Source organism: Hemicordylus capensis, chromosome 4 (genome assembly GCF_027244095.1).
Source record: "Hemicordylus capensis ecotype Gifberg chromosome 4, rHemCap1.1.pri, whole genome shotgun sequence".
NCBI classification, from domain to species: Eukaryota; Metazoa; Chordata; class Lepidosauria; order Squamata; family Cordylidae; genus Hemicordylus; species Hemicordylus capensis.
Window position 1 is genome coordinate 164189712 of NC_069660.1, and position 144179 is coordinate 164333890.

Consider the following 144179-nt stretch of genomic DNA (forward strand, 5'->3'; position numbering starts at 1 on the left):
GCTAAATGCAGGGTTGATAGCAATAGATAACAGCAGTCAAAACCATCACACCATTTTGGAACCGAGCTTGGAACAGCCACTTCTGCAGTGCAGGAATCACCAAGAATAGTAACATTGTTTTCTGAAAGTCCTCGCTCATCAGCTTCTGATACACAGAACAGGGCACAATCCACTGGGAAGTTCTCTTGGGTGAGCCCTGTTGGAAATGAATGGGGGTGGTATCAGGACATAGCAGTGCATTTGCTGTAGCATGAGGGATTTCAAGGGAGCTAAGCACTGATTCATTTCCTGGTGGATTGTGGCGAAGATCTTCTCCCATCAGTGACTAAGTTTGCTGTGAAACTTTCTCCATGACAACATCATCAGGAGAAGGCATACCTTCCTTATATATGCCTGCCTGGAGTGATGGGCTGGATGAGGGATAACAAACAGAAACGGAATCCAAATATGACGGAGGTTCTTATTGGAGATACTCGGTAGACCATTTTGATCTGCCGGTTCTGGATAGGGGTCACACTTCCACAGAAGGAACAGATATGCAGTCTGGGAGAGCTTCTGAATCCAAACCATTCCCTGTTGTCTCAGGTTGAGGCAGTGGCCAGAAGTGCTTTCTATCAGCTTTGGCTGAAAAGACAGCTACATCCGTTTCTTGAGATAAATGATTTCAGAACAGTGGTACACATGCTGGTAACCTCCAGACCTGACTACTGCAATGTGCTCAATGTAGGGCTGCCTTTGTATGTAGTCCCAAAAATGCAGTTAGTAAAGAACATGGCAGCCAGGTTGCAGAGGCGTATCTAGGGCAAATAGCACCTAGGGCAAACACTGAAATTGCACCCCCTGTCCAAACATCTGACACCCATCTTTCAGATAACTTTACCATAATATCAGCTGAAAAATACAAGTCAAGCTCGTTAATCTTTTAATATTTCAAAAACTATTTAGCAGTGGACGTAGACAGACCAAAAAATGCTGGGAAACTACAAATTTGGGTATGCTGGGGCTCATGAAATACCCCAATACTATGTAGAGGTGTACTTGGAAAACTAAACAGAAGTGCCTGTCTAATTCTCTACTATGCATTTGTAGCATCACTATTACATAAGTTTTAAAAATAAATGGAGAATTTGGCTTTTCCCAGATACTCTGAAAATAATTAAAGGCTATGCAAAGTAAACTGTATCACTGCTTGGAATAGATTCTAGTCTTTCAGAAAGACAGTTAAAATGAGAGAAAGAGAGCAAGAAACTCCCAGTGGGCCTTAATACTAAGGATTTCACACTGATTCAAACTCACCATTAATAGCCATATTATTAAGACATCACATTTAACTCACTTATCACAAGAAGCAAAGTAAGAGCAAATGAATACATTCATAGCTCATAAGCTTCAGCTCAGTATTCACAAGCCCTGATTCTCTGTACACAGTGCCAAACTAAATATGTTTACAGTGACTTATATTATATATATATATATTTAAAAAAATTACTCGTAGCCCCTTCGGGGGGCTTCCTAAAGGCTGGGGGGGGGGTCTTCAACGGTTCCTATTCCCCCTGCTAGCCTCTAGGGCCTCACAGGGACCATTTGAGCATGTGCAGTGGCCATTCTAAAAATAAATTTTGTTTTTATAAAAATGGCCGCTGAACACAAAATGGCCACCATGCATGTTCAAATGGCCTCTCCGAGGCCTGGAATGGCCTAGGGCCTCACAGAGGCCATTTGAGCATGTGGGGTGGCCATTTTGTTTTCAGCAGCCATTTTTTCTAATTTTTTAATTTAAAAAAAATGGCGCCCCCTTCAAGTGGCGCCCGGGGCACTTGCCCTGGCTGCCCTACCCTAGATATGTCCCTGCCAGGTTTGTCTCTTGGTCATCTTGAAGAGCCCTTATATTAGAGCTCTTATATTGAAAGAGCTCTTATATTAAAAGAACTACACCGGCTACCAATCAGTTTCTTGGCAAAATACAATATGTTGGTTATAACTTATAAAGCAGGGATTCTGAACAGTGCATCCCCAGATGTTATTGGACTTCAGCTCCCATGGTCCCCAGCCCCAGTGGCCTTTTATTGGGGATTGTGGGGGTTGATGTCCAATAACATCTGAACACCCAACGTTGAGAATCCTTGTTATAAAGCCCTAAACAGCCTTAGACCCAGGGTATTTAAGAGAATGTCTTTTTCACTATGAGTCCCATTGAGATCATCTGGAGAGCTTTGTCTGCAGTTGCCTCCAGCTCATCTGGTGGCTACACAGAGACAGGCCTTTTCTGTTGCCACTAGAGATGTGCGAATCGATTCAGGTACAAAATGATTTGTACCCAAATCTACTTGTTTGGGGCGATTTGTGGACAAAAGAAATCGCCCCTGTGCTAGCTGGCCAGATTAGAGTCCAAAACGCCTAGATTTCAGACCTGAAAAGTTTGTAGATTCAGACCTCCATTTTGTGGTGATCTCTCTTGCTGTCTCCATTTTGTGTCAGGAAATATATTGGAAAACCCCACCACCCCCAGCTTCAGATTGGAGACTTATAGTGTGCAATGATTGGCTGGTGATTCCCCCCTGGTTCCAGATTGGCTCGTTTCCATTCAAATCTTGTGTTGCCAGGGGTGACTGACCCTGCATTGGTTAGAGGAAGGGTTAGGGACAAGGGTGGGAAAAGTTCGAAGGAGGAATTTTTAAATGTACTTAAGGAGCCAGCTAAGCCAGCCACAATTCTCCCTTTCTGCCTCGTGGGAAGAGAGAGAGAGAGAGAGAGAGAGAGAGAGAGAGAGAGAGAGAGAGAGAGAGAGAGAGAGGAGCATTGCTTTGCTTTGTCTGCCGCCTGTAGTGGATTCTCTGCTTTTTGTTCCTGCTTTCCTGATTGCGGAAAAGAGAAGATAATTTTTTTCACCCACTTCCTGCTGCTGAAAGAATCACTGCCTGTGCCTGCTGTCTGTGCGAACTGATTTGGTTACGATTTGTACCCAAATCTACCTGTTTTGGGAGATTTGTGGACAAAACAAATCACCCCTGTGCTAGCTGGCCAGATTCAGACCCAAAACAGATCGGGGGTGATTCTATTTGGGTATAAATCGAATCCAAAAAATGGATTCGTGCACATCCCTAATTTCCACCCTGAGACTCTGGAATGTGCTCCCTGATGAAATAAGAGCCTCCCTGTCTCTGACAACTTTAAAAAAGGCTCTCCACTGGGAAGTTCTGTGAACCTTGTTCAAAAGGAATGGGGGTGGAATCAGGACTTAGCAGTACTTTTGCTCCACCTGGAAGCATTTCAGTGAGGTTAAGCGCTGATCCATTTCCTGGTGGATTGTGGCTAGAGTCTTCTCCCATCAGTAACTATAAGCTTGCAGTGAAACGTTACCAATCCAGAATCCTGAAGCAAATTCAAGTGGCTTTCAGGTGGTTTCCATTCTGCCTCTGGGCCAGTTCACAAGACCATTCTGCTTCTGGCCGCAATGTGTTGTGGTGTTTGTGGTTAATTTATTCCTTGATCCAGGCCAGCTTTTGAATGGTGCTTTAGTGACTTGTATTCCAGTCCGGGAGTAGAGGTGGGGCTAACAAACAGCCAGCAGCAAGAGCACAGAAAAGCAGTCTGCACTTGCCTCTCTTTACATACTATCTATTTCATTAAACTATTAATATTCCTGATTTCACCCCACTGCCTTGTCCTTGCATACTGTGTTTCCTCAAAAATAAGACAGTGTCTTATATTAATTTTAGCCCCAAAAAATGCACTAGGGCAATTAGCGGTACATCAGAAATTACTGCTAGGTCTTACTTTTGGGGTAGGCCTTACTTTCGGGGAAACCACAACTCTTTCCCTTGGATTCTACAGTGTTGAATGGGGTTAGGTGAACTGTTTGCCCAGAACACAAGCCTGAGTTTTTAGTGAACCTTAGATCTATGAGTTGTAATATGCAAAATTATAGTTTGTGCCCATTGTGGATGACGATGATGATTAATTAAAGTCAATATAATATAATATTATGTAAAAATGGGCCAAGTCAGAGATGACAGGGATATGTCAGTTTCTGGAAGTAAGAGCCTCTGCAGGCACTCCCAGAGGAACAGGTTTTAGAGGAACAGGTTTGTGAAGGAAGAAGAGGCTGCTGGGTGAACTTTCCCTGGCTTGCCAAAGCAATTATGAGTAGCATTGGATAATGCAAGCAGTGGGGCATTTTCCCACTGAGTTCTATTTCCCCCCCACACTTCTGTCCCTCTAAACTCCTCCTGTGAGTCACCAGACCCCCTTACCCCTGCACCACTGGCTACAGTGGCTGTTCCAGTAGCAACGGCTCTACTGGTGACTGCTGTGGTGGCAGTGGAGAGAGTGGGGTCTGTAAATCCCCCTGCTCACTCCCTGAAAAAAATGTGGGTATGGCACTCTCAGAGATCTATCTTAGATGCCAGCCATGAAGGGGAAATTTGTTTGGTGATATTGGCCACACCAGGGCTCTGACCTCCAAGGCATCTTCACACACATGGTTATTTAAAATGTTGACTGGCAAGATGCACAGTATCTCAGTGATGCTGTGAACTGTGTTGGGACTTCTGTGGGTGCATAAAGCAGTCCCAGCGCTGTAGAGGTTGAGCAGCTGCAGAAGCAGCACTGCAGCAGTTACTCCCATTTGTTGCAATGTGAGTAATTGTGGCAGGGCTGCTGGCACAAGCATTCATCCTCATCAGAGTTAGGGCTGCCTTATACGGACACAGCAGCCCAGTGCAGTTCACAGCCTTGCTGAGACACTGTGCATTGTGTCAGTCCATCAGAGATGGCAAAAACTGATAAACTAACAGGCCTGCTTCATCAAAGAAACAGACAAATAATATCAACAGATGTTTTGGACTCTGAGTTAGTTATTGGAATCAGAACTGTGATATGGAGAGATTTCACCTAAACAACACTGTTGTTTTCTTCCTTTTTCTAAATAATAAAACACACACACACATCTCATCTCATCTATCTATCTATCTATCTATGATATTTTTATTATGATGAAAAAAGAAGAGAGCAAGTGTGTGTGTGCATGTAAGTTGCCCTTTAACGGTATCCCAAAATTTGCCACCTGAGACTGACCACTTCATCTTGTTGTCTGATGCAGGGAACAGCTATGTATGAACACTGTTCGCCATGTACAAGGAAATGGAAGAGTGACTGGATGTGTGCTGAGTGACTGAAGCTGTTCTCATGAGCTTGGCTGCCTGTGAGAACCGCTGGATCCTTGCAGATCCTGATGGTGCTGCTGTGCTAAACCCAGTACCACAGCCAGGCTCAAAGCCAAGGTTAAGAGTGCAAATGCGCCCTTAACCATGGCTCTGGGATCATGTGTCAGTGTGTGCAGCTTGTGCTGATGCAGAGATGAGTGCTTAGAGCACCTGTCCCCTGGGGGAATCCCCCAGTGCACTGCGCTCAGCATGCAATACGCTGGGGGAGTCTCGGAGGCCAGGAAAACAAGTCCCGGCCTCAGAGTGATCCACGCTGCTCCGCGATGCATGGAGTAGGAGGGACTGTGTGGGAGCACGCTTTGCACTCCCACTAGGAAAACACTGATCATCATCTGAGGGGAAGGCAAGGTTTGAGAAGCCTTCCCCCCACCTGCCTGCTTGGTAGGTTGTGTGAATGGTGCCATAGAGTGAATCAGTCCTCAACAACAACAAAAATAGTAATTGAACTCAAAAGACATGTGCTCCAAAGTTCAAAATTAGGATCACCGACAAATCATTCTACATCACTAATTAATTTACACATGTACAGTTCCTAATGGGAATCAGAATAGCAAAACACCAATTTTAATGTGCTTTCAAAATCTTCTGAAGCTTGCTATTCCAAAATTATCAGACTTAAATCACTATGTACACCAGCTAAACATGGTTTTGACCATTGATCTACATCATCAGCATCTATATAGCAATTCAGTTTATATACAGTGGGTATTGGAAAGAATCACCCCCTTTGATAGACCTTAAATTCTGGTTCCCTTACATCTTGAAATGAAAACACAAAGAAAATTCCCTTCACCAGCTGTACTTATCCAATGCAACCTATAACATCCAACTGAAAAACATCACAATTACAGTCCAGAAAAAGTGTCAGAAACAAAAAACAAGAATTACTGAGATTGAAAAAGGATCAACCCCCCCCCCCATGTCAATATTTTGTTGAACCACCTTTTGCTTTAATAACAGCCTTGAGTCTGTTGGGATACTTCTCTATCAACCTTGCACATCTAGACGGAGCAATATTTGCCCACTCCTCCATACAGAACTGTTCAAGTTCGGTCACATTGGATGGTAGGTGTTGGTAGACTGCTATCTTCAAATCTCTCCACAGATTTTCCATGGGATTTAGGTATGGGCTCTGACTGGGCCACATGAGGATGTTCACTTTTTTCTCCTTCAGCCACTGTGTGGTCAATTTTGCTGTGTGCTTCGGATCGTTGTCATGTTGAAAGGTGAATTTTCTGCCCATCCTCAACTGTCTGGCAGAGGGTAGCAGGTTTTCTTCCAGAATCTGATGGTATTTTGGCCCATCCATTTTTCCTTCTACCCTAACGAGAGCCCCAGTCCCTGAGGCAGAGAAACACCCCCACAACAGGATGCTGCCACCTCCATGCTTCACTGTAGGTATGGTGTGTTGTGGATGGTGAGCTGCGTTGGATTTACGCCAGGTGTACTGTTTGGTGTTGAGGCCAAATATTTCAATCTTGGTCTCATCTGACCATAAGACCTTTTTCCATTTGGCATCAGAATCTTCAAGGTGCCTTCTGGCAAAGCTCAAATGAGCTTTAATGTGGCCTTTCTTGAGAAGTGGCTTTCTCCTTGCGACCCTCCTGAACAAGCCACATTTTTTCCACAACACACCATACCTACAGTGAAGCATGGAGGTGGCAGCATCCTGTTGTGGGGGTGTTTCTCTGCCTCAGGGACTGGGGCTCTCGTTAGGGTAGAAGGAAAAATGGATGGGGCAAAATACCGTCAGATTCTGGAAGAAAACCTGCTATCCTCTGCCAGACAGTTGAGGATGGGCAGAAGATTCACCTTTCAACATGACAACGATCCGAAGCACACAGCAAAATTGACCACACAGTGGCTGAAGGAGAAAAAAGTGAACGTCCTTATGTGGCCCAGTCAGAGCCCAGACCTAAATCCCATAGAAAATCTGTGGGGAGATTTGAAGATAGCAGTCCAGAATTTTCTTTGTGTTTTCATTTCAGGATGTAAGGGAACCAGATTTTAAGGTCTATCAAAGGGGGTGATTCTTTCCAATACCCACTGTATTTAGAGCATTCTTTGAAATCTTCCCTGACACCTGACAGCCCCTGCTAACTGGGCAAAGAGGCAGCTTTTAAAGTGGTGGTTCTCATATTGAACAGAGGGAGAACAACTGTCCCTGTTCATCCCAGCATAACATCTCTCCAATTGGTGCTCTGTTCCTTTTTAGCTTGGGAGCTCTTTTGGGACAGGGAACCATTTTAGCATTCCTTTTGCTATGTACAAACACTTTTACTGAGAGAGTAACTCAATACTGAGAGATATTGAGACCTTTTTTATCGAGTCTCCAGTATGAATCTTCCGGTATTAAATCTCCTCATTCCCCACAATCTGACTCTCTAGGGTGAGCAAACAACCACAGTTATCTATGAAACAGTGAGGCGGTTCCCACAATCAGTGGGAGCTGCCTGGGGAGGGTTAGCGAGGAGAGCGAGTTAGGGTCACTTTGCCCGCTCTCCCTGCACATGAGCAGGCAGTCTGCTCCGGGCGGCTGAAGTGGCTGCCCACACGACTGCCGGCTCCTATGGAGCCGGCGGGGGCTGGGAGGATCGGGGGCCATGCGGACCCCGGAAGCTCCAACATACCCTGCACAAGTGCGCAGGGCATGCTGGAGAGACCCCTGAGCCAGGAGGCTGCATTTAAGCCTCCCAGTCGGGGATCTACTCATGAGTTGCCATGGTGCAGAGCCGTGCCATGGCAACACACGATTTTAAAAAATGGGTTTGCAGAACACTTGCTCCACAAACCTGGTTTTAGGGCAGGGGTAGTTTAGTGGGTTACCCGCTGAAGAACCATCGGGCTCGCAGCGGAGCCCGGTGATTCTCACAATGGGAGAAAATCGGGCTAGCCTCCGCTAGCCCGATTTTCTCCCATCGTGTGAATAGCCTTAGTTACAAATTCCAGTCTGTAAATCCACTATAGAGGTATAATACTCACAAAAATGTAAAGCATGTCACTTGTACTCACAAACTGAAGAAAAATGTCATTGCATTCCATATGCTTACTTGTGCTGCACAACCAAACTGGCTGAGACTCATTGTCCTCTTACTTGTCTTGCCTAGAGATCCTGCCCCCAAATCCAATAATGAGCAACTTAGAAGAAACAAATGCTTCTTTTCTGCGCATTGAGCACCTGGACTGAATTTCACATGCAACATTCACTGCAGAAATGGACCTTGAAAAATACTTAGCAGAGAAGAAGAACTGTCACTGGTATTTATATCTTCTCCATGTTTTAATGCAAACGGCAAATTAAGAAGACAGCAACCAAGTTGATGGTAGAAAAGAAAGTATGACCAATGTGAAATCAAATCAAGCACTTTTAGGAAAGTAGGTAAAATGAATCTATATATCCTCCTTTTTCTCTGAAACTGATTGCCTGGGCCATTCCCAGATGGTGATTTTACTCTCCTTTACCACGGGAAGGGTGGATGTTCATTCACATACCATCCAGATTTACAAAGTCCTTGCGAGCTATTGGGGAACACTCCACACACAATTTGGGTTTTTCATTACACATTGGAGCTTAGCCCAATTTATGTCTAGGGTAAAAAATTCCACTTTTTGCATTGGTTTTTTGGGCAAATTGGAAATATCCAATATGCCCTGTAACTTGCAGTACTTCACCCCTCTTAATCCCACAGTAAAGCCCGCCATCTGGGAAAGGCCTTGCATGGCTAATGAATAAGTAATTAACTTATAAGTGTTTCAGCTTGCCAATTGCCCTTTTTCAGTAACACTGCATTCCCTTTAGATATTTTCAAGTACAGGTGGCTAGGGATATGCAAATACGTCCGATTTTGAACCGGTTTGGTTCGAAGGTTTGAACTTGGACCACACAGGGCATTGCATTGGCAATGCTTGTCCGAGTTCGAACCAATCAAGCCTGGTTCAGTTTCAACCAGTTCAAAGAGGCTCGAAGGCTCGAGCCTCCATTTTAGGTCCCATACTCCATTTTGTGTCACTTGTCTTGTTTGATTTCATTTGCTGAGCTCCTGCTTCCCTGATTGGCCAGATGTCTCTGGCTCTCTGATAGGCTTTCCAGTGCTGCCAGACTTTGAAAACTGGCACCCTATTGGCCCGGGGGAGGGCAAAGTCGGGGACTCCAAAAGGAGGGAGGTTCAAGTTCTATTTAAAGGCAAGCCCTGGCCTTGCAAAAAATCACTCTTGCTGCTGCTTGCTGCTGGTGGTGAGAGAGTTTGGCTTCAGACTTCTTGTGCCTGCCTGCTTGCCTGCCTCTGTGCTGGTGATGGTGAGGTCTCCCCCTCCCCCCTCCCCCCACTTCTCCAAAGTAATTTTCAAAGGCTGTGTGTGTTTGTGTGTGCGCTGCTGCAGTTGTTAGATTTGTTTTCTGAGTAAGTGACTGTCTCTCCTGCTCTGTGCCTATTGCCAGGGGGCTGGGGGGCGACATGCCCTTTGGCCTGAGAGGCCTCTCTGGCCCATTTCCCTGGTTCATCGGTGCCCTACCACCCCTCTTCCTTTTTGCTGTTATTACTGACTGGCTACTGCTTTTAATTCTGGGCTGAGTTGAAGAATCCTCAGCTCAGCAGCTTCAGGTGATTCATTTCATTTTGGGGTTTTTTTTTGGGGGGGAGGGGTTCCTTGTTTTCTCTGGAGCAGGTGCTTTTCTTTTTTTAACCCTCTTCCTGCTGTGCTTAGCAGACAGCCTGCGCCAGACTCCAGTGCAGGGGCTGCCTCCGCTCTGTGCTCTTTCCCTCCCTTCCTTTCCCCCCCTCGCCTATTCCAGCACATTGTTTACACCAGCTTTTTATTTTATTTTATTTTATTCAGTGTTTCTTTTAATTTGTTTGTTTGTTTGGGTAGGTGGAAGGTTGCTCATTCTGCCCGCCCCCCCGCCCTGCTGTGCCCGCCTGCTCCCAACCCACTACTGGTCAGGTAAGGTTTTTTCCCCTGACCAGTGTGTGTGTGGCAAAAGATTCTTCAGGACAACAAGGGGTAAGTGGTTTCTTTTTGGTGCCCCCATTGTCCTTAGTTTTCGTTAAATAGGGCCTCCTTTCTTGTTTGGGTTGTGGGAGGTATTTTTTTCTGTGCTTTTCTTTGCAGGTAGTTTCTTGTTTTTGTGGATCCCCCTTAGTTAAGAACATAAGAACAGCCCTGCTGGATCAGGCCCAAGGCCCATCTAGTCGAGTATCCTGGTTTGCACAGTGGCCCACCAGATGCCACTGGAAGCCGACAGACAGGAGTTGAGGGCATGCCCTCCCTCCTGCTGTTACTCCCCTGCAACTGGTACTCAGAGCCATCCTACCTTTGAGGCTGGAGGTGGCCCTCCGACTAGTAGCCATTGATAAGAACATAAGTCTCCCCCCCCCCTTGTATTTGTATTGTGCTGTTGTTGTGAGTGGGTAGGTGCGTGGTTAAATTTAGATTTAAATTTAGGGTTTTTTTGTCCCCCCTCATTTTTTTTAAAATCTGAATTTTTTTAAAAGCCCATACTGACAGGGGTCATGTCTGAGTGCTGTGTGGCAAGCAAAGCGTGCAGCAGGGTGGCAGGCAAAGGCAGGAGGGATCCCCAAGCTGGTGTGAGAGAACGGGGTGGGGGCAGGGATGACGCCAGCATAGGGTCCCACAGGTCCCCATTGGCGAGTTCTTTGCCCCAGGTGAGGTGGCAGCATGAGGAGAGGAGAGCTGGTCTTGTGGTAGCAAGTGTGACTTGCCCCCATAGCTAAGCAGGGTCTGCCCTGGTTGCATATGAATGGAAGACTTGATGTGTGAGCACTGCAAGATATTCCCCTCAGGGGATGAAGCTGCTCTGGGAAGAGCAGAAGGTTCCAAGTTCCCTCCCTGGCTTTTCCAAGATAGGGCTGAGAGAGATTCCTGCCTGCAACCTTGGAGAAGCCGCTGCCTGTCTGTGAAGACAATACTGAGCTAGATAGACCAATGGTCTGACTCAGTATATGGCAGTTTCCTATGTTCCTATGAAGGCTCTCCTATCTGGAGGAGCTTGCTTGCCACTGAGCCGGTGGGTCCATTGACAGGTGCACCACCAGTGTTGCCACCCTATGTGGACCTGGCAGTGCAGGGGGCTCTCCTGCCAGGGAAGCTGCTTCCATGGTGGGGGTGGAAGATGGGGACTTGATGGCTGCCAGTGCAGCCAGATTTTGTGGGCCTCCATGCTCCTCTTGCCACTCAGTGGGGGACCCTCAATGATGCCCAGCTCGTGGCAGTTCAGTTCTGGGTCCTCTGAGTCTGGCTCCAAGGAGGAAGGGTCTGTTGCCAAGGTGGAGGCACCCCCTCAGCCGAAGCTGGGCACTTCTTCTGATGCACAGGGCAGAAGGGGGTGGGTGACAGTGGTGGGTGAGCACCAGCAGCCCCCTTAGCGCTGCCATCACCAAAGAGGCCCAAAAAGGTGTCCAGGGTGTCCGAGGACAACCATAGCACGTTGTTTGCTGTCATTTTGAAATCCCTCAAGATGACCCAACCGCTGCTCACTGTGTTCACTGCAGGACACAGATCAGTTGGGAAAAGGATGCTAAGCATCTGAGGATGACCTCCATGTGGTGACACATGCGATGGCATCGCCCAGATCTCCTTGACTCTGCTGACAGCGCTAGTGTTCTGAATGTGCCTGCTACTAGTGCTGACAAGGGCTGCGTGAAGGCTTACCTGAAGCAGGGCATGCTGCCAGTCAAGCAGTGGGCACAGTCAAGCAGGAAGCGTCCCAGTCATGTGGACTCACTTCTCCTCACCTGCCTCATAGGGGAGATGATGGCCACTGAAGACCAACATTTTCAGGTGGTTGAGAACCCCGGCTTCCACCAGATTATCCAGATCATGATCACACCCGACTACACAATCCCCTCAAAGAGCATGTTCAGACAGACCGTGGTCCCCTCCCTATATGCAAGATGCAGGGAGCTCATGCCAGCTACACTGCATGGAATGCTGGCTGGCACCAGCGTGCATTTCACCACTGATCTGTGGAACAGTGTGAGTGGAATGCAAGCTGGTTTCCTGGCCCCAACTGCTCACTGGTGGGGCATAGAAAGAGAGGGGACCTCTGGTTTCACATTTCGGCACAGGTGGGCCATCTTACACATGGAGACCTTGAATATCAAGCATGCCAAGGAGGAGGTGGCAGCCGTACTTGGCTGCCAAATTGAGGAGTGGATAGGTCGGCTTCCACACCTCACCCAGGGCTTCATTGTGACAGACAATGGCTCCAACATCAATGCAGTGGTAGAGTCAGTGTTGGAGTTTGTGAACATCCGCTGCATGGCACACATGCTCCACCTGGCTGTCAGGAATGCCCTTTGCCTCAAGGAGGTGAAGGTCCAAGGAACAGGGCCATACGCTTCAGGGTGCTGGTGCTGCCATGTCTGCATTTGTGGACAAGGCCAGCAAGATTGCAGCTCACTTCCACCGGAGTGAGAAGTCCACTCCTGTCCACCCACGGCAGCGTGACCATGGCCTTCCTAGAGATGTAGATACGTGGTGGAACTTCGCCTTCCTCTTGTTCCAGAGCCTGCGGGAGCAGGAGGTGGCCCTCAACAACCTGGTGAGGAACAAGGCCTTGGGCATGTGTGGCCTATCCAACTTGGAGTGGAAGCTCATGTCTGAGGTGGTGTCAGCACTCGAGCCCTTCCTGTTTGCCACGAAGAGCTTGTGTGGTGACACCACTCCTCTGAGTCAGGCCCTACCCGTGGCTATTCTCTTGGAAAAGCTGAAGGGTGAACTCCAAACTTGCTGACTATGCCAGAGGGGTGTGTGCTGGCTGGAAGGCTGAGGAACAGGGTTGTCGACAGGCTGGTTTGTGTGTTGGGTGACAGAGAGGAAGTACATCTTGTCTTGTCTCTGCGATCCAACCATCAAGGACAATGTTGTTTGCGCAGATGACTTGCCCAGGTGGAGGGACCTCCTGGTCCACAGAGTTAGAAAGGAGGAGGATTGTCACACCAGAGAACAGGAGGGTGGTGATGGTGCGCCCCTGAGCGTGCATGACCCACACCCAGCAGCAGTAGTGCTGGCAGCCCTCCATCTCCCAGTGGCACCAATGCAACAGGCAGTTCATTCTACCACATCAGCCCAGTGGTTTAAGCAAGTGTGCCTTGGTGCCTTGCCCAGTTTGCGGGAGGCTCGGCCTACCAGGCCCACCAGTGCTGCCCAATGCATTGTGTAGTACCTGGAGGAGCCTGTGGAGGAAGACCCAGAGATGGACCGCATGCAGTTCTGGGCAACCCAATGCCAAGTCTGACCGGACCTGGTGATGGTTGCTGCACGCCTCTTCTCCTGCCTGCCAACCAGCATCCAGAACGAATGGGTGTTTTTACGTGCTGGCAATGTAGGAACACCCACTTGGCCCCAGTTGGACCCTGGCTTGGTCGAGCAGTTGGTTTTCCTCCAGGTGAAACTCCCCCTGCTGGGCTGCCCCAAGTGAATGCTGAGCTGGGCGAGTGATTGGCCCATGGTTGACCCATGGTGTCATTCACCTGCCCGGCAACAGCTTCTGCTCATCCCTTCCATCCCCCCTTCCATCTTCAGCCATCCCATGTTAGCAATAGCAATAGCACTTACATTTATATACCGCTTTATAGCCGGAGCTCTCTAAGCGGTTTACAATGATTTAGCATATTGCCCCCAACATTCTGGGTACTCATTTTACCGACCTCGGAAGGATGGAAGGCTGAGTCAACCTTGAGCCCCTGGTCAGGATCGAACTTGTAACCTTCTGGTTACAGGGCGGCAGTTTTACCACTGCGCCACCAGGGGCTCTATGCTGCAACCTACCTGTTAATACTGTGACATGACAACTGGACACACCCACTCACTGGTGTAACCTGTGATGCTGAACACCCCCCTGGCCAGCAGCACTCATCATCACCAAACCTCAAAACTGTTGGGAATTCTCTCTGGTAAGAGATACCCTTCTATTACAGCAGAGAGTACTGAGGCACAACACAGTGGAGTCTGCCTAGGTATGCGTGTATGCTGAGAGTAAAAGAAACTTAGAGCCAGTTCATAGTTTCAAATCCAGGAGCGTAACTATAATAGGGCAAGGGGAGACAGTTGTCTGGGGGCCCACTGCCTTGCCCCCCCCCGAGGCAAGTCACATGACTGACTACCCCAGCCGCGCACCTGCCCGGGCTTCCTTCAGTTGTATTCATCCTCTGAAATTGATGTGAGTGTTAAGACCTGGAGCTTCCAGAACAGCATGTCTTTCTTTAATACCATTAAATGACTTGCATCGTCCACAATTTACAAAACCTTTAAAAAAAGAATTTAGAATGATGTTCTATTGTGGCACATAGGAGATATCTATCTATCTATCTATGGGGGGGGATTTTAAAATCTTGTCTCTGGGCCCACTCCAAGCTTGCTACGCCCCTGTTCAAATCAACATAAGGAGTCTTTATTGGAGAACTCCATTCTAGATAGGAAAGTGGAGAGATAGGATCTCTAATCTATCTATCTAGCTGGATGCAGACAGATACTGTCTGCATCTCTGCACACATGGTGCTTTAGAGAGGAGAGCGTGGATGTCGCAAGGGAGAAGAAAGGGAAAGAGGAAGAGGCAAGGCAGGAAAGAAAGAAGTCCCTGAGAGTATCAGTCTACATATCAAAGGGATAGTGTCAGAGCAGTAGAGAAGGGATGACCAATGTCTTGACTCCTCTAGCCCTCTGACTCACTAATCTGTCCCCCTCTGTCACTGAGGCATGAGCCAGTGCAGAGTCCTTCACTTCCAACAAAAACAATCGGACACTCCTGGGATTTTAAATGAATTTATGAAGATGTTTACATTTTTTGCATTTTTCTCAGAGGGAATAGTGAGAATTTGAGGATGCCCATATGCCCCCGTGGGGATTGCCTGGGTACCGAAGTTGATTTGGGGGCAAGGCAGGTATGGCCACAACTCCCCCAGGGAGCCCCATGCTGGTGGGATTAATTCCCCCCCCCCTAATTTTTAAAAAAAAGATTTTAGCTTGTTTCAATGCAATGAATAGGAATTGCTCCTCCATTCAGAAAAAGAACAGTGTGTGAGCTTAATTGCTGTGAATTCTGAGTTCACCATTATTCCATATGGGAAAAATGTAAAAATCTTCAGAAATTCATTTAAAATCACAGGAGTGTCCAAACCAAGGAGTTATATGTGTGCGATTTCAAGCAAAACCAAAACCAAACCTACCCACCGTGGTTTGAATTGGGTTTGAATTTGAACCAAACAGGCCAAGACGGCTCTGTCCACACCCCTACAGGTGGGATGGGAGACAACAATAGGCAAAACATGCTGCATTTGCATTCTTAAAAATCCTCATTTTCCTGCCAGCTAGCATGTTCAGGAACTGACAGGGCCTGGCATGAGAGCAGAACTTTCTGAGGCAACAAAAGATTGCAAATCAGGGCTGCTTTTCTGAACATGAGGCACTGCAAATATCATGTGTACAGAAAGCCACCAGGAGAGAGAAGGCACCTAGAAAACTTCAAGAAATGTCTCCTATTATTTGGAGAGTGACACAGGAAAACTTCTCAGACTGAAACAAGAAAGGCAATTAGTCTCCTCTATGAAAACAAAGAGACATCTGGGCCAAGTCTGCTCACATATACTCAGGGGGCAGGTACTATATATGAGGAACATCCTCCTGCTGCAAATCCACCCCCCAAATTCTCAAGTCAATCTTGAGTATTACAGTTCTCAGCAATCTTCTTTAAAGCATCCAGATGTTGTAATGACTTCTTTCCCGCCCTTCTCAGAAGCAGGTTTGCATTTCACTTCTGAACTACTGAATGAAGGCTAAGTGGTTTTTGGCAAGCTGTGCCACAGCCCAGGTGCGAAAATACAACATTCAAATGCAGGATCCTGAAGGATCAATACTGGACCAGCATTCCTGGCAGGGGTTCTGAGAGTGTCAGAATCAGGAGAAGGTTTACTGAGAAATATCTGGCTAAAGCTGGTTTATTCATGGTACACTTCAGTAGGCCTGTGCAATTATGGTTCACTAAGCTGAGTGTGACCCACAAGCCTACTATGAATCTCAACCCAGATCTTGGAAAAACTACCTGTTTTTGCTCTCTGGCCTCCAAAAGAGAGGGTGGGGGAATACATGGCTGATGGTCTGCATGGGTGATCAGACAGCCCAGGGTGTATGCAGAAGTTTAGCAACAGGAGGGCAAAGAGGGGCAGTGACCTCCCCACCCCAATGATAATTCTGCTGCCCATATGAAATTTTCTTTCAGTCTTCAGATTCCTAACATTTCAGTAACTTAAAGCCTCAGTCTTTAGAATTGCAGCTTAGGCATATCACATGGGGCAAAGTTAATTGGTCACACCAAAGAAATATGAACACAGATGATCAAGAGAACCATCTTAAACATCTCACTTGGCAATTTAGAGAAGTTACAATACACACCCAGTGTTCTGAAAGAACAATGAGGAATTGCCTGCAGCCTCCACCTCTGTGTGCTATTGTTTTTTATGCCTGTAAAGTGCTTGTACAAGGTGATGCTTGTAGAGTGTAAGAGAAAGCAAATCAATTTAAAAACAATGGCTTACATTTGGCACTGCAAAATGCTCATGGTCCAGCACTGCCTGCACTGTTGCAGAACAGGGTGGCTCAGCACTGCCTGCGGTGCTGCATGTGTCAAAAGCACAGTCTGCACTGTGCTGGAACATGGCTGTTCCACTGTGTCTTAAAACTGCTCGACTGTTGGTGCACGATACTACCTCCACTGGAAATAATGGATGCATCATCACACAACTGCCATCTCAAAGTTTTAGTTGGCAGCAGAACAGCCCTGCTCCAAACAATGTGGATGGTGTTTTAGACACAGGCAGAAGTGTGTGGGCAGAGCTGAACTGCCACCGTGTCACAGTGCTGAATGTGAGCCATTGTTTTAATTGATTTACTTTCTTTTAAACTTTACAAGAGTTCCTAATTAAAATGCATTATAACATGGTTTACTTCTGATATCATTACCTATCAAAACTATATGGTGACTTCTCCCCCAACCTTCCTGCCCCTCCAAACCCTAACCCTAACCCTAACATTATAATGCCCTTATACAAAACTATGGTGCGACCACACTTGGGAGTACTGCGTACAATTCTGGTCACCACATCTTAAAAAGGACATTGTTGAACTGGAGAAGGTACAGAAGAGGGAAACCAAGATGATCAGGGGCCTAGAGCACCTTTCTTATGAGACAAGACTACAACACCTGGGGCTTTTTAGTTTAGAAAAAAGACGACTGCGGGGAGACATGATAGAGGTCTATAAAATCATGCATGGCGTGGAGAAAGTGGAGAGAGAGAGATTCTTTTCCCTCTCACACAACACTAGAACAAGGGGTCACTCCATGAAATTGATTGCCAGGAGGTCTAGGGCCAACAAACGGAAGTACTTTTTCACACAACGTGTGGTCCACTTGTGGAACTCTCTGCCACAGGATGTGGTGACAGCCAACAACCTGGATGGCTTTAAGAGGGGTTTGGATGACTTCATGAAGGAGAGGTCTATCAATGGCTACTAGTCAGAGGGCTGTGGGCCACCTCCAGCCTCAAGGGCAGGGTGCCTCTGAGTACCAGTTGCAGGGGAGTAATGGCAGGAGAGAGGGTACGCCCTCAACTCCTGCCTGTGGCTTCCAGTGGCATCTGGTGGGCCACTGTGCGAAACAGGATGCTGGACTAGATGGGCCTTGAGCCTGATCCAGCAGGGCTGTTCTTATGTTCTTATGTTCAATGATTGTCTTTGCTCCCCCAGTGAAAAAGCATTGTGGCTAAGCAGCTGCTTGACAAAATCCCTGATTTTATGACCCACCTTGGGGTTGGTGATAATAAGTATATATTGGGCTGCAAATTTAAGAAATGATGCCTTCCACAGCTATTACAATCAGTGGAATTCTTTGCCAGCATTAATCTTTTTTCTGTTTTTGTGCCCTTGAAATACACTGGGCACAGGATTTTTCAACAAATCCCTTTGATGATGCATCCTTTTGAAGTTCAACAAGCCTCCTCTACAGCCCTGAACTCCAGCAAAACTCAGGTAATTATCTGGGAACTCTCAATTATGGAGAGATGCCTTCCTTGTCCTGTGGCATGCTCCCTTAAAATCCTCCATGTTGGCAGTCTGGACTTGGCAGTCTAGCATAACAAAAGCTGACAATATCAAAATCCATTGAGTTAAAAAATTGAAATTGTGTGAGGTGTAAAAAAACTGCATTCAGACTGGAAATCGGTGATAATTTCCCCCTCATTTTTAAAAAAATGTATGTTGAATACTGGGGGATTTGAAAACTAAACTTGAAATCTCTAGCATACCTCTGATCCATATTAGGAAGAAGATATCAAAATACTACATTAGGCTTCCTGGAAAGTTTTTAAATACTACTTTGGGGGTTTGAACTTCAAGCCCTGACACCAAATTTGAGCTCTTATCACCCATACTTGTCAACCAAAAACTGAAATCATAATCCCAAATACTGAAATGGCACTTTAAATGCAATACTGAGATATTGATGTCCCGAATTGAATGGTTAAAGTTTGTGGTAAAACTATTCATCTTTGAATTGCTCCACATCAACATTCGTTTAGCCCACTAGAAGAACAAAAGTCATAGTATATGATTGCCAGTCTCTTGAATCCCAGAGGCAGAGATGTGACAGGTAGAATCTGGTAGCTAAGGGGTGATGCCTTGAGGGTGGAGTCAGGTGGTCTAGTAGTGCCTGGTGGAAGGAGAGGACTGCACTTGACTGGTCAGAGATAGGGGTGTGCACAAAAGCAGTATGCCTGGTTCGGTTTGAATCCAAACTGGACTCGAACCGGACCAGGCATGTTTGGTTTTGTGCACACCCGAACACCCCCAAACAACCCTCAATTCGGTTCGAGTTAGGGTTTTTAAAAAATGTTTTTAACTGAAATTTACCGCCTCCAGGGCTGCTGATGTGGCTGTGGGGGAGTCTCTGGAGGTTCCCCCTCCCCCAGCCAGCCTCCCCCGGTGTCATTACGGCCTGGTTTAGGTGGTTTTCAGACCGTTCCGGGCCTCTGTGTAATTGCACCTGCCATTGTGGAGGCTGCTCCACATGTTCAATGGGCCTCTGTATGGCCGGGTCCCTGCTACACAGAGGCCCATTACACATGTGCTGCAGCCTCCAAAATGGTTACCTCAACTACACAGAGGCCCGGAAGGGCACAAAAATCACCCAATAAAACCACCCTGAATGACACCAAGGGAGGTTGGTGTGGGGGAGGGGTGACCCCCCCTCATGGCTGTGGCAGTGCCCCTGGAGGTAGTAAGTTTTAGTTAAAAAACACTTTTGTAAGGTAGAGCCCCTGAACTGGCCGGGGGGTGTTTGGCTCAAGATCGAGCTGAACATGGGCAGGTTCAGTTCAAGGTTGGCTCAACATTGAATTCTCGAACTAGGCATGTTTGACGTGGAGTCGGTTCAAATTTGAATCTGTTTGCACACCAGGAAAGAGCCTGGCTACTGGTGCTTCGGGGTGGGCTGATGGATGCAGGGCTGGGGTAGAGGAAGAGCATATACTAGAAGCTCAAGTAGGAAATAGCTTCCCATCATCAGTCACCCAAATATTTTATGTTTCCCTTTGGAGACTCTGAGTAAGAGGTTGAAACCTTGAGATCTAGCAATCCTATGATGGTCCCAGCACAAGGGAAATTTGATACATTGCTGCATGCTCAGTTTCAAATAGAAAAGTGAAAAGGAGCAGAAGTTGTACTTCCTAAATTGCAAATGTTAAGGTATGATGAATAAGACTGTCTTGGTGCATTGGTGCTGGCACAGAAAATAACGTGGCTGGTGTGTTTTATGTCTTTTAGTGTATTGTGGCACGAGGCCTCCATGGCTGTTATATCCATCTTTGTAAATGTTCCTCACAAAAGCTTGCCAAGTCCTCTGAGTTCAACAGTTCCCTGACCCTCCTCTCCATTTTCTTTAGACATGAAAACATTGTCTTATTATTGTTGTAACATAACATGAAAAAAGTCTGGTGGCACTTTAATAACAAGTTCCATCCACTTTTATATATTCTAGAGGGTAACTGTTCCTAACATGCTTTTAAAGTGGAGACATTGTGTTAAGGAAATGCACGCTCCGTTCTAGTGAAAGGCTGATTTTATAATGGGCTTTCTTTCTAACTGCTTGAGAGGCCATCTTCTATTAGGTTTTCATTGCTAATGCACTGCAGAGTCTTAACATGCTATGTATTGTGTTCGAGACAGGGATTTCTGTGTACTTACAATTTAGTAATAATAGTGCTTTGAACTAGTCTGCTTCTGAAGACTAGCCCATGTGTGAACAATTAAATTTAATCTTGCAGAGAATATTCACCACTCTTTACAGGCCTGATCCACAGACCAGCCAAGTCAGTGAAAGGAGTGTGATCTAATTTATCACTTCTATGGGTGCTGGATTTAGGTTGCAATCCACAAACAATTGAATCTGCAGGTGCTGTGGATTATCCTACACAATTTAATAATGCTTCAATGAGATTTTTCCAGAGTAAATGATCTGTGGATTATGCCCTTGGGTGATGCCACATGTTACTGGCAACCCTGTAACAATACTAGTGATTGCAAACTCCTCTTTGCCTGTCGTAAACCCAGGGGTCACACTCACAACTCCTGATTGAAGCTGCTTGTGTTCCCATTGAGCAGAAACTTTAGATTTTATTTCTTTTAGTTTTCTGTTCTGAGCAGCGGGCAAGTGTGCTGCAAGTCAAAAAGTAAGAGAGGGTGTCATTCTAGTGCACACTTACAGTACTCTTCAGTGCTGCCCAATGACATAGAGTATTTTTGCCTCCACTCTCCTGTCAGGGAACAGGCAGCCGTATCATGCTGGACAGTAAAAAAGCAAAATAAGACCCGACTCTTGCTTAGCTCTCCCCAACAATTCCTGCTCCCTGTGCCAGGCACTGTGCTCCCAGTTGGCCATCCATGGTCCTTCTCTTCATTTTAATACATAACTATAGTTTGAGGAGGGGAATGAATGAATGAATAAATGAATGAATGAATGAATGGTCAGTCATCATATTACCCTTAGAAATCAAAACATACTTATGAATAGCAAGGAGAAGGGTTTTAATCCATCACTACAGCAGCATGGAGCAGACATGTTCCGTTTCACTGCAGAAATTCAGGAGAGGGGGCATGGAGAATGGGACAAACCAATTTTACATTTGGATTATCTCTCTCAACCACGTGGAAGTGTTTCTATATGTTGACATTAGGATTTGAACTATAGCTTTGTCCAAGGTAGCAGGTCCTCCACACTCCCTGTAATTGATTCAGTGAAAAGTAATCAAAAACCTGTCCAGGACAACACACACGGTGAGGTGGACAATTCAGAGGATGAATGGGTGGGAAGATGCTATGACTCTGGGTGACTGGTGCTGCTCATACCTCGCCCCCACGCCATACCACGAGAAGCAGAAAAACTTGAGTCAACCAACCACAACCCAAGGACACAGTACTGCCTTTGTCCTCTGACTTGGAGAAGCACCCTGCAGATCTGCTTGTCGTAATAGAAGCTCCCCAGTACCACTAGAGCCAGCACTCTATTTATTTATTTAAAATATGTATACCCCGCCCCTCCAGTACACTACTGCTCGGGGTGGCTCACAACAATAAAATAGATATAATATACAATAAAAGTAATAAAATTAACCAAATTGAGTAAACAAGTTAAAAATCAGGTTAAAAACCACAATCAGCATCAAGTTCAAATTAAAAGTTATTTTAAAAGCTAAAACCAGAATTATAAAAACTAAAAACTAAATAACCTACCAGATATAACCCAAGATGGAGCATTAAAAAGCCTCCTTTAAAAAGTGTGTCTTTAGTTGTTGTTTTTAATACACTGAGGGAGGGAGCATGGCAAAGCTCTTCAGGGAAAGCGTTCCAAAGCCTTCGGCCACAACTGAAAAGGCCCTGTCTCAAGTCCCCGCAAACCGGATCTCTGTTAGCAGCAGGGCCATGATCAGGGTCTGAGACAATGAACGGAGAGATTCATATGGGCGAATGTGGTCCAACAGGTACCCTGGCCCCAAGCAGTGTAGAGCTTTAAAGGTCAAGATCAGCACCTTGAATCTAGCCTGGAAGTGGACCAGTAACCAATGAAGCTGTCGCATCCCACTTAAGTAATTGGGCAAGCCCCCTCTAAGCAACAGAGTCTTTCCTAGAGAAGGGGTGGGGCCAATTCACACACTTTGGCAACAGCCTTAAAGACTGGCAGTCTCCTCTAAGAAGCTGCTGGAGTAACATCTGTTTTGTGTTGCCATACCCAGCTCTTGTGATCTTGCATGGAACTTAATTAAGGTTCTGACTTTTTTGCCCTTGGAGATGTGTGAGATCTGTGTTGCTCCTGGATCTCTGCCTTGGCCGAGGCTCTGGTTTAGCCTAGAATTGGATAAATCCTTCTGAATGAGCTGTAGCTCCGCAGTATGGGTAAGGGCTAGTGACCTCACTATGCTTTGGAAGATCAAATTAGAGCTCCAATTCTATGCACATTCACTTGGGAAAAGGTCTCATTGAACTCAGGGTTTTCACCTGAGTAAACATGCATGAACTAGACGGCTTTGGGACATAATGTAATATTTTATGTATATTAAACAAAAGGCAAGATTATGAATCTGTGTGCTGTGGTATAAAATGGGGAAGGGGAAACTATCCGCATGTTTTAAAAAAACAACAACCAATCTTTAGTTCTGCAAGAGAGATACTAGATGAGGCTGCAGGCTGAGATTGCTAAGGACCCCAAGGGAACCAGCCATGACAGAAATTCAATGTCAGCTGCTCAACAAACCCCTTGGATGCCTGTAAAAGCTCCTGGCTGTGTTTGCTTTATTGGAGGAGGTGAGCCAGGCTATATTAACACTGAACGAGAGGCAACATAATGTGAGAAGACTGGAAGGCACAGGCCTCCTTAAGCTCCCCTGTGGTGTCTTTCATCTGCAAGATCCTTTCTTCTCAGGGAAACAAAGGGGAGATGAAACAGAAAGGACTGCTTGCTTTCCAGTCCAGCTAAGGTCTCTTTAATGAGAACAGGTGCTTAGTACCCGCCAGAAAGAGGCCTGAGCCTGAGACCAGCTCTTAGGTTCATATCCATGCTTAGACAAACCAGCACATGAGATTTTTACCTACTTCTTGAACTCATAGTGACTTCAGAGACACTGGAATTATTTGCCATGATTGGATACTGCCTGCATCTTTGCTCCATATTGCAGACCTTCCAGGCCAGGCTGAAAAAGAGCCACTCCAGTCCTCAACCAACCTGCCAAGGTGATTCCTTCCTCAGTGGGATCAGTGTGGTCTGGAACCCACCCACTGTCTTCTCGGGGAGAAGAGTGGTGGGCAAAGCCTGGCTCAGTGTTGCTGTCTGGGCACACAAGCTGTTCGTGGCAATAAAGAACAGCTCGAGAGCCAAGACAACCTTGGAAATGAGTGCCCAGTCCTGGTTGGATAGGTTGCACACTTCCAAGCCACATCTCCTTGCCACGGCATGGATGGCCCGCTCTTGCTCCTGCAGGCACCAAAGCAAGAGAAAGGTGGAGTTCCATTGGGTTGGAACACCCTGAGGGATCAGGTGTTCAGATAGGTCAAACTCAAGTTGCCTCTCTGTGAGCAAATGTCTACCCTTTTCACTTTGGTGGAAGAAAGCTGCTATCCTGTGGCACCTGTCCACAAGAGCAGCCATGGCAGCAGCAGACTGGCGCTCAGTGCCACCAGCAAGGATGTCTCACCTGGCCTTAGCCCCAGAAAGGCCAAGTGTATTCCACATGACCAGGTTCAGAGTGTGCACCACACAACGGATGGACACAAAATTAAGCTGTTTGGCTGCCCTCACTATGCTCAGATTGTTGTCGGTTACCATGACCTCTCGGTGAAGGTTTGGCTGCATTGACAGCCATTCCTCCACCTGGCGATCCATGGCCACTGACAGCTCATCTGCCATGTGGTTAGCGTCCACCACTTCCACATGCAGCACTGCCCACCTGTGCTTCGCTGCATGGGAGGGGCAGGCCATGCTACCTGCAGCAGATGTCTCCTTGCTCTCCTGCCGATGTCTCCTTGCTCTCCTGCAGATGTCTCCTTGCTCTCCTGCTAATAATAATAATAGTGCTCCATGAGGGACAGGAAAGCAGCATGCCTACCACCACGGCTGGTCCACATATCCACTGTGATGTGCACCCTGGTGTCAGGCACTGCTGCATGCAGTAGCCCCTACATGGCCTCCCTACATGGCTTCCATGCCTAGTACAGGGAGGACACAGCCCACCTGCTAAAGGTGGTGCGTGAGGGGATTTGGTAGTCATGGGCAAGCAGTCGGAGCAGCTGGCATTCTCTACCACCTGGAATGATGGTTGTCTAAAGCAATCACCTCGGCAATGGCCTGGGTGATATGAGGCTCTGGGCAACCAGACCTCTTGCCCACCGACTGCATCCAGCATGCAGGCAACATCTCCTGCTTGGGAGCAGGAGCAGGTGCCTTGCCACTAACTGAGGGCACACCAGGCCTATTGCTGCCAGCAGGAATAGGGCCCCCTGGGTGATGCTGTTGCAGGTGCATCAGCATCCCCAACGTCCCAAGATGCTTAGGATACTTCCCCTTGCTGACCGGTGACCTGCGGTGGGTGAAGACAGCATAGGTTGGATCACCAGCACAGAGCTCAGAGCTGGTTCAGCCCTGTTTCGGTGGTGGTTCCTTTGGAGGCCACCAACATCACTCACGATCCAGAGCTGAGAAGGTCCAGGAAGCAGGATGAGTTCCTCTTGCTCCTCCTCAGCCTCGGATGGCCGGGGTGTGTGTATTGCACTGACAAGGGTGACAGGGGAGAATGGTATGACTGATCTGGCTGAGCTAGCAGCAGCTGACACAATCACCTCCTCCGCTGGCACAGGAAGATCTTCTTCCCTGACAGGGGAGGACCTCCCCACTAATTCTCACTCAGCTGCCACTGGTGGATGCGTGGCAAGACCACTCTCCTCCTGAAAGGAGAGCCTATGCACATTGGGGATGAGTTGAGGAGTAAGTCCTTCTTACTGACCCCATCACCCACCACAAACAGCATCACCCCATCTGCTGCCTGCCACTCTGCTTCTGGCTCTGCCTCATACCCTCCCAGACATCTTGGATTTTTTTTTTAAAAATTCAAGCCCTGACTCTGATGGTGGGGGAGGGGGGAAGAAGAAGTGCATTTAAGGCTGTTATTTTAAAATGGGATGTGGGGTCAGGGTGATCTATCTATGCTGTGTGTGCCACACACAGTGCTATCTATAGTCCTGTAGTGCACAGTGCACACACAGAAGCTAGAAAAAGTAAATCCCCCCAAATAAAGAAGCAGGCTTTATTGGGAGGGGGGTGGAGGGGAGCGAGCAAAAATCAGGTAAGTCTGAGGGAAGCGAAGGGAAAGGGGATTAATGTGGCCTATCTCTTATGCCACAGTCTTACCTGTACCTACCTGATCCGTTCCCCAAACTAGGCCCTGTTTAAAGAACTCTAACCTTACCAAGGGTGGGGGGACTTACCTCCCTGCATCTTCTGCTGGAGTCTGGCCAGGTGTTGCTCTTGGAGGCACTCGGGCCAAATGGATACTAACAGTTGGTAGGGCAGGTGGGTGCCACTGCCAGTCAGCCCCCCCCCAAATAAAAAAATTAAAAGCTGGCAGGGGGAGGGGGTAGACCACCCAAAAAACCACCAGGGAAACAGAGAGAGCCTGGCAGGCTGAGCAGCAGACAAAACACACCAGCCTACAAAAATAAAAAATGAATTCCAATCCAGACACACACAAGCAGCAAAGGTGCAGCTTGGGGCAGCAAAGGAAGAAAATAAACCAGACAGCACAGCACTTTATCAAAGCAACTGGGGTTGGCTACAAGAAGAAAAATCCACAGAAGAAGAAGAAATCCACAGAAGCACCCAGATAAAGCCACTGCTGCTGGTGGTACAATTTAAAAAAGTGGGGGGAGCAGTGGTTGGCAGTGCGAAAAGGGAGAGGGGAGAGAGAGTGCCAATGCTGACTATATTTCAAGTCGACATGGTGGGGTATTGGGGAAAGTATTGGAGAGGAGAGGGAGGGAGGGGAGAGTGAGAGGCGGGTGGACAGCAGGCATTCTCTGTCTCTCTCTTCACTGGGCCAGGCAGGCCCAGCCATCGCCACCAGGCTGTTCTCTGCTGCTACAGTCTCCTCCTCCTGATGTATCCTCTTCTTCAAGAGAGGCACACTGAGGGCTCTTTCTCTGCCTCCCAGTCCCTTAAATACATTTTGAAACTCCCTCCTTTGGTTCTCCTTCCCTCTCCCCAACGCCAACGGGGGCACAGTTGCCCATGACAGCACTTGATTTGTATGATAACAAGCAAATCAAGAAGCAAGCCAATTGGAAGCCAGTGCCAGAAAACCAAACAGTAAGGGAAAAACATCCCTCCAAAATAGTGATCGGAACATTGAAATGTTCTGCTCAAAATGGGGTTGTTCTGTTCTAAACTCAAAACAAGACCTTTATTTAGAGAGTGTTCTGTTTCAAGCTTGAAACATTCAAAACGGCCCATTTTAAGTTGGAATGTTCCATCTGCAAAACGTTCTGTACATCCCTAATCCTATTCCTTCTAGCCAACCCCTGCCTCCAGAAGCAAGGGTCACTGACAGATGGTCCTTTGATGAGGATCGTAACCGGACAGATTCATACAGAAGGAGGTGTCTTCAAGTTACCCTTTCCCCAGACTATTTATAGGTCAAAACCAGTATTTTTCATTATGCTTGTGAACAAACTGGGATCCAGTGAAATTATTAAAGTACTGAGAAGATACATTCATTCCTACTTGTACCCATTATTAGCTGCACAGATATTTTCTGAACCAGTTGAAGTTTCCATGCATTCGTCAAAATCAGCCTCATATACAATTTATAACATTTGAAATGTATAATTCAACCTGAGGGATACTAAAGTCTGGCTTACTGTGGGGAGATCACATTTTTCCAGGAAGAGTCACAACTGGTGTACCAACTAACAATGAGTAAAGATGCTTCAAGCCATGGACAACATTTAGTGAGGAGATCAAAAGGTTCATCCCCAAGGAAAAACATACCCATTTAGCTTAGGAGGCTTTAGAAGAGGATTAGACAAATTTAGAGAGGAGGACAAATCCACTATTGCTGGCTGTTAGTCATGATATCATGATATATAGGTGAGATCTCCATGATCAGAAGCGGTATGCCTTTGAATACTAGTTGCTGGCCAGGGGCACAACACTAGTGGAAGGTTATTGCCTAGGGATGCACACGTAACAGATGATGCATTTTGTTTTGCACTTGGAACAAAACACAGCTGGCTGAAACATTTCATTGAAACAGCAGTCAACCCTGGTTGTTTTGGTGAAACAAATGTGAAACATTTTGAGTGTTTTGGCCATAGGGAACCTCGAAACACCCCCTTGTACCCATGGCATTGTGCCCATTGGTACAAAGGGTAAATCTGTTTAAAATCACCCGCTTGCCCATTTCTTTTGTAGGTTGGATGGTAGGTAGCACCCATCATGTCCTACCACACAACCACTTTGGTGTTCCTAGGAGCTACCCATGGAGAACAATGGGGTGTTTTGAGTTTCCCCACTGTTCCCTATGGCTGAAACAACCTGCACCCACAGAGTGTGCACACAAGTTTTGCATTGCAATTTGCAATGCATTTTGCAACCATGCCTTGTAAAACACTGCAGGAGCACAGAGTAAATGGGAATCCATTAACCATCCATCGCTCCATTAACCTCATCTTTTTGCTCGTGTGTTGCCGCAGCGCATGGCGACACATGAGTAGACCCCTGACCGGGAGGCTACAAACAGCCTCCTGGGCTTGGGGGTCTCTCTAGGATGCCCCGCATGCTTGTGTGGGGCATCCTGGAACTTCTGGGGGCCACGCAGCCCCCGATCCCTGCAGCCCCCACTGGCTCTGTGACAGAGCCAGCAGTTGTGTGGGCGGCCAATCCGGCCACCCAGGGCTGCCTTTGGATCATCTGCAGGGAGAGTGGGTGAAGCCCGCTCTCCCTGCAGACCCGGAAGAAGCTCTTCTCAATGAACGTGAGAAGAGCTTCACTATCTCTGAAACCATCCAAACCAACTCAAGGAAGGTGGGCATCCAAGTTCTGCCTTTGCTATTCTGAGATCCAGCAAAACCAGACAGTTAATAGTAGCAATAGCACACCATATTGTGCTCAGTGCTGAGAAAAAAATGACAAAATCAAACCTACCTACCTCCTCTCCTGATGTATTCTCTTCAAGAGAGGCATATGGGCTCTACCTACCTCTCAGTCCCTTTTAATACATTTCAAAAATCCCTCCTTTTGTGTCCCCACCTGTCCTCCTCCCCCCAGCCAATGGGGGCACAGTTGCCCATGACAACACTTGATTTGTATGATAAGAAGCCAACCAAGAAGAAAGGAGATTGCAAGCCAATCGAAAGCCAGTGCCAGAATACCAATCAGCAAGGGAAAAACAGGCCTCCAGAAAGGTGCTCGAAACATCTAAATGTTTTGATTGAAATGGGGTGTTTTGTTCCCAGCTCAAAACAGGCCCTTTATTTAGAGGGTGTTTTGTTTCGAGCTCAAAATGGCCCATTTCAAGTTGAAACATTTCGGCGTTGGAACATTTTGCACATCCCTACTATTGCCTTCATGTCTTGCTTGTGAGCCTCCTGGAGGCAAGGAATCTCTTCTGTTGTTTATCAGGAAGGTGTACTTGTCCGTTTGTAGAAGTCTGAGAAAGAATATTTGTTTTGCAGTGAAGTGCCATCAATATGCACTCATTAACCTAGTCCTGCTCTCTAGGACAGCAGAGAACAAGTCTGTGCCTTCTTCTATGTGACAGCCATTCAATGTATTCACTTTCTAGTTCTTTCACATCAGACCCCAATGTTGTGCAACTCTGTTTGTGCCCTGGAACTCCTGTGCTGAGTTTTTTTTTGTTGTTGTTGTTTGTTTTTTGGTGTTTTGTTTTTTTTTAACAGCCTCCCACTTCGCTTTCTCCATTTTCTTCTTCTGTGATCTACTTTATGTTGTGGCAGCACTGGCTTGCAAGCATTTTCAGGAAACAAGGGGGACTATAGCACAATGACAGGTAGGCTAATTAAGTTTTAAAAGTTCAAGTGGCTTACATTTTTCACGGTAGGACTCTTTTGTTTTTCTTTGGCAGAATTATTTAGCTACCAACATCAAGGTTCCTTTATATAGTTTAAATGTCATATCTCCTGTATACCCCAACCAAACACTCGGGCTAGCAGATGACCAAAAATATTTTTTGAAATAGAAGTCATTTAGGGCAGCCAAATGAATCATATGGAACATATAACAAGTTTAAAATAAGAAAGGATTTGGATTGCTGATATCTTATACCCATAAGTGCCAAGTCTTTAAATGCTATAGGCAAAACTTAAGCAGAATTAGGGATGTGCACTGGACCGGTCCAGGGCCATGTTAGAGGCCTCCGAACCAGTCCAGATTGGGGCCGGTCCAGCGATGGAGGAGGTATGTAGCTTTAAGGGCGGGGGGTAGTACTTACCCCTCCTGCAGCTTCCCCCCCTCTGGCGCTCGACTTTTTAGCAAAGTTTTGGGGGCAGCAGCGTTCCTCCCTGCTGCCCCTGCCCCTGTTGTTGCCTGGCAAAAAGGGAAGTTGAGTGCACGCATGTGCCCCTTGCGGTGCGCGCCCGTTGCCGTCGCTCCGCATGCACGCTGCACACATCACACAGGCGCATGCGTGCACTCAACTTCCTTTTTTGCCGGGCAACGACGGGGGCAGGGGCCGCAGGGAGGAACGCTGCCACCCCCAAAACTTTGCTAAAAAGTCGAGCACCGGAGGGGGAAAAGCGGCCGGAGGGGTAAGTACTACCCCCCGCCCTTAAAGCTACATACCCCCCACTGCCGGACTGCGCCTCCGTGGTTCCCTGCACATCCCTAAGCAGAATGTTTGTATCAGAGTTGTTTTCTTCCTGCTTAATTTTTGTTTGTTTGTTTAAGTCCCCAAGCTCATGGTCATGGAAATACATGTGAAAACACGCAACATCTGTCAGAGGCTGCAGTGCTGAGAAGCTAGGCAAATTTTTGAAATATATTACTCTCAATCTACTGATATCAACAAATCGTAATGTTTGAGAAGTTTCACATAAAATGCTACATTACAATATATTTTGCACTTTTCATCCCTTTCCCCTTAAAAATAAGTTCAGAGATCAAGCTGATATTCAGACTTCAAAACATGTCATAACTGGCAATACAAAGGTTTGTTTGGGTTTTTTGTGATAGTGCTCAAGGGAGATAATCACACTACAGTGTGTTTTACTTCTTCCCTGATGCTCCTGAAAACATGTGGCAGTTGAGCTGGTGTAAGAACTTCAAATATAGCATTGTGTCCTGTGCAGGTGCAAGAAATTTCATCCTGCAATGTCACTTTTCATATCTTGCAAACACACCTACAAAAAAAAAGAATGCCAAACAGGCAAATCAAACCAAAGGTTTCACTTTGTGGGCCAAACAAAGCAATCAATATATAGCCCAACTAAAGCAATCAATATATAGCTCTTTGAAAACAGCTTCCCTTTTGGCTATTTCATTTCCTGTTTTCCACATTAACTAGAATGATCATTCCTGATCTTCTCTGCTACAAGTGCAGGCCAGGGTGCCTTGGAGTTGTTCTTGCTCCTGTGTATGGCCCTTTTTTTCCCTATCACTCCTGAGTTAGGGGCTGTATAGCAAAAGCTTGCCAGAGATACTGTAACTTCCTAAGCTAAAAGGAGCCATGTGATATTGAAAATACTCCATTGCCCTCCCTGCCCCAATAATAATTGCCTTTCTCTTAGATTTCAGAGGTTCCCTTTTGTGTTTACGATAACACAGGGATGCTTTATTGCGTTTCACCAGGCCCGTTGTCATGGCGACTAGCAGTTGCTCTGCACTATAAAAATAACCTCCTTCCTTGATAGATTTCACTTGAGTGAAAATAACCCTTAAAATAGGCTGAAATTTACATACAAACTCTTTTGTGAGAACTAAAGATAGAAAGGGTGAGTTACAGCACACTCTGGTAGTGTCACAGCAAGCTACCCAGTAGTGGTTCGTGATAGGCTACCTGCTGCTGCCCACCCAGCTTCACCAGTGGAGGTTCCAGAATGTATGAACCCTCTTCCTGGGTCATACCCAGCCTTCTTTGCAAGGAGAGACTGTCACATTTCTGAGTGGGGCTTCCAAGAAAAAAATGGAAAAACAGTGGCCAACATCCAAACTAACTAAGTGCATTTGCAGAGACTCTGCACACATGCTACTGTGTGTGTGTGATCAGTCTCTCCTTCCCTCTAGCTGACTGCAACTCCTGAAAATATTTTCCTGATATGAGTCACGGTAAGCTACAGAGGGAAGAAGAGATTGACAAAAACCACTTCTCCCTCATAGTGTGTGCAGCATGTTCACTACTGCAGTGCTTCGTTAGTCTGGAGATAATCTAGCCAATTATTTCCTCATAATCAACAAACTTCTAGAAGTCTCCAGCGACGCCCAAATATCTATGTCTATGTTAGTGTCTTTGAATGATCAGAAGTGTAGATTTAAATAATAGCTTATTTAAATAAACAGTGTATTTAAATAATAGCTTTTTTAAAGTTCATAAGTTTTTATCTGCTTATATTTAACACCTGCCTCAGATAAATAACTTTCTTCAGCTGCCTCTTGTCAACACACTGACATGCTCACAATCGTAATAGCTCAAGAGAGAGATTTCTTTCAGGATTATTTAGATGTGATGATGATAGTGATTTTTGGAAAATTCCACCTTGATCCACAGGAGAACTTGGATGGGCAGAGGCGAGTGGGTCAGGTGGGCAAACACTCCTTTGAGGAGGGAGCTCCATTTGGCACTGATTTTTTAACCACTGTATTCTAAAAACAAACCCTCATTATTTAATAAAAGCTCTTGGGTCACAAATAGAAGTCTGTTTTTCAAAAACATTTTCAATGTGAATTAATTCTCAAAGTGGAGTTGTATATTCACTGGCTATGGTTCTGTGTTCTCCTAGGACTGTAAGCCAAACACTGGAATGTCTGAGGCTAAGAAGCGTGTGGGAGCCCTACTGAGGTGAGGGGAAATTTGATTACATATAAATAGTTCCGTGTCATATACACACCTGCCAGCTTTACTTCATGGGCCTGTTTGCACCACACCCACAAAAATGTCAGAAAATAAATTAAAATTATTCATGTTACTTATATAGTACCAGTGGTTTGCTAGGAACTGTACAGGACACAGAGGACTTACAGATGTGAGCAGGAGACAGGTGAGGGGAGAGAACTAGTTGGATGGGAGAGGTAGCATAGATAGGTTTAAATGATACGTGATAGCACACAATGGCTGAAAAACAGTGGACAAGGTTGTGAAATAAATGATTTTTCAGAAGGTTTTTATAGTAGGAGGAGTTGGCTTGACATTGACATTTGATAAGGTGTTTCAGACGTATGGCGTGATATAGATGCAAGTGCAAAGAAAGCTGTAAGAAAACAGAAGAAAAGGGATGAGCTGGCATGGATGGGAGAAAGCAGAGAAAAGACTATGGAGAGATGGGAGGACAGAGAGCTTAAAAGCCCAAACTCATCCTCCTCAGTCAAATTCTGCATAAATGGAGTAGGATTGTATGCAAGCGCACTTGAGCTGAACTGACAGCCTCTGTCAGAGACAAACTTTGAACCAACATCTCCCACTTGCCCAACTCCAAATCACAGATCTACAGTGTTAAGGCTGAAGCATAAGCCTTTAGATCCCGTCCCTGTGACTTTCACTGGTCATGGTCTGCAGGGATACTCCCAGCGAAGTATACATAGGATTGCAACCTAAGATTCCTTGCAGTCATCCATTTCCATTTCAGAGATGACTGTTGTCTTTCTAATTGTCCATCATTAATAGTGTGAGAATACACTATTGTGGGGAGTAACTGCAAGACATTGTGCTGTTTACTCACAGGGGAGTATGGATGTTGTATAACATGAGATCCCAGTGGAGAGCATCTGGCTCAAAATAAATTCAGAAAGAAGTAAAAACATTGTGGTCAAGTCTACTACTGACCACCATACCAAGGAGAGGATGTGGATGATGTTTTTCTGGAACAAAATACAGAAGCTTCAAGGAAACAAGAATTAGTCATAACAAAGGACTTCAATACCCTAACATCATTGGAAGAAAAAAAATTCCTGTTCAGATGGGGGTGGGGGAACCAGGAACGTTGTACTCATGACAGCATTCCCGAGTGCACCCTGGAGTCCTGTGAAGATGTGCTAAGAAGCCTTGTCCTTATCATGCTACTCCCAGTCTGAAAGTGTGATCACGGCCATTTCCATGATCAGTAGGCTGGGGCACCCCAACCTTCTGATCATGGAAACACTTGAAGACCTTGCTGGAGATCTTCAATCAGAAGTCAGCTGTTGGGGATGCCATTAAGGATGCTCTAGCTTTGAATTTTCCACACAGAGCAGGGGGTTATACAAGATCTCTCAAAACTCTATCACTAATTTCTTTTCTTTTTTTAAAGCTGTAAGACCAAATTAACAGAAATCTTAATGCAGAAGGGTATTGAAGTTAGGGGTGTGCACGGAACCGCAGCGCTGCGATCCGGCACTTTGTTGGGGGCTCCTTTAAGGGCGGGGGAGGGTTTACTTACCCCTCCTGCCGCTTTTCCCCCTCCAGCGCGCGCATTGTATGTAGTAATTGGGGCGGCAGGATACCTCCCTGCCGCCTCTTCTCCCTCTTCAGTGCAAAAGGCTGCCTTTTGCATTGAAGAGGGAGAAGGGGCGGCAGGGAGGTATCCTGCTACCCCAATTACGACATACAATACGCGCTGGAGGGGGGAAAGTGGCGGGAGGGGTAAGTAAACCCTCCCCCGCCCTTAAAGGAGCCTCCACCATCCGAACTGATCCGGCCAGGTCCGGACAGTCTGGAGGCCTTTAGAATGGCCTCCGGACCGGTCCGGACCCATCCCTAATTGAAGTTGGAATTGGATGAAAAACCAAAAAAGCTCTGGTATTTGATGAAGAACAAAAAAAGCTGGCTGCTTATAATGAAAACAACTAACAATATCTATCTATCTATCTATCTATCTATCTATCTATCATCATTATTATTATTATTTTGATTTCTATACCGCCCTTCCAAAAATAGTTCAGGGCGGTTTACAAAGAGAATCAATCAATCAATCAATCAATCAAGGGGTGTGCACAGAAACTACTAGGGGTGTGCACAGATCCAGCTGGTCCGGTTCAGTTTGAGTCTGAACCAGAGCGGGCCAGTTTGGTTTGGCACCCCCTTGAAACCACCCCTCCCCCGGTTCGGGTTGGGTGGGGTTCGTGAACTTAAAAAAAAACTTACCCCCTCCAGGGGTGTTATCTGAAGTGGTGGGGTGGGGAGGGGTCCTTGGAGGTTCCCCCTCCCCCCACCCCCCAGGCCATGAAGAGTCCCATTGCACAGGTGCAGTGGCCTCCAAAATGGCCACAGCACCAGGAGGAAGGCCAGAACGGGCTGAAGAGGCTGGTTTTGAACAGAAGGGAGGCCAGCGGGGGGAGGGAACCTCCACAGATCCCACCACCACCTCAGAAAACACCCCCAGAAGGGATAAGTTTTTTAAAAATTAAAATTTTAAAAAACCCTTGCAAGCCCCCCAAACGGGGCGGGTGTGTGTGTTGGTTCGGGGTCGGATCAAACAGAGGGTGGTTTGCTTCGACCCCAAACTGTTTGCACATGCCTAGTATGTACCACTTGGTATTCAACTGAACAGAGACTTTCTGCAAAGCTGCTGCTTCATGTTCTCCAACAATGGGTTTATTTCAATATCTGTTGTAAGATGCATGTAAATTGCTGTTATCTCAAATCTCTATGGCAACATCAGTGTTTAGATAACATGGAACCTCTGCTACAATGCTTAGTGGTGAGGAGGTGTAGAGGATTATAGCCTTTGAGGCTATTCTCACGACCACTGGAAAGCAGGCTAAGAGAGCTTTCCAGTGGCTGGGAGCTACTACGGCTCCTGGCAGCAACCCCCTCTAAATATCACACTGTTAAAAATATTCCGCTAACCCCGTTTCCCTGATTGCGAGTCGCCCTGGCATGACTCTCCAACAAGCCTCCCAGCATGGGGGTCTCCCCAGAATGCCCCGCGCACTCACACAGGACATTCTGGGACTTCCGGGGGCCGGGCGGCCTCCGATCCCCACAGCACCAACCAGCTCCATGATGGAGCCAGTTATTGCATGAGTGGACGATCTGGCTGCCCAGGGCTAGTGGCATGCTTGTCTGCGGGGAGACTGGGCCAAGCCTGCTCTCTCCACCAAACCCTCCTCGGCTCTCCATACTGCTCATGTGGAGAGCCTCTTTGTCTCAGAGCAAGCCCATGTGAGGGGAAGAAAAAATATATTATTATCATTATTATCATTATCATCTATATATTTAATTCTCTTGGGACATGTGTGCCCAGGATTTGGGGGCGGAACTCTCGCGACACGCTGCAAGAGTTCCGAAGTGAGGACTGAGGAGGAGAGGGGGAAGAAAGTGGTGGTGGTGGCTGGCTGGCTGGCCGGCCGGCGGAGGAGAGGGGAGAGAAAAGTGGTGGTGGGCAGCGGGTGGGGGAGAGAAAGGCGGCGGCAGCGGGAGGGCGGGGGGAGAGAATAGCCGCGGCGGCAGGCCAACAGGAGGGAGGGAGAAAAAACCGCGGCGGCAGGCCGATGGGAGGGAGGGAGGGAGAAAAAACCATGGCGGCGGGGCCCTTCTTGGCCGCCCGCCACAGCTCTGTGTGGAGCGAGGAACGGGAGGGGAGGAGGGCTGGAAAGCATGGAGCCGGAGGGAAGGGGAAGAGAGGAGAGATGTGGCAGGAGGAAGAGGGAGGGGGAAACAGCTGGCCCCAAAGCACCACACAGATGCTCTGTGCGGGGTCGGCTAGTTGTTGTTGTTGTTGTTGTTGTTGTTGTTGTTATTATTATTATTATTATTATTATATTTCTATACTGCCCTTCCAAAAATTGCTCAGGGCAGTTTACACAGAGAAACAACAAATAAATAAGATGGATCCCTGTCCCCAAACGGCTCACAATCTAAAAGAAACATAAAACAGACACCAGCAACAGTCACTGGAGGTATTGTGCTAGGGGTGGATAGGGCTGAATCATCCCCTCTATGCTTTCTGACAAAGGCTACTCCTAAAACGTTCCTGTGTTTCTTGGTACATTCAAAAATGGCTCCTACCACCACCACCCCTCTTTATCTCAAGAGTTTGACCCTCCTTGGGCTTGGGGTGGAAATTCCAGGGAAACTCTCTTTCTTTTGCTATGGGAAAAATACTCAAAAATCCTCCACGTGCTAGCCTACACGTATTGAGAAAACTGGTAGCTGATGACCCAGCCTGAGGCGTGTTTGCACCAGAGAGGGGGAAAAAACCCTTTTATCTCCCCACCACCCTTTCTACTGAGTCAAAAGATTTACTCAGAGAGGCTCGTAAAATGCAAAGAACAACAACAACAAAAGCTTTATTCAATTGCTACAGACTGCTTAAGTCTGAGGCTCCTTCAGTTTTAGTTACAGGTGGTTACTCAGTGGTTACAAGAATACTTCATAAAGCATCCCACTTGCAAGGAAAAGGGATGTAGGAAAATACAAAAACACTTTTAAAAACTTACAGATCTTTTGCAGTGCCTTTGCTGGGTGGACAAAGGCTGGTGTTTCTTAGTTTAGTTATGTACAGATAAACAATAATGGACCAGTATCAGGAATATGCAAAACACACACAAAAGAAACTGAAAATCTGACGTGAAGTGTGACTAAACAAACTTTCCCTAGACTAAATTTCCTGAAGCCAAAAGCCCTCGCTTCATTGCTTGAACTCACCCAAACTCCGGGAGAGGATTCAAGTTTCCTGCCCTCCTGGCTTGCCAGGACTTGCAGAGATATTTTCCTGCAGCCAGCCCTCATGGCCACATCTCCTCCTCTGCATTCCCAGCCAGCTTTTTCTAACCAAAGAATGCTTCTCTTCCTCCTCATGGCTCTTTAGGTCCCACCCACCTGGTTTGCAGATAGGCTGAGCCCTGGAGTTCACCAGCCTGTCAGTCAGGACAGAGTTCACTTCCAGTTCACTTTTTAGGGGAGGGGACCTTGCATGTGGAAACTGTGGGGAAGTTGGGTGTATTTCAAGTTCCCTTCAAGCTAGGAATTATGGACACTTAGGATTGTGAACTGTGGGTAATAACTGAAAGGTCAGATTGATGAAACCAGCTGCAGAGATAGAGTTTCAATGACAGGTTGATGGATACTACACTATAAAGGTGTACTTTTAATCATAATCTTATTACTTCACTTCCTATTTTTTGACTCACCTAGGTCTGTCAGGTGTGCCTAGTCTGCCTTGGAAGCAAGCATTTGGAGGGAAGAGGGAAGGATTGCAACAGAGGATTGCAGCATTCCTAAAGGAAGAATGATGGAGGAGAAAACACCCTCTGTGAGGTCATTCACACAATCAAAAACTGTGTTCTACCCAGGTTTGGGAGCAGTTTGTGCTCCCAGTTTTCGGTTGTGTGGAGGCAAGGTAGGAGGAAAACCTGGGTAGCTTTACCTCCTACCTTGCTTCCACACAATCACTTCTACCAGGTTTTCCTCTTACCTGGCTTCTGCACAACCAAAAATTGGAAGCACACACAGTTCCCAAACCCGGGTAGAACACAGTGAGCTCTGGGGGTTGGGGTGACGCAGGGTGACGTGTCCCGGCACCCCAGCCCTCGGAACTACTGGCAGCAGCTGGTAGTTGTCTGGGCGGGTGATCTGCCTGCTGAAAAGAAGCCTGATGCTTGTCTGTAGGGAGGTAAGCTCTTTAGGGCCTCTTGCTGTTTCTCACTGCTTGTGAGAAAGAGCTCAGTTTTTGACTGTGTGAATGACCTCTGTGTGTTTCCAAAACTGACTAATCATCACACTGCCCTGCGTCGCCCCACCCCCTGGAAATATCATAATGCATTGTGTGACTTTGCGGTGCATTATGGAGATCCCCCCTCCCTGGGCTTTCTGCAGTCAGACAGATTATTTTTAAAAATGGGGTTCAGAAAGCGCTTGCTCTCCTTACTTCATTTTAGAGGGAGGATTCACAGCTGGGGTTTCTGCTGCGGTGCCGTCAGGATTGGCCCCATTCCGGTGGTTCACACGAACATGCCAAACTGGGCTGGGCTCCCTTAGCCTGTTTTGGCACACATGTGTGAATGTGGCAGAAGTGGTTAGAACACACTCGCTGCATTCTGAGGCATTTGTTTTCTAGGCAGTGCGCATGCATTCAAACCACTTTCTCCACACTTTAGAGTGCCCGTTCTTCTTCATTCTTATTCTCATTTCTGTTTACTTGCTATATTCAGCCATGTCATGCAAGTCACTGAGGCTGTTCTCATGCACCGCCTAACCCAGGCTAGGGATCCAAATGGTTGGACCGTGAGCCTATCTATCTGCACTCAGCCTGTAAAACCAAACTGCAGTACATTTTAGGTAAGCAGGTCCTAAGCAGGCTTCATGTTGGAGTGATCTATTTAATTTTAATTCTTAACCACTTTAATCCTTAACCATATTAGTATTTTATTAGGCTTAAAAAGACAATGCTATAGTACAGCAGACAAAACAAAGCAAATGCTTAGCTAGCGAGATACTTTTTTCTAACTAAGAAACCATTAGAATTTACTGATGTTGCAGTTATTCAGGTTCTACACACGATCAGTGCATAGAGCCTTAAGGGGATCTGCGGGGAGAGCAGGCTTGACCCGCTCTCTCCGCAGATGAGCAGTAGCTTGTTGCTGGACGGCCGATCCGGCTGCCCAAACGAGCGGTGGCTTCGGTTAGGTGCTCCTGCGCCTGGCCATGGCTCGATAGGGAACACCGGGGATTGGGGGAAGGAGAGCCCCGCTGTTCAGCCCCTTGGCCCCTGTTGCCCCAGGAACACACCGCGTGAGTGTGCGGTGCAATCATGAACCCCCCCCCCGGAGTGTGTCTTCCACAGCTGCAAGCAGCTGTGGCTGAGGCACGATTACGAAAACAAGGTTAATGGAGTGCTCTCTCCGTTAACCTCATTTATGGGGAGGGGTATTTAGGTGGGCTTAGCCTAGTTTCCCTTGGCCCGGTTTCCATCGATCGTGAGACTAGCCCTGTTGTCAGCATTAAGTACACTGGTGTGGGACTAGCAAATGAGGATCTCCTCTGCTCAGATGCAGGAGGGGGAAGTAAATTTTTGAAAAAATTCTGATAAATTTTGGAAAGCTTTATCAGATTGAGTACTTATAAGACAAGTGAAATTGCTCAAAGGGTAAAATCCGAAGTGGGGTTCAGGGTTCCTCCCAGGGAATTTTCAAGAGAGAACATCAGAGAATTTTCAAGGAAAGCCAAATTAGTTTCAGGTTCTGCACATGCCTAGCAAGACTGTCCCCAAATTTCAGGCTAGCCTGCTTACACCGTGGTAATACCCAACAGCAATGTGGCTGAGACTCACCACTTAAAGAGGAGGGACAAACTACTTAACTAGGTAAGTAGTTTTTGAATGGATGTAATGAGCACACAGAGAGGCTCTACACACAGCTGGTGTGTAGCGCCTTACCAGGCTCTGCGTGGAGAGCAGGCTTAGCCCACTCTCCCTGCAGACGAGCAGGGAGCTCACCCTGGGTGGCTGGATCGGCTGCCCACACAACTCTGTCCATCACAGAGCCGGTAGGGGCAGCAGGAATCAGCCCCCCCCCCGGAGAATCAGGGGCCACCTGGCCGCCCAGCCACCGCCTGGCCCCCGGAATCAGGGGCCACCCACCCCCCGGCAAGTGTGCGGGGCATTCTGGGGAGACCTCCTGAGGCCAGGAGACGCATTGTAGCCTTCCGGTCAGTGGTCTACTAGTGTGTCATAGCAGCAGCACACAATCAATAAAACGTGTCATTTTAGGGGAGGGGTTCTTAGGCAGGCTAGCTGCCATTGAACCACTGGGCTTGCCCACAAGCCTGATGGTTCTCACAATCGGGGAAAACTGGGCTGGGCTCCCTTAGCCCAGTTTCTCTCCATCGTGAGAATCGCCTCAAAGATTCTTAATGTCCCTAGTGAGAGGGCAGAGGGAGGAGGAGTGTCATTAATACCTTCCTCAGAAGCCATTCTTGCCAGGACAGAATAAACCAAAAAGTCAATGAGGTAAAACTCTGATTGATATTTTACTGAACATTAGGGGCTAATCTCATAGAATTATATAGTTATTTAATCAAACCCCTTGCTAGATAGATGTAGGGAATCCAGAATTAGCCCATCCCCTACAGATGACTGCCTAGCTTCTGCCTTAAGACCTCCTGTGAGGGAGAGGCCTTGTTGTAGTGGGCCCTGGGACAGAAAGTGAAGATGAGCCCCCACCTTCATCTCCCACCCCTGTATCTTTGCTGCACAAGAACGGTAAAGAGTAAAAAGTGAGCTGTCACCCCTTTGAGGGCCTGTTCATTTTTGGACTGCAGCAGCAGTAGTAAGTAACAAGGATTAACACTTAGCAGACCCTTGACATCATGGATTTCTCCTGCTGTAGTCTTGGCTTTGATTAGGACCATGTAAGAGCCCTGCATTCAACAGAGGCTGCTCCAAAGCACTAAGTAGCTCACCCAATGCTGTATACACAATTACAGCATAATGTTTTCTTTAAAGCTGTTGCCTTGTAATGGATTAAAGGCACGAAGTAGCATTTTCTTAGAGTGATAAACAAGCACCAGCATAGAGGGGGTTATGGTTAATGTTTAGATTTACCAGGAGGAGTCATGACTTCCTGAAAAATATCCCATTCACCTGTCAGGCATAGCTGTTTATTTAAATGTTATTGCTACCTCGTAGCTCCCACCAGAGCTCCCCCCCCCCATTTAAACACAGCATAACTTTAAGTGCTACCCATAATACAATGAAACCTTTCATTTTGTAGAAACAATCCTAGAAATTTCAGCCGATAATGTATGCCAGCAGCTCCCAAGCAATGCCATGCCACAAGCATTGTGGTCCCTGCATAGCAAGACACGCCTTTCCTATGCAGGCTTTCTGAAAAGCCAAGCTCCTGCTTAAATGCTGTGTAGAGGAAGCCAGTTTTTTTGGCACACCAAGCATACTGTGGACATCCAACATAGGGAGCCTAGTGCAAGCAATGGGGTTTTGAGCACTTGGGCCAGCCAACCTCGTGACTCCAGTGCCCCTTGTTGATTATGAGAAGATGCTACAGGAATTGCCCTATCCCCATCCAAGCTCCTTCACACAACACCTGAGAGGGAAAGAAGTAGCTTAGTTCAAAAGCTGAAGTCTGTCCACGAGAGTGAGAATTTTTCTCCCCCAAATAATTCCAGAGCTACCAAGAATCTTGGAGCATCAGCCAGGTTGAATGTCTCTCTCTTCGTCATCTAGCAGGACAATACATGATAACAAGAATACTTGTTGGGACAATTTAGATTTTAAAGGAAATTAACTTTAAATGTATCAAGAAGTGCTACCCCTCATGCTAGGATCTGAATTCTTCTCACCCAAAGTTGAGCATTAACACAAATCCTTCTCACGGATTGAGGATGATCAGATAATTGAGTTCGTTTGTCTTACATTTTCTCGATGCTGTGTGTTTTTGGTTCACCCATTCGTTGACCCAGGCCAGCTTTTGAATGGGGCTTTAGTTACTTGTATACCAGTCCTGGAGTAGATGCAGGGCTAACAGCCAGACAGCAGCAAGAGCACTAAAAAGCAGTCTGCACTTGCCTCTCTGTACATAATATCTATTTCATTGAACTATTAATATTCCTGATTCCACACACTCCACTGCCTTGTCCTTGCATACCACAACTCTTTCCCTTGGATTCTACAGATGCTTGTAGTAGTAGCCTACTGTCTTCTTCTATTAGGTAGGCTAGGGTGGGGAAGCAGTGGGTGTGTCATTGGGTCACATCTCTCCTATTTATATTTTTACTAAAACCAATAAAAACCTAAGAAATAAAACTGAAATTGATCACAGAGTCAATGACCTAATTAAGTTAGCTGCTAATGAGTGTACATGTGGGAAGACTTGGATGGGCACAAAGAGATCTGAATAGACTTTCCTGAAACCTGATTGCTTCAGAGATGTTTCCTTTTGTGACTCTGTTGGAGTCATGGGTAGAAAAAGCAAAGTGCATGCCCTTTTTTCTTTCTCTCTCCCTTGTTACTGTTCCTTTCCTTTCTATTTTTCCCTCCCCTTATATTGGCTTCCTCCAGAAATTGTAAAATGAAAACCTTTGGGTTAAAATGGAACAAAAAGAGCATCCAAAAGTTATAACTCAAATCACATTTTGAGATATTTTCTGATATTCTCATGCACATTTGAAAATTAGGAATTTGAGTTAAGACTCTTCCCTCTGGCGAATACATATGACCTCTGCCTCTCAATTTGCAGTTTAACAACTGAGTAGGACAAGACATTCCCATATATTTCATAAGATGTCATTCTCATATCTTTTTGTTGAACCACTTACTGAAAAGTACTATATAAATGTTCTAACCAACAACAATACCAAACGTATTTATCTCGTTGTCCAAGCCCTTCTATCCAGGGGCGTATCTAGGGTAGGGCAGGCAGGGCACATGCCCCGGGCGCCACTTGAAGGGGTGCCATTTTTAAAAATTAATTTTTTTAAAAAAATGGCCACCAAAAAAAAAAGGCCACTGTGCATGCTCAAATGGCCTCTGTGAGGCCCTAGGCCATGCCAGGCCTCACAGTGGCTATTTGAGCATGCATGGCAGCCATTTTGTTTTCAGCGGCCATTTTTAAATATATATATATATTTTTTAAAATGACCACTGCACATGCTCAAATGGTCCCTGCAAAGCCCTAGAGGCCAGCGAGGGGAGGGGGGACCTTTGAAGACCCACCCCACAGCCTTTAGGAAGCCCCTGAAGGGGCTACAGGTATTTTTTAAATTTAATATAATATAAGTAATATAATATAAGTACACATATTCAGTTTGGCACTATGTACGGAGAATCAGGGCTTGTGAATAATGAGCGGAAGCTTATGAGCTAGGATTGTATTCATTTGCTCTTACTTTGCTTCTTGTGATAAGTGAGTTAAATGTGATGTCTTAATAATATGGCTATTAATGGTGAGTTTGTCCTTGAATCAAGTGAAAACCTTAGTATTAAGGCCCACTGGGAGTTTATTGCTCTCTTTCTCTCATTTTAACTGTCTTTCTGAAATACTAGAATATATTCCAAGCAGCGACACAGTTTACTCTGCATATCCTTTATTATTTTTAGAGTATCTGGGAAAAGTCAAATTCTCCATTTATTTTTAAAACTTATGTAATAGTGATGCTACAATGCATTGTAGAGAATTAGACATTAGTTTTTCAAGTACACCTCCACTTAGTATTTGGATATTTCATGAGCCCCAGCATACTGAAATTTGTAGTTTTCCAGCACTTTTTGGTCTGGCTACATCCACAGTTAAATAGTTTTTGAAATATTAAAAGATTAACAAGCTTGACTTGTATTTTTAAGCTGATATTATGGTAAAGTTATCTGAAAGATGGGTGTCGGATGTTTGGACAGGGGTGCAATTTCAGTGCTTGCCCTAGGCGCTATTTTCCCTAGATACGCCTCTGCTTTTATCTCCACAACATCTGTAAGGTTGGCGAGGCTGAGAGAGGATGACTGTCTGGTGAGCCAGGTGACCGGCTCAGTCAAGATTTGAAGCTGGGCCCTCCTGATCTAAGGGATAGAGCAGATATGATTCTTAATGCACCATTTGAACTTGTTTTTCTTACCATTTAATTAAAATAGCAGTTTTGGGAGGCCTGATCAGAACTGGGACTGTGGGGCATGGGGGCATTGAATCCTTTCCTCTCCTACTGAAGTCCTGATAAAAAGAGCCCCGTGAAGCTTTCATTGACACCATCGGAGGTTTCTCCTCAGGGTTTATTGCATCTTTGGAGGGCATTTTTCTTGGAACCATGGCACAAGGCAAAGGGTTAAATGCCCCCCTCAGAGTGGTTGCCTTTCTGATCATGCCCCCATGTCTACTGTTTTAGTTAAGGAAAAACCACAAATCCAGATGATGTGTTTTGTGTCACATCTGTTTTGTCCTTGAGTTCAACACCCCAATCACTACACCACACCAACTCAGAGGAAAATGCAGCTGAGAGCAGTACCTATATCTGTCAGAGGCAGGCAAAAGAATGACAATAGTGAATTTTTAGGAAAGCTGAAAGTGGTCTGAGAGAGGTATTGCTTTCCTTGGAGTGCAGGCATATTTCTTTCATTACTGAGTTGCTTCTGGTCAAGCAGATTTGGCAGATAAGCCAGGGCTTCAAAAACCTGCAAAACGATAGGCAAATATGGAATGCATGTACACAGCATGAACAGCAATCCCAGCCTTTAACTACCTTTAATACTGAAGAAACTGTCACAACTTTCCAGTCTTGATTGCCTGCTTTCCCTCACCTTGATTAATCATAGCTTGAAGCTGTGCCCCATAGTCCCTTTTTAGAGCAAAGCTCTAAGGAAAGCACTTTTGAATATCTTGAGAGGAACAGAGGAGGTGTTGTGACATCAGTTTTAGAGCTGGCTCTGGGGGTTTTTATTAGACATTTTCTTTGTAAAATCTGAGATTTTGAAGGTGCTGCATAGTTGTTTTGGAAGTCATATTTAGAAGAAATGTCATGTATCAAATTTCTTACAGTTATAATAATTCAACTAGCTGACCCCGCACAGAGCATCTGTGCAGTTGTGTACTGAGCCTGTGAAATCCCCCGCCGCTCACTCACTCGCTCTCCCCCCACCGCTCGCTCGCTCTCCTCCCAGCTCGCTCATTCTCCCTCCCGCCGCTCGCTCGCTCTCCCCCCGCCGCTCGCTTGCTTGTCCCCCCGCCCGCAGCTCTCCCCATTGGGCAGGCCAGGGCCAGGCCATCCCACCACCGCCTCCCACCTTCTCCTCCTGGCTGGTAAGGCTTTGCCCGCCGTCTGCCCACCTCCTCACCACCGCCATCATTTCTCCTCACCACCGCCTCCTCTTCCTGGCCAGCAGGACTTGGTTCGCCGTCCACCCACCTCTTCTGGCTGGAGGGGCTTTGCCTGCCAGCCCTCCACCTCTGCATCCTGACCGCTGCCATTATTTCTCTCCGCTTCAATGCTGGAACTCTTGCACGCTCTAGAGCATCTGCGCGTTAGTACTTGATTGCTCCCCTCACCTCAGAGATCTCCCCACCCTCACCTGGTCTGAACTCCTGCTCCTCCTCCATCCTGTTGCTTCCATCCTCCTCACCCTTCTTGGTCATGGCTGCAGCCTTGCTGCTACCTATTGGCCAAGCTGCAACCCCCTATCCCCAGAGACTCCTCACCCGAGCCCCGCTCCTGCTCCTCCCTTCAGGAGCAGCAGCAGTGGTTGACCGGGCCATTCCTCGCTGCTGCCACCACCATGGCCGCTCGTTCCCCTCAGGCCACTGACAGGCCCAGGCCCAGGCCCATCCCTTGCCTGACTGCCTCCCTCTTACAATGGCCTCAGTAGCCCCAAAGACAGCAGTGGTTGCCTGGACCCTTCCTTGCTGCCAGTGCCGCCATGGCCACTCATTCCCCTCAGGCTGCTGACAGGCTCAGGCCCATCCCTTGCCCTTCCTTCTGTCTCTCTTCCCCCTCCCTTCTTTTTCTCTTTCTCTCTCCTCCACTCACTCTTCTCCACTCTTTCTTCCCCCCCCCTTCATGTTTTTTCTTCTTCCCTCCCTGAGTTAACAGATTTTGTTCATTTACACAACGGCAGCCTCCTTCTCCTGAAGGGGCTCTTTCCTCCCTCATGACCCGTCTTTTTGCCTACCCCTGCCTGCTATCCTTTTATATCCAGAACATCTTCCAACCAGTAACAGCTGCATTCCAACTGGCCTTAACCATCACAGGCCCCTCCTCCTTATCTGCATAGGGAATCCCCACTGCCCAATCACCATGGTGCTTCTGCTCTCACAGGCTCCTTCTCCCTATCTGCATATGGAATCCCCACTGCTCACTCAGGTGCTTCTGCTTGCATACTCTGCATATGGAATCCCCACTGCCCAATCAGGTGCTTCTGCTTGCAAGCTTAGCCAATCGCCTCCTTCCCACCACGTCGCCACGCATGGCCTGTCTTGGAGAACAGCCAATCGCCTCCTTCCTACCACGTCGCCACGCATGGCCCGTCTTGGAGAAATAATAATATAGATGACTCTGTTTTGCATAGCCTGCAACATTTGTGATATGAAAATTGTGCCTGTGTTGTACAGTATGTTACATGAAAAAGCAAAGAGGTAAAGAACGTGCATTGTGGAAAAGCCAAGCCACTTCCATGGGGTATGATGGTTGTCAAGACCCAATAAGGAGTTTTGGAAAGCTTAGCTTCAAAATGAACATGTTCCTAGCAACCAGAAAATACATCAACTTTTCTCTCTGTGTTTATTGTCTATTTTTCACATGTCTCTCAAATACCATAATTTTGGGGATTTCAAAGCTAATGTATACTAGTATACTGATTAAATCTGATATTAAAGCAAGAAAGCTAACGTTTAAGCAGCTAACTGGCTATATGTTCTGCCAGTATTACACATAAACTTCTTACGTGCCAGCAACTGGCATGTTGCTGCTGCTCTTCAGTAGTACACATAGGTACTGCACTTATTCAGAATGAACAGTTCAATTTTCTGATTTTGTATATGTATAAGCAAAGGGCACAATCCAGCCTTTATATCCCATTGATTTCAATCAGAAAGTAAGCACATGTTTTAAAAATTCCCATTGAAATCAATGGGCCTTACGTAAGCTTCATTTTCATGCTCAGAGTTGGTAAGTGGTCTATACTAGCTTGTTTGTAAGAAGTGATGTATAACCATAAAGTGAACCCAAGCCCCATCTTTAGTGCAAGGACTGTAGGGGCCTGACAATGACCATCTGATCATACACTGGAGTGTGTTTGTGTGTGTGAATGATGCTGTAGTGGGAGAACTGCAACTATGCTTCAGCACTGCTTGAACTCAGATTCACTAATGGTCATTATGAAAAAGCAAAGGAATTATCTATGGGAATTCCAAAGCCTGGCCCACAATCCATTTTACATCAAAATCCATAGGAAGATACACAGTTAATTCAGCTGAATCTAAAATAGGACCCAAACAACGATGGACTTCTCATTTTTGTTTTGTTTTGAACCCTCACTGTATCAGAAATGTATTTAGTTGTCTCAGAAATGTTGAACTCTTTGACAAGCGGTGGTAATCTGAACAGTTTGATTTCTTACATCACACTTTCCTACTTCTCTGTCTCTCTAGTCTCTAAGTGTGTGGAATTGGATTCTCTCCCCCCCCCCACTTTTTACGTACAGAACTTACTACTCCTATAACATTCAATATCATGTTATACAATTTAAGGTCATTCACATGACCACAACCAGTGGGGCTGGGGCAGAGGCAGGATCCTGCCTGCCTTCTTCCAGGTGATCGGAGCCTCCTCTCTTGACTCCTTGCAGGGGCGTATCTAGGGAAAATAGCGCCTAGGGCAAGCACTGAAATTGCACCTCTGTCCAAACAGGGATGATGGGACTTGTAGTCAGCAATATCTGGAAATCCCTGTTAAAAGGAACACTGTACCATCTAGACATGGTTGTTGATCAAAACCTGAAAACATGAGCCATCTCTGTTAAAGACTTAGAACAACAGTTATGTGAGGAATCCAAGCGTCACCAGGAGGGAGGAGGATACATTAGTTTGCCACACTGGACAGAGGAATTTGCAACAGGAGCAGACAGCCAAGTTCTGCCAGGGCCAAAACCAGCCCCTCCCAGACTAAGAAATCATTGTTATTTGCACCTTCCTGTCACAAGCAGTGTGCTGTTCTTTTATTATTGACTCTAACTCTCAGATATCCCAGTCATGGATGGAAAATTCAGGGCCAATTTACAAGAGACACATTTTCTACATCATCATACTTTATTTACAGTGTTTGACCAAAAAAGAATTTTCTACATGGAAGTTTCTTCTGTGCAGGTGTTGTGCAGAAACCCATCTGTAGTGATCAATACATATGTATCTATTCCGCCAGGGGCATAGCAAGGTTGGAATGGGGCCAGAGATGAGATTTTAAAATGGGCCCCCAGCCCCTCAAAGTCCAGGGCCTCCACGCACCCCAGGCCCCCAAGGATTTAAGTCTGATATTTCAAAATAAGTATGCTGCCTGGAAATACATTTCACTGAATACACACATGCACACTTCACAATATATAGTGATATACATTGAGTACTATATATTTGTTCTACTTTTAATGCCTAGAACACACTAGAAACACTAATTATTAAAATGGGCCCCTCGCTGCAGGTTAGCAAAGGAGACTTTCGACCAGAGCCAGTGTGGTGTAGTGATTAGAGTGCTGGACTAGGACCGGGGAGACCCAAGTTAAAATCCCCATTCAGCCATGAAACTAGCTGGGTGACTCTGGACCAGTCACTTCTCTCTCAGCCTAACCTACTTCACAAGGTTGTTGTGAAAGAGAAACTTAAGTATGTAGTGGGCTCTGGGCTCCTTCGAGGAAGAGCGGGATATAAATGTTATTAATAATAATAATAACAACAACAACAACAACAACAACAACAACAACAACAACAACAACCACCATGCAGTGTGAGCCTATGTATGTTTTCTCAGAATTCTGAACAAATTCAGTAAAGTTTGATTCCAGGGTTTTTTTCACATGGGGCTTTTAAAGGCGTTTAACACACATCTCCTCTGGAATGGAGGTGCTGCATCCACATGTTGACCAGATTTACCCTGAAGTCCCTGCGAGTTATTGGGGAGCAGTTCACACACAAGAAAAATAAAATAAAATAAAATAAAAGCACAACACATGTTTCACAGTTCTCACTCAGACCTTCTGGGTTGTAAAACAACTTGAACATAAGTGCATTTATAAATGAATGAATGAATAAATATAATATTCATTCACAGAGCCCCTGGTGGTGCAGTGGTAAAACTGCCGCCCTGTAACCAGAAGGTTGCAAGTTCGATCCTGACCAAGGGCTCAAGGTTGACTCAGCCTTCCATCCTTCTGAGGTTGGTAAAATGAGTACCCAGAATGTTGGGGGGCAATATGCTAAAAACATTGTAAACCGCTTAGAGAGCTTCCAGCTATAGAGCGGTATATAAATGTAAGTGCTATTGCTATTGCTATAATATTGTTTGTTCCAGAAGTTTTTGTAATTTTCTGCCATGAAACAAGCCACTTATAGGCCTTTTTAGATTGTTTTTGTTTTTAAAGCCAGCAAATTTTCCAATCTGTTTTAAATTAAATATTCAGAGACTTCTCAGTCTCTCCCCCCGCCAATATCATAGCGCTATGGCAAGCAGATCCATATATATCCGGGGGGTGGGGTTTACCACAAAAAGGAATTCACATTCTACCTGGCAAGGCTAGGCTGGCTGGCCTGGACAGAGGGTCTGCTGCAGAGAACAGTGGCAGCCACTCTGGCCACCTCTTTCCTGGCTTGCTTGGGGCCTGCTGGCCTACTTAAGTTCAGGCTTCAGGCAGGCCTGCACGGAGGCCTCTCTGGAAGCCCCACCCACCCACGCACCAGTCAGCTGAGAGGCGGGGAGAGAAGGATCTGTGTTGCAGTTTGCAGGCAGCTCCAATCATAGGCCGGAGGACAAGGCAAGCAGGAGGGCAAATGGCTGAGGGGCCTTGGGGCTGGGCAGTGGGATGGGGGTGGCAGGCACTGATGTGGTGCCCCCCCCCAGTTACACCCATGACTCCTTGCCCCCAAATTTCCACACAATCAGTGGGTTGGTGAGTGGGAAGTGGGGGAGCCCGGCCACCAGATATCCCATAATGCACTGCACAAGCAGCATGATGTATTGGGATATCACTAGTTGCCAGAACGTTTCTTTCCTTCGGCCTCTATGGTGAGTATGGCTGCTGACAACCCAAAAGGGGCTGCCAGCAGCCCGTGTGCCCACACATGACCAGGCAGTGTGTACAAAACCTGGGCTGCCCGATGGAGGAGCACCGGTATCAGGAGTGATCTTGGCGTTCTCACAACCAGCCCTACCCAGGCTACCACTGCCCTAGGGATGTGCATGGTCCGGAGCAGTCCGGACCAGCACCGAAGGGGGGCCTTTCGTTTAGGGCGGGGAGGGCTTGCTTACCCCTCCCGCCTCTTTGCCCTCGCCAGAGGCTGTATTGTATCTAATAAATGGGGCGCTGGAAACCAGCCGCCCCCGCCGCCCCCCCCCCCCCGCGAGCGGATTAGGGGCAAAAATTGGTAAGGTACTGCCGCCGTCCCTGCCGCCGTCCCGCCCCCCTCCCCCCGCCCCCCTGAGTGCTCACCGCATTGTTTCTTAGAAAAGAGAGGAGCCCGCTGAACAGAGCTCCTCTCTTGGCAAAGTCTGTAAAGCAACTGAGGACTGGGGGGCGCGCGTGCGTGCAATACGACGTCTAAACTTCTGCTGGAGTCCCGGTCTACCCGGCCTCGTCCTGCTGGGTAGACCGGGCCTCCGATTGCCGGAGTCCCGGTCTACCCGGCCTCGTCCCGGGCCTCCGGCGGAAGTTTAGACGTTGTATCGCACGCGCACGCGCGCCCCAGTCCTCAGTTGCTTTACAGACTTTGCCAAGAGAGGAGCTCTGTTTGGCGGGCTCCTCTCTTTTCTAAGAAACAATGCGGTGAGCACTCAGGGGGGCGGGGGGAGAGGGGGCGGGACGGCGGCAGGGACGGCGGCAGTACCTTACCAATTTTTGCCCCTAAACTGCTCACGGGGGGGGGGGGGCGGCGGGGGCGGCTGGTTTCCAGCACCCCATTTATTAGATACAATACGGCCTCTGGCGGGGGCAAAGAGGCGGGAGGGGTAAGCAAGCCCTCCCCGCCCTTAAAGGGGGACCCCCCACCCGGACCCGGACCGGCCAAGTCCGAACCAGTCTGGAAGTTCGGAGGCCTTTAGAATGGCCTCCAGACCGGTTCGGACACACCCCTACACTGCCCTACCCAACCTCTTTATTACATTGTTACTGGGGATTATCCAAAGAAGTGCCTCAATTTTTTTCTACCCTATTTACAAGGGGGGGGGAATGAGGGAGCATTTTGGCAAATTTTGAGGGGAGGGGCTGAGAAATTATTAGTTTTGATGTCACCTTATTGCAGACTGGCAGTGGCTGTCTCTCCTCTGTGTTTGAAACTTTTTGTTGCTCTGTTTTGGCGATTGGCAACAGCAGTGGTGGAGCTCTAGTCAGAGGTCTGCTTCTGTCAGCAACCAGTATTTTTTGCCCCAGTGAAATAAGGGCATGGCATAGCATCATTCTTTTCTGCAGTGGCGGGGGCGGGGGGAGGCAGTCATCATTGTGGGACTGCCATAGAAGTTCCCTTCTGAAGACACTCTATCATGACACTATATTATCAGGGCATATTGCGAGGGGAAATCATACTGTTGGAATGTTTCTGCTGAGAAAATTTGGTTCAGCAGTAGGGATGCTACCAAATCCCTCTCTTGCCAACATTTCTGACAGAATGTATTGTTCCAGACCCCTACCACTCCTCAGTGTATAAGGTTTTATAAGATACAGAGAGGTCCACAGATTCTGCAGATACATTCACATAAAAACAGGTGTATATTAAGGCATGCTTGGTAATGTATGATCACATCAGCTGTTTGGGTAGGAAATATATGTGGAAATACCTGAAGAAATACATATTTAAATACATTTGTTTTTCAGTGATGGAATTTTTAAAAGACATTTTTAGCAAAAGCGAGCAGAATGGGAATCAAAGGAAACCATGCAAAGTTCAGACAGAACAGGAACCAAGAAATACATCAATCTCTGCATCAGCACTCGTTAATGATTGCATTTGGGTCATAATGTTGATGTAGTAAACTCCTGTGATAAGGATCTTTATGAATACTTGTTGTCTCCTTTGTCCCACTTTTTAGATTTTGAGGGCCTTGGAACAAGGAACCATAATTTAATTATGTTTAAAGTGTCATGCACAGATATGGCAATTTATAAATAAAATAAGAATAATTTTAAAATCACAAGTTGGCTTCTCATATGCATTGTGGACTGTTTTCTCCCTGCACATGACTCTACCGGCACGGAAAGAAGGAAGCTCCCTTTATTGGACATCTGAAGCTTGGCCTTCACTCTAGTTTCATTTTGTGGTGCTATTTATTATTCAAATGTGGAACAAATTCACCACCACATCATGAATGGCTATCATTAATTATTCACTGGGATTAAGGAATCAGTTAAAACCCTATCTCCCCTTAATCCTGCTTTATTAATTTTATATTCTTGGCAGAAAAGGCCTCTTTACAAATGGATCATGCAGTTTTCTGTTGGGACCCTAAGAATGAAACAACCCTGGTGTTCAGAGAGTGCTGTACTTTTTAATTTGATAAAATAAATTAGCAGAGGATTAGCAAGGCTATTAGCATGCGATGCAGTGCTATTGCTGTTACCACCATCTTAAGGGAGCTTTTAAAATGATTAGGTTATGTCTCGCTTGGTTCTTTTCTTCCAGTGGTCTCCTGGGTAGCAGAAAGCAACATGGTGGTACAGTGTACAGCCAGTATAGAATTGCTTTAAGTGAGTAGGAGAGAATACTAGACTCGAACCTCTTGTGCATGTAAGATTTTACTGAAACTCCCGAGACATCCAATGTCTTGGTATGACTTTAATAAACCACCAGGATGAGGGGCCAATTTCATGTCATGTTTGTCAGCATAGTTCTGCTCCATTCAGCACTGGTGAACTCATGTATTCAGTTCTGGACACTACTGTTAAGAAGGAGGTTGACAAGCTGGAAAAGAAAGCTCTATGAGAAAGATGATGTTTGGGTCTGTAAGATGTCATATTGGGTACTAGCTTAACCTGTGCAGCGCATCTGCGTGCTAGTACTTGATTGCTCCCCTCACCCCCTGCCACAGCCCCCCTCACCTCAGAGATCTCTCCACCCTCGCCTGAGCTGCACACCTGCTCCTCCTCCCCCTCCATCCTGTTGCTTCCACCCCCCTCACCCCTCTCGGTCACGGCTGCAGCATTGCTGATGCCTATTGGCCAAGCTGCACCCCCCTATCCCCAGAGACCTCCTCCACCCTCACCTCCCCACAGGAACAGCAGAAGCAGCAGTTGAGCAGGCCCTTCCTTGCAGCCGCCAATGCCATGGCTGTCCGTTCCCCTCAGGCTGCTGTCAGGCCCGGACCTGTCCCTTGCCTGCCTGCCTGCCTCCCTCCCTTCGCGAATGGCCTCGGTAGCTCCAAACAGCAGCAGCGGTTGACTGGGCCCTTCCTTGCTGCCGCCATAGCATTCCCCTCAGGCCCTTGACAGGCTCGGGACCGTCCCTCACCCTTCCTTCTTTCTCTCTTCCCCTCCCTTTTCTCTCTCTCTTTCTCTGTATTCCACTCGCTCTTCCCGTCTTTCTTCCCCTCCCTCCCTTCTTTCTCTCTCTCTCTCTCTTGCTCCCTTCCGGAGTTAACAGATCTTGTTCATCTTGTTTCATCATCTAATTCAAACAACAGCAGCCTCCTTCTCCTGAAGGGGCTCTTTCCTCCCTCACGACCCCTCTCTTTGCAGACCCCTGCCCCCTATTCTTAGATAGATAGATAGATAGATAGATAGATAGATAGATAGATAGATAGATTCCTCTCCTCTACAATCAAGAACATCTTCAAACCAGTAACAGTTGCATTCCAACTGATCTTAACCATCACAGGCTTCTCCTCTCTATCTGCATATGGAATCCCCACTGCCCAATCACCATGGTGCTTCTGCCCTTACAGGCTCCTCCTTCCTATCTGCATATATAACCGCCCTGAGCCATTTTGGAAGGGCGGTATATAAATCAAATAAATAAATAAATAAATAATATGGAGTCTCCACTGCCCAATCACCATGGTGCTTCTGCTCACTAACTCCTGCGAGAGCTGCCACACACGGGATTAGCCACGGGTATGCCATATATGTGTGTGTGTGTGTGTGTGTGTGTGTGTATATATATATATATATATATATATATATATATATATATATATATATATATGAATGACTAGTGGGCCCAGGCGCAGAGCATCTGTGCCTCTAGTTGGGCCCAGCCATGTCCCGCCCCCTACACCGGCATGCCCAGATTTCTGGCTGGCCAGCTAGCTGACTGGCCACTCCCCCCACCACCGCCCCCCCGGGCCAGGCCATCTTGCCGCCGCCTCCTCCTCCCAGCAGCCAAGCTAGGCTGGCCTGCTGCCACTTCCTCCGCGCGGGCTGGACAGGGCCCATTGCCACTGCCTTCTCACCCCGGCGAGTGAGCCATGGCCAGGCCATCCTACCACCACCGCCTCCTGCTGCCTCGCCCGCTGGCCGTTTTCCTCACTCTGCCAGTCCTCCTTCTCAGGCCGGTGGGGCTTCACCCACCGGCCATCCTCCTGGCAGTGCCCGTCCTCCTCCTCAGGGCAATGGAGCTTTGCCCGCTGCCTGTCCTCCTTCTCAGGCCCACAGGGCTTTGCCCGCCACCCGTCCTCCTTCTCAAGGTGGTGACGGTTGCCAGTGCTCTTGGGATGTGTGGCTGGAACTCCTGTGCATGCCTCCCCCTCTGCCAGCCAATCGCCTCCTCCCTCTCTGTCAGCCAATTGCCTCCTTTCTGCCACGTCCTCAATCATCCCGTCTACGAGAATTAATTATATAGATATTTATCTCAGAGAAAAAGGGACTAAGATGATGCACTTCCAGTTTTCAAATGCTGAAAAGAATGCCAAGAAAAAAAGGGAGTAAATTGGCCTCAGGGGCGTAGTAACCATTGAACAAGGGTGGAGAAATGTCCTTGGGCCTCTAGAGTTGAGGGCTCCCCCGGCACCCCTTGTCCCTCCCTCAGGGCACCCCCTTGTCCCCCTCCTGCAACCAGCCAGAGAATGAAGCACTCCCTGGCTGGGAGCATTGCTCAGTTGGTGCTTCCTTCAAATGCTGGCTTGTAAAAAGTACTGACTGAGGTGGACTGGGAGAGGGGCCAAGCGGTCCCTCTTCCTGATATTGGCCTTGCCCCCTGCAGATATTTTTTGGGACAGATATTTGTGGATTAGGAGGTTATTGGGGTTTCAGTTTCCTGTAGGGTTGAGTTGGATTGCCCTGTTTCATTCTGCTACTGTGGGTTTGCCCATGGTCCATGCTGCTTGCCTTCTGGTGTAATTTGGAGAATTACTAAAATTAATTTCAGAATGCACATGGAAGGTTTGCCACAGCTTTCAGTTCCCCTTTTTTAAAAGTTAACAATCTGTACTAGCACTTGTGCTTCTGATTAAATCAGCATGGAAGGAAGATACGAAGTGATCATGCAATCCCATCAAGATTTCTGTTGATCAGTCCAAATTTGCATGTACTATATCACAACAAGGTCCAGAATTCAAAATAAATAAATTGTGAATTGCTCACACGTTGGTGCCACTTTAGGTAATTTGAAACCACAGCATTTAGAGATAAATTCATATGGGGAGAATCTTGTGAGCATCCTTGGCTTCCTGATGAAGATATGGGTCTTTGGATTTCTTCTTTGCCACCTGACCTGGTTGTCAGATGCAAAAACTGAATCCTGAATCAACAGGACATGCTTTTAGTCTAAGTGGCTCATTAGAGGCAAAGATTTGCTTTGAATTCTTTCTTGATGAAATGATTAGTGAATATCATATACATCATTTTTGGGGCAGGGGGTGTCTTTTTCTTTCTCCAGAAGTACTAAGCAAGGTGATCGTGACAATCACAGCCATAATGCTTTATTAACATTAATCAGAGGGAGCCTTTCCCTTATTGCGGCAGCTTGAGCATGTTTGCAATGGCAGTATGCCATTGACATTTCTTAGGCAGACTCTTCCCCTTTAATCTGGGTTAGCAGAGAATCAGAAAGCTGATTAAATAGCAGAGCTGGTCTCTAATGAAAGTAAAGCCCACTGCAAACATATACTGATTGCTTTACATGAAAAATGTGCTAGGTGGATTTCAGGTGATACCATGGTGGCTTTTCTCCTAATCCTATCTAAGGCAGCATTATAGCTTTTAATGTTGTGTTCATTTTAACACTGAGCCCCACATGGTCCCTGATGGTGAGAGTGGAGGCCCAGAATCAGAGGTGACTCTACCGTGAGGTGAAGTGAATGCATCATGGCAGCATTGCCATTATAGGCAGCAGAAATGAATGAAAATTGGACAAGATCCTGATAATTTCAATTAGGCTTTTGCTATAGAACATTCCAGTGGATTGTGCCCCATTTTAATTCATATGTGTATGGGGGTCATTTGGATTTTCCACCTTTGGCACCAGAATACTTGGGCTGGCTCTGCTGGTACTACGTGCATCCTCTCTGCTATCCAGAGGGGTGGGGGTGGGGTGGGGAAAGAAACTCCTTACTCCAATACACTGTCCTGGAATGAAATCTTCAATTTAATTCTCTTCTGCTCTCTCTATGCTTGCACTGTTGCCTATTATTATAGTAAAGGTGACATAGAACTGAACAGTTCTGAGCAGAACATCTGAAAAACCTCAACAAACAGGTAATCTTCTGTAATCACAGAGAGCTTTCTCCTCTATTTCCCAACATCTGCAGTCAGAACTGGGACAAGGCATTTGTGTGCCCTAGGCAAAGTTTGAAAATTACATCCCAAATCAAATACAATTTTACCTGTCAAAACTGGTTCCTGTGCCAGTTCTCAACTTCTGCCTGAGATCCTCTACCCAATTTGTCACCAACATTTGAAGTTGGGTGGAAAATCTTGGGTTAAAGTTGGAAAGAAGCACAGAAATCAGGGGTTGGTGGGTTTGGACAACAGACCCACCAGGACTGTGTGCTTCCCAGGAACCTCAGGTTTTCATCTTACTTTCAGATGGCTGTGTAAACCAGCCCCCCACCCCCCGTGTGTGTGTGTGTGTGTGTGTGTGTGTGTGTGTGTGTGTGTGTATCTGCTATTCCTTCTTGCCATAAACAACATATTCATAGCTTTCTTTAGAAGCAGTCAGATTATGCATACATTTTAGGCTGTAGGATTAACTGTTTACCTGCTTAAAGCAGAATGGCGTCCTTGTTTTGAACTGTAGCAATATCCATTTGCCTTTTGTAATGTGTTGGGTAACCCCTCCCTCCTCCACACTGCAAATCCCTATATATCCATGCAGTACTGTCCACTTTCTCTAGCAGTACTAAGCAAGGTGATCATGACAAACACAGCTGAAAGGCTTTGGGTCTTCATTTAGGACTTGAAGCATCACAAACTATATGCCTCAGAGGGAAGAATGTTGTGATATTTAAAACATATGTATAAAGTATAACATTTAATAGTTAAAATGGCCATTCATTGTGCCCCTGTATGTGATGTCCCTTAGGTGGCTGTCTCATTTGCTTACCCCTCATCCCAGCTCTGTCAGGATCCCTTATCACAGAGCATTAAGGGACATCACTGCTTGGTAAAGGAGGTTGCTAATGGTCTGATTATCTTGTCTCTCGAAACAGTGTATTCTCTCTGGCCCTCTCAGCCACTTGCCTGAAGATAGGTATTTCTCAGTTAGGTGTCCCTGTCATCCTATTGAAATCTAGGGACAATTATACCTGCAGATAAAGTTTCTGTCATCCTCAGTCAGCAGTAGCATTCTGAGGTTTTGAAGAACTCAAAATGCTGCTGCTGGATGTGGAAAGCAGATCTCCTGCTCCTTGTCAGATCCCTTTTCTTTTCTGAGTCTGAGCTGCAATAGCTGTCTCAACATCCCTGAGTTGCAAAACAGCAAGCATGCCACTGTTCCTCATCCCAGATGACTGGGAGTGATGGTTAAGGGTGTGCAATGAAATGGCAGTGGCAGTTTGGTTTGAATTTGAACTGAATTTGAACCAAACAACCCAGTCTGCAAACTGGTTTGTCAGACATGGCATTGGTTCAGTTCGTGATTTTGAACTGGGTCAAACCAGATCGACTCGGTTCAACCTAGTTCGAGTTCTTTAGTAAGGATTCCCCTTTACAAACAAAGGGGGGTGGGATTTCCTAACGAAAGAGGGGTTGAGGCCTGGGGGGGGGCAGGCAAGAGGGCACCTCACCTGCTGTGCTGGCAGGGAATGGCCCGGTGTGTGTTGGGGGGACCAGGCTGCGGTGCAGGAGGGGAGTGCCGGAAGGACCGAGAGGGGCCACAGCTGAAGAGCCACTGTGGGCGCTGCCGCAGAGCTGGTGCTGCCACCAACACAGCGGGTAAGGTGCCCTCTCACCTGCCAACTCAGGCCACAACCCCTTTTTAGTTAGGGAACCCCCCTCTTTGCTTGTAAAGGGGAATCCTTACCAGATTCCCAATTACAAGTAAAGCATACAAACCAGACAAATTGGGCCTAACCAGTTCGAGCTAAACCGGGCTGAACTGGGACCTGCCCCTCTTTTTGGGAGCCAGACCGATTTGAGCTCAAACCAGCTGAACCAGTTCCACACACCCCTAGCGATGGTGAGCAGGACCAACCAGTGTTGCACTGTGGATACTTGATCTTCTGGTGGTTGCCTTGGTCTCTTAAGGGTCTAACTGCTGCAAAACACCAAGGAAGTTCTGTTCTGCAATGTTTTGTTCTACAGTGGGAACCACTGTGGTCTTATGGAGTTGGCTTGTTCTGATTCAAACCATTGGTTCATCTAGCTTGGTATACCCTACCCTGATTGTCAGCAGGGTGTTTTTTCCAGCACTGCAGGATCAGAGGTTTCAGGGATGGAAACTGAGATTCTAGACACACAAAGCATGTGTTCTACCAATGAGTAAAGACCCATTTGATCAAAATTAAGGATATACAGAGAAACGTATTGAGAAAGTGTTGTCATTCCATTAAAATTCTTTTATTTAAAGTTTCATCAGAACAAGAACCCCCAAATTCATTTTGAAATATCTCAAAGTAAAATTTTCAGTCTAGAAGACAGTGTTGGTGCTGTGTGACCTGGGTTTAAATCCAGCTCAATGAGTTTGGGCAAGTCGCACTCTTTGTTATAGTAACAGAACACCTCAAAATTTCCTCCTCTATATCCTTATCTTCAGCTCTCCCTCCCTCTCCCCCCCCCCATCTCTCTCTCTCTTTCAGAAAGTGGATCTCTCTCTCTCTCTCTCTCTCTCACTCTCTTAAAGTGGATCATAAAATCAGGGGATTTCCTGACAGCATAGTTGTGGGGGATTAATCTGATATTGCAAAAATACTTTAAAAATAAAATCATTTAGAAGTGATTAATAAAAACAATTTATTAGAATTAGAAGGTGTCTTTCTTTTAGTTCTATTGATTTTTACTAGAACTACAAAGCAACTTGCAGCTCCGTGGCTAGAGCAGGTAATTAATATACCAACTTGTGTAAAGAAGGTGGAGCTAGGTCAGCCAGAATTTCATTCTAACTATGCCTCCCTTAATACTGATCTCATCCTAGGGCCATAAACAATGGAGATACCTGCTGGAGTGGAACCAGCTCATTTGCATGTCAAGAGGGTAAGAGCTGAGTGTACACCAGCCCTATTAAACTTGTAACTTACACATGTCAGGGAGCCCCTTTGCTACAGGCAGCTGTCTCTATGGCTGCCCCATTCTCCATTCCCTCTCCTCTCACACAGATTGATCGGTTTCCTCCTCCGTCTGTCCATTCAGCTTCCTTCTCTCTGATGTTCCTATTTTGGCTGTACTAGTGAAAGTATTTCTTCCTCACCCAGTCCCTGAATGCATGGGGTGTGTGGATAATGTGTACACTTTTTCAGGGCCTGGGATCTAGGGAATATGGGATGGGCTGCAAGCTTGTTACCAAAAGGAAAAAATGTCAAGCTAAATTATAGATAATGCTTGAGAAATGCTTGTTTTGTTTCATTTATATACCACCAATTCAAAGACAACTCAGAGCATTTCAATAAAAATTAAAACCATTTAAAATATTAACATAAAACTCATTTAAAACCACTTAAATATTATTAAAAGCCATGGCTTTTTATCATTCTGTTGAAGGCCTCCAGGGATGATAAACCTCTTAAAACCACGCGGAGTCCAAGGGGCAGCAACTGAGAAGGCCTGATCTCAAATTGCCATCAGACAAACTGAAGACAGAACTCTCCTGATTATCTTAATGAACGGTGGGGATTTTGCAGAGAAAGGTGCTCTCTCGGGTAACCTGGGCCTAAGCCACTCAGGGCTTTAAAGGTAATAACCAGCACGGGTTTTTTTGCTCAGAAACAGACTGGCAACCAGTGCAGCTCTTTAAGAACAGGCATGATATGGTCTCTCTGGGCTACCCCGGAGATCAATCTGGCTACCACATTTTGGACTAACTTATATTTCCAAACTATATACAAAGGCAGCCCTACATAGAATGCATTACAGTAGTGCAACCTGGAAGTTACCAGCAGATGCACCACTTTTTTTAGGGCATTCTCTTCAAGGTACAGGCAGAACTGTCTTATCAGCCGGAGTGGATAAAGGGTGCTCCTAAAAGGTGGTTTACCTGGAGCGGATAAAATGGACTTTCTCAGCCCCAACCTGAGAAACCAGGATGAGACTAGGATCCAAGAGCACTCCCAAACTACGTACCTGTTATTTGGGGGGGAATGTAACTCCATCCAGAACCAGAGATCCTATCCCACCCTCCAGATTATGACACACACCTTGCCCCCCACAATGAGCCCCTTTGTCTTGCTTGGATTCAGCTTCAATTTATTATGCCTCATCCAGCCCATTAATGCTTGTAGGAATGCGTTCAGGGAAATAATGCCACTTTCTGAAAATGATGACATGATTATTTTGTTGTATTTTTTGCTGTATTATTTCGCCTGTGTTCCCCCCCCCCCGCATAATCATATTAGGGGTGTGCACAAAACCGGGTATCCCAGTTCTGTTTGAGTCCAGACTAGACTAGAACCGGACTGAGCATGATTGGTTTTGCCACCCCCTGAATCCCCCCCCCCCAGTTCAGTTCAGTTCAGGGGGAGTTCACGAGTTTAAAAAATATATAATTTTTTTAGTTAAAAAAAAAAATTCACTCACTGCCACCTGGTCCGGGGACTTAGATTCGGCCATGGGGGGAGGGGTGTCGCCAGAAGTTCCCCCTCTCCCTGCTGGCCTCCATCATGTGTTAAATTGCCTGGTTTGGGCGGTTTGGGCAGTTATGACCCAGGCCACGCAGAGGCCCATTGAGCATGCGCAGCAGCCTCCACAATGGCCACTGCCATGGGGGTGAGGCCTGGAACGGGCCAAACACCGCCCAAACCAGGCAATTTGGCACATAATGGAGGCCAGTAGGGGGAGGGGAAACTTCTGGAGACACCCCCCCACCACGGCCAAATCTAAGCCCCCGGACCAGGTGGCAGGGAGTGAATTTTATATATCTCCAGATCGTATACATAATCCAAGTTACAATATAAAAATAAACAATTACAATATAATTACAATATAAAAATAAACAATATAAAAATAAACAATATAAAAATAAACAATTTCACAGAATAAAAACAATTAAAACAATTTCGCAAAGTAAAACAATTAAACAGTTTAAATTAGTTTCAAATAAAAGCCTTAGAAAACTAGTGTGTCTTAAGTGTCTTTTAAAAAGCAATCAGAGATGGAGAAGGTCTTATTTCGACAGGGAATGCATTCCAAAGCCCTGGGGAAGCCACAGAGAAGGTCCAGTCCTGAGGCCACCAGACAAGCTGGTGGTAACCATATCCGGACCTCCTCAGATGATATTAATAGGCATCAGGTTCATCACACGTGCACGTGCACACACACAAAGGAATTTTATACACACACACACACACACACACACACACACACCCCTCATCATTTGTTGATCCAGCATCTGCAGTTTCATGTATCTGTGGTTGGGTAGCTGACACCTGACCTTGGCATATGCAGGGGGGAGGGGCAACAAAAAAAGGATTTAATTCTGCACATCCACAGGTTCAGGGTTGCTAGAAATGACCTCCAAGGTCATTTCCAGCCGCCATTTTGAGGAGAAGAGCCATTTTGTGGCTCGTTAAAATAAAAAACAAAATAACCCCATGATTTTTCACAGAAAAAGACTAGATTTGGGACTGGGGGAGGGGCGTTGCTGGACATCTGGAGACCCATGGGGCACAGTAGGGCACCTCCCTCCAGTTTTAAGGGCCCTTTGTTGTCATTTTTTGCCCTTTGTGGAGCCTCCAGGAACTTAACCCCTTGAGTTCCATTGCCTTAATGACGCAGTATCCGTGGTTATAGTGGAGAACAGAACCCCCACAAATACCAGTTGTGTGTGTGTGTCTCTCTGTGTGTGTTATTTGTATATATACACAAATAATATATATTACCTTGGAATTGTATATATTATGACAAGTCCAAGCGTTATCAAGTTCCAGCTATTATTTCTTATTGAACAGGCAGGAAGATCCCGCAGGGTATGGCAGCTGACTGGCAGCAGGAGATTGGGACCAGCACCATAAAAATATAATAGAATAATTAACTCTTCCCCCCTGCATCCTACACATTTAGGGAATGTGTGAAGGGGGGATGGGATTATGTATCCTGGTCTAACCCTTGATTTTGGGGTGCATACTAGCCATCCAATGGGTTGGACATTAGCATGAAGAGGCTCTAAGAGCATATAAGAACAGAAGTCAGTAAGAAGGTGGTCCCTATTGTGCACAGAACTAATACGAGATTTCAAGCACAGGAAATATATCTAAATAGTTTTTTTATCACTCATGTTATAATATATTCATGCTCCTAGGGTAGCCAACTCTAACTGAAGCTATTCCTGGAGATCCCCCCCCCGCCCCACAATTTTTCCAATATTTTTCACAATATCAAGTCATTAAATCTCCAGGGTTGGTTTCAGTAGCTACATGGAGATAGATGTCAGTTCCTGAAGACCTGAGGCCAGTACAGGGGAGTTGGCAACTTTATGTCCTACTGCCATGTCTGGATATAATACACCAGACTGCCAAAAACATAAGCAACTTTTGCTTAAATTTCTTAAATGTAATTTAAGAAATGTGCATTTCTTCTTTTAGTTCCCTTTGTTAAAGTTGCTTACATTTCTTACTTTAACAAAGGGAACTAAAAGAAGCTAAAAGACACCAGTTAATCCTCCAACATTTCAAAATATTCAAGGCTGTTCTTGTTGATTTTTCAAAACAGAGAAGGTATCTGAGGGATGGTGTTAAAAGGTTTGTACTGAGAAATATTTGGGAGCTGATGGTTGGTTCTTTATTTGGTGGCAGGCTGCTACTCCCTCCAACGTATTCAAGAGATACCACCTTGAAAAGCTGGCACTGTGGCTGAAGACATTGTGATCTGATGCCTTTAACTTCCAAGCTGTATTCTTTTCCCCGCTCTCCTCCCCCTCCCTTCCTTTCCTCAAAACAAATAGACTTTCATTGAGATCAGCATATCACTCTGAATCGAAGAGGTTTTCATGGGACCAATAAATTTCTTCAAAACAATGCATTTTTATTACAGCATATTTTTGTTCAAACCAATACTTTTTGACAACCAGATATTAATGACCTGGCCAGGGTTATAAATTTACTCTAAACTATGTGTTTTCTCATAGAAGAAAATAATTTTTTTACAAACACATTTTGATTTGGATCAGTCATTTTCCTGGAAATCAAAGCTATTTTATTATTATTACTTTGGCTTGATTTGGACAGAGAATACAATAGCTCTTTCCCCACAGAAATCTATCTTTTGGTTTTGTTTTTTAAAGGAGATGAAATAAGGTGTTGAAGGTAGGCAAAAATCAGGTCAGCTGAAAACAATTATTATATGTGTAGTGCCTTCCAGTTAACAACCAGCACTTTTGTAACCTTCTTCAACAATGTAATGAAAGCACATATCTGTTTTATTAACACAACATATATAAATTTATGCAGGTCTTGTGTAATAATATAGATTTGCAGAGCTGTTCCATTTTTGAGCCCTGGGCCTGCTTCTCCATGACCTTGACCTTGCACTCTAGGTGCAATCAGATTACAAAGTATACTGAGAATATTCTCCCACTCTGTAGTCGGGTCCCTTTTTGGCAGCAATGGGAAGCCACTTAACACAGGCATCAACAACCATACATCAACCATGTTCACAGAAATGGCAATAGGACCTCTAGTGGCCTTGCTGCAGAACTGACACTACATTTTTGAGACCTTCAAAATCAGGTTGCTGACTGATACTTTTATTTGGACAGTTCAAGGGAAAATGTTTTAAGCAAGGTGTCTTAGTCCTAAGTGATATGACACGGTCTGGTCACAGATCCTTCTCAATCCCTATCCATACATTCAGTTCAACACTCGTACAACGACTGTACAACACACAAAGGTATACATCTGCACAAAGGTACAGTTATTCATATATTATGTTGAACAGAGGCACAGCAGTACACTTCCTACCTTTAGCATGCTCACTTTTAGAAAGCATACAGGCACAATCATGCACACAAAAACATGTACTGGTATGCAGACATCTGTACACTTGTACAACATAATGTCTGAATAGGGTTTCAATTCCAGTTAAAACAAGAAAGGCAAATGGTCTGCCACCTCAACTATTCACATGTTCATTGTAGAAGTGGACAAAATCATCTACAAGGTGACTTCAATGCTCTTAATATTTTGCACAGGATCCAAGCCAACTTAGTCATGATGAAGTCCCATTGAAATCGATATGTCTAACAATGTGGGGTTTATGGGGGAAAGTACAATGCAATTTTTATCATTTGCATAAGCATTTATTGCACCCAGACCCAATGAAGACATGAGACCATAGTAATGGAGTAAAATAGGCCACAGCATTATTGAATAACAATCTGATAACGAAGGAGGATTGGCGCTCCACCCTCTACAGTGTGGAAACTAAGACTCGCTGATGTGGTGGGAGTCAAACCTAATATATAGGGTGACACACCTTGCTGGATCAGACTCAAGGCCCATCTAGTCCACCATCCTGTTTCACACAGTGGGCCACCAGAAGCTGCTCGAAGCCTACAGGCAGGAGTTGAGGGCATGCCTTCTCTCCTGCTGTTACTCCCCTGCAACTGGTACTCAGAGGCATCCTGCCTTTGAGGCTGGAGGTGGCCTATAGCCCTCCGACTAGTAGTTGTTGATAGACCTCTCCTCCATGAAGTTATCCAAACCCCTCTTAAAGCCATCCAAGTTGTTGGCTGTTACCACATCTTGTGGCAGAGAATTCCACAAGTTGATTATGTGTTGTGTGAAAAAGTACCTCCGTTTGTTTGTCCTAAATTTCATGGCAATCAATTTCATGGGATGACCCCCAGTTCTAGTGTTATGTGAGAGGGAGAAGAATTTCTCTCTATCCACCTTGACTCGAGACATCATCAACCCTGTGGCTGGTGCTGTCCATCTTAGTCAAGCTAATGTCAAGGCACCTGCCTTGGGTATCAACCATTCCCAAGTCACCAAGCCTAGTGATTCCAGAGCAGATAGGAGTATGTCCTAAGCCAGTGATACTTGAGCCTCAAAGCCTCTAGGGACTGGCAAGGAACCCCCCCCCCATATGTCAAACACATGTGTAAAGATGCTCACCAACCCTACACTACCCCATATAACCACACTATACCTGCCACAAGAAGGGGTCAACTAGCTTGGCACCTTCAACACCCACCACCCTTCCAAAACTGCTTCCAATCCTTTCTTCAAATCAGACAAGAAGTAATTGAAACAGCTAGGGGACACATGAACGCCATCAGCCCGGAACAGTTCTGGATGGATGAACACAATGTTAGTGTGAGGGACAAATCCCCCACCAAAAGCCAAAACAAATTGACCCAAATTGCAGATAACCTTCTTGCATGCCCTATCAATCCTCCCAGACTCCCTGGCACTGTGCCAAACAGAGAGCTGCAACAAGTCAGATCACAGGAGAAGCACACTAGGCACGCAGCTCCAAATAACTTTAAGGTCCCTGACTGTCTGATGGGACATGGCCAACCCTGAGCTATGCCCCAAATCTTCCCCCAGATGCAGTAAAAGAATATCTGGAGGTGGGCTACTCTTCATAAACTCCCACACTGCATGCAGGAGCTGGTCGAACACTAGTCCCCTCCAACCAATCCATGAGATCGATACATGTTGGCTCCATCCAAGCTGGGACCCAAAGTCAGTTTCTCTTTCCCGTCTGTGAGCCCAAAATATAATAGAGTGTTCAACTATTAGCACCCTGATTTGCTGGGAAGGCATACTGGGACCTGCCGAGAGAAAAACAAATAGAGATAGAACAACTCTATCTACCGTATGTAGCATGTGTATGCCTTAGAATGTCATCACCCAATTCTCATAACTTCCTGCTCGGGGAAGACCAGCCACGCCACCATGGAAGCTACCCCAATCCAAAAAAATGCAAAGAGAAGGCACCCACCAGCCAACCCTTGCTGTCCAATGCCTGCCAAATAACAAACCAAAACTGATATTGGGCCAATGGAGACCCATCCTCATGGTGGAGGAGGCACTCTTCAAATAGTCCCACCACAGCGAGATAGTGTTCTAAAGCCCGTACAAGGCATATGGCCAACCGCTCGGCCCTGCAGAGCATGACCAGGTGGCCCTTACCCTGCTTATTGGTTTTGGGGAAATGGAGTGAAATGGTGACCTGCAGAAGGTGCAACCAAATATCAGCTATCTGCACCACCACAGGCCTGAACCTCCACTTTTGGAAAAGTTCAAATGCCCTGAATGTGCCAAAAAATGCTACAACTGCAGCAGCATGAAACAGGGCAAACTCATAGGACAATGTGCAGAGCGACAGAAGCAGTTCCAGGATAGACTCCAAGATTTCAGGCACGACAGGCCACCTGGAGTCAGGCTGAGACGAACCCTCAACCATTCTCCACACCCTAAAACACTCCCCCGCCAGGCCTTGAGCCTTAAAATAAAAGGTCATGAAATCTCCCACCAAAGCTCTAATCTTCCTATGATAAGCTGTTCTGGTGTTCAGAGCCAACGCTGCCTACACTGCTCTTTGGGCTTCAACATGCCAAGGCTCCAGAGCCAAGCTGGCATCCTGTCTGGTTCTTGCCTTGCCCCTGGGACCAGCTGATGAAAACGCTCCTCCTGCGAATCAGACAGCACATATGCAATACCATTTTGTAGCCCCAGAACATGCCGGGCCATGAACAGTATATTGTTGTATTTTTGAGCTGATATTATGGAAAAGTTATCTGAAAGATGGGTGTCAGATGTTTGGACAGGGGGCACAATTTCAGTGCTTGCCCTAGGTGCTATTTCCCCTAGATACGCTCTGCCTGTTGTCCTAAAGGAAAAGACAGGGGGTAAAACCCAAACTGTCCCATGGACCAAGGCCAAGCCCCTGTTGGCGTCTCACCAGTCCCAGAGTCCGAAGGCATTCCTCCTTCTACAGATGGAGCAGGCAATGGTGTCTGAGGGCTGCTGTCCTGGGTGAGATCCATGGGATCTGGCACAGGAACAGCACCGTCATCTTTGAATTTGTCCCAACGATCAGATAAAGACTAAGAATTCTGCCCATTTTGCACCCTTAGTATCCTTCCTTGGCCAAGAAGTCAAGCCAAAGGGAACACCCTGATCTGGGACACCAGGAGGATTCTTCTTGGCCCTTTCCAGTGTCTCCAAATGAACTATAAGAGCATGCACAGTGCCCAAATCATCCTCTTCATTGGAGAAGGACAAACAGGGTCGGGGGAGGCCTTCTGGGTCTACTGGGCCAAACTGGCCTGCCCTCCTCCTTATCTGTAGCTTTCTTGGGCAGCATGACTGAGACAAACACAGAACCAAATTAGAGTGACCAAGAATCACAGCCCAACCACAAACTCGCTCCCAACCCAAACCCAACCGATGCCAAGGCAACAGGAAAGGGGTTGAGAGGGTATTCCACTGTCAAGCAGACACAGAACCATAGACCTATGGGCCCCAAAATGATCAAAATTTGTGTGGGGGGGATGCAAACTAGGGCAGTCCTGCCTAGCAAAGGGGACAATTCATGCTCACTGCTGCAAGAGCAGCACTCCCCAATCCAACCTGGAACACACAAACCAATCACAAAGAAACAAAGAATAGGGACAAACTGTGTGTGGGGGGGAGGGCAAGCAATAGGGACTTATGGTATCTGGGGGGGGGGGTTGGAATGAGGAAGAGATGATGTGAACCCCCCAAGACAGATCCACCCCACACTGCCCAGAAAAGCCAAAGAAACAGAGGTGTGTGAGAAAGTAAAATGGAAAAAAGCTTATTCTGCCTGTGGCTACCAAGACTGCTCCAAAAAGTGCCCAAAGCAGCACAGCCCCTTAGTTGGGGTGGTGGGAGGCAGGCCAGCTGGCCCAAGTTGCCTCATTGCTGCCTCACCATCAAAATGCCGCCACTGTAACGTACCAAGATCGGTGTAATCCTGGGCCCCTTTTCAGGAGGGAAGGCAGGCCACGCAGCCTAGTCACTGCCTTGCCGCTGAAACTCTGCCACCTCCAGGAGCAAGGCCCAAAGTCTGGAACGATAAGAGGGAGATTCTCTCACGTCACTTCTCAAAAGCAGACTGAACAGCTGGGGATCCCTGTTAGAGGGAACACTGATGGGGAGGCTCTTATTTCAACAGGGAGCACATTCCAAAATCCTGGGGCAACTGCGGAGAAGGCCCGTTCCTGAGTGGGTTGGCGGCAGCGTTCTCTTAAATACAAATTTACCTGCTTAGGTGATCTCCATATGGGCTCTGACCCATAAAAGTTCATGCCACAATAAATGTGTTCTTTAAGATGTTTCAGGAGCTTATTGTTTGTAATCTGTCCTCTTTCTTGGTCACACCAAACTGTAATGCAACCCAGAAACTTTTGTTATCAATCCATCTGTCTGTGTCTGTGTCTCAGTCTGTCTGTTTAATCTTTGATTCCACCCTCTCCTTGCTTCCCCTATTCACTCTGTTTCCAAGTCACGTCATGTTTCCCTGAATAACACTGCAAAAACCTGCTCCTTTCCTCTCCATATCTTCAACTAAAACTCTGACTCACAGTCTGTTCATCTCCCACTTGGACTATGGCAACTTTCTTGTTTCCGACTTTCCTTTGTTACAGTTCGGGGCTAAGCTCTATATTATGTTAAGTGTGCCATCAGCCTTTGTGTGCATAGTTTTTGTTTCCTACATAGCATCTGTGGATCACGCCCAAACAGGATCAAGCCATGGCAAGCAACTCCTCTCCAGGGCCAATAACAGCCACCTAGAGGAATTTGGTTTGGAACTATGGATGGGGTAATGGGTCAAATCCCTTCTTCCCTACTGTGGCACAGTCTAACTTACCCAACCAAAACCCGCTGCAATATACAAAATAAAAACCAAGCATGGAAGAGCCAAGGACATGCTTAATATAACATGTAGTTTGGTTCTCAGTCCTCTCACCTCTGTCCACAATTCCACTCCCCAAATCATGCTGCTATCTGTCAATCCCTAAATGCCTGCCTGGAGGCTGTAATGGGCTGGATGAGGGAGAATAAACTGAAGCTGAATCCAGATAAGACAGAGGTACTTCTTGTGTGAGGTCAGAACTCCAGAGACAATTTTGATCTACCTGTTCTAGGGGTCACACTTCCCCAAAAGGAACAGGTTGCAGTCTGGGAGTACTTCTGGATTCACACCTCTCCCTGGTTTCTCAGGTTGAGGCGGTGGCCAGGGGTGTTTTCTATCAGCTCCGGCTGATACACCAGCTGCGTCCATTTCTTGAGATCAATGACCTCAAAACAGTGGTACATCTGTTGGTGACCTCCAGACTTGACTTCTGTAATGCGCTCTACGTGGGGCTGCCTTTGTACGTAGTCCGGAAACTTTAGTTGGTTCAGAATGCGGCAGCCAGGTTGGTCTCTGGGTCATCTTGGAGAGACCATATTACTCCTTTGCTGATGCATTTCTTCTTCTTCTTTCCCCTCCATCTAAAAGCCCTTTTAGTTGTCAGAAATATGTCCCTGAGGGTCACACAACCCTCAGGGACATTCTTGAATCAATAACAACTTTTGGAGGGAGAGGAGAGAAGCAAAAATTGCTCAGTGGGAATGTTGAGTGATCCTGATGATATATGCAAACACTTCACCCAATTTATCCCTAACCCTACTCTGGGGAAATTTGGAGCAGTGTAATGGACTCACGGACTGTCTGAAATGTTTTTTTTTGGGGGGGGTTAATGCAAAATGAAGCCACACATCAAGTAATCAAACATTAGGGATTCAAGACTTCTTTTGGATTTCTAAGATCAATATGATGTAGTTACTGTGTTCAGTGGGAGCAGAACCACAGGATCCAGAAGTGGGAAACCCAAGCAGTGAGCAGCATGTGAGTGTATCGGCATCACACAGAGGGCAAGGTACCACCTGTATAGGACTTCATCAAGAGCATCATCCTGTCTCCCAGGCAGTTCATCATCAGCAGAACAAGGATATCTTGAAAGACTGTTGAGAAGCCAAACATCCAAGGACAAAACATCATCAGAGAATAACTGCTGTGGTTTCTTTTCCTAGGGCCCTGCAGGCCAACTTTTGTCACCATGTGCCTGGCTCATGTAAATTTGCTAATTGCTTGAGCAAAAGGAGTGGCTGGGTGCCACTGTGTTTGTCTTCCATTCATTGAATAGGATTAGGGACTCTGACACAAGTGATTAATCACCATACCGCAGACACACAGAACTTGTCACCTCTAAACAGAGAGCGGCCACAATCTATGCCAAACAGCTGCTGGTTCCTGATATCGAACTTTCCTGATCTCTGCCTCTTCTGTCTGCTCTTTTCTGTGAGCAAAAAGCTTCAGCCTCATCAAATGAAGCCTGAACTCACAGACAGGACTGTGCTAAGTGGTGAAAGTGGGTGAGAGCAGCTAGGTATGCAGTACTAACAGAACAGGTTCTCTTCTTTCATCACTGCAACTTCTTAGAAGTGATGCTAAAGATACTGTCTCAACATTATATTGCACTCTTCATATTCTGTACCAAGAAAACAAAAATCAAAATCTGTACAAACTGATTCATTTTTCACAAACAGTGCCACGTGGCAATTAGTCCTAGTAGATTTAAATCTTGCATTGAGTATGGGTAGTCTGATCACAACTAGAATGGGTTACCCTAAGGCTGCATTACCCCAAGGCTGCTCTGGACCAAGTGCCTGGCACTTATGATCCTACAAACCCATTGTGTTCCTGAGGGAATTGTTAATGTCAGTTTATATCCCCTTAAAGAAGAATTAGACAATTAATGTCTAATTAATGGAGGACAGATCTACCAATAGCTGTCAACAATGACTACTAGAAATGCTTGTCTCCACCATTCCATTCTTGTAGCTTCCCAGTGGCACATATGGCTGGCCACCATTTGAGATGATAGCTGACATTCTGGGCAGTTTCCAGTGGGCACTGCTGTTTGCTTGTTTAAAAGGGTTCATGTAATTGTGCAATAGTGCTCTTGGACAAATGTCAGAATTGTGCAACTGTGGATGTGTGGTCATTATTTCCAGCGGCCATACACTGGGCAACACATTTGTGAAATTCCAGTGTTTGTGCAAGAATACTATTTTACAATTGTATGCAGCAGCTCCTGTGGTGCTAACAATGGCCACAGGAAGTTGCAAGAATGTCAGCCAGGATATTGAACTTGATGGGCCTTTGGCCTAAGTGATCTGGCAAAGAAGCTCCCATGCTCCTGTTTTCTGATTTGTGTACTTTGCTGGTTTGTAGTAAATCTGAAGAATCAAAAATGCCTAATAAGTCAAAAGAAACTCTTAATGTTGTTCTCTTATTTGTTAATTTTTAAAAAACTCTTGTATTTGAAGGCAATCTTTGGCTGAAAACATTTGCAAGTAAATATCAATGTTTCCTTAAAAAATTTTTTTCTGCCATTTTTTCCTTCAACATATATAACACAAGTTAATCAAATGAAATATGGAGGGTCAAGATATGGTGAAAGGGAGTACAGAGGTTTGAATGCTTGTAAGGCATGAGGTTTTGACATTAGACACAATATACATCAGTGCAGGCCATTGCACATTTAGGGTCTGAACTGGTGCTGACTAATCAGGAAGGAGTGTTGTGGTTGAATGACAGCTCAATGAAAGTATCATCCAAGTTGAGTGGCAGCTCTGAAAAAGGCAGATTCTCTACTAGGGAATTGAGATTATTGGACTGATAATAAGAAGATAAGAACAGCCCTGCTGGATCAGGCCCAAGGCCTATCTAGTCCACCATCCTATTTAACACAGTGGCCCACCTCTGGGGAGACCACAGGCAAGAGGTGAGGGCATGCCCTCTCTCCTGCTGTTGCTCCCCTGCTACTGGTATTAAGAGGCATTGTGCCTCTGAGACTTGTAGTAGCCATTGATAGACCTGTTCTCCATGACTTTGTCTAAGCCCCTCAAAATGTGTATAGACAAAATCTGTCTAAGCCCCTCAAAATGAATGAATTATAATGGCCTTATGCAAATCTATGGTGTGGCCACACCTGGAATAGTTCTGGTTACTCCATCTCCAAAAAGGCATTACAGAGCAAGAAAAGGTACAGAAAAGCAGAAGCAAAATGATTAGGATTCTGGAGCATCTTCCCTGAAAGGAAAGGATAAAGTGCTTTTTACTTTCTAGTAGGTGGTGGGGAGACAACTAAAGAGGGATGTTTACAAAATTATAAGGTTTATAAAATTATGCATGGGGTGGAGGAAGAGAAAAAGCCCCCCACCCACCCTCATTGTAGTAGAATTTGGGGTCACCAGTAAAATTGATTAACTGGAGAGTCAGAGCAAGACAAAAAAAAGTATGTCTTCACACATCACATAATTAACATATGTAATTTGCTGCATTGGGATGCAGTGATGACCACTAGTTTAGATGATTTGAAAATTGGATTAGACCAATTTAAGAAGGAGGAGAGATCTATCAAAGGTAGATCTCCACCTTCACCAAATGCCTGCATGGAACATTCATGTTTCAGAAGCAGTGTATTTCTGAAAACCAGTTGCCAGGGGACAACTGTGGTGGTTTTGGTTAATCCATTCCTTGATCCAGGCCAGCTTTTGAACAGGACTTTAGTTACTTTTAGCCCAGTCCTGGAGTGGAGGTGGGGCTAACAGCCGGCAGCAAGAGCACTGCAAGATGCCTGCACTTGCCTCTCTGTACATCAGATCTATTTCAGAAAACCATTCATATTCCTGATTCTACTCCACTGCCTTGTCCTTGCAGACCACAACTCTTTCCTCTGGATTCTACAACATCAAGCAGTGAGGACTGTTGTCTGCAGTGCTTTGCTTGTGGGCTTCTGTTTGGCCACGGTGGAGAACAGGCTGCTGGAGCTGATGGGCCTTTGTCTGATTCAGCAGGGCTCTTCTCTCCTGCTCTAAGGTTTCTGCTAACAATTATTCCTCCTATGCATCAGGAATCACAGCTTGCAGCATTAATCAAAGTGGAGTAGCTTAATGAGGTAAATGCCTCCTGAGAGGGTAAAGAAAACCTCCGCACTGGAAGAGCACAGCACAGTAGGGATACAGAGTGCCAGGAACACCACCTGCACCAAATGCATTGAAATAAATGGGAAGGCATATGGAAAATGTGGGGGAACAACAACAACAGTGGATATTTATATACTGCTTTTCAACAAAAGTTCCCAAAGTGGTTTACATAGATAAATAAAAATAAATAAAGATGGATCCCTGTCCCCAAAGGGCCCACAGTCTTAAAAAAGGAAATACAAGACAGGCACCAGCAACAGCCACTGGAAGTACTGTGCTGGGGCTGGATAGGGCCAGTTGCTCTCCCCCTGCTCAGTAAGGAGAATCACCACTTTTAAAAAAAATGCCTCTTTGCTCAGTTAGCAGGGGGGTACTATTATTTTCAATTAGGCAGATGGAGGAGGAGTTCTGTATAGATTGTGTCCTTCAAACATGATTCCTTATTCAAATACCTTCCCAACAGCTAAGGCTATAACTGGTCTGCAAACTTACTCATATAACATGTTTTAAAAGACCAAGTGAGTATGCATGCTACAAAGATTTCCAGTATTTCCAGCTTTATCTGCCCTACATGATTTTGGGGTCTGTCTCTGCCCCTTCCTTTTGGCCGTCTCCTTCTGCCATCCATATGATATCATATATCATACCATATCAATCTCCTGATTCATATCATAGGCTTTCATATCTTGTGGTGAGTGCGGAACATGGCAGGCATGTTTCCCAACAGGGCTCCGTGCCTGGGAACGTACTGCTTCAAAGAGCACAGCTCCCTAGCATCTCTACTGCTGCTTGCTCTCTACTCCACTGTGAAGAAAGCCCTGGCTCCTCATGCCAGCTGTGAGGGGCAGTTCCTCAGTGTGGAGGGAAAGGCATTCTGCACTTGCTCAGAGGCACTCCATTTAGTGTTACCTCCCACGTTCCAAGTATGGGCCCTGATATTCAAACCAGTCTTGGGGCTGTTACCTTGTGAGTTCTGCTTCAAATTAAGCTTTGGAAACTGCTACCCTCACATAATGTAAAGCAAGTGGATTTATTATTTCCATCTGGCAAGTGTCAGACGATATGTGCATTCTTTGCACTGGATCCTGATTTTCTTTCTGATTACCGAACAGCCCAGCTTCCTAGAGGAACCTATCAATGCTCTTTTCAAGTATGCAGAAGATTGCTGATGCCGTTGGGCCTTCCCTTGCCCCGATCCATCCATCCCCTGTTCTCCCTCTCTGCTCTCACATTTCCTCTGGTGGAAATAAGGAGGCAGCAGCGGTGGGAGAGAGTAAAGCTCCAGTGAAGGTTGCAGCCTTAAATGAGCCATTGCCTTGACCTTGTGGAAGGAGTGCTGGAGGCAAATCCCCCCTCCCTGCTGGTGCCTTGTGCAACACGCTGTCACTCAGACAAGCAGCGTTCTTAATGGGTTTGTGGGAAAGGCCTGTCCGGCCTTTCCATCTGCTGGCTCTCGTCACAAAGCACTGGCCCAACAGACGACATTCCCTTGAATTATTTAGCTAGCTAAATCTTCCTGCATCTCACATCTTTCGTTCCATCTGTTAGCTGGGACCTTGTCTTTCTGTAGGAACTGTCCTTTATGCATGCCGGCATCTGTCAGCAGTGCAGTTGCCTCTTTTATTCATGATCTTCTGCGGGAGATGGTACAAGCTGCAGAAATGCCGTGTTCCTGGTATGCATTTCATTTTAATGGAAGATTACATGACTGGGGCCCGCTTTATTACCTCTCGCCCTGCACATCCATCCATCACGGCCCCATTCGCTGAGCTTGCACTGGGATGTTGGCCATCAGCAGCTGCTGGCAAAGGCCGCTCATGCAACCCTCCCCTCACCCTCCAAGGCAGAGAGAAAATGCATTGCCTGTTTTAAGAAAAAAAAGTGGGTGCAGGGAGAGAGAGATAGGGTCAGCCCACAGGGGAAGGAAGGGACACGTTTTGACCTCAGCCAGTACAGGGCTAAGAAGAATCGACCCTGGCTGTTTTATTTGTGGGAAAGTGCTCAGAGGAGTACGAAAGAGGTGGCCGCAGAGCGGGAATATGATAACCTACACCTTCCAGAGCCTTTCCTGTCACGTTAATACCACAGAACCACAGCTCCTGCCCAAATGCTCAGACACATAGAGGCAATTCTCATGGGTGGGCTGGGAGGGGGTGGGGGGAAGGCTGCTCTTCACCTATCTTCCCCCCAGATGACCCAACCATCTGTCGTTGGCACACCTCCCACATGCCCATGCAGGCAGCCTTGCTCCACGCAACTCCATGAGGCACGGAGCAGGGTGGAGGGAGCCAAAACAACAAGTTCCAGTCTCCAGATATCCCACAATGCAGTGTGCGACATGCACATTGCATTGGAGATTCCCCCATCAGATGGGCGCTCTATGCACCCGTCTCTGGGTCTCCTCGGGCTGAAATCAGTCTGAGGAGACACACAATACCCAATAGCCTGGGTAAAGGTGCAAGCGCACCCTTAGCCTCAGATAACAGCTGGGTTCCTTAAGAGTGTTAGGCGGGTGGGGATGCGCGAGTATCCCGCTGCTTCTCATGACTAACCTAACCCAGGCTGGGCTGTCCATCACTGAGCTAACCCATCACTTAGCCAAGATAACTTACCTGACACACGCCTGATTTTCACTCATCTGCAAACGGAATCACCAGTTAACTTATTGACAAACAACCGTGTGCCATGGTGGTTGGCGCAGGCTAGTTGGGATTTTTGATCTAGGATCCTATCAGGGCTAAGTAGGGCCTCCTGCATGGTGCACAATCCTTTTGGGGGGATTCAACAGGGATTTCCGTTCACAGATGTGTGAAAATTAAGAGTTCATCTGGTGAGTTATCATGGATAAGTGGCGAGTCCGTCTGGTTCTCGGTTGTGTGAACCAGCCCACAGAAGGATTGCCATGCATCTGGAAATGTAGAAAAAGTGACAACTGAAATTATAATGGGGTCAAACCACCTTCCCTATGAGTAAAAAAATTAAAGTGATTGGGCCCTTTTTTTGCTTAGGATATGATGCGGACTTCTAACATTCTGAACTGTGTGAAAACTCCCTCTCACTCTCTCCAGTGCTGAAAGAGCATAGCAACGCTCTTGATATTCTGTTGGTTTCTGCATACTGCAGTGCATGCCCACAAGGGTACACCAAAATGGCAGCAGCTGGTGACTTTGTTTGCTAGAGAACAGTGCATGTGCCCAGCCATGTTGACTGCTGATGCTGTCTCTGGCTAAAGCTGTAGTGAATAACAAAGTGACACTAGCATGGGCACTTCAGGGAAGCCTGAGAAACAGCCAACATGCCTCTTTCTGGCAGTCAGTGGAACTCGGCATGAAAAAGAGGGAAGGGCCACAAAACTAGCAAAGCCTTTGCAGATGAACTTTACATTCCCGGTCCTCATCCTCCTCAGGAAAGCTAAACAGCTTAATATGTTTCTACACTGTCTGTCCCACTGCAATGTCCTCCGTTTTCTCCGGGTCCTGCCAAGGTTTGGAGTCTGACCTGGTTCCCTTTCTCTACACCAGCCCTTCCTTCCCTGCCTCCCCAAGGCCTCAGTAATACAGGAGAGGGGTTTTCCCTGTTTTCTGCTGCCCAGACAGTCCTCCTCCTCATCTTCACTCCCTTTCTACTCTACCGTACCCTCCCTGCAACCTACATTCTTGCAAGAACTGTTTCTATCAACTCTCTTGTGAGCCTCCATGAGCCTCACCTCTGTCGTTCCTTGCTGAATTTCCTTAGCAACCCTGCACACACATCCCAGCATGCACGTCAACATTGATGCTTTCCCTGGGCTTCGTCAGCAAACACCACTTTTCTCGGGTGTAGCTAGAGAGTTGTAACTGAAAGTGGGGCCAGGGATGAGTCCTCAGCATTGCTGGCTGGAGAGGGGGAAAGAGACATAGTTGGAAGCTGGAAGCCCTTGCAGACCCATTTGTCTCCAAGTGACACAGTCAGATGAAGCTCCTGAATAACTTCCCCAGTGTTTGCAAAGCTGCACTGCAACTTGAATGAACTGGCAACCCTTTTAAAGTAAGTGTTTGGGGCAGGGGGATTTCTTAGGAATAGCTAACTAATCATATAACCTGGGGACTCCTTCTTCAGAACTTCACATATTCCTACAGGGAGAGGATGCCACTGAATCCATTTGGCCTTTGTCTGACAAACATCGTGGGGTATGATGTGTTATCTAAAAGATGATCTGAGCTATAACTGGTAATGCATTTGAACCAAAAGAGAGCCATGTGGGAAAACTGACTTGTCACATATTCAACCCCCACCCCTACCCCCACACATCAAAGAAGCACCTATTTGTATGCAAACTTCAAAGCCTTAACTCACACCCATTGTGTGACTCTATACAATCAAAATAGAATCTCTTTTGATCTTGCAAGCCTTCCTGTCAGACAGAGATGCATACAAGTTGATGGGGAGTAAGATAGTTTTAGTTAAAAGCCATCTCCTCCTCTTGAAACTCAGCTGAGTCCAAAATTGGATCTTTCCTTTCATTTTTGATGTCTTGTATGAACTTAGATCCTCTATAGGAGGCTGCCACCAAGATCCAGACTACCTCTGGTTGAGGCCAAAGCATTCATGACTGAATTTGTGGGGAGCATGCTGTGGGGAGCACATGGGGAGCATGCTGGCCATAGCATTTGCTTCCTTCTTTCATCCAACTCCTTAAAAGTAAGGACCTCGTTCATTCTGGAATATGGAACACAGGAACTATGTGGGGTGCTGAAGTGGGGGCAATCTGGGATCCCAATCCAAGGACAGAGTATCTGAATTTGCATGTAACACAGAACCACATGTCCAATGGGACTGCGGTTCTGTGACTCGCTCCCCCTGCTCTCTCGTCTGAATTCAGACATAACAGAGAGAGTGTCCTCTGCAGTCAGTGAGACTGCAGAAAGGAGCAGGATCTGACTGTGTGGGTTTCCTTCTTGACTGAAGGGCAGCCTGCACAGCACAGCCAATCATGCTGGAGTTGAGGGAGGAGCTTCTTCCCTCAACTCTGGTTCCAGAGGACACAGCCTGAGGCTCCACATTCAAACGTATCACAGGCTGCGTCGAACTTCAGGTTGTGGCAACGAAACTCACTACAACCCAAGGGTTCAGATTGGAGTTCCAAATCTGAACCCTCGGTTTCATTGCCGCACCTACCTCCAATTTCCCACATTTGCACAAAATGCTTGAGGAACTACTGGCCCTTTCAACTGCTGTTCCATGCTACATTCACATGCAGCCAGAGATTCATAACTGGATCTATGGGTGGTATTATTGCTTTTGTTTTCCAAGACCATGAACCCACTTAAGCAAATTCCATTTAAAGCTAAGTATGTGTAATAGCAACTAAAATATATGTCTACCTTTTATTTTCTATTGTCTGATCTGTATGTTTTTCTCAGTGTTCCTATAATAAATTAAGGTGGAGTTTTTTCATTTAAGGTGTTCATATTCTGTCTTGGACTTCATTCAGTATGCTATACTATGAAATAAATTACCAGAATAAAAACAACAATTTTTTTTGCCCCATTTCCCACACTTCATAGGTAGTGATGGGAGTTACCACTGGCTTTGGAAAAGGGGGGGGGGAGGGGAGATGATCTTGCTGGCTCATGTCCCAAGAAATGGTTTCCCTTGGATCCACATCTCAGGGTCAGGGGAAAGGGGACTAGAATCCCAGTGAGGACTTCAGACTCACACACCGAGGGCCAAAAGGCTTGGGAGAAGTGACAAGGACATAATTCCCTCAAGTCACCCTAGGAGATGTGCCTACAGCCAACTAGGAGGAAGACAGGTCCTGATCTTCAGGACTGAGTTGGACTTCTCAACTCATTGCTACAGCTGACAGGAAGTTGGCCACCACTGACCAAACACTAAGGACTGGGTTTTAATACTTCATTAATTGTATTGCAGATACAGTTAATACAGTTAATACATGTAAAGTTTATACATTTCTGGCCCATATTTATGCCATAAAAGTGTCTTGGCTCTTTAGTCTTGGGTCTGGAGACCAATAGTCTATTTTTAGAGTTGGTTGGAGGGAAATGTTGAGCATAGCAACTAGATTCCTTGTCAGAATCTCAAATATTCCTGGTTGGCATGTTCCCAAGTAGAGGTCTTTGTTCTGGAATGGCAAAATACTGGATCCCTGGTGGCAGTGAATGTAGCCTTCGGGATTGAAGTGCCTTCATAAATGAATGTAAGCCTTCTCTTATATCTAGGTCTGGATAACATCACCCTGAAACTCATTTATCTGTCTGTTTGTCCTGGCCAATTGGAGAACCTGGGCAAAGCTAACTTTCCCTATAGTCCAGCTGCTGATTCAGGGGGAGTTAGTACTAATTCTGCCCAGGGGCGTATCTGTAGGGGGGCAGGGGGGGCACATGCCCCGGGCGCCACTTGAAGGGAGGGGCGCAATTTCTTAAAATTAAATAATTAAAAAAAAATGGCCACAAAAAACAAAATGGCCACTGGGCATGCTCAAATGGCCTCTGTGAGGCCCTAGGGCATGCCACACCTCGCAGAGGCCATTTGAGCATGCACAGTGGCCATTTTGTTTTCAGCGGCCATTTTTTTAAAAAAAAAATTTTAAATGACCACAGCACATGCTCAAATGGTGCCTGTGAGGCCCTAGAGGCCAGTGGGAGGAGGGGGGAACTTTGCAGACCCCCCACAGCCTTTAAGATGTCCCCCGAAGGGGCTACTGGTAATTTTTTTTAAAAAAATTAATATAATATGTCACTGTACACATATTCAGATTGGCACTATGTACAGAGAATAAGGGCTTGTGAATACTGAGCTGAAGTTTATGAGCTAAGATTGTATCCATTTGCTCTTACTTTGCTTCTTGTGATAAGTGAGTTAAATGTGATGTCTTAATAATATGGCTATTAATGGTCAGTTTGTCTTTGAATCAATGTGAAATCCTCAGTATTAAGGCCCACTGGGAGTTTCTTGCTCTTTCTCTCATTTTTACTGTCTTTCTGAAATACTAGAATATATTCCAAGCAGTGACACAGTTTACTCTGCATATCATTTAATTATTTTCAGAGTATCTGGGAAAAGTCAAATTCTCCATTTATTTTTAAAACTTATGTAATCGTGATGCTACAATGCATAGCAGAGAATTAGACAGGCACTTCTTTTAGTTTTTCCAAGTACAACTCCACATAGTATTTGGGGATTTCATGAGCCCCAGCATACTGAAATTTGTCGTTTTCCAGCATTTTAACCTGAGCTATCCAAACAAATTAATGATAGCCCCACAATTTGGATAGTTTTAAAAAATAAATCTGAAGTGGTAGATAGGAGCTTGACCACATGTATGATATTGGTAATTTTTGTAATTTTTAAAATAAAATTTTTCTGAAACATGTGTGTCAGTCAGATGTATGTTGGGGGGGTGGCGGGGCAGGGGCGGGGCGCAATTCCAGTGCTTGCCCTGGGCGCCGTTTTCCCTAGTTACGCCACTGATTCTGCCATAATTTCCCAAATGGGCACCTCCAATTTAAGCAACATGGGGAACATACAGGATCCCTTAAGTAGTTTTCACCATATCTCTTTTCCCTCAACCTGGACCCAGATGAACTCTTCCTGGCAACATTAATAACAAAGCTTTCCCAGTGCTGTGCTGGACTTTGCTTATCTTCTAAGGCAAGCATTCAGCAGGCAATCTTTATCTTGGTAACGTGCTGCTTCATAAATGTGTGTGAATTCATCCAATTCATTCAGTGTGGCTTTGCTCTCTAATGCCTTCCTTGTAAGCCCAACCTGCCCTAGCCTGAGCCATTAGTAATAACAGGACATTAATAAGGAGGGGTCTTTGGTATCTTGCACAGAGGCTGACCTTCTTTGGGAAAAGCAGGGCACCCATTACAGTGCAATGATCAATCACAGCCCTCTCTCCCTCTCCCTCTCTCTCATGCACCTGCCTGAATGAATACAGAAGAGAAAGGAAGAATCACTCCATCTCCATGCTTTCACATACCTTTGCCTGAATTTAAGAGCATCTTTTATGAGAAACAGATCAGTGCTTTTTCTTTCATATACTTATATAAATGTAAATCTTCTTCTTCTTCTTCTTCTTCTTCTTCTTCTTCTTCTTCTTCTTCTTCTTCTTCTTCTTCCTCCTCCTCCTCCTCCTCCTCCTCCTCCTCCTCCTCCTCCTCCTCCTCGGGAAGCTCAGAGCATGGGGAACTCCCAGTAGTCTTCCATTCAGTTACTAATCAAGTCCACCTCTGTTTGGTTCAGTGCCATAATTTCAGGTAGGAGTGTGCACTGCACTCTTTTCAAAATGAATCATGCTCTGAAATGAATCATCTCATTTCAGAGAGACTCTGTCAGGGACCCCTTTTGGCTGAGATACAGGGGACCCTTGGAGGAGTCTGTGGGGAGCAGAGGAGGCCCTAGTCCTGAGTCAGAAGCCCCTCTTCTCTTCAACCTCACCTTTTACAGCTCTAGGGAACACCTGGATAGATAAGACCACATTGTGAGAGGACCATGCTCTAGAGAGCCTAGGTCCACGCCTAGGATTGTGAAACTGCTACCATCTCTGCCCAATTGGCAGGAACAATGCTGCTGCCAAACTCAGATCCAGACAGTAATTGTTGAAACAACAAATTGTTGAAACAATAAAGCTACCAAATGAAGCAACAAAACAAAAAATGAAACACCCCACATTCCTCATTTGAGATTTGCCCAGACCATTCTCTAGTTCCTGAGTAGCCTAGGTAGCTAGGTAGTAGGCCTGTGCATGGTAGTAGGCCTGTGCATGATTGCAACTTTTGGATAAGATCCAAATCTGATCTGAAACCATTTATTTTGGTTTTGGGTCCTTTAGACCCTTCAGAATTTTGGTCTAGGGTTCAGTATCTGATTTCCTAAAGGAAATTCTTTTTCTTTTCTTTTCTTTTTTGGTGAAAATCTCCATAGAAGTCTTAGGGAAAGTTTATTTAAAAAATTGGAAAAAAATATGGCTAGGCATTAGGCAAGGAGCTCTGAAGCTCCCTGCTTCAGAGGATGGCAGGTAAGGATGGCAGGACTCTGTGTATTTAATTGGAAGTGCATCTGACTATCTATGGTTTTTAATTTTTTTTAAAATAACCTGGAAATTGTTCAAGAACATTGAAGATTCACAGCAAAAAGTGATATCACATCCAAGAATCATAGAGGAAGTGATGTCACATCCAAGAATCGCTAGGGAAGTGATGTGCCATTTGAGAATATACCGCTTTTAAAAAAAGTTGTAAGTATATAATCAGCTAAATTTGAAAAGTTAAAGACAGATCATCCTGGAAAGTTGAAGACAGATCATCCTCGAGAGAATCTATCTATGTGGTCGCTAAGAGTCAACACCGACTTGACGGCACTTAATCAATCTGTACTGGGGCCGGAGCTTTTTAATTTAGTCATAAATGGTCTAGAAGTAGGGGTAAACAGCAAGGTGGCCCAATTTGCAGATGATACCAAACTCTTTCGGGTAGTGAAATCCAAAACAGATTGTGAGGAGCTCCAAAAGGATCTCTCCAAACTGGGGGGTAGGCAACAAAATGGCAAATGCAGTTCAATGTTGGCAAGTGTAAAGTGATGCCAATTGGGATGAAATATATGTTGATGGAATATCATCAAATATATGTTGATGGAATCTGAGCTGTTGGTAACTGACCAGGAGAGGGATCTTGGGTTCGTGGTGGACAGCTCGTTGAAAGTGCCGACTGTGAAAAAGGCCGATTCCATGCTAGGGATCATTAGGAAGGGGATTGAAAATAAAACTGCTAATATTATAATGCCCTTATACAAAACTATGGTGTGACCACCCCTGGAGTACTGCATACAATTCTGGTCACAACATCTAAAAAAGGACATTGTCAAACTGGAAAAGGTGTAGAAGAGGGCAACCAAGATGATCAGGGGCCTAGAGCACCTTTCTTATGAGGCAAGGCTGCAACACCTGGGGCTATTTAGTTTAGAAAAAAGGCGACTGTGGGGAGACATGATAGAGGTGTATAAAATCATGCATGTTGTGGGAGAAAGTGGATAGAGAGAAATTCTTCTCCCTCTCACATAACACTAGAACCAGGGGTCATCCCATTAAATTGATTGCCAGGAAATCTAGGACCAACAAACAGAAGTACCTTTTCACACAACTCATAATCAACTTGTGGGATTCTCTGCCACAAGATGTGGTGACAGCCAACAACCTGGATGGCTTTAAGAGGGGTTTGGATAACTTCACGGAGGAGAGGTCTATCATCGGCTACTAGTCAAAGGGCTATAGGCCACCTCCAGCCTCAAAGGCAGGATGCCTCTGAGTACCAGTTGCAGGGGAGTAACAGCAGGAGGGAGGGCATGCCTTCAACTCCTGCCTGTAGGTTTCCAGTGGTATCTGGTGGGCCACTGTGTGAAACAGGATGCTGGACTAGATGGGCCTTGTGTCTGATCCAGCAAGGATCTTCTTTTGCTCTCAATCAATCAATCAATCAATCAGCTAAATAAATAAACAAATAAATAAAGGCAGGAAGGCAGATAGATGGCGGAAGATGGCTCCCCACCAGCCATGTTCGAGTGGGAGGGGGTGGTGGAATGCAAACTCCATTCTTTTTTTCTGTTACCATCTAGAGCTCCAAAATGACAAAATCCTCCCCCCACACACCAATGCTCCCTGAATCCCCAAAACCATTTCAAATAATTCCAGTCTGAAATAGGCTTCCTATTTCAGGATGGAATTATCTCACATATCCTCCAAAATGGTTAATATTGGACCATTTCTGAAATTCCAGATCCAAAATTGCACAGGCCTGCTAGGCAGTCTTCTCTGGGGACTATTTTCCTATGGTAGGGTTGTGGCTGATTGATACCCTCTCAGTAATACCTTTGTATATCTGCCAGGGCCCTGTTTAGATAGATAGATAGATAGATAGATAGATAGATAGATAGATAGATAGATAGATAGATAGATATTAATTTCTAGTAGCCCATGACCTGGGTCTGAATGTGAGAAGAAGGCACATTGTGGTTCCTATCTGCTGTATATCTGTTCGTGAGGCCTAGTCTAGCTGCCATATCCCCCCCCCACACACACACACATACTTTCCTTTGAAATCACACATGTCTGGGCCATCTGGAGGGGCAGGTTCTGCAATTTTAACTTGTCTTTTCCTCCTCCCTCTTCTCACAGGCTTTGTGGATCACTACCAGTGACAGTTATTTCTGAACAGATTTCTATACAACAACACAAATCTCCATCCACAACCCTTAACCTTTCTGTGATACAGGGCTATTTGTTCTCCCTTCTCTATGTGGCGTGGAGAGAACAAAGAGGCAACTATCCTGTTTGCAGGATACACCCAGGCTTTTTGAAGGCTGGACTTCCTAACTATGGATGCTGAACTTCTGCAGCTATTGGCAACTGCGCTGCCAACACACATCACCACTCACACGCTGATGCCCTGGGTGGGAAAGAATGGGATGGAGCTACACAATGCCCGGAAGAGGCAGCAAGTGATAGTGACTTTTGGCAAAAGTCCACAGTAGAGACAGTGGAGGTTTGACAAGGTGCCAGCTGTTGCAGAGTAATTACTTATCTTGTATAAGTGATTACACAGGGAGCTTACTTTAAATGAAACAAAAGTTTGATATTATTAACTTAACATAGGCTAAAAAAAGCAATACATTAACTAACAGTCTCTTATGCAGTGAGAGAGAGAACCAATCAGTTTGAAATTCAAGACAGCAAGTGAGGAGGACACCAAAAAACCCCACTGTGACTCCACCCCCAAGCCAATACATAGATACATTCAAATAAAAGAAGCATACAAATAACTGAGACAAATAACTGAAACAATGGGGGAATCCCAACATTCCCCTTCTCATAGTCTCATTATTGAATTCTGAGTCTCCCATTTTGTTTTATAACGTAAGGAACAATAGTCTTTCTACTCAGACCAGCTCACATGTGGGGAATGATCTCTGAGTCATCCCTGCTGAGCTGCCTAGGTGGGCTCCTCATAAAACTATTTCATATTTCCGATAGATTACTTCGCTGCCACCAAGCACTCCAAATTTTTAGAGACTGGACCACCTGGGCTAGAGTGTTTTAGTCCAGGATTCTCTCCTTACCTTATTAGTGGACAAATATTAAACAAACAAAAAACCCACTTGCTGCCCATGTGTATGCCTGCACATGGTGAGAGCTAGCGATAGCTGGCTTAGCAGTCCTTTTTGAAGATGGTTTGCACTAGAGGCTTCCCTCTCCCCTTTCCCAGAGTCGGGCAAACGCTCTGAGGGGACTTGGAAAAACAGAGAAAAAGAATTTATTAGGTTGCTACGAACCAGTTGGTCTTAGGTTTCAGTTTTTTGGTTGCACTTAGAAATGCTTAGTTGGTTACAAGAGTATCCAGAACACCCAGATCTTTTCTTAGGTGGCACTTAGGGAATTTAGTTACTTGGTTACAGAAACAGATACTTAGGAATGCAAAGCAACACACACAAAAGAAAATAACCTCTAACGCAAGTCTTACTAAAAGTGCTCTCTCCTGCTCTAACTTCCGAAGCCACAGCCTGGCTTAATTCCCCCTTTAATCTCCCCCAAACCCTGGTGAAATCAAGCCCCTGCATATCTCTGACCCTCAGAAATTTCTGCAGACTCACCCCAAGAGGACTTGGCCAGCCTCTCTCACCTGGGTCACACCTTCTTCTTTCTAACAGCCCCCAGAAGTCCTTCTGACCCTCCCCACCTTGTAAATCGATTGGGTCATGACCTAGGGTCTCCAGTCTGTCAATCAAGGTCAGCTGGTTTTGTTTTTGTTAACTCTATCAGTGCTGACTGCCTGTCAACTACAATGTGATGCAATAATTTCCTTTCCCAATTGCAATTTATCTGTCTTTGAATCTGGCATGCCTTCAATTTTGTGCCTATCTGTGGGTGCTGTCATTTTCTCCTCTCTGGCTGCCAGTGACAATCTTTTAGGTGGAATCCCTTTATTAACTCTTCTTGAGCATCTTGTTCCATCTCAATCTGCCCTTCTTGATCAAAAATATCTGGTTCTCTCTTAATCTCCCCTTCTTGACTGAGTCTCTCTGTTATATCATCTCTCTATATATATTTCTCTTAGGCATACCTGTTGCTAATCCCATGCATGGCAGTTCTTGCAAGAGTTCGCGAGCTAGCTGCCGGCAGGGGAAGAGGAAAGCAGTGGCGCCAGACAGGCAGGCAGTTGGGTGGGGAGAAGGTAGTGGTGGGTGGGAGGAGAAGGCGGTGGTGGCAGGCGGGTGGAGGGAGAAGGTGGCGCCGGTGGGCAGGAGAAGACAGCAATGGTGGTGGTGGCAGGTGGGCAAAGAAAACAGCAGCTGGTGGAGGGAACGATGGAGGGGGCAGGGGGAGAATTAGATGAGCAGATGCCCTGCGCCTGACCCAGCTAGTAGTTTATGATTACTTGTTCATTTTGTTGCTGTGGTTGCTATTCACCCTCTTCTTCACACTGGGAAATCCAGGTCACAGTCAGACATCACAGTGGCATTTGACTTTTGCCACTCATCAAAATATTCAAGCCTGCATAGTTTAACAGTCTCTGTGATAGGATCAAGTATTCTGTAGCCTTTGCTATTCAGTGCATAACTTATTAATATTCTGTCTTCACTTCTGCAATCTAATTTCCCTCTAAATTCTTTAGGAATATATGCATATGCTTTGCATGAAAATACTCTAATATGCTTTAAGTTAGGTTTTGTACCATTCCACAGTTCAAAGGGTGTTACTCCTTTAGTTTTAGCTGGAAGTCTATTCTGCAAACAAATTGCAGGCATTACAGCTTTCCCCCAGTATTTGTTTTCCAGACCTGAGTCAAGAAGCATACTTCTAAACATTTTGATCCAAGTTATTTCTTTCACTCTGCCACTCCATTTTTCTCTGGAGTATAAAGTATTAGGGGTGTGCATGGAAATGGCTGGTCCAGTTTGGTTCGAGTCCAAACTGGACGTGAACTGGACTGGGGCAGTTCAGTCCAGCATCCCATTCAGTTTGGTCTGGGGGTGAGGTTCACAATTTGTTTTAATTAAGAAGGCCATTCGAACCTTCCCCCGCCGGTGTGGTGGCCATTTTGGAGGCTGATGCACCTGTGCAATTGGCCCCTGCATGGCCTGGTTCATGCGCCAGAGGGGGAAGGCTCAAATGGAATATTTTGGCAGTAAGGGGGGCAGGCAGGGGTAGGGGAACCTCTGCAGACCCCACCCCCCGCCACCACCTCAAGCAGGTCCCCCGGAGAGGGTAAGTTAAAAAATTTTTAAAAAAAAGATAATTAACCCCTGAATGGCCAGTGGGGTGGGGTGTTCGGTCCAGGGTCAAACTGAACAGGGGGTTGTTTGGTCTGACCCTGAACAGTCGAACCAAACAAGTTCGATGTCAAACATGTTCAATGTTGAACCTCTTTCCACATCCCTATAAGGTATTGTTCCCTCATGTTTAATTCCTTGTTCGTTTAAGTATTGTTCAATATCCTTCCCAGTATATTCCTCACCATTATCAGTGTGCAAAATCTTAGGTTTTCTTCCAAACTTGTTGTTTACTCTAGCGACATATTCTTTAAATTTTGGCAACACCTCATTTTTTCTCTTTGAGTAGGTAAGTATAAGTTTAGTGAGAAAAACCATCTATGAAAGTCAGGAAATAGAGATACTGGAAAAGGCCCACAAATATCACTGTGAATCAAACCCAAAACCTCACTGGATTGCCTTTCTGTGGTTGATGAATACGTGCCCATTGTTGCATTTGCTTTAACACATTCAAAGCATTTGACTTTAGATTTGCATGGTTTAACCTGTACGTTTCTTGACAATTGTTCTTTTACTAATTTTGAAATGCATTCCTTGCTTGGATGCCCAAATCAGTGATGCCATAAACTCATCCAATCTTTGTGTGCACACTCACTTGCAACATTAGCTTGCTCTCTTTTCAATATATTTCATACAATTGGTCATCTCTCAACATGCCTTTCATCAGAAGTTTTCCTCCTTTGAAAATAAAGCAGTAGACCCTTCTAAAAAGAACTCTACATCCATGCCTTGTGGCTATTTTTACCCTCTGGAATACACACTTCATTCACTCTATTTGCACCAAGATTACACTTCAGATAAACTGTCCCTTTTCTTTCAGCAAAAATCTGCTGCCTATTAGCAAGGTGTATATGACTTTTATGTCCCATGCTTATCTCAGAGAAATCTTACAAATTATTGAAGAAATGTGAAGTAGCTCCACTTTCCAAATATATTTTAGTTCTACTTTGACTTGCATCATCAAATGATTTCTTTTTTAGTATACAATTTTTCATCTTTTCCAGCACTATTTTCATTGCTTTTACTTTTGCATAGGCAAGTTCATTTGTTAGAAAGTCTATTTTTCTGGAATTTAGTCTTATACCCTTTTTTCTGTTGAGAATAATTCCCTTGCTCTTTACTACGACAAGCATTCCTAAAATGCAAGGTGCTTCCTCATAATAAACATTGCCTACCACCAGCAACTAGGGATGTGCAAACAGGTTCGACCCTGAACCTGTTCGAGGTTGAACCAGTTTGGTTAGACCATTCGGGGTCGAACCAAACACCCCTGTTTGGTCCGACCTCGGACTGAACTCCCGCTGATGGTTCGGGGGATCCACGATTTCTTTTAAATTTTTAGCCCCTTCAGGGGCTTCCTCTAGGCCATGGGGGGTGGTGTCTATGAAGGCTCCTCCCCACTGGCCTCGGTCATCACCACCGCAGCCCTTTTCAACCCCTTTTCCGGCTGGTTCAGGCCTCCATAAGTTGGTGCAGTGGCCATTTTGCCTGCTGCCGAGCATGCGCAAATGGCCTCTGCAAGGCCTGGCATGATCCAGGGCCTCACAGAGGCCATTTGTGCATGAGTGGCAGCCATTTTATATATATTTTTAAAAAATGGCTGCCATGCATGTGCAAATGGCCTCTGTGATGCCCTGGACCGTGCCAGGCCTCACAGAGGCCATTTGCGCATGTGCGGCGGCAGGCAAAATGGCCACCGTGCCAACTTATGGAGGCCTGAATAGGCCGAAGAAGAGGTTTCAGTGGGCCACAGTGGTGATGACTGAGGCCAGCGGGGGAGGAGAAACTTTCATGGACTCCCCCTCGGACTAGAGAAAGCACCCTGAAGGGGCAAAAGGTTAAAAAAATTTTTTTTAAAAAAATGTTTAAAAAAATTTGCAAACCACTCTCCCGGACCAGACTGGACCTGGGGGGGTGGGGCGTGGATTCTAAGGGGTGCCAGACCAAATCGATCCAGACTCAAACTGAACTGGGCCAGCTGGTTCCATGCACATCCCTACCAGCAACTTTGTAGGCTTTATTTTTAACTGAATCTTGCCTTTCTGTCTGCCTTTTCAAATTAAACTCTTGCAAATGTTTCTGCACAAAACTCAAAGTCATGTTTCCGTTAATTTGCAGGAAATTGACTATTCTCGTTTAATTAAGGCAAGGTATTAAGCAAAAGTCCAGTCTTTGCTGGTTCAGGCATATTTATCTTCTGCAGTTAACTCTTGCAGTATTCCCCAAAATGAACACATGTACTCCTGCAAACTCTCTCCCTCTCTGAATGACTTATTACACAATTGCAGCATAAGAGAAACTTGAGTATTCACGGTTATTTGTTGAAAGACATTCTTTAATTTTTCAAACATCTCTTTTGCTGTATCTTTGTCTGCTATATAATAGATTAACTGATCACTTTCAGTCAGAGATATGTGTCCCATGGCTTGCTTATTTGAAGAATCCCGTTCTTGCTGTTTCTCTTCATTCTCAGTCTTTGTTCTTCCAAAACATAAGACAGTCCAAGTGTATTCAGCAACATCTTCACTCTGAAGGACCATCTTCTGTAGGACCATTATCATCTTCATTGAGCAGTTCAGCAGTGGAATGCCTCCCCACAGATGCAGAAGTAGTCATTTTATCCAGTTTTCTTGCCTACAAACGCTTCATTGTCTTGCAGCATATTGAGGAGATTCTCACAAGCCACCAAAAGCCTAGCCCGCTTTTAGAGGATCGTGTGCTGCCACGGGAGCCACACAGTTCCTGGCAGCAAACCATCCTAATTCCCCCTCCCCTTATATGAGGTTAGCGGGGCAAGTGCTCTACTAACCCGTCTATTTGATTGTGTATTGCCGTGGCATGCCTCAGAGCCACGGCAGCACATGAGGTGACCCCCGCCGGGAGGCTGAAACAAGCCTTCTGGCCCTGGGGGTCTCTCCTGGATGCCCCGCACAGTCATGCGGGGCTTCCTGGAACTTCTGGGTGCCATGCGGCCCCCGATCCCCACAGCCCCCGCTGGCTCCATGATGGAGCCGGCAGTCATGTGGGTGGCCGATCCAGCTGCCCAGGGCTGCAGGAATGATTGTCTGTAGGGAGAGCGGGCTAAGCCCGCTCTCCCCATAAACTCCATTCAGGCAAGTCTCACTGATCGTGAGACTCGCCTCATTGCTTCTCAACTGGGCCCATATCCCAATGTTGCAGAGCAATTACTTATCTTGTATAAGTGATTACACAGGAAGCTTACTTTAACTGAGAAACAAGAGTTTGATATTTATTACTAACTGAAACATAGGCTAATAGAACAATAAACTAACAGTCTTCTATGCGGTGAGAGAGAGAACCTCCCAGTTTGAAATTCAAGACAGCAAGTGAGGAGGAGAGAAACAAAACACTGTGACTGCACCTCCAAGCCAGTACATAGATACATTCAAATGAAAGAAGCATGCAGGATACAAATAACTGAGACAAATAAGAGCCTCGAGCCTCTGGATGGGGCAGTATAAAAAGTAAATAAGTATATAAGTAAATGACTGAGACAATGGGGGGGGGGGAAATCCCAACACCAGCCACACAGAAGAAGCAAGAGACACAGGCAAGAAATCAGCCACATACAATCTGCAGGAATGTGAATAATCCCAGCCAGACAACTGGTGATGGCAGCCAAGTTCATAATTAGTCTATGAATTTATCCAGCCCATAATTCTTGACTGTATTACAAATCAAGTGCCATCTCCCCCAGAACTTATCCAGGTCTGAATGTTAAATGAGATTCTGAGCAGATGTTGTGCCGAAAAGCCAGCTGCATCCGCAGAAGGTCTTCTTAGAAAAGAAGCTCTTACTTTCCGTGAAACACTCACTGATAGCTATGAAACTATGTGAACCTTTTAAATGGGCATGTGATTTAGAAAACAAAACTACTTCTGCTACTACTACTGATATTTATATATCACTTTTCAACAAAGTTCTCAAAGCAGTTTACATAGAAGTATAATAATAATAATAATAATAATAATAATAATAATAATAATAATAAAAAAACATGCTGCCTGAACAAAGACACTGAGGAAATGACTGTACTATGATGCTGCAGCATCTGCATGTGCCACAACTCTAGTCTTGTATGTGTTTTCAAATCAAACTTCAATCCCCAAGGGAAAATGCAATAATGCACACATGTTCAGCACCATCAGCATGCATGTGCCACCATTATGAGGTGGCTGAAAACTTTCAGGAAGCAGGCAAGATTTTCCAAATGTATGCAAGAAAAGCTCATGCATGTGGAGTGAATTCTAATTCAATTGAAGGGAGCTTGACCTTCACTGGGCTGGTTCTCATAATAGAAAGTAACTTGGAGAGCGTCTAAGATGCCGTGTAGGCCATCAAGCCCAGCCTTTGAAGGCTAAACACAACTAGTTCCTTCAGTCCTTCTTCATAATTCTTGTTTTCCAGATCTCTGACCATCTTTGTTGCCTTTCTCTGAACCTGTCCCACTTTGTCTACACCCTTTTTGAAGTGTGAGTCCCAGAACAGAACAAAGTACTCCAGATGAGGTCCAACTTCTGTAGAATAAAGTAGCATTATTATGTCTCATGACTTGGCAACTGTGGTTCTATGACTGTGCCCAAAAACTGCATTAGCCTTTTTTGCAGCTACCATCACACTGCTGACTCGTGTTTGTGATTAACTGCAATCCTAAAATACTTTACACATGTACTAGCATTACTGCCAAGCCAGAATATCCCCCATCCCACAATCTACTAAAATAATCAGATTAAAAGAGAGAGGGAGTGCTCATTCACTAGAGCAGCCTTACCCAGCCTTGCACATCCCTAACTGGGTAGGGTTGCTCATGTGGAGTGCCAGGATTGGTCTCAATCCAGCCACTCTTCACTTGAGTAGCCTGGGTTTTTTATCCAGGCTTATACTGAGGTAGAGTGCCCTTCTATCCCAGTCCCCCGTCATATGAATATTCGGGCTGCCTTCAGCCCGAGTGTGCATAGAGCCAGGTGGCTAGAGCACCTGGCCGCAGGAAAAAAAAACCCCAATGTACCTCACCCCTCATGTGAGGGGTGCATTGTAGGATTTCTGGAGGCCCGACTTTGTTTCCCTGGCCTCCAGACGGCCATGTCACTTGCTGCAGCGTGGCTCCTGTGGGCACGTGAATGGTGCGGCCAAAGCAAAAGCACGGATCGCCTGGGGGGAGGTAGGTGTGATCAGCATTCGTGTGATCAACCTTAGAGAATATTTGTCAGGATTTATTCTTTACAAATCCATGCTGGCTTCTCCTAATAATTGCATGCTTATCAAGATGTGTACAGATTGATGGCTTTATAAACTGTTCTAGCATCTTCCATGATGTCAGCTTCAGATTGCCAGAATATAGTTTCCTAGATCCTCTTTCCCCCCGAAGCAAAGTGTAGCCTCTTAGCTGCTATTGCAACTATTGCAAATTCATAGTAACCAGGTTGTGTGTGCAATACCTTATTTATACTCTTAAGTTGTGCATATTCCCCAACATCATTTAGAAATTATGCATATGATGGAGCATTATACAAAATCCCCATTGTATGAGATTCATCTGTGCACAAGCTTCACAGTGTCCCACAAATGCACACAATGGCCTTGTTTATGTGCATTTCTATTTGATTCACATTAAGCACAATACGGATGTACCTTTAGTGACTGCTTACCCTAATCATATCTATGGCCTGGCTGCATATCTGCAAGCTGCACCTGCCTCTGGTTACTCACTTTTATGAGGGGCAGGGGGGCAGGGGCAGATTCTGATAAGAGAGTGTCATTTTAAAGAGGAACTCAATGGCTGAGAATCCTCATCAAGTCATGAATATTATTTCAGTCTTCTACAGTAATGGGGCGCGGGGGTGGGGCGGTCTCAATGCAAAAGTCGCCAGCAGCTGAGCTTAGGGGAGCCAGAGTTATGCTAATTCTTTCCTTTCCAGTGGTATCACGCAGTGTCTGCTCTTTCCATTCATTCTGGAAGCCATTCCCAAGTGTAAAGGGCATATTTCATCATTTTGTCCTTCTGTTACAGACGGAAGCCATGTTGGAGCTCTACCAGAGATCAAAACTTGACTCTCATCAGTCTGAAAGGAGACGCTGCCTTGGCTTCTGACTTTACAGGAGAAATAGTCCTCCAAGGACTGTAACTGTAGGCAAAGGCAAGTCATGGGAATGGGAATCTCTCCTACTCTAGGCCTGGATAATCCCACAGAAAACAGACAGACACAGACAGACAGACAGACAGACACACACACAGCATACATTTATAACTTGAATTATGTCAGGATATTTCTCCCTTCTCTAGAAAATCCACAGAAAGCAATTTGTTTCTCGTAGGGTCTGCTGATGATCAACCTGTAACTTAGACTCTATGCTTCCAGTAATAAACTCTTCTGCTAAACTGCCAAGCCATCTGGCAAGGCAATAAAAGTACCCGGAGTTGTCTGCAGATGGGGAAGTGATGAAATGCCCAGGTCATCTAGAGGTCCTGTCCCATGATGTCCCACTCAGCGCAGCCCTCCTCTTTCCAGTCAGACACATGCGCAAGCTTTTTATTTGTTCTGCAAATTTCTCTCTCACCCACTTCAAGAGCACTCAAGGCGGCTTGCAAAGCTTAAAACAGCCATATAAAATACACAAGAAATCAAAACAAAATAAGAACAACTGAAGGGCAGCATTTTCTCAAAAGCTAAAAATGTTTTTAAAAACCTATAATTCCACAACTCAAAATATAAATACAGAACCATCAAATGAAGGCAATCACAACACCATAAGAGAGAACTGAAAACCAGTAGTAAGGCTATTCAAATAAGCAGCCTAATCCAGACTAGGGAAGCCCAGCCTGGGTTAGGCTGTTCATGTGCAATGCCAGGATAGTGGCTGATCCTGGCGCTGCCACTTCGCCTAACCCTATTTTTACGTGCAGCCCGAGCATACACAGAGTCAGGCACCTAGAGTGTCTAACTCCTCCTGCAACTCCCCCAATGCAATGAGGGATTCCCGGAGCCTGGGGAAACTAGTCCCAGCTTCCAGCGATCCATGGTGCACAAAACAGCGAAGAATGTGTGGGCACATTGGGGCACACTGAAGATTTACCAGCTGATCATCTGGGGGGAAGGTAGGTGAAACCCTGCCTTATGCCACCGCCCTCCTCGCCCCAGCTATTGTGAGTAAAGCCTTAGTGTATATCAAATAAAAGCCCTTCTGAAACAGAATTCTTTAACAAGCTATGGAAAATAATAAGGGAAGAAGCAAGACCCACCTTTCTGGGCAGGAAGTTTCATACCCCAGGTGCCACTTCTGCAGAGGCTCTCTCTTTCTAGACATAAGAACTCATCCATGAAAGCAGGAGTCAAACTTCATCCATTCCAAAGAGATCAGGATAAATTCTTAGGGACTGATTGGCACAGCCCGCAGTTCTAGCACTTGGGGAACTGCTTTCCGTGCCAGGGCTCAGTCATATCCTGACAGATCTGAAGTAATAATCAGGAACAACAATGTCTGGGCACAAGTAGAATGCCATTCTCTCCCCACTGACTATTATGGCCCACCCCAGGCATGGAACAGGGGATCTAATGTAGGGCCCCACGGATATTACTTACAGGCAGATTGGATCCCCAGCAGCCTTCTTTTCAGAAATTAGCATTATTTCCACAACGAAGAGAACATAGCTCCTGGAGCCTTTTCACATAGGACTTTAAGCTCTTGGTGTATCTGATGAGCGAAGTCACTTTGAATAAGAATTGCGGCATTATGGAAGCAGCTCCTCTCCTGTCACTGAAATCTAGGATTTTTTTTACCCTGGAAATAAATCCAGCTAAACTTCGATTCAGAAGGAATAACCCAAATTGTGTGTGAAGTGCTACCAAAGATTTTGCACAGACTTCATTTGCACACACTCCTTGCCTTTGTTCACACACACTCCCTTCCAGCAGAGATTCGAGGTAAAAGCCCCGTGTGAAAAAGCTCCTGATCTTTTAAATTAAAGCTGAGAAGATCAGGAATCCAGTGTTTTGCATAAGATCTGCTGACTATACACACAGTTTCAAAAGATGTCCAAATCTGCATAGTACGAGCTTTGCTCAAGTTTATTTATTTAGCACCATCTGTGTACCTGGTGCTTTACAAAGCATTAGAAGACCAATCCTGTCCCAAGGGGAGCACAATTTAAAACTGACCCTAAGGAAACAAGTTGGAAGGGGAAGGAAGTGGAGGCAGGAGTAAACTGGGAAGAATATGTGATTGTTTCATTTACTGTACTTAGGCTTAGTTAAGACAGAAATATGGGGATTGTGAAGCTAAGCCAGAGACTTAACAGAAAAGGTGGGTTTTTAGGAGGAATGTTTTGTGACCCTTCTTCTCTCACTACCATGCTGCTGGGAATGAGTAAAGGAAATTCTGCACAGCTCTAAGTAAAACAGAGCTCTAATCTTACCTGGGGCTTGTAGTTGATACAGAATAATAATTCTGTAGAAATGAAGGTAAATATAGAGCCCTGCTTTTCATTAGAGGCATAAATCTACTCCAATCATTTTCTTCACTGAAAGGGAAAAATACTACCAAGAAATAATTACTTTGGTTTATTACATTCAGAAAAGAAAACCATGGGACAAGGGTATTGAATTAAAATACGTAGATCTCATCACAGCCTCATAATACAGAAACCAACAGATCTAGCATTTCTCATCATTTTCCTAGTTCAATTGGGAAGATAAAATGCAAACTAGAACAATTCACTATTTTTCTGAAAGAGATTTGTTTAATTAAAAAGTATGTATTCCATGTATATCTTGTCCTAAAATAACAATAATAAAATAACAAGAAACAAACAGCAGGATAAAAACAGCAGCAATTCAGAACAATTTTCATCACAGACTGAAATCCTGGTGAAATAAAAAGATTTTTTCCTAGGGATGGCACCAGGCAAGCCTCCCCGGGGAGAGAAGTCCATAGACAGGTCATCACAGCCAAGAGGTTCCCCTCTCTTGTCACCACCAGGGCACTGGGAAAGGTCATGTTGGAGGAAGTGATCCTTCAGGGACCCAGGCTCTGAGGGTAAGAAATGGACCAGGAGCCAGGACAGCTATTTAAATGCTAGTCAGATGTGTTCCCTTTGACAGTCAGTCCTAGTTAGCAGCCTTGGGGCTATAGTTTTTAACCCATTTTCAAAGACAGCCCCATGTATAACATACTACAATATTCTAACCTAGAAATTAGCAGAGCATGGATAATCCTGCCCAGCTAGCACACTAGCTTGAGCTGTTGGAAGGCATTCTGTGCCATGGAGGCCTCTTGGGCCTCCAGTAACAAAGCTGGTTCTAGGGGCTTTCTAGGGGCTGCAAACTGTGAACCTGTTCTTTTAGTCAAGAGTGCAACCCAGACAGCACTGATTGAATACCACATCCTGGGCAGATGAACCACTTTCCAACTCTCCATCTTGTTTGGATTCAGCTTCAGTTTATTGGCCCTCATCCGATTTAATGCCCTCAATCCCCAACCCAGACAGCCCATCTAAAAGCATGTTATGATTAAATATCAAGAGAATGAATAGGGTAACACTCCACTTGTCTCTCTCCAGCATGCGTTAGCCATCAGGGTGTCCAAGACAGTTTCAGTGCTAAAATCAGTCCTGAAACCAGAATGGAATGGATCCAGATAATAATAGGATCATAGCATTTGAATGGACTTTTATGCCATCTAGTCTTGTCCCACACTGGAGTCTGGAGTTGTATGGCAACCACTAGGGGTGTGCATGGACCGGGAGAAGTGGTTCGGTCTGAATTTGGACCAAACCGCTGCTCTGTGAACTGGTTAATCAAACCAAGCAGCTTGGCCAGTTGAAACAATGAACAGGCTCGAACCAGTTCAAACCAGTTCAAAGCACTGAACTGTTCGAACTGGCTTGGTTCGCATAGGACTGGTTTGATCACAAATTGGTCTGTACACACCCCTAGCAACCACGAGCACCTTGCCCTGGAAGGAAGTATTTGCTGTTGATAAATAATTATTGCAATCTTGCAGATCCAAGGAGGTCTTATTTAGTAGCACCTCAAGACCATCTCTTCAAGATAATTCCCTTTCATAAGGAGGCATTCACTACCTTTGAAACTAGGCATTCAATCCCATTCTGCTCAATATTATGATCCACGACGGGGAAAGTATTGAAAACACAGGTGGTAGGCCTTTTGTACAGAGCCTCACATTCTTAACTCCCTTTTTATTGCAATAAAGAAATATCCTTTAGTCCTGTGCAAAGAGACTAATTAGAAATGAAAAGGAACTAGAAAGGAAAGTCCAAGGGAGAAGCATAATTTTAGCCCGCAACAAAATATTCCAATATTTAAAAGTCATATTAGTATATCCCTCCCCTTTTAATCTAGTAGTCTCAAATGTAGTCTCAAATAATGAGGAATTCTCCGCCCCCGCCCCCACACCTCATTGAATAACACCTTTTGTTGAAAATGGGATTTTTATCTTCTCGTCTCTGACTTCCTAGCTTGTGGACGGCTCATTGTGGATGGTTCCAAGTTACAAGTTTTTGGTGCTTTAGCAATACTACATGGACTCTGTTGCTCTGAGATATCTCAGCCAGTGGCTCAGGCATCAGCACATCGACTTGTATGTGGATATGATCTTGATGTCATCTGACCACTCATTCCCACAAATTTTTTAAAAGAGAGGCCTATTTATTTATTTATTTATTCAATTTTTATACCGCCCTTCCGAAATGGCTCAGGGAGGTTTAGAATTAAAACAGAAACCATTAAAACCAATCATAATTAAAATAGAAACATAAATATAAACACCAATTAACAATTAAAATATCATAAAAAACAAAACAATTAAAACCCTGAAAACCAGGTTAGAGCATTAAAACAATTAAAACTAATTAAAACCCTGGAAGGTCAGACCAAACAGATAGGTTTTAAGGGCTCTCCTGAAGGTCAATAAAGAATTAAGATTGCAGATTTCTGCTGGGAGTGCATTCCACAGCCCAGGAGCAGCTACAGAGAAGGCCCGCCTCTGAGTCGCCACCAAATGAACTGGAGATGGAACTCCTCAGATGACCTTAACGTGTGGTGGGGATCATGTACTTGGGGATCATGTAGCCTTTTTTGGAAGGGAGGTATAGAAATCAAATAAATAAATAATAATAATAATAATAATGATGATGGTGATGATGATGATGTAGAAGAAGGCGCTCTCTAAGATAACTCGGACCCAAGCCATTCAGGGCTTTAAAGGTAATAACCAGCACTTTGTATTTCGCCCAGAAACGTATTGGCAGCCAGTGTAACTGTTTCAAAACAGACATAATAAGATCTCTCCGAGTTGCCCCAGAGACCAATCTGGCTGCCGCATTCTGAACTAACTGAAGTTTCTGGACTACATACAAAGGCAGCCCCACGTAGAGCGCATTGCAATAGTCAAGCCGGGAGGTTACCAGCTGATGTACCAGTTTTGGGGTCATCCTCTTCAAGGAATGGGCATAGCTGTTGAATCAGCCAAAGCTGATAGAAAGCACTCCTGGCCATGACCTCCACCTGAGATACCAGGGTGAGACCTGGGTCCAGGAGTACTCCCAAGCTGCGCACCTGCTCCTTCTGGGGGAGTGTAACCCCATCCAACACAGGAAGATCTAACACACCCCTCAGATTCTGAGCCCCCACAATGAGCACCTCCGTCTTGCTTGGATTCAGCTTCAATCTGTTATCCCTCATCCAGCCCATTACTGCCTGTAGGCAGGCACTTAGAGAATGAGTGCCATTTCCTGAAGATGAAAAGGAGAAGTAGGTTTGGGTGTCATCAGCATACTGATAACATCCAGCACCAAACCTCCTGATGACCTCACCCAGCGGTTTCATGTAGATGTTAAAACACACTGGTGACAGAAAGGAGCCCTGAGGGACACCGTATAATAAGCTCCTGTTTTGAGGAGCAACTGTCACCAAGCTCCATCATGTGGAATCTACCCGAGAGATAGGAGCAGAACCACTGCAAGGCAGTGCCCCCTATCCCCAACTCCCCCAGGCGATCCAGAAGGACACCATGGTTGATGCTATTGAATGCTGCCGAGAAATCCAGAAGAACCAGCAGAGTCACACTCCCTCTATCGATTCCCCTGTAAAGCTCATCCATCAGGCCAACCAAGGCTGTCTCAACCCCACAGCCAGCTCTAAAGCCATTTTGAAATGGATCTATATAATCAGTTTCCTCCAAGACTGCCTGGAGCTGGTCGGCCACCACCCTCTCAATCACCTTGCCCAACCAAGGGAGATGGGAGATTGGCCTGTAACTATCCATTGCTAAGGGGTCCAGGGAAGGCTTCTTTAAGAGTGGTCTAACCATTGCCCCCTTCAGACAAGGGGGCACCCTACCCTCCCTCAGTGATGCATTTATGATATTAACTAGGCCACCTCCAACAATCTCCCTGCTAGATAGAAGCAGCCAAGTTGGGCAAAGATCCAGAGAACAGGTGGTAGGCTGCACCGCCCCAAGCAGCTTGTCCACATCCTCAGGAGTCACAGATTGAAACTGATCCAATCTAATGCTGCAAGAGGGATCGCTGGACACCTCCTCTATAGACCTTGCAGAAATAGTGGAGTCCATGTTGGCCCAAATACAGGAGATCTTATTTGCAAATAACCCATTAAAGGCGTCACAGCAGAGCAACTCCGGGGACTGATTGGAAGTAGAAGGAGCAGGAACCAATCTCCTCACAACCAGGGATAGCTCCGCCAAGATTGTTCTTTGGTCCTACCTGCAATCCTGATAGGCTGGCTGGTACTCTCCTGCTAACTTGGCAAAGAGGCACCTTTTACCATGGTAATTCTCTTTATTTAGCAGGGGGAGAGTAACTGGCCCTCTCCACCGCCAGCACAGTACTTCCAGTGACTGTTGCTGGTGTGTGTCTTAAGTTTCTTTTTAGAATGTAAGCCCTTTGGGGACAGGGAGCCATCTTATTTGTTTGTTATTTCTCTTTGTAAACCACCCTGAGCCATTTTTGGAAGGGCGGTATAGAAATCGAATTATCATTATTATTATTATTATTATTATTATTATTATTATTATTATTATTAATTATTATTATTATTATTTCTTGTTTACACAGTCAGACAGGTGTTATTGACTGGTTTGTTTTATCCAGACATCGAGTCCTTCCCAAGGACCTGGGATGGCTGAACTCTGTAAATGGGCTTGACGCGGAGACGCTGTTGGGAGCCAGGAGACTCTCAGTGGTTCTCACTGGTTCTGCTTTAGCCCGGTCTTGGCTGCACGTATTTTGAAAGGAATCTGGCCAGATCTGTTCCCAGACTCACTCTCTCTTTTCATTCCCTCTTTGAAACTTCTTACTGTTCTTTCAGCAAGACCATTGGAAGCTGGATGATGGCATGGTTGTGTCTAAACATGTTTCATTCCATGTTTGCAATCAATGTACTATGTAACAGGGATTTCCAGATGTTGTCGACTACAGCTCCCAGAATCCCTATCTGCAATGGCCTTTGGCCAAGGATTCTGGGAATCGTAGTCATCAACATCTGGGAATCCCCTATTACAAGGAACACTGTTTGCAATCCCTGGCTCATGAAGCTTGGTCCGTTAGGACCAAGCATAGTTTGCCAGGACTACGGACAGTTGCCCAGTTTGAGCGTATAGGATAGGGCAGGAATCCAAATGTATCAATGCATGGAGCCAGGGTTTTCCAAATATGAAGCAGGGGCTTCTTCTAGGATGCTTCAAGCTGTTGCTAGTGCCAGTCCTTCTCTGAACTCTCCCTGTTGAAGAACCAGTTAAAAACAAACCAACCCAGCAGCCTCTTTCAAGAGGGACATTAGCTCTGTTCCCACTTAATGAAGCCAGAGAAATAGTGACAGGTACAGCTGGCGCCATTTAATAGGGATGTTCGCATGGAAGACACAGCTGGGGGATTATTTCCTGCCATACGCTGCACAGGTCTTAAAATCAATTTTATTGGGACATGTCTAGGACTCAGTACTTGATTCAGAAGCTGGTTCATGTATTGTAAGCAAACCTTGAGGCTGAATTAAAATGCATGACAGACGATATTCCGTATTGCATGTTTTACTGGAGATGTACAGAACGTGTTTCTCCTACTATTGCGGAAAGGTCATGATTTCTGGTCAATCTGCCAAAAAGTAGAATTTTGCCAATAACAGCAAGGGGAACACTCAAGTAGAGATTGTTTTTGCTCTGGCTCCTGAAAAGTATTGTCAACATGATGGTACTGTCCCTGCTGTTAATTGTAAGTCGGACATCTGAAATGCTGAAATATTATTGAACTATCAGTGACCACTAACTCTGAGCATCTGTTTTGCTCTGTTGCTCCAGGTTTGGGTCTTAATTTACTTTATTGTTATCACTTTCCTCCCTGTTTTATAATATAATCATTGTTTGGCTAGCGGCTGAAACAAATACAATTTAAAGGAAATGACATTAAATTGCAAGAACATACCTTGGCTGTAGGAAGAGATGGTTGAGGCTCCCAACTGATAGCTGTAGGAAGAGATAGTTGAGGCTCCCAGTGATTCTCTCCAATTAATAAAAGAATGAGAGATTTCACAGGTGTAACAGATCAATGGAAATATATATATATACTGGGATGCTTAAAAATACTCACGAGGAAGCCAACATCGTTTATAAAAGCAGAGAGTTGCTTTGTTAGGCGTCTGCACAATCACTCCCTTGGGATGTATTATTTGTTACTATTTATGCTCAGATTACACTTATGAAGTGTAGAAGAGTGAAGAGACGTGTAAGAGAGTGAGAGATCTTCATAGTGAGAGATCTTCAGTCTGTCTCTCAGCCCTGTCATGCTGTCCACAAAGAAACTGGGCAAGGAGAGTTCAGAGAGGGACTTGCAACACTCAAGAAACTGCTTGAGCTCTTCTGGAAGGAGCCACTACCCCACATTTGGGGAAAGGTGGCTCTAATGTAGCTAAGTCAATCATGTATTGATAACATTTGGATTTCTGCACTATCATATACATTGGGTAACTATGTGGAGGAGACCTGATCTTGTGGTAGCAAACATGAATTGTTCCCTTTGCTAAGCAGGGTCTGCCCTGGTTTGCATTTGAATGGGGGACTACATGTGAATACCATACAATATTCCCCTTAGGGGATGGGGCTGCTCTGGGAAGAGCACTTGCATGTAGGAGGTCCCAAGTCCCCTCTGTGGCATCCCCAAGATCGGGCTGAGAGAGACTACAGCCTGCAACCTTGGAGAAGCCGCTGCCAGTCTGTGTAGACAATACTGAACTAGATGGGCCAATGGTCTGACTCGGTATAAGGCAGCTTCCTATCTTCCTTTCTTCCTATGCTTACTAGGAAATAAATCCCATTGAACTAAGTGAGGCTTACTTTCCAGTAGAAAGTTAGCCAACCTATAAAAACTGTAGCACTAGCTTCATTTCAAAGCCCCTGGTGGCGCAGTGGTAAAACTGCCGCCCTGTAACCAGAAGGTTACAAGTTCGATCCTGACCAGGGGCTCAAGGTTGACTCAGCCTTCCATCCTTCCGAGGTTGGTAAAATGAGTACCCAGAATGTTGGGGGCAATATGCTAAATCACTGTAAACCACTTAGAGAGCTTCCAGCTATAGAGCGGTATATAAATGTAAGTGCTATTGCTATTGCTATTGCTATTTCTGAACATTTGAATCAGCTATTTTCTGATTATATTGGTATTATTATATTTTATACACCAATTACCTACCTACCTACCATAACTATATACCGTCTGATATGTGTATCTCTAGGCAGTGTACACAATTTAAAACACAACAAATGTAAAACAGTCAAAACAATTTCACAGAATAAAAAGTTAAAACAATTACATGGGGATAAAAACAATTAAACAGTTTAAAATTAACTTCAGTTAAAAGCTGAGGAAAACAGATGTGCCTCAAGGGTCTTCCTAAAAGCAAACAGAGATGGAGATGCTCTTATTTTGACAGAGAGCACATTCCAAAGCCTCAGGGCATCCACAGATATAGCCTGGTCTTGAGTTGCCACCAAACAACTATAACTGGACCTCTCCAGATGAGAAGTGGCAGGGTTCAACAGGCGGCAGGGTTCATGACAAAGAAGGCGCTCTCTTAAGTACCTTACATTGGTGTAAAGACCCGGACAAGGGCAGCCATTTCATGAGGCAAGGTGAGACTCAGGTGGCAGATTGTCAGAGTGCCAGCAAGGCAGCAAGATGCCATCTGCAGTCACCACTGGAGCAACTCTTTGGGACTAATCTATGGGAAGCGAGCTGGTCTTGCGGTAGCAAGCATGAATTATCCCTTTTGCTAAGCAGTGCCCACCCTGGTTTGCATTTGAATGGGAGACTAAAGGTGAGCAGTGATATTCCCCTTAGGAGATGGGCCCGCTCTGGGAAGAGCACCTGAGATCCCACATTCCCTCCCTGGGTTCTCCAAGATAGGGCTGAGAGTGACTTCTGCCTGTAACCTTGGAGAAGCCACTACCAGTCTGTGTGGACAATACTGAGCTAGATGGACCAATGGTCTGACTTGGTATAAGGCAGCTTCCTATGTTCATATGATCTGACCCTTGCAAACTTTGCAAGTAAGGTCTCTCTTCACACACCTTGCAAAGCTTAAAAGACATTTGGTTTTTAAATGGGGCCAGCCCATTTTGCACCTCACCTCAAGTGCCAAAATTCTGGCCACCCCTGACCCCAGATTCAGGACTTATCTAAATTGGGGGTAAGGTGGTCAGTTCAGGGTATAAGATAGGATGGGGGGACCCTACAACCAGGGGCATAGGTATAATAGAGCAAGAGAGGACAAGTGTCCCTGGGCCCACAGAGACCTGGGCACTTCCGGGAGCCCCAGAGGCTCTTCCCACTCCCCCACATGAAAAATTCTGGCCACCCTCTGCCAAAATGAAGTTTCTCCCCTTTCTGCTGGCCCTTGCAGCTGCTGATGCCATTAGCAGAACCAGGCAAAGGGAAGGGTTAATCATCTTCCCTTCCAGTTCTGCCTTCTCTCACAGCACCAGCACCAGCCGCCTAATTGGCTCTCCTGGAGTTCCGACTCTTGTGCTCCTCCACTGCTTAGCATTTGAATGCAAATGCAGAGCAAGCCAGTCAGAGGAAAAGCTGAGCTCATTAAAGCAAGTAAACATTTTAAAAAAAACTTTGTGTGTGAGTGATTTGTTCCCCTCGCCTAAGTCACTTTATTTCTCTTTTCTCCCCCTGTATGAACTATGTGCATTTGAAAGTCTGTGTGCTTCTTCCCCACCTACCTCACACCCCATTTGGGAACTATAGTGTTTATATATCTGTGAAAGAAACTATATTTGCATTTGAAAGGACCGGGTCTCACAATCAGCGAGACCTGGTTTGTGGCGGTGAGTGCGGAGGTTGCCCTGGGCGGCCAGATCGGCTGCCCACATGATTGCCAGCTCTGTGATGGAGCTGGTGGGGGCCGCAAGCTCCAGCATGCCCTGTGCGAGCATGCATGCTGGCGAGACCCCCAGAGCCAGGAGGCGGCTTTTTGCCTCCCCTCCAGGGGTTTCCTCATGATTAGGCACGGTGGGAAGCTGTGCTGTGGCTACTCACGATCTGCAAAACCAGGTTTGCGGAGCGCTCGCTCTACAAACCTGGTTTTAGGGCAGGGGTTACCCGCTCTAGAACCACCGGACTCGCAGCCGAGCCCAGTGGTTCTTACGATCTGCAAAAATCGGGCTAGGCTCTCCTAGCCTGATTTTTGCAGATCATGAGAATAGCCCCAAAGTCCGTGTGCTTCTTCCCCACCTACCTCCCACCCCCATTTGGAAACTATAGTGTTTATATGTCTGTGAACACCCCCCCCCCCAAAAACACACACAAAAACACACACACACGTCCCCATCTTCTCCTCTGAGTGAGGGAAATATTTTTAAAGTTAAAAAAAAATTTTTTTCAATGCAGCAGAAGCCAAAACTATTCTAATACAAACTTGTAAGATCCCTCCCGCACCCCAATAGTTTATTTTCTTGTGAGGAAATTAATCGCTACAAAAAAATATTAAAAGCTTTAAAAATAATAAGAAAAAATGCTCTAACAAAATTGATCTGTTTCTGTTTTTGCTTTTTCCTGCCTTTTGGTTAGTTATGTGCTTTTTGGTTTGAAGATACCGTACTGAACTTCTTATAGTCTTAATCTGGGGTGTGTGTGTTTTCTCATGTCTTTGCCTTATATTATTAAAATATTTATACAGTATACTCCCTTTTTAGCAACAAAGTTCTCAAAATGGCGTACATAGCAAACATTACATTAGGAAAATGGTTCTCTATCCCAATGTGTTTCTCCTTATGATATTTATTGACTAACTTAGGAATAACTTACATATTGTGTGTGGGGTTTTTTAATAAGCTTGTAATGGACTTGGACTACTGTATCCCAACTTCTTGAAAGTAGCTTCACAAATTGTTAAAATAAACATTAAAACCCAGGCCTATCATTATTTCAGTACATGTTCAATTTTTCAGCAGTGTACTGGTACAACACTTGTACCATTCTTTCTAGTGCAAGCTGCCATATGAAAACATGTGAGAAATCTCTCAGAAGTATGCACTGAGTTATTTTCATTGCTTCTTATTTCTTATGTCTGTAAGCACAGGGCTACCTCTGACCATGGCTCATTTTATTGTCCATTGTGTACATATTTTGCCAGCCCTCAAAAGTCAAGTAGGGATGTGCGTTTCGTTTCGGATACAAAACGTTTTGTGAACAAAACAGGCCATTTCGGCTGTTTTGTAGCCAAAACAAAACACCCAATGCTCAAAACAGAAAATTTTGTAGACAAAACAAAGTGTCCCTGTTTCGGATACAAAATGTTTTGGTTTTTCGGCTGTTTTGGAACTCCATTTTGCAATCGCAGAAAGTCTTTCTCCTTCAGTCTCCATCTTTAGTTTTGACATCTGTTTGAATTTCCAGCCCTTCCAGCCTGCAGATTGGCCAGCGAAAGCATGGGCTGATCTGCTGGCAATTGCCTCCTTATTCATTTTAAGCAAATTTAAGGGTAAATTTTACCCTCATTGGCCAGTGGGGCGGTGTGCATTTCATTGTTGTTGTTTCACACTGTTGTGTGTAGATCAATTGCATCTCGGGCGGGGGGGATGTGGATGTGCATGACCTTTGGAAGTCTGCCTGATTTTCCCCCAAAGCTCTGCTTTTGTTGATGTCTGATGTTGATGTTATTTGGGGTGGATTGGGGGCAGAAAGGGGGCTTTAGGGGCAGAAGAGTGGTTCAGGTGCTAGTGCCCCAATGGGTGCCTGCTGCCACCCAGATCCCAAAGGAATTGGGGAAAGGGCTGATTTTTAAATAATTTCTGAAGTTGAAATGTCTTTGGGGCAGATTCGGGGCAGAAAGGGGGCCTGAGGGGCACAACAGTGGGTTGGGTGGCAGTGCCCCAAGGGGTGCCTGCCACAACCCAAATTCAAAAGGAATAGGGCAAAGGGCTGATTTCTTAGGAATTGTTGGAAGTTTACGCTTCTTTAAGGTTCCCCCACCCCACCCCAGGGAATAATGGAGGTTTCAGCAGACCCATAACTCCACCTGGGGGGCACTGGGGTGGCTGGGAGTGAGTGGTGGTGTAGTGCATATAGGGTGCCAACCGCCCCCATGGGTTGCTGGGTTCTGTTGTTTCTGAGGTGTTCTGAGTATAGATTCTCTGGTAGCATATGAGATTTTCAATGACAAACCATGAATCCACTCTCATATGCTACTAGAGAATCCCAATCTACACTCAAAACATCTCAGAAACAACAGAACCCAGTACCCCATGGGTTAGCAACCCATGGGGGTGGTTGGCACCCTATGTGGTCTACACCACCACTCGCTCTGGGCCACCCTGGTGCCCCCCAAGTGCAGTAATGGGGCAGGAATTATGGAGGTCCATCATTCCCTATGGGGAAGAACTTTACAGACACGCAAACTCCATTACATCTTTAAAAATCAGCCTTCTGCCCAATTCCTTTGAAATAATTCTGACAGCTTCCTTGCCCCCACTGGGCACTACCACCCACCCTACTCTGCTCTGGGCCACCCCTTTCCCCCCCACATGAAGCTATACTTTTGCTAAAACCTCAATTCTTCCCTAAGGGAAAAATCCTATACCTCAAAAATTCACCAAAATCCAGCCCTTTGCCCAATTCCTCTGAAATTTGGGTGGTAGTTTCCACCCATTGGGCACTACCACCCCCACCCACTCGTTTTTCCCTGGGGCCATTTTTTAAAATCCAAAACTTTTCGGATTTGGATTTTGCAATTTCGAACAAAGAACAAAATTGGGGTGTTTCAGATTGGCTGGTTTCGAACAAAGAACAAAACGGGGGTATTTCGGATTTGAGCCAAAAACAAAACAGAAAACAAAACAAAACGCACAACCCTAAAGTCAAGTCCTTTCTTACTTCTCTTCGTGTTGTATCCAGAGTCCTTGGAGCAACTTTGATAAGTTTCAGGCCCCCTTTCTGTGATGCGGTGACTCTAAACTATAACTCCCAAGACTTCATGCTTGGGAATAAACTGTTTGTGTATGTGTGTGAGAGAGAAACATAGAGAGAATGCACAAATGGCTAAATAGGGATGGTAACATTGCTAGGGTTGTATGTATGCATATATCAGTTCACGGCAGTAGGCATATATGTTAAAAATGTTTCTGAGCTAGGGGAGTATGTGTGTACAAGTATGTGTGTGAAATTGTATGCATATATGAAGAGGTGTAATATTATATGCATAGAAAGGAAAGAAAGGGCATTCTAAGAATCTGATTTTCATCATGTCCTTACAGTTTTTCTCCAACAAATATATGGGGGGGGGACAAAGAAGATGAGGAACAAGGCAGCCCAACTTCACTTTTTGTACCTAGGCCCACACCAACCTTGCTACGCCACTGCCTACAAACCAGACCTCAGGTGATTCCACACCACCAGCACCCCTGTGCCAGTGGACCTGGGGGAACAGACTGAGAACTCCAGCCACAACCTGAGAATATGGACCTACCTTCATCTTCTGACTCAAGGAACCCCTATCAGCCGCAGTAGAGATGCCCCAGTGCTGTCAGAGTCAGTACCTACAAAACTGGGCGAACCTCCTTTAAGCCACAGAGCCTTCCCCAAGAAAAGGGGGCCCTATCAGTAGCACACAAGCTTGGGCCCCAGCAAACACCTGAGCATGGCTGTGCAAGGGCTTGGGATGTATCAGCAGCTGCTGCAAGACCTGACCTTCCATGGAAGTCCTCCAAGGACCCATATGCCTTCTCAGCATGTTTTGTGCTGCCAACAGACTGGAAAAGCTTCATGACATCAGCAGTAGCACTCCCAGCAGGAGGTGGATGTAACTCTGCCAAATCTGCTCCAGCTTCAGGATCATAAAATGTGTTTTGCAGGGTAGCACATCCATTGATCATAGTAACTGTATTCACAGTTTACTATGGTTTCAGTGTGGGGGAGGGCATGCTTGCTGAGTGCCAATAGCTGGGTAGAAGAGGTGTGAGAGTTCTCACAACCAGGAAAACAGGGTAGGGGGCCTCTTCGCTCCTCCACCCTTGGTAAAAAGCTAGATAGCACAGCCTGGAGCAACCTTGGCTGGAGGGAACTGTGTGGGTTCTGACAATCATGCAAATCAGGGTAGCCTTTGAAGCTGTTCTCATGAGCAGCCAAGAATGGACTAGGGCAGCTAAGCCCAGGCTTGGCTACTTGTGAGAACCGCCTACAGAGCCCGCCAGTTAGCTGAGTTAAGGATGTGAGAGCAGGCTCCCAGCTGTAGCTGGGTGGATCCCCACAATGCACCATGCATTCAGATGGTGCACTGTTGGATTCCCGGGGGCCAGGACCATGCATCCCAACCTGTATTCCCTAAAAGCTGCGTGGCTGAGCATGCACACACAAGAGTTTAGTTCCCTGCTCAGACCCAGATACTGCCCCAGAGGATGGAATTGTTGGAGATGAACTTCCAGTATATCGACCTTTTGCACCAACTGTCCTAATGACCACTAGGGGCGTTGGGAGTAGAGACAGTGAGTCAGGGTCTCCCTATCTGTCCCTACTCTATGACCCCTGAACTGACTCTGCAGCACTTCCTGTGCTGAGTCACAATCCTTCCTTTCCTCCTAGAGAGCAGATGGAAACATCTCTCTCTCTCTCTCCTTACCTATCCACTATGTAGTCCTTTAGATTAGAGATAGGTCTTTCCTGTCTAAGTGTATTTAACCAATAAATGTTTAGTGTTTAGTCACACAAGGATCTCCATGTGTTTTCTCTAAATAGCTGCAATATCCAAACCATCCTCTGCTACCTACTCTGTAACTGGAGTCTGTGCTCATTCCTTAGTGCTCTGCTGTTTTACCTATTGTGGGTAAAAATCAACAACCTCTAACAGGAATTAGATCAAAAGGGTTTAAGTCATCAGAGAGAGCAGACTTTGATTAAACATCTCAATAAACATAGGGACATAGGACTCTGCCATATAATGAGTCAGACCATTGGTCTATCTAGCTCAGTATTGTCTTCACAGACTGGCAGTGGCTTCTCCAAGGTTGCAGGCAGGAGTCTCTCTCAGCCCTATCTTGGAGATGCCAGGGAGGGAACTTGAAACCTTCTGCTCTTCCCAGAGCGGCTCCATCCCCTGAGGGGAATATTTTACAGTGCTCACACATTGTCTCCCTTTCATATGCAACCAGGGCAGAACCTGCTTAGCTAAGGGGACAAGTCATGCTTGCTACCACAAGACCAGCGCTCTGGGAAAAGCAATTTGACGTAACCAGTTTCCCTCAGGTGGAGAATAGGTGGGCTCTCCCTTGCTGGAGGTTTTCAAGCTGAGGCTGGACAGCCACCTGTTGGGGATGCTTTTGCTCTGGATTCCGTGCATTGAGCAGGGGGTTGACTTACAAGGCCTCTTGGTTTCAGATATTCTAATGAATTGTGCTTTACAAATGCATACTTTGAAATAGTTAAGATAAGTCAGGTTAGAGAACATTCAGCCAGACCCCCAACCAGGTTAAACCAAAACACTGCTGGATTTGAGCTAGTTGAATCGATGCTACTGGAGTAAATGCGATTAAATTAGTGCCTAACAGCAAAGTACTAAATCTGACCTGAATGATGGCTCAAACTGCCTGAAAACAGTAAAGCACAAATTAAGGGCCATAACACAGAAGCAAACCTGATTTCTCTCTTGAATAGACCCTCTCAACAGGGAGCTGCAGCAAAGTACAGCTCTCTGAGTTTGTACCTATGTAGTACACGTGTCTCCAAACCTAAGCTTTTTGCTTTTCCATTTTTTGTGAATGTTTCAAACATGGTAGATGTATACTTACGCAATAGTTTAAACCTGAACAATTGGAGACCTGTTTCCAACTTTCCCTTTTTGAGCAAGGTGAGAGTGTGTGGTGACTTCTCAGCTGCAGAGGGTCTTGGATGACATGGGTTACCAAGATCCCTTTCCATCTGGCTTCCATCCTGGATATGGGACTGAAACTGCATTGGTCGTCCTAGTGGATGACCTACGTCAGGAGCCTGACAGGCTCTATTGGTTCTGCTGGACCACTCAGCGATGTTCAATACCATGTTATCATTTCTGGACCGCATCTCGAGTATGGAAAATGGAGACACTGCTTTGGAGTGGTTTCAGTCCTTATTTGCAGAAGGGGTCTAGAAGGTGGTGCTGGGGAACTACTGCTCAGTTCCTTGGCCATTAGCTTTTGCAGTTCCATGGGGATTGGTTTTGTCCCCCATGCTGTTAAACATCTACAAGATACCACTAGGAAAGATCATCCAGGGAACTGGACTGAGTTATCAGCAATATGCCCATGACACTGAGGCGGGTCTCACGGTCAGTGAGACCAGCCTCCAGAAGGTTTGCGGGAAGAGCAGACTAAGCCCGCTCTCCCCGCAGACGATCATTGAGGCCTCCCACACAACTGCCGGCTCCGTCACGGAGCCGGCAAGGGCTGCAGGACTCGGGGGCTACGTGGCCCACGGAAGTTCCAGCATGCTCTGTGCGAGTGCGCAGAGCATGCTGGAGAGACCCCTGAGCTGGGAGGCTGCTTTTTAGCCTCCCGGTCGGGGGTCTCCACGTGAGTTGCTGCGGCGCAGCAATACACGATCGTAGAGCCCAGGTTAGCAGAGCACTCGCTCTGCTAACCTGGGCATAAGGGAGGGCTCTGTAAGCAGGTAAACAGCTTGAGAGCAACCGGGTTCGCCTGTGAGCCTGGTGGTTTTCATGGTTGCCAGAAAGTGGACTAGGCTCCCTTAGCCTGCTTTTTGGTGATCTTGAGAATCGCCCATCTTTCCACCCCATGGGGTGGAGTACAGTGGATCTGTACCCCACCCTATCCAGTCTGGCTCTTGGGCTCTTGCCCTTTTAATCCATGGCTGGTGAAGGCCAGAGCATGCTTCGAACCACTTCCTCACCGCAGGCCATGTCCAGGCTTCTGAAGGTCCATAAGAGAAAGGCCATCTCTGATGCCACCATCCTTACCATTTCAGTCCCCAGGACTTCCTGTCACCTCCCTCCTGCCTATCAAGAATTTCCAGTGCAGGGAAGCAACAAACAATGAGAAATCTGCTTTGGAAGATAACTTACAGTGGTGATGGAAAGCATCATTGTTCTACCATTCCAACTTGTTGTGCCAGCTAACAGGAAAAATCTATCAATTTGGTTTGTTCCAGATCCTTAGCAGCTAAACCTACAGAAATTAGCAGATATGGAGGTCATTCACACAACCAAAAACTGTGCTCTACTTGGGTTTGGGAGCTGTGTGTGCTCCCAATTTAGTAGTGTGGTGGGAGGAAAGCAAGGTAGGAAGAAAACCTGGGTAGAAGTGATTATGTGGAAGCAAGGTAGGAGGAAAAGCTAACCAGGTTTTCCTCCTACCTTGCTTCCACACAACCGAAAATTAGGAGCATACACAGCTCCCAAGCCCAGATAGAACACAGTTTTTGATTATGTGAATGGCCTCTGAGCCTTACACTGTATTGGAGACAATTCTACTGATCTAACCACTGCAAACAGCACTCGTTCGAAAGCTGGCAACCATCTTTCCAGCAACTTTCCTCTCTCCAGTTTACATATACCACCAACTGAGGCATGCAGGCTGGAGTGGTGGTTTATGTTAGGGTTGCCAGGCACAGACCCTGCGATAGTTTACACAATGCTTTTTTTAAAATCAAGCATTGTGCTTTCCCCATTCCAATCTCCCACCTGCATTCTAAAGTGGTACAGTTCCAGGAGCACAGTACCATGTGCTTCTTCTGAATGTCTACCCTTTCTCAATCTATTTGGTTGGAGGGTTCTTGTTTCCTTCAGTCTCTGTGCCAAAGAAACCAGTAAATTCTACACTAAGGACCAAGCTAGAAATCTTGAGATATTAGAAGTCATGCCCAATGGTCAAGTCCATAGCCACATATGCCAACCTCCTCAAAGAAATTAAGAGTCGGGGGAAAGCAATATAGCTTGTGCCCAGTAGAGGGAGCAGTGAGGCTACTACCTATATGCAAGGGGGTTCCAACGTGTGGGATGTGTGAATGGAACCATTAAGTGTAATCTCTTTAGAGTTATGACTACAATGTGGGTTTAGTAGCCTGGTGCTTGGAAAGCAGGCTTGAAAATAGCAAAAGCTGTCACATACACGAGAAGGGAAGAAGAAATGTGCTGTCAGAAAACGTAATCTCTTCCAAGTGCAGAAATCCAACAGTGGGAGGATTTACGGGAGTTCACATCCAGGGGACGCCAGGAAAGACAGCTAAATAAACACATAGATCATGCATCTTGAGAGCTGATGTCAGGCCCATAAAAAAATCAACTTGATTATAGGAGCAGACAGGTGGTGATTGGTGCGACCCTTGCACATTTTGTCCTGGAGCCTTTGGCTGGCCTTGTCCAGTGGAAACATCACTGAGCAAATGTTTTCCTGATTGCAAATGTTGTGAAATTTATAATCCATATCCTTGTACTCAAACAATCTTAGAGCCATTTGGAAAGAGAAAGTGCAAGTTCATCCAGTTTGCTCGCTGTCCAAAACTACAGCTTTGCTGGAGATGTGGAAGGAAATCCATCTCAGATTTGGGACTGAGGAACTATGTGGGAATGTTTCAAGGCCTTTGAAACCTGTAGAGTCCTGGATGTCTCTTATAGTCTTGCTCCCAGCCTAGGTGACTATGGTGGGTTTATCAGCAGGCTATGTCAAGCATAAGAAAGCCTAGCTTTCTGTTTGGGCTGGTGGAATTTCTAGAAAAGAGATGGAAATACGTTACATCATGTAAGAGAAATATGCATGACTTCTCTTGCAATAACCAGATGGTAGCCACCTTGACTGAAAATAGTCCATTTATTGTAGGTTAATTGATTGTCTTCATGTTTTACATAGATCCCACATACACTGACTTCAGATGTTGGGTTAGAGAAAAACACCAGCTCTTGTAGTCTCTGTGTTGTTTGTTTAAAGAGTTCTACACCACTTGTAGACTTGTGTTTTTTTTTAAAAAGGCAGTAGAATGATTGACACTAGCTAACTGACATGTCAAAAGGTCTGATCAAATAGAAAGGTCTCCACCTAGCACTGAAACGTACTAGATATGGTGCCAGGTGAGCCTCTCTGGGATGGGCACTGGAGATTATGGATGCCAAAACTGAGGAGATTGTGTCTGTCACCACCTGCCTGATCTCTGGAGAGGACAGAAGCCCTATTCAGAAATCATGTTGCACAAGTGTACACCTTTAGAAGTTGTTGTGTGAATGACTGTACATGTGTTCTTTAAAAATAATCTGAGTACAGAACTCTTAAATGCTGGATACAGTTAGGAAGTATACAACTGAGAGGCGGGTCTCACTATCAGTGAGACCCGCTTTGTCCAGGTTTGCAAGGAGAGTGGGCTAAGCATGGCTAAGCCCGCTCTCCCCGCAGACGATCGGACAGACCTGCCTGGGCAGCCGGATCGGCCACCCACACTACTGCCGGCTCCATGACGGAGCCGGCAGGGGCTGGGGAGTTTGAGGGCCGTGCGGCCCCCGGAAGCTCCAGTATGCCCTGTGCAAGTGCACAGGGCATACTGGAGAGACTCCGAGCTGGGAGGCTGCTTTTCAGTCTCCCGGCCGGGGTCTACTTGTGAGTAGCCACAGCTCAGAGCCGCACCACAGCTACTCACGATCCCAAAAACCGGGTTTGCAGAGTGCTCGCTCCGCAAACCTGGTTTTCAGGAACCACCGGGCTTGTAGCCGAGCCCAGTGGTTCCCACGGTGGGATGAAATTGGGCTAGCGGAGGCTAGCCCAATTTCGTCCCATCGTGTGAATAGCCTCTGAAAGTTCATTGAACATAATGTCCTCCTACCCGCTGAGAGTTAGGGGGAGGAGCTGGCAGCCCCACCAGATTTCCCCCTCATTCACTGATGGGACAAGTGGGAGGAGCTGTTGCCCATTGTTGCCCATTGCCATGTGTGGGGCACAGGTGTCCAGCGTGCTATGGGACTCAGTGCCAGGCTATGCCTCAGGAACCCTAGCAATTTGTTAAACACACGCACTGCTTCATTTGCCTCAGCTGTGAAGGAGAAATAGAGCCTGGTGTTATCCACAGACTGATGACACTTCACTCCACATCCTTCTGTTGCCACACCTAGCCGTTTCATGTAGACATTAAGCAGCATCTGGGCCTGTGGAAGACCAGATCGTGGCGTCATGCTAGTGAACGACAGTCCCTCAGCATCAGCTTCTGAAACCTGTCCATAAAGCAGCCGCCGCATAAGCAGACTGCTGCGTCTCCTCCTTCTAACTCTTTCATGGCTCTGCAGGATTACTGTGGCTGATGTTTTTGAACGCCACTGAGAATTCCAGGAGCACCAGCAACAGGACTACATTTCCTGTGTCTTTCTCCCAGCACAGGTTGCCTACCAGGATGATCAAGGCAGTTTCAGTGCTGAATCTGGGTCAGAAACGGAAATGGGCCAACTATCATACTCAAGTGCAACCTAGCTCACAGAGCGGTTGTGGGGATAAACGTAACTATTTCTGGGCTCCTTGGAGGAAGGGGGGATATAAATGTAAAAATAAATAAATAAAATCTCTGCACAACCTTTTCTTAAGTAGTTAAAGCAGACAAGACAAATTGGTTGGAAGGAGAACCTTACACTGCAATTGTTACCCAATGTCCATCAATTCTTCACAGAGAAATTCAGAGAGGCTTGGAAGGATGCAGGAATTTATTATGGGCTGTGGAAAATAATTTTTCTAACGTAACGTTAGTATTTTTATTGTATCACTCTTTGAAGAAAAGTCAGAAAAGCAAACGGTTTTATACAGCACCATGAGATGAGATGAAAAACAGCCAGAACATAGACAGGTCCTGGCCCCCAAGGAGCGTTTAATGGCTGATGTTCTGTGCAACATTAGAATTGCATAATGGGAACTTTGTCAGTGGAAGAATTGCAGCTTCATGCACAGTGTGTAGCTGAGTAGGCAAAGGCGCATTGAAAGGGAGAGGGATCTATTTTTGCTGCTCTCTTCTCCCTCCAAAGGATGTTTTGACTTCAAGAATGTGTCCTTGAGGGCTGCGTGTCACACGAGGACATATTCCTGAAGTCAGCAGTCCTTTGGGAAGGAGGAGAGAGCAGCAAAAAATGCTCTCCCCTCCTGTGAGGCTGCGCAGTTGGGAAGCGGCACTGGGCCAGAAGGCAGGCTCGGCGCCGCTCTGCACTAGTCCTCGGCGGGCGATCCGCCGCGCTGCTGCTCGGCCCACTACTAGTACAGGCCATCGCCAACGCCGCGGGCGACCCGCCACCGCCTGGCCCGCCACCGCCAAATCGCCGCTGCACGCCCGCTGCCACACTCGGCAGGCGATCCAGGGGGGTGCGGGGGGGAATCCACTTTTTGCCGCCCCCCACGTGACCTGCCGGGATGGCGCCGGTGTTGTGGTATGTGTGGGCCCACAAAGAGGGGGGGAGCTCCAAATGCCTTTAAGTCCAGGTTCCAAAATTGCCAAGGTGCAGCCAGAGGCGTTCTTACCTCCAGATTTGGGGCCCCAGTCTGTGGCCTTCAAGGTCTGGGGGGGGGGGCCTCCAAAGGCCCAGGGGCCTCCTACTGCTACCTCACCCTGTGCCCGCCCCACCACTGCTCCACGGAGATGAACTGCGGAGCCAAAAAGTCTGTATATAAATATAAATATAGATATAAATATAAATATATATTTCTAGCCACCATGTGCGCATGGTGGTGGCGGTGGCGGGCAGAGCAGGAGCATCTGCTGGTCCGGACAGTTTGGCCCAGCAGCCCTTGAGAACTGCAAGGCGCTCCAGTGCAACTGTGCAGTTAGAATAGAGTGTTGCAAGCCCGTGATGTCACACGGAATAGTGTCGCAAGCCCTCTGAAGCCCTTCAGGTTTGGGCACCAAAATTACCTATGCATGCCCTTGGGTGCACCTCTGGCCACACACCCACATGTCCAGCTCATGAACGATCCCAGAGCAGCAAGGGGGCGGGGAGAAAGCAGGCTGTGTCCTCCCGTATCCCACAATGCACTGCACAAGGAGCGTGGTGCATTGGGGAATTCCCCATTGCTGGAGTGCTCCCCCACCCGGATCTATGGAAGCTCGGGCTGCTGGCAGCCCAAGCTTCCACGTGACTGGGTGGTGAACTAGGAGGCACAAGTGCATCTTCCTACCTCACTTTTAGCCCAGGTTTAAAATTCGGGCTACTCAGCGGAAGAGTGCTGGGATCAGGAGCGATCTCAGTGGTTCTCACAACCAGCCCTACCTGGACTACAGATGCTCTGCCTGGGTAGTGCTGGCTGTGAGAACAACCTCTATATGTGTTAGGTTTCCCCCCTTCCTAATGTGTCTGGAAAATAACTATTTTTCATGTTTGTTGTTGCATCCTCTTCATTTTCTAAACAAGGTGAAGCTTCAGGGGCAGTAATACCAGGCTTAATTTCCTTTGGAGAAGAGAGAATGAGCACTGGAGACTCAGGCTGTCTTTGAAATATTTGCTTTATTTACAAATATCGAAGATGGAGATTGCACTTGGAGGCTTGGAGATTTCACTTTTGCTATTCTCAGGAGTAGCACCTCAATGTGAGCTCCCAGTCTATGTTATACATGGGGAAAGTCACTTAGTTGGCAGTGGACTGGTCACCCTGGATTTGTTTGTTTGTTTGTACATTTTATATCTTAAGTTTCTCCTCACAACAACCCTGTGAAGTAAGTTAGGCTGAGAGAAAAGTGGCTGGCCCAGAGTCACCCAGCAAGTACCATGGCTGAATAGGGATTTGAACTTGGGTCTCCCCGGTCCTAGTCCAGCACTCTAACCACTACACCATGCTGGCTCTCCAGGCTAGTGATCAGGATTTAGCTGCAAGCCCCACAAATTGGAAAGGGGATTAGCTTCACACTCTCTATGAGGGGTGCCCAGCTAAGCAGACTCCCAGGACTAGCTACTGAAAGTGTCTGGCATCTAAGTTCATTTCAGCCTTGGAATGAAATCTAAACTCCATTCTTCCTCTCGCAAAGAGAGACAATACTTGGCCATCAAGCCAGGGAGAAAAGACAGATGAGACAAGTTTCTAATCTGCAGCCTCAGTTACAATAGAGATGAGTAAGTGATGTAACTTTGAAAGTGTGCCTATCAAAACTGTTGACAGAATTATTGGGAGAGTCAGTCCCAGCACAAGATATTCTTTAAACGTACCTGCATACTCCAACTGTCCTCACAATCAGCCTTGAATGCCATAGGTGATTCACACACATTCCTACCAGGAAAGACTAAGACACAATGCATTCCAAAAAAAAAAAGGTTGTCTGGGCTTGCCTATTCAGCAGAACAGGACAAAAGACAAGTGCCCTCAAGGCACGTATTGGGATATAAGTGTGGCCCAGTGTGCTTCCTCCATGACCCAGTGTGCTTACTTGTGTATATTACACCTGGGACTCCCACTGCGAAACATCTCAGTGCCTCTCACTCTGGACCCCAGCAGACTACAACAAGAGACTCCAGCAGACCACCTTGGTGTTCCTCTCCAGGACAGGTGATATAGCCTCTTGCCCAGCTTTTTCAGGGCTAAACCTATCCCTATCTTATTGCTGAAATCTTGCCCCTCTATCTTAAATTACCTCTCTAGCCTGCCTGGGAATTTACACATAATTTGGAACGTTAAGCTAAATGTGCCTTACAATAGTCTGTTTCTTAGCTTATATGTAGTGCCTTTAAACTAGGGCCATACAGTAATTTAGTCTGGTTTTATTTTTAATAAACTCCTTTTTGATTTAATTCAAACCTCTCTCTCAAGCCAATTTTCTTGATCTTGAGTTCACACGCTTGCACAAATTAAGGCTGATTGGAACTGTATCCCCTTTTGAGCTAAATTCCCCACATTCACCTGAACTAGGGGGTGCAAGCCAATAACCATTGAGGCAGTTGCATTAACAAGCATTACAACAATTTGAAGCCACAATTCTAGTTAAGAAGCTTGGGTGGATGCATGCACCTTTAGAGACTTTTTAAAAGCTGTCAGAGATGGGGAGGCTCTTGTTTCAACAAGGACCCTTCCCATTGATCTGGGCCGACAGTGGCAAGCTGTGCAGGAGTTACAGCAGCAATTATTTATTTATTTATTTATTTATTATTTGATTTATATGCCGGCAGCAGACATCCTGCCTCCCTCCTTGATGCCTATTGGAATGGTGATAAAACAATCTACCAAAAACCAGAAAGCTTGGGAAGTGTAATTTTTTCAGGACACCTGATATCTTTCTAGGAATACCAGGTTTCCTAGGAAGTACATGCCCCAAGTGTTCTTATAGCAGGAGTCCTGGGTTGTGTAGTTTCTAAGTCATCTGAGATGACCCTATAAAGGGCATGATTGGGTGCTCTGGGGAAAGCTCAGTTACTGAAGTTCCCAGGTGCCTGGGATCCCCTTCAACTGGAGTTGAGGGAGGAAGCTCCTCCTGCAACTCCAGCTGTGATTGGCTGTGCAAGTTGTCCTTCAGTCAAGAAGGAAGCCTGTGTAGCCAGTTTCCCCTCCTCTCTGCAGTCTCACTGACTGCAGAAAGGATGCTCTCAGTTATGTCCACATTCGGACGGGAGATGGGGGGAAGGGGGAGTTGAACCATGGGTCTATTGGACCCATGTTCTGTGTTATGTACAAATTTGGCCTCTATAAGGCAGCTTCCTATGTTCTGGGGATCGAGCCACTGAGCTAAGACCCTTGCTCGAGTTCCATTTGCAAGTGGTGAAGTGGTCCTCCAAGCATGGTGATCACAGATTATCTTTCGGCCTGTAGCAAACTGAATGCAAGCAACTCAATCCACTGCAGGCTCATCAATGAACAATATTTTGGTGAAAGACTCAGATCCACAAAACCACTCCAGATCCTGACATATATAAGGCCCTGAGTCTGATGGATGACTGATGCACATCCACAGCTACTTCCAGAAGTGGCTGAACAGAATCAGCATCCCTTGGTGTTTATGAAAGCTTGGCTATCTAGCACTCTGCCAGTCTTTGGATAACTATAGTCAATAAAAATGCTTTGAGTCTGATAGGAGAACTCCCTTCTGTACCTCCTGATCCCTCTCAAGAGCCTAGTGATCTGAAAAATTCACATTAACAGTCCAATGTATCAGTCTGAACTCATCCCTAGCTTTCAAACAGAGCAATAACTACACAGACAAAGAGTGACAAATTGAAGTCCCTGAAGTGTGAGAACCTGAGTTCTGCCACTTACATCTTGTTCCTGGAAAGTTTGCACTTCATTCCTCTCGCCCTTGATCCCATTAGACCACATGTCTCCTTTCTAAGCAAAATAATTTTGTCCTGCAAGGAAGAAGCACCCAGCAGTTTCACTGAGATTACTGGGAAATTCCAAGTTTGAGCAGTTCTCAAATGGTCAGGATGGAACACCCACATTTCTCTATTACTTCATTGGTTATCCATATATATTCAAAAGTCAACATCCCATCCCACTCAACTATGGCCAAGAAACAGAATCCAGGATAGGGCTATGCAGATAGAGGCAGGCTTCACTCTTAGTGGGTGGGGTTGCCAGGGCAGACATAGTCCCCTGCCTGGAAGTAACCCAAGTACACCTCTTCCTTTTCTCCCTTGGATGTGAATAGCTACCTGTCATCTACCCCTACAGGGAAAAGTTAAAAGTCTTCAGGACATTCCTATCACAAAGGCCAAACCTGGCTTCCATCCCTGACTCTGGGAAACCCAGTGCTCACAGACTGAGATCCCTCCATGGGGCACAATGTGCCCTTCCATACACAACCATCGAATAATCAGAGATGAGCATTTTACTCATTTATCATTAGCTGACAAAACTCCCATTGGTTTCAGTGGGAGAGGAAAGTGTGCCATAGAATTTCTCCCATTCATTGATATCAATGGGACGTAGACATCCTTAATTCCAGCTGGATTGTGCCCCATAATATTATGTCACCACAAACACCTCATCCATAGATAGTAAGAAAGTTTCATTCTAAACAGAAAATAAGCAGGCTATTTTCTGTATACATTTTTAATGTACAGTAACTATGCACCATCCACATTATCAGTAATGATATAATTTGGCTCATTCATTGATATTTTAGAGCTGTGCTTCACATTGGTCTGATAATCGAATCTGAGGTGATGCAAGCCCTATCCAGACATTTTTCATCGAAAGTGATTCTGATTAAAAATGTCTGATATTGGCAAACAATTCAATACAATACAATACTGAATGGTCTGCTATAGTATCAAATATTATCAGAAGGTGGGTACTCACCTTTTATTTAAGAGCCAGCTTATCTGAAGAAATTGGCTGCCTTTTGGGCAGTTGCATCATTTCTAATCCCCACCTTCCCTTTCCTGGTATCACCCTACAATGCACCAGGAAAAGAAGAATATCATGATTGGGGTGGGGGTGGGGATTGGCTGTGCCCTGTAGCTATTGTATAGGATGTAGCCATTCCGCTCCCCTAATAATGCACCAGAAAAGGAAGCAACATCATGACATTGCTTCTTTTCCTGGTGCTTTGTAGGGCAATACCAGGAAAGGGAAGGTGGGGGTTTGAAACTATAGGGGAAGAATGGCAGTTCAGTCCTTGAATAGCAGAGCAAAAGGTTTGGTGAGAAACCAGCAATACAAGAGGTCTTGAGACAGTTCTTTAGTATTGAAGAACTACAAGGATTTATTCAAAGAAAAGGTTACAAACTAATGTGAAAAAGCCTGCAGCTTAATTTCAGCTATAGAACATGGCTGAAGAGAGAGACCAAGACCAAAACAAACAGCCATCTCTGAAGAGACAAAATGGAGACTAACACTGGAAGAACAAAGAGGGGAGGAGTCCAGCACTTTTATCCATGACCATAACCACCCACCCCCAGTGGTCACTATGAGACATTGCAGATGAGAACTGATGCTGCCAGGGTCCTAGCTCCAACAGAAACACCAGGGCAGCAGCTGCCCAGAAGGCGGCCAACTTCTTCTGAACAGCCAGGTAAAGGTGAGACCCACCCCATACCAATAATCAGTTCACTGGGATTTGGGCTATCCTGGAAGGCCTTGATTCTTATTCGGATCAGGATTGGGCTGAATGGTATCCATCCCCACCCGACTCTACCCCCCAAACAAACATAATCTTCAGTTACATTTGTTTTTGCTCTTTTTTACAGCAGCTTGGATCTTGTCAGTCTCACTTCTCCTGTAATCTCTGGACAACAGTGAATGAGCCTCAGTGTCTGAGGCAAGTGTGTACACAAACACACAAACACCCCCTCTCAGCAAGGCAGCAACATCTTTTCCACTTATAACCCAGTCAGCATTTTGTAGTACAGTCATGTGACTCCCAACAGCTGGAGCATCTCTCAGCAGCGGAGCCTCCTATATAGCAAAGTCCCATGTATCTTTCTCAAAAGACAAATGAACGCTAAAAAAAATCTCTTCAGTCTCCCTCCCCCAAGATCCTGTGAACAGAAAAGTCACTGATAGAGATCTCTGCTAGCCCATTAATAATGTGTTGCTGCGTTTGCATCTGGACCATTTTCAAATTGTTCCTTGTATATTAATCATGTATGTTTTATATTATAAATCCTGCATGTAGCCACAATCTAGGACACCCATATTCCCAAATGGAAATCTTAATGACTTAGCAATGCTAACAAAGCACAGCATTCGATAGGGAGGCTTCCATCTGAGTCTACCCCGCAGTGAGGTCTTCTGGAGGTAATAAAACACTGAGGAGATGCTATCTGGTGGGTCTGGAGTGTTTTGTTCCCTTGAAAGTCAAGCAGGCAGCTGATTTAAAGTTTCCAGCTAGGTCATACAAAAGTCAGGAGCAGCTGCATCCAGCCGGGTTCAGAGTTTGAATATTTATGGTGTCAATCTGAAATCCAGATAACTACAAATAACCTAAAGCCATTAACTCCCCAGCCGCAAGAGAAAGCTCTTTGGCTGTTAATGCAGAGGCTGCTGGAATTATAGGTTTAAAAAAAACCCACAGCAAACCCTTCTTCAGAGGTCGTTATATGCTCTAGAAGAAGCAGTCAGTTCCTGCCACATCAAACTTCCTTCCAGGAAAGCAGTTACTGGTGTCACATGATCAATGGCAACGTTTGGGAGCACCAAGATACTGAAGCATTCAGGTCAATTCAAGACCACCAAGAGCACAGTCTGATAAATCAGTCATCAGTAGACTGCACTGCAGATGTAATAATTCTGCCCACTTAGTCAAATGACCCGTGGCATGGGAGCAGAGCTCTTATTTCCCCGCGGTTATTTCACCAGGGAGAGGGCTGCCATCTACGGGTTTGCTAACTGCCTGTACAGAGAAAATAGTAAGTTTACCACATGCCCATTTGAGGATCTATTTGGGCCAGGAACAGTGACATATAAATTTGAAATATAAATAATATACATCTTTTTTAAAAAGCTTTGGCCTCAGTGGAGGATTGAGTCACTTGCACTCCGACCAGGGTATCAAAATTACTGAGGTACTTCTTCATGACCGAGAGGTCTGAAATTTGGTACACAGGTAGTCATAGGAACATAGGAAGCTGCTATATACTGAGTCAGACCATGTCTATCTTGCTCAGTATTGTCTTCACAGACTGGCAGTGGCTTCTCCAAGGTTGCAGGCAGGAATCTCTCTCAGCCCTATCTTGGAGATGCCAGGGAGGGAACTTGGAACCTAGATGCTCTTCCCAGAGCAGCTCCATCCCCCCAGGGGAATATTTTACAGTACTAACGCTTCTAGTCTCCCTTTCATATGCAACCAGGGTGGACCCTGCTTAGCTAAGGGGACAAGTCATGCTTGCTATCACAAGACCAGTCCTCCAAGACACCTCCATAATTAGGAAATAAATGAAAATGGGATGGGCACAAAATGTTCCTTTTGTATCAAAACCAAAGGACACAAAGTGAAGCCATATCCCTTCTCTTTGTGGCAGTATATATAGCCTCGACCAGTAGTGGTGCTGAAGCAGAACACCCTGCAGTATGCAGCCTTAAGGAAACAGATTCCAATTTCCCACCTGTGCTAAAGATTCCCGTGCGGTTGTTTTAATATAGCTATCAAGTCTAGTTGAAGCTTCAACATAGTATAGTGTGTGGTTGTAACCAGCGGTATTTATTTATTTATTTATTACATTTTATATCCCGCTCCTCCTCCAAGGAGCCCAGAGCCGTGTACTACATACTTAAGTATCCCCTCACAACAACCCTATTAAGTAGGTTAGGCTGAGAGAGAAGTGACTGGCCCAAAGTCACCCAGCAAATATCATGGCTGCTTGGGGATTTGAACTTGGGTCTCTCCAGTCCTAGTCCAGCACTCTAACCACTACACCACTAGAGTTGAAAGTGAGATCAAAACAAAGCAGAACTACACTGGACTCTAGGAGTGCCTGGCAAACACCCCTGCTCCTAATCTGAATATTATCTATGTTTATGCTGGCAAAGGCCTCCCAGTAGTCAATATATACTCCCAAGAGACTTCATTTCTACACTATACATTCTCCAACAACTATCAGTGGGAATTATCTTTACAACCATATGTCTCTCTCTCTCTCTTGTGCTTTCTTTCTATTCTCATGTGATTATCTTGTTAGCACCCAAATGGCAGTTTGTGGTTGTTGCTGTTGTTTTGCTCTATCTCTAATATGCATGGCCAAGTCCAGTCTGCACATCTTGGACCTGCCAAGCTGAATGCAGCACACGCCATGTATTATGACCAGCAACAGACTCAGCATCCGTGGTAAGCGGCGTTCCGCCTGCGGAGTCACCCTACCAGCACCAGCCAGAACTCCGACTAGCTGCTCACAACCTGCAAATAGCTAGTGAGAAGGAGCTGCAGTGAATGGCTGGAGAAAGGTAGTGGGCCCCTATGACAGGCCTTTCTATGAGGTTTTCTGTAAAAAATTCTATTTATTTATTTACTTCTTTCAAAGATTTATATGCCACCATTCTTTCTGAACGAATTCGTGGTTGCTTACAAGAAAATTCATTAAAACCCAGTAAAACAACAGAGTCTCTAAAATCGTAGAAGAGCAGGATATGACAGTCATTAAAACAAGGCAATCACAAAGTTACAGGAAAACCTGTTGAATTTTTTTAAAAAAGTCTTCAACTGTCATTTAAAATTGAACAGGGAGGGGGTAATCCTAAGATCAAGGGTCAGGGAGTTCCAGAAGGCTGAGGCCACCACTGAGAAAGTTCGTTCACATGTCACCGACAGTTGTGTTTCAGGTGGTGATGGGATGTGCAGGAAAGCCTCTCTACATGATTTCATAGGCTGGAGTAGGCAGTCCTTCAGGTAACTTGGCCCTAAGCCGATAATGGCAAAGATACCTTCCAAATATGTGTTTATGAAAGGAGGAGGAGGAGGAGGAGGAGGAGGAGGGGAGGGACGTACTTGAAAGTAGTTGCCTTGTACTGTCACCTAGGTCCAGCAGCATCAGGTCCTCTCCCTCTCTTGGTGACTTGGTAGGATGAGAGTGATCTGGGATGGATCTGGTTGCAACATCAGAGGATGGGGACTCCTTGCTGGCTTCTGTCTCACCTCAGCACCTCCTAATCCATCCCAACTGCCAATCTCCCTCAAGTGAGAGGGACAGTTCCTTCATTCTGGGTGGGAAAGGGGGAAGGGAAAAAAGAATTTAAAAGCACGGAAGGGAAGAAAAAGGAGTAACTCTTCTAGTGGTGCAGAAGGGTCTCTTCTTTCTTTGCATGGTCTGGGTCCTATGAATTCCCAGAGAGCATCGTATGCATGGAGGATCTCTGACAGTCTTTACAGCTAGGAAATCCTTCCTAACGACTAGCTTGAATCTGCTTCCTTGTAATTCCAACACAATGGTTCTATTTCTCCCTCAGGAATAGAAGAGAAATCTGCACTTTCGTCTATGTGCAACTCTTGTGATATTTGAAGACATCAATATCTCTAACTAACTCTAACTACCTCTAACTCTAACATATCTCTAACTAACTGAGCAAAGAGGCACCTGAAAAGTGGCCATGCTTTTTATTTAGCAGGGGAGAGCAACTGGCCCTATCTATCTTCAGCACAGCACCCCTCCAGTGGCTGTTGTGGGTGTCTAACATATGTTTCTCTTTTTAGATTGTGAGCCCTTTGACAGGAGGGCAGGGTGAGTGCTCATGGAGGTGGTCAGTGAGAAGCGCAGCAGGCATGGAGCAGGTGTGATCCTCGGCTAGTCTGCACTGTCATCTCTATGATTACAATTCCAGAAAGTGAATGTTAATTCACTTTTAATTAGATTTATAGTTTTAAATAATTTTAATAGTGGGTTTTAAATGTTTTTAATCTTTTTGATCTTTTTAATGCTCTTAATTGTTAATTGATTTAAAGTTTTAAATTATTTTAATTATAAAACACCCAGAGATGCAAGTTTTGGGCGGTATATAAATATTTTAAATAAATAAATAAAATAATATGTAAATAATAATGTTATTTTTGAATGCTATTTGAGTGAAAGTTATTTTTGTAAACTGCCTAGAGCCTTTGGAATCAGGCAGTATATAAATAAAACCAACCAACAAATAAAATCGCAGTTACCCCTGTTAATTGGGCAAAGAGGCACTTTTTACCGTGGTGATTCTCTTTATTTAGCAGGGGGAGAGTAACTGGCCCTATCCACCCCCAGCACAGTACTTCCAGTGACTGTTGCTGGTGTCTATCTTATGTTTCGTTTTAGAATGTGAGCCCTTTGGGGACAGGGATCCATCTTATTTATTTGTTATTTCTCTGTGTAAACCGCCCTGAGCCATTTTTGGAAGGGCGGTATAGAAATCAATTTATTATTATTATTATTAGTTATGGTGTCATCCATGTTTGGACGTAACAGTGCCACTGAAAAAACTCAGGTTACGGCTAAGGATGTGCATGGAACTGGCTCGGAACTGGCTCGGAACCGGCGCGCCTGGAACTTCTGGCCATATCTGGCCAACGGGGGCAACAGGGTGGCAGGGAGGTACTCTGCCACCCTGATTAGCTGTTAGAGAAACAGACTGGGTGGGGGGAAAGTGGCAGGAGGGGTAAGTGACCCTCCCCCACTCTTAAAGCAGCACCCCCACCGCCTTCGAACCTCCCCGCCACGGTTCTGTGCACATCCCTAGTTATGGCAGTGAAACTCACTACAAACCAAAGGTTCAAAGTGGAGTTTGGTGAGGCAAACCTCAGGTCGCTTTTGCCACAAAAACTGTGTTTGCATGCATTTCGATGTAATAGAGTTCCAACCTCTGCCCTGTTTAACTGCTGTTTCGCATTACATGTGAATGTGGGGAGAGGGCGGGGGCAGCAGTAGCTTTCACATACTACTTCAGAAGGCAGAGCAGAAGAAAAATCTACATGGCTAGCAAGATGGACTCCTTCCTGCCACTAGCAAGTCCCCTTCCTCACAAGCAAAATGTGAGGAAGGAAAAAGAAGAATCTTTTTAAGATTAACCTTTCCTTTGAGTCTTACAAAAATCCTTGAGCTTTTGTAATTACTCCAATGGATTACGTGCAAAAAACCTCCTGGTCATTTTTAAGATGAACATGGAGGTTCACCCATCTCTGAACTGAAGAAATTATTTTGCAAGACCTAATACCCTCTGAAATTTGGTAGACGCCATCTGGTACCCACCCTGATGGCACTACAATGATAAATAAAAACATATTTGTTATGGCAGACTTTGAACCTGCAGTATGAGAAGTCTTTTTATTTGCTTTATTTGCTTGTTTTATTATTTTAAGGTTAAGTTGTTTTTAAATTGCTGTCATTTGCCTTGAGCACTCCCAACGAAGTAGAAAGGATATAAATATTTTAAGATTTCTTCCATGACTAGAGCAGGAGGTGTCATAGAAGCTCCACCTCTGAACCTTTCATGCTGCCGTGTGCACTTCCATATGTATTTCCACAGCCATGAGCACTAGAAACATGCATTTTGTTTTGAAGAATGAAAGCTGAGATTCTCAGGAGCCCCTATTCTGTGTCAGAGAGAAGATTACATCTGGATTGGCAGAAGACAGGCTGCTCTGCATGGAGGCCTTCCTCTGTGTGTATGAGAGTGTCTGCCATGTGGCTGCTGGTTTACATTAATCATTGATCAGTGCCTGCCATCTTAGAAATCCCTCAAGCTAGCTGGGAGAGATGGTCACTTCACCTTCAGTCCTGCATTGCTGCCGTCATTTACAGAGCAGGTACTGACAAACCCATGAACCGTGTGTCATGTCATCCATCATAAGAAACAGAGCCAACAAGGCGTGAAGAGACAGGAGCACGATGCAACTCTGTCTGTCAGTTACTTTGCTATATGGGAAAGGCCTACATTTGAGATGCTGCACACACTCCAGTGCGTAGAAATGTGTGGGTGCAACAATGTATTACACACCCTCTTCTTATTGGAGTGGGGTGGAACACATTGGGAGATACACACATCCCAGGATAACAACACAGCCAGCAAAAAGGTCAGGAGCATTCTTCGTTTAAAAGGGTACTGCAAAACATTTTTGCTAGTAAAATTGCTTCACAGGCCCTGAGTGGGTAAATCCAGCAAGGTCAGGTGCTGTGAGTTCTTTATTCTCACAGAGGCCAAATATAAGCAACTGGCCCAAAATTTTAATGAAAACAAAGCACATTTTACTGCAAGGTGATTAAGCACTGGGACAAATCACTGAAAGACAGTTTGGAAGCAGCTGATCTTCCCTTAGAGGAGCCTCTTATGTCTGTCCATAAAATAACTTTGATTTAAACATTTGGATAATGTTATGTATAGGAATCCCATTCGCTAGCACCCAGTTAACACACACACAGTAGTGGTGGCAAAAGTGGAATCTTTTTAATGAACAGCATTACAGATGGAGTGCAGTCTGAAAGTAAGGCAAGATCATGGGGTTGCCAGCCTTCTCATCCAGCAGAGCTCCAGTGTCTTTGGAAGCTGCACAACAGAAGGCCAAGGAACAGGTGTGATATTCCCCATGGCTGCAGTCCCATTGCTGAATATGGTTTCACAAACACATACCTGCCTATCAAGCAGCATTCAAAGGTACAGGAGCCCACTAGAAACAATATTGACATATATTGGGGGTCAATATTGACACCCCCACAGCGGAACACCTGGAATCGCATGATCAGTGCTGCTGGCCATACTGTTGTTCTCATTTGTGGTCTGGTTGCACTGGGCATGGAGAACATCTTCACCTCTGGACCTCTTTGACCTCTCCTGCCAGCCCTTACCGTCTGGACCTCACCTACCAAGCTCCACCTCATTATTTGATAATAATCACCCCATAGCTTTGAAGTTCTGCCACCAGTCTAAGCCTCAGAAGTCCTGGCAACCCTATCTGTGTGTGCTTTTTTCTACAGGGAAGCCTTCAACCACGGGCTTCCCTACTTCAAAGCTCACATGGTTTCATCTAGGAACAGCTTCACCATTTTTGCTACTGTTGGTGTGAACCAATGCTCAAATTTCAGGGGGACCTGAGGGGACCTGTCCCCCAACTCTTTGTGATGGCCCTTAGCTATTATTTTCAGAAGACTATGAGGGCCACAACTTTTCTAAAACTGAGGGCAACCTGTTGGTAGGGCTTATGGATGTCTTTAAGACCCCACCCTTTCCCCTATATGAGTATACTCATTCGAAAAGTCATCCATTCGAAAAGGGCAGACACTCGTACTTTCTTGTGCTATGGAATCATTTGTGATGCTTCTGTTTCAGAAATTTCTCATAAGTGGTTGTCTGAAGGTGCAGCTGTCTTCTGTAGTAAATAATGTGCATGGTGTTTAATAGCACATCAGTGGCTGTCTGATTGTTAAATTATGTTGAAGATTTACTCAGTCAAGAAAAGTGTATTTCTGTATTTTAATAGCAGTTTGCAGTTTCAATATCTATGCATATTTTGACAGATCTGAGGGGCAAAGTTAAGGGTGAGTGGGTGGCATAAACCAAATGGGGTGTTAATGAGTAATCAGCAATTATATGCCAATGGGAAATTGAGTGGGTAGTTGAATTTCCTAACATGAACAAATTTGGAAATGTGTAAAACTTCAAGTCTTATATTGATAGCCACTGAAATATGGCTATAACTTTTAGTGTGTGTTACTTTGCATAATGTGAAAACATTCTTATCTTATAGATAGTGGGTATAGCCTCAACACTGCATAGAGTGGCTGGTGCTGATGTAGCCTCAGTGCTGGGAAAATCCAGGGTATCTGGACAGAGATCTTAGGGTGGCTTCTACAGAATACATGCTATTGTAACCCAGTCTTTGGTGGCTCCGAATCAGAGAACCTGAAATTGATGAAGGTCTGGACAAGGCTGCTTCAGAAAAGATTCATTCCTCATGCCAGCCTAACGCCTAAGGGAGAGCAAGCCTGAAGCCATCCTTTAATTTGATTTAGGATTCGCTTTGAGAAGAAAGTAGAAAATATCACACACACTTTTTGTGGAAGGAAAGCTTAGAGAAAATGTCGGGCCTTCCTGCCAGCTGCAGGAGGGCCCGATTACTCACTGAGTCATGGGGCCGAGAAGATGGAGGCTGCACCACTCCCAGGTACAGTCAAGGTCCCCAGGGTGATCGAGGAGATCCAGGAACCAACAGACGGTGGGTGGGCCAGCTTAGCCCAGCAGGTTGCCTCCTAGTGGCGAAGAGGAGAAGGCAGGGCTTCAACAGCCAGCGAGAACGAAGGAGGGAGCAGGTTAGATTGGAGAGGACAGAGTCAGGAGAGGGTGGTTGGGATTGCCTTGCATGCAGGGCTTTATTTAAAGTTTGGATGGCCAGGGATGAGGAGGTCAGGAGTGGTCTGACCCCTCTCCCTGATGGTTGGCAGAGGAATAGGGTGACAATTAGCCCCTTCCCCAGCACTTTTGAGGCCACTTCAACAGACTCTGAATAGGAGCAGAGGAAGGGAGGCAGTTGGAGACTGTGGCCACAGGTGTATGACACTTATGTAATCATAGATAATCTGATCAACTATTTTCCTTTCAGCAAAACGACCTGATGAATGCTTGATGGATGATGAATGCACTTGTAATTATTGACTAACTTTAAGTTTCAAAAGCCAGAAGCTTTGGCTCATACACATGAGCTGGGTTTTTGGACTGACACCAACTTTTGAGTTGTCTGTTTCAAAAGGTGATCAGCACCGGTACTAGCTGTTTGTTTCTGTCTTTCTCCTAAAATAATGGTTCCAGCAAAAAAATCCACATTTGTCAGAAACTGGCTGCTCAGTGTGATTTTCTACCCTTCAGCATAAAATAGTCCTCACAGCTGTGGAATAATTCAAGTGCAGCGCAGAGCCCTGGTGGACTTTTGAATGAAAAGTGAGGCTGTTGTTCTTTCTTCATTGATAAGCATTCATCTATTATAATAGAAGTAACTAACATTTTTCTTAGCTTGCCATACTCTAATACAGCTCACTTTGCTTTCAGCTGAGTCAACAACAGATCCACAGATGAAGACTCTATTAGTTCTTTTTTGAACTCATTTATTTATCCCAATCAGCAGTGATCTGTTCAAAAAACAACTGCTAGCATAGTGATCGGCCTTGCTTCTTTCTACAGGGATCAATTCCAGAAATTGACTGAAAGTGGGATTTCAAAAAGAGAAAGTGTTAGTGCTACTCTGCAATAACTTTGTGGCGGAAAGACCACATAGTATTTCCTTTCCTTGTCTGATCACAAAAAGAAGGAGGGGGAACTTTGTGCCCTCTTTCAAGTACTGTTTCATCAGCACAATGAACTACCAATAAGTAGTGGCACGGATGACTTTGCAAAAATGAGGGCCACTGTCCCAAACATATAAGAGGAAACTGGTTGATTGGTTGATTGATTGATTGAATAAATGCTGTCAGACTGGCATTGACTCTTAGAGAATTAGGTCATCATATAATCTCATTCTATTTTTCTTAATGGTAGTGTATCACCACCACTATGGCAGGCATGATGAGTGGACCATTCCCACACAGCTCTTCTACCTAGATCTGTCTCCTTTAAGTGTGCACTCCCCACATATTCCCTTGCCCAGTGACTTTAACTTTGAAAGTTCTTTGGGACTGGGAGCCCTCTAGGACTCTGGGAGAGGGTAAAGGAGCAAACTGGAAGAACTAGACAGAAGGCAGAAAAGCTTTTCCCATGCCTCACGTGTTGAGAGCAGGACCCATACACCTCCAGATTCGGGCAAGCTCCAAGTGAGTAGGGCTTTAGAAACGTCTTATAGAACTGTGTGAGAAGATCCACATCATCCCTAGGGATGATGGCTGACATTCACCACAGTGAAATGCAGGTAGAAATGATCCCACCTGAACTGCTGCAGGACTCCAAATCCTCCCACCAATGCTGTTGCGCAAGGGGATAGTACTGTTGCTACTAACTGTTGCACAATTGCAGTTGTGTCATAACTAGGGGTGTGCATTTTGGAATTTTCTTGTTTCGATTTGTATCCGAATCGAAACACCCCAATTTTGTTTTGTACCCAAATTTTCTGAATCAAAATCAGCCCTGTTTTGTTTTGTAGCTGAATTTTCCAAATCCGAATCCGAATCGATTTGGATTTTTAAAAAGGGTCCCAGGGCAAAAAGAGTGGGTGGTGGTGGTAGTGTCCAATGGGTGGAAGCTACCACCTAAATTTCAAAGGAATTAGGCAAAGGGCTGATTTTTTGTGATTTTTTAAAGTTTACACATCTTTAAGAATTTTCCCATAGGAAATAATGGGGATTCCAGCAAATGTATCGCTTCAAATCAAGGGGAAAGGGATGACCCAGAGCAGAGTGTGGTAGGTGGTAGTGCCCAATGGGGGCAAGGAAACTTCCAGAATTATCTCAAAAGAATTAGGAACATAGGAAACTGCCATATACTGAGTCAGACCATTGGTCTATCAAGCTCAGTATTGTCTTCACAGACTGGCAGCAGCTTCTCCAAGGTTGCAGGCAGGAATCTCTCTCAGCCCTATCTTGGAGAAGCCAGGGAGGGAACTTGAAACCTTCTGCTCTTCCCAGAGCGGCTTCATCCCTTGAGGGGAATATCTTGCAGTGCTCACACATCAAGTCTCCCATTCATATGCAACCAGGGCAGATCCTGCTTAGCTATGAAGACAAGTCATGCTCAGCCACAAGACCAGTTCTCCTCTCCATTGGACAAAGGGCTGGTCTTTTGTAAATTGTTGAAGTTTACGTGTCTTTTAAGATTTCTCCCATAGGGAATAATGGAGGTTTCAGCCCCATAATTCCACTTGGGGGGCACTGGGGTTTCCCAGAGTGAGGGGTTGTGTAGTGCACATAGGGTGCCAACCACCTCCATACCCACAAGCCCTTGGGGTACAGGGTTTTGTGTTTCTGAGGTGTTCATTGTAGATTCTCTGGTAGCATATAAGATTTTCAGTGAAAAACAAGAATCCACTCTCATATGCTACCAGAGAATCTACACTCAGAACACCACAGAAACAACAGAACCCAGCACCCCATGGGTTAGCAACCCTTCCCCTGGCCAATGTGGGGTCAGTAAAGAGTGGCAAGAAGCAAAAGAGCCAATGGGAAACAAGGAGGGAATTGTCAGCAGGTCAGCCCATGATTTAGGTCACCGATCAGAAGGCTGGAAGGGTGGGAAATTCAAAGAGATGTCAAACACAAAATGGAGACTGACTCAGAGATCACTACAAAATGGAGGTCCGAAACAACAAAACGTTTTGTAGCTGAAACAGGGACGTTTTGTATACAAAACTTTGGGATCTGGAAAATGGGTGTTATGTTTTGCCTACAAAACACCCAAAACAGGCTGTTTTGGGTACAAAACGTTTTGTATCCGAAACGTTTCGCACATCCCTAGATAACAAAAGTAGCACAGAACATGCAATTGCATAATGGTTAGTAGGAGCAGTACTGCCCTCTTGCACAGCAGCATTGTGGGGAGAATTTAGAGCCACACCGTTGCATGGGCATGATCGGTACTGCCCATATTTCACTCTGGAGAATATCACCCCATGAAATGCCTGGCATTTCTCCTATTATAATTTTTGAAGGCTAGCTCCAGTTCCAGGGTAGATTCCCTCGGGGGCAATCTACCTATGATATTAAGCATGTGAACGCATATAATATGGAAATGCGCCAGAAGTAGTCCTTCAAGTTCATGGAGATTGGGAGTGTGTTGTGTGTTGAGGAATATTTTTGGGGTGGAAATCAAACAGGAGAAAGTGTCAACTTCCTCTTTGCCCTGCATCCCATTCCTAGTCTGGATTGTGCCCCTCCCCACCTATGGCTAATTTTTGAAGATAAAGGGGCCACAGCCAGTCCACTTCCATAGTAAGTGCATCTTCTAAAGATATGCTTAATGGCACATGCATTTTGGACCTAATAGCAATTAATTGAGAGTAGTACTGAGAGAAACATTCTCACTGAAGAATTTTCAGCCTCAAATTTGGGATGGTGGCCAAAATTCAGATTTTCCCTGGAAGCTTTTCTGAAGCTCAGAATGAGTTCTGGTTTATTGACTACTAACATCAGTTATTTTCAAAGATTCACCTGAGAGCTATAGCTTTAAACATGGCCCAGTTGTCCACCAAATGTAGTGATTTTGGATCAGTACCTGCACAGTGTGGCTAAAACCTTCAAAGACTTCTGGCTGGCTGATCTATTTCCACAAATTTTATTTGGTGGTCCTTCAGGAAGGAGAGCTATTTGCATTGATATACTAGATATGTGTTTTGCGTATTAATTTAAAACATGTGTATCCCACCTTTTGACCAAATACAGTCTTTGAGGGTGGCTCACAGTATATAATTAAAAACAACCCATTACAGTAAAATAAAAATATATATTTTATAAAATCCAGAAACAGATCCAGCAGCCAATAAATAAGCAGCAATAAATACAGAACTAATATCAAACAGGTGCCACCAAAGGCCTACACAATTCTTTTTTTTTTTAATGGTGCCTAAGAGATAACAATGTAGATGTCCAATAATATGATTAAGGAGGGTTTTCTAGAGTCTGTGTGCCTCCAATTCCCATCTTAGACAGGTAATCTGAAAAGATAATATGATCAACTTGTATTGAAAGGCAAGAGGGTTGCAATTCTCCCTGTCTCTCCTAGGGCAGATTAACCATCAAGGTGACTAAGGCAGTTTCAGACCAGGCTGGAATTCAGATTGGAATTATCTAGTCCGATTACTGACTTCATTCAGGAATCATTCAGGAATGCCTGGAGTTGAAGAGCTGTAAACCACTCAAGCACCTTGTCTGAAATGGGGAGATTAGAAATCTTTGGTAAAAGTATTTGGATCCAGGAAGTGCCTTTTAAGGAACTATGTCACAATTACCACCTTTAAGATGGGTAGGTCTGGATCCCCTATCTCAAACAGGCATACACCATTACTTGGACTGAGCCAACTCCTCGTCAGCTAAGAGTTATTTTAGCCATGATGGACAAAGGTGAAGCAAGCAGGTGGCAGGCTATTCCTTTTGAAGCATTCTGTCATATTCACCCAAGCAAATATTACTAGGAGTTAAGGGAGCATCTTGTATCCAAATTAGAATAGGCACCCAAGTTAGAATAGGTATGTACATTGTACTGTACATACATTGTCTAACTTGTACTACTGATCTGAGTCATTTATCTCAAGAAAAGGACGCAGCTGGCGTATCAGCCAAAGCTGATAAAAGGCACCTCTGGCCACTGCCTCAACCTGGGACACCAGGGAGAGTTTTGTGTCCAGAAGCAAGCCCAGACTGCATACCCGTTCCTTCTAGGGAAATGTGACCTCGTTCAGAACAGGCATATCAAAATAATCTCCTGAGTTCTGAAACCCCTCCTAAGTACCTCCATCTTATCTGGATTCAGTCTCAGTTTGTTATCTCTCATCAGCCCATCACTGCCTCTAGGCAGGCATTTAGGGAGGTTATGCCTTCTCCTGATGATGTTGAAATGGAGAAAAAGATTTTGGTGTCATCAGCATACTGATAACACCCTGCACCAAATCTCCTGATGATCTCTTCTTCTTCTTGGGGCTGGTGGGGAGGGAAGGGAGCCAGGGGTAACCATAGGTGGGGCTAACAGTAGCAGGTCAAACTCTAAGTTAAAAAGAAGTGAATCACCAACCCATGATTTTTTCCCCATCTGTACAGTTGTCTCAGCCAAAATCTCCATCATTCATACCAACACTTGGCAGCTGGCTATTTAGTGTTAAATTCACCCCTTGGTTAGCTGTGAGTAAAGGAATTCTGCCCTTAGAGTAGTTAATTGTAGGTGTCAATGTGGAAAGTAGCAATGCCCCCCCCCAAAGTCCCCATGCCTCTTCTTCCCCTCAGTAGCAACTTCTATCAGTATTGACTCAGTTCTTCCCACTCCATGCAATCTCAGTCCTCTTCTCCTCACCCCATGCAGGACTAGGCTAAGATCAAATTATTGGGGGTGGGGGAGTATGTTTTGAATCTTGAGCACCTACCTGTATTTGCCGGTAGCACCTGCTTACACATGTTTCACACCGCTTGAAAATACCACAATGTACTTGGTCACACACAGAGCCCACTAGTTTCTGTTCTTCTCACACATATGGACATGCATACCTTTTATTTTAAAAAGCAAGACTTATTTCTCCCTTTCTCACAATATAAACATTTCTGTGATTTCTCCTTGGGCTGCAATCTTATACACACAGCAGTTACTTGAGAGTAAACCCCAATTAATTCATTAAGGTTTTACTTGGAATAAACTGTATGGATTGCAGTTCTATGCAACACTGACTTGAGATAATGATAATGATAATAATAATTATTATTATTTTTACATTTATATCCCGCTCTTCCTCCAAGGAGCCCAGAGCAGTGTACTACATACTTGAGTTTCTCTTTCACAACAACCCTGTGAAGTAGGTTAGGCTGAGAGAGAAGTGACTGGCCCAGAGTCAACCAGCTAGTTTCATGGCTGAATGGGGATTTGAACTCGGGTCTCCCCGGTCCTAGTCCAGCACTCTAACCACTACACCACGCTGGCTCTCAATAATCCTGTATCATATTTGAAAATTAACCCATATAAATCACAAACCTGTCCAAAGAACCTATGCTGAGGACCTCTCCTTTCAATACTACTACCACTCATTTTTTTAAAAAAGGTAACACAGAATAAGCAACCAGCAGCAAACAAAAACTGGCATAAGGACTCTAGATACTCGGCTATTTTGGACTGGCCTAGTTTCCAAGCTGCGCCTGTTAGGTTGTCCATGAAGAGAAGGCAATAATCTCAGAATGCTTAAAAAATAAAAACATATCTGCATAGAAGACAACACACATTTCAAACAGGATAAGTTTGAAAATGACTAATTAATAATTTCAGTTAAATGCCTTGTTTACTTTGGAAGCTATAACCCCCTCCTTCTCTTTCGCCCTCAAGAGAGGTGAGAGAGTAAGAGAAAGATAAGGGAGCTAGCAAGAGGCTTTGCTTAAAGTCCCAAAGAGGAAGGGGCGGGGGGGGGGTGCTAGTTTATTTGCTTGTTAGTAAAAGAACTACCCAGAGGAGTTGCCAATCCACCATTCCCCGCAACTTCCCCCCTACACCTCATTCTCTAAATCTCTTAGTTGTGAAAATTAAGGATAAGCTGATTTTCCAATGAACTGGCCCAGTTTGGCTCCAGGTTGAGCTGAACCTCCTCTAGCTGGCCGGGGCCAGTTTGAGTATTCTAATGTTGTTGTTGTTTTTAATGTTTTAAAAAAACACAAAAAACTCACCATCTCTGGGGGTGGGGGTGCTGCCACAGCTGCGGGAGGGGTCTCCAGAGGTTCCGCCTTCCCCACTGGCCTCCCCCGGTCACAAATGGCCTGGTTCAGGCTGTTTGGGTCCCATTCTGGGCCTCTCTATGCTGGTGGTGGCCATTTTGGAGGCTGCTGTGCATGTGCACTGGCCATCTGCATGCAGTCATGCAGACAGCCAGTGCGAATGCGTGGAAGCCTGCAAAATGGCCACCGCCAGTGCAGAGAGGACCAGAATGGGCCTATAACAGCCCAGAATGGAGGGGGAACCGCCAGAGACTCCGGCCTCCGGCCACGGCAACACCCCCCAGAGGCAGTGAGGTTTTAAAAAATTTAACATTAGAACCCCCAACCAGCTCTATTTTTGCTGAGCTGGGGAGGGGGTCTGTTCGGGGGAGGGGTGTGTGGAACCAAACACACCCAGTTCAATTCGTGTTGGTTTGGATTCAAACCAAACTGGGCAATGGCATTTTGAAAAGGAAAAGAAAGGAGCTCCCAGCAAATGATGGAGGAATCCAATGCCTCCTGAGGTTGGGGTGCTGAGTAAGGAGAAAAGAGATGCCTTCCCTCTGAAGAAGGGGAGGCAGGCAAAAGGTAGCCGGAGCTCCTACCTGTTCTGAACTCCATTTGCTTGCAGACGGAGTGCTCCCATTTTGCATACAAATCTCCACAGAGTCTGCTCAGCCAGCCTGCCTAGAAGGACACTGGGAAATAAAATGACTGGGCTAGCCTTGTTTGCTTGCTATTGGTCAGAATAGATGTCTGTAAGCTATTCTGATTGGTTAGGGGCTGGTCTAGCCCCTGCCCACCCTTAGGGAACAGAAAGGAAAGGAAAGGTGCATACAGATTGGTGCTGAGGCACTAAGTATGCAATTTGGATAGTGGCTAAGTAAGGCAATTACTTCATTTGGAGGCAATGCATCCCACTGAACACTCTGAGGGAGGAAATGGCTTTACAAAGGAATTTAGAAAAAAGACCAAGAGCCAGTGCCATCTACTGGCAAACAAGAAAAATGTAAAAGCAACATTCAAGCAACACACAGAGAGAAAGACAGAAACACAAAAGGAAAGATAGAATTGTTATGTCTGGTGAGAGAATGTGGGGCTGTCAAGGAGTAGCGGCAATGCCCCTCTGCCCCAAATGAGGAGCCTCCTCTGGTCTCCCCAAATCCACGTAGTTGCATCATTTGCTATCAAGCCATTTCAATTAGTTTCCAAAATTGAGTCAGCCAGATATTGTCACAAAATGGAGGTCCGAAACAACAAAACGTTTTGTAGCCGAAACAGGGATGTTTTGTTTTGTATACAAAACTTTTGAATTTGGAAAATGGGTGTTTTGTCTTGTCTACAAAACACCCAAAATGGGCTGTTTTGGGTACAAAATGTTTTGTATCCGAAATGTTTCGCACATCCCTACTATACACCCCTGCACATGACAATTAAAAAAATAAATGCATGGGCAGGCTGGCAGGCAGGTGAGAGGTGACACCCCTGCCAATCTTCCACTTTTTAGTAGGCTAAAAACTTTCTTTTAAATTGTAAATTAAATTCAAGGCTAAGTACTTTTAAAAATTAAAAAAAATGCATGGGCAGGCTGGCAGGCAGAGAGCCAGAAGGTCACCCCATCCCACCCCACCCAGCTGTGATCAGAGCTCCCCCCCCCCCGCCTCAACACCATTTGGAGCTTTTAAATGCTCCATTTTTTTTCTGACTAGGGTCAGAAATGTCTGACCTCAACTGGGCTGTGCAAGTTCAGATTTGGACTCTCTCTGAACCCCTCTGATTTGGGAGTTCAAATTTGCACAGGCCTATTGTCTATGCTTTGAGTGGTTTCCATCTTGATATAATATGGTGGATTGGCAAAACAACAATATATCAGGATCTACTAGAACTGCTCCTCCCATATGCTGTGAATTTGGTTTGTATCAGACTGTCAACACGAGGGGGACACACAGTCAGACATATTACAAATATGGTGATCTTATTGTTCTTCTCTTATGAAAGTAGGCTAAAAAACCAGCCAATCACAGACTATTAGGCAAATAGGGGTTTTCTAAACTGATGCATATGAAGTGGTATCTTTTGTCTAAGTGACAGAGCGCTGTTTTGGATATTATATCCACACTAGCCCATCCATCACACAATTTAGGACAAACATACCCTGCTCCCCCTCTCTGCATGACTTTCTTGCATGGGATCATGGTTTGTTTGAGGATTGCATATGAGGGACAGGTTCAGATGACTCCCCCCCACCCCAACTAGGAAAAAGGGAAAGGCACACCAGGAGTGGCCAGCTTGGATATGGCTGATAAATATATCAGTATTATGCACATGATGGAACACAATGTTCACACAGTTGCACAAGAGCACTGTTACACAGGTGCCAAACTTGTGCAAACTGAGTTATATATAATGACAGCACGATTGTGCCACTCCTTTTGTGCAATTTTTGCCCTTGAGCTACTGTGCTAACATCACAATCCATCATGTGCATCATGTTGTGCAGTATGTCAGCCATTACTCAAACTGGATCAGCCAGAGGATCTACATTTAGGACTGCTGTCTGGGACAGGATTCCTACACAGGGAAATGAACAAACATCCTAGTAGACAATCTGCTTACAATAGTAGGGGAAGGTTTGAGGCCTTAGAAAAGATGGAATCAAACACATTAAGCTGACTCAGCTTTAGAAATCTGGCCAATATCAGTTATTTCTGTAACATCTTCTGTAAGCAGATGCAGATGCCTTAACCATCCAGAAAAATTCCACTGGACAACATTGCATGGATACAATGGTGATGGAGAGATAATCCCTCTGCCACCATCACTGCCATGGAGTAGATTCTAAAATGAGCTCTAGCCCATGTTTAATTCTGAGTTTTCCTTCAGCAACATTCTAGTTACCATTCCTTCTCTTTCACTGCCTCTCACTCTCAGCAAACAAAGGGTACCGGTCTTGCTCAAGTCCCAGCAAACTAAACTAAATTGGGCTCTGATCAGCAGAAGAGCATGCCTACAAGCAATCATACCAGCTGCTTTCCTGTCCATACAGTTCATGACCTACAGTGGATGACCTACTAGTATAATTATATATATTAGAGATTTCCTGCCAAGACTACCTATTTAGGGCATTGCAGCCTTTAGTAATGCACTTTGCCTGCTTCTGCCACCTGAAAATGAAACTGGACTGATTACAGTACTCCAACTGAACACCTGAAAAACAGTGAGGGATTCTTGTTTTGAGTGTTTGATGCATGCTTAAATCAGCTCAAACAGAGAGCTCCCATCATGTGCACCTCCATGCAGTTGAAGAACACCTTTTGAAGCTGGACATCTTGCAAACTCCACAATCCCAGATTGCAAATTACAGCTCTGTGCAGCTAAGGAAAAGCCCCAACGTGTATCTTGGTAAGTCAATAGCAAGTCATTGGCAACCTTACTAGAGTGGAAAAGCCACACATGAAATTATTTGCCCTAAATACAATGGTTGGCATGATGTACAGGGGTACAGCACTGCTGTGCACGACATGGGGCAGTTGTGGACATGTAATGCAGTACCAAAGTTGCAGAGAATGAATAGCTGCCCAATCAATGCTACTGCAATCACTCCCATTCTGCAGTGCTGCCATAGTGCTGCACATCATGTCAGCCACTGATGCTCTATGATGTGCATCACACTGTGTGCATGCAGTGTGTGAGTGCAGAAGGTATGGGGTTGGTGTGTATCTGGCAAGCACTCAAAAGTATACAGAAGTGGGATATTTTTTAAAAATATATACAGCCACAGTAAGGACACAGTAGATAAACCCAGGAAGAGCTAGAACCTCTTCTCTACTGTTATTTATTTCAAAGGGGCATTCCTAAAATAAAAGGAAAATGACCTTGGAATGGATTTCCTTCAGCATTTCCTCACATCCCTATCACGCACAATCATTATGACTGAATCATGCAACAGTCAATCCCCGCTCAATTCCAAAGTCAACTCAGATCATGTGCCTATAGGACATCCACTACAGCTGCACTACAGCTGCAGCTCAGCCTGTGTTTTGGGCAAGGAAGGCAGGTGTCAGCAGTTTCCATTTTAGGAAGTAACAAACAAATCCTCCCGTCACCACACTGTTCTAATCATGGAGGCTCCAAGATAATGGCCATTCTGGCAGTTTATAAAGACATGATAATAGGATGGATGAAGCCGATGCAGCTGGGATGACAATTGGATGTTCCGCACTGATAGCACAATGGATCTATTGTAAACATTGACTTCCAACACTAAAGCTCAAGTAAAGAGAAAGCATTTCACTGTTTTTCAACATATATGCACTTGGAGAGTCGGAGAGACAAATAAAATAGCACCCCCTGTCTCTATATCTGTGTTGCTAATATCTTGGCTAGTTCTATGTTTTAAGTGATATATTTTGGTCAGGACCCAAGAGCTGGTATTAAGGATGCTCTGCATATATGGCCTTTTTATACATCACTAGTAGGTTATGTCCATGGTTGATGGGCAAAGTCATTTTGTGCAGATTACACCGCTAGGAAAGTTCAAGATAGTAAATATTGCAACAGAACATTTTGTTAGTGTGCTTGCAAATGGGAAATAAAAGAACAGCTTGAGATTTGTAGGATTTCAACTTCAAACATTCATTTTATCGAATAATAAACATACATAGTAAATTTGAATACAGTACTATGAATACTGGCCACCTAATGGCGTAGCGAGAAAATGTCTTGATTAGAAAGTCAGAGGTTGCCAGTTCGAATCCCCGCTGGTATGTTTCACAGACTATGGGAAACATCTATAGTGGGCAGCAGTGATATATGAAGATGCTGAAAGGCATCATCTCATACTGCACAGGAGGAGGCAATGGTAAACCTCGTATTCTACCAAAGACAACCACAGGGCCAGGAGTCGATACCAACTTGACAGCACACTTTACCTTCACTATGAATACTATACATTTGAATCTGAGAAAGATTTTCTACTTGTCTTGGACATGGTGTCATTTTGGAATTATTGGTCTGATTATTGAGTGTTGAAAATCTGTTGAGAACAATAACAGTTAAAATATGATGACTATATTCAGAATTTCTTCTAAAAATACAAAATATTTATTTAGGTCTTTCCCTGAGCATATTCTGGTGTAAAAGGTAGTTCATTCAGCAAATTTATAAAATAGTTGTGGCTGCAAACCCAGTTCCCATGATGTATCTGCTTAACAGGAAGGTAAGGACATAAGAACAGCCCAGCTGGGTCAGGCCCAAGGCCTATCTGGTCCAGCATCCTGGACTAGATAACTAGCTACATCCTTCTTGATCCAATCATAACTCTTTGGTAAGTGTACTTGTATGATAACATGGGTTTCCAAGCATGGTTGTCTCTCAGTCATACATTACATATTAAGATACACTTTTAAAAAATCTTAGGTATACACAGACACACAGGGGGGAAACTAATTGTGAAGTAGCCCCCTAAATACTTAGAAAGTCTGGAATGCTATTTTCCTGATTAGAAAACCGAAGCAAGCAGATTCAGCAGTCTGACAAAACTGAAAATTCATATACTGCCAGTAAGCAATAGAGGAATTAAGTAGAATAGAGGTATTAAAAAGAATACCAAGTAAGCATACAAAATTTATAAAGGGCAAAAAAACCAAAAACAAAAACAAAACCAGAAACACTTAGATACATGGCACACTGGAGCCTATCAAAATCTTAGTGAAGTTCTGTCATCAGTTATAAGATCAGACCAAAGATCCATCTAGTCAAGCATCTTGTCTCCCAGTCACAGTTTAGCTCAGGCATAAAAGCTAGCTTGCAGCAAACCCAAATAGGGAATGGCCCAACCTCAAAGGTAATAGCATTTTACTTGAGAGTCTAAAGCTGCTCAGGCAGTCAGCGACAGGGATGGTCCCATGGCAAGCCCACACTGAAAGTGACTGGGTGTCAGGGTCTGG

At 45.5% G+C, this 144179-nt stretch overlaps 3 long non-coding RNA genes across 6 annotated transcripts; 1 reads left to right on the forward strand and 2 right to left on the reverse strand.

Moving 5' to 3' along the window:
- Positions 1 to 9391: 9391 nt before the first annotated feature.
- On the forward strand, positions 9392 to 72070 carry LOC128352955 (uncharacterized). Of its 4 annotated transcripts, none has more exons than XR_008320732.1 (8): positions 9392 to 9522; positions 10095 to 10226; positions 18182 to 18266; positions 29289 to 29341; positions 32286 to 32344; positions 59668 to 59726; positions 60231 to 60422; positions 70467 to 72070. It is a non-coding gene; the product is annotated as an uncharacterized LOC128352955 (long non-coding RNA). The 4 variants fall into 4 exon arrangements; XR_008320734.1 differs by having other exon boundaries at positions 70495 to 72070; XR_008320731.1 differs by lacking the exon at positions 70467 to 72070 and adding an exon at positions 63476 to 63921.
- Positions 30311 to 31482, reverse strand: LOC128352956 (uncharacterized). The gene is made up of 2 exons (XR_008320735.1): positions 31346 to 31482; positions 30311 to 30689 (listed from the first exon to the last, which is right to left on the reverse strand). It is a non-coding gene; the product is annotated as an uncharacterized LOC128352956 (long non-coding RNA).
- Positions 72071 to 125376: 53306 nt separating the features above from the next.
- Positions 125377 to 138915, reverse strand: LOC128325133 (uncharacterized). Its single transcript, XR_008307277.1, has 3 exons — positions 138837 to 138915; positions 131001 to 131127; positions 125377 to 126118 (listed from the first exon to the last, which is right to left on the reverse strand). It is a non-coding gene; the product is annotated as an uncharacterized LOC128325133 (long non-coding RNA).
- Between the last annotated feature and the right edge of the window lie 5264 nt (positions 138916 to 144179).